The 127887-nt window shown below is 41.3% G+C and overlaps 6 protein-coding genes across 6 annotated transcripts; 4 read left to right on the top strand and 2 right to left on the bottom strand.

Annotated features, from left to right (window-relative positions):
* Positions 1-33463: 33463 nt before the first annotated feature.
* Positions 33464-43812, bottom strand: LOC139442710 (uncharacterized). The gene is made up of 12 exons (XM_071223592.1): positions 43628-43812; positions 42014-42162; positions 39289-39387; positions 38996-39152; positions 38776-38821; positions 38084-38239; positions 37592-37647; positions 36929-37066; positions 36536-36707; positions 35361-35471; positions 34559-34777; positions 33464-33849 (listed from the first exon to the last, which is right to left on the bottom strand). The coding sequence occupies exons 1-12, from the start codon at positions 43798-43800 to the stop codon at positions 33628-33630; spliced, it is 1698 nt and encodes a 565-aa protein (XP_071079693.1). The 5' UTR covers positions 43801-43812; the 3' UTR covers positions 33464-33627.
* A 4770-nt stretch (positions 43813-48582) lies between these two features.
* On the top strand, positions 48583-62851 carry LOC139443934 (uncharacterized). Its single transcript, XM_071224821.1, has 12 exons — positions 48583-48771; positions 50175-50323; positions 51254-51352; positions 52093-52249; positions 54060-54105; positions 54762-54917; positions 57355-57410; positions 58122-58259; positions 59808-59979; positions 60549-60659; positions 61540-61758; positions 62582-62851. The coding sequence occupies exons 1-12, from the start codon at positions 48605-48607 to the stop codon at positions 62795-62797; spliced, it is 1686 nt and encodes a 561-aa protein (XP_071080922.1). The 5' UTR covers positions 48583-48604; the 3' UTR covers positions 62798-62851.
* Positions 62852-66568: 3717 nt separating this feature from the next.
* LOC139443998 (uncharacterized) lies at positions 66569-78438 on the top strand. Its single transcript, XM_071224900.1, has 12 exons — positions 66569-66745; positions 66866-67014; positions 69439-69537; positions 71882-72038; positions 72757-72802; positions 72899-73054; positions 73609-73664; positions 73972-74109; positions 76650-76821; positions 77198-77308; positions 77562-77780; positions 78182-78438. The coding sequence occupies exons 1-12, from the start codon at positions 66582-66584 to the stop codon at positions 78401-78403; spliced, it is 1689 nt and encodes a 562-aa protein (XP_071081001.1). The 5' UTR covers positions 66569-66581; the 3' UTR covers positions 78404-78438.
* A 5305-nt stretch (positions 78439-83743) lies between these two features.
* On the top strand, positions 83744-93146 carry LOC139442819 (anti-sigma-I factor RsgI6-like). The gene is made up of 12 exons (XM_071223716.1): positions 83744-83921; positions 84103-84251; positions 85200-85298; positions 87118-87274; positions 87953-87998; positions 88095-88250; positions 88635-88690; positions 88979-89116; positions 91274-91445; positions 91819-91929; positions 92272-92490; positions 92892-93146. Exons 1-12 carry the CDS (start codon positions 83758-83760, stop codon positions 93111-93113), a joined length of 1689 nt encoding a protein of 562 aa, XP_071079817.1. The 5' UTR covers positions 83744-83757; the 3' UTR covers positions 93114-93146.
* Positions 93147-96895: 3749 nt separating this feature from the next.
* On the top strand, positions 96896-106807 carry LOC139442821 (uncharacterized). The gene is made up of 12 exons (XM_071223717.1): positions 96896-97103; positions 97464-97612; positions 97921-98019; positions 98575-98731; positions 99012-99057; positions 99151-99306; positions 99807-99862; positions 101023-101160; positions 101978-102149; positions 102784-102894; positions 105959-106177; positions 106562-106807. Exons 1-12 carry the CDS (start codon positions 96940-96942, stop codon positions 106781-106783), a joined length of 1689 nt encoding a protein of 562 aa, XP_071079818.1. The 5' UTR covers positions 96896-96939; the 3' UTR covers positions 106784-106807.
* An 8800-nt stretch (positions 106808-115607) lies between these two features.
* On the bottom strand, positions 115608-127260 carry LOC139443770 (papilin-like). The gene is made up of 7 exons (XM_071224688.1): positions 127163-127260; positions 124806-124857; positions 122142-123388; positions 118418-118517; positions 117736-117756; positions 116963-116983; positions 115608-115828 (listed from the first exon to the last, which is right to left on the bottom strand). The coding sequence occupies exons 1-7, from the start codon at positions 127166-127168 to the stop codon at positions 115659-115661; spliced, it is 1617 nt and encodes a 538-aa protein (XP_071080789.1). The 5' UTR covers positions 127169-127260; the 3' UTR covers positions 115608-115658.
* Positions 127261-127887: the final 627 nt, after the last annotated feature.

Raw genomic sequence — 127887 nt, 5'->3', positions numbered from 1 at the left:
TGCCTCATTCCCGCTGGGATCATTCCAATGGCTTCATGACGCTGTGCAGCTGTCAATCTTGGCATGATTTGCTTGTGATATGCTTGTGGCTGCGCCTGAGAAGTTTTGAATTTTTGAATGACCACAGATCATGCTTGTCAAAGTGACAGCTAATTTTGAGTTGCACAGGCTGTGTACAGCTGCACAGGATGCACGTGCAGTAACACATTGCACGTCCATAGGCCCCCATCAATGACGTCATATCGCATGGCACGTGCATGAGCGTTTGAATGTCTCCAATAATTGCTGTGTTCAAACTTATATTTCATATATGGACGGTGTGCCCTTATATCTATATTTTCTCCGTGCACAGTTTCTTAATGTGGCTAGTATACTTTAGAATTGAAAAATCTGTTGTTAAATTTCATAATTCTATTTAGCCATCACGCAACAGTTTGTAAAAAGTTGTCTGTGGCTGGGTAATTTTGTGTAAAAATATATTGGGTCAATGGAGACTGGGGTAAGAAATGAACTACACGACCCCTACCGTGTTTAAAATGTTGTAAATGATTGCCGAAAAATCAAAAAGAAATTATTTTCAAAGACAAGATGTCAAAGATACCAATCAGCAGTTATAATGCGAATTTGTTTATTTTGTATATTTAAAAGTTTTAAATCAATTTATATTCTAAAAAATAAAAACTCTTAAAAGTATTATATTCTTACTGCTGACTAAGCGCCAGTACAGTTCAGTTTTTTGGGAAATAGTATCCCTATATTAAGGTATTTTCGGTTGAAAATCAAACATGTGATAAAATTAACAGAGAGGTACCGGTATAGCTTCTTTTGCTCTTCAGTTTATTTCAATGCATTTGTATATACCGCTATGTGTAGTTGAAGTAGAATAAAACACAACTGACAGAAGATTTGGGGAGACATCTGGTTATTACTCTGAACATGTTTGCGATAAAGCGTGGAAGGATTGATATTTGTAACCTACACGTGACCAATCTCACACTTCTGTTGCTTAACAGCCACAGCAACTCACTTATGATGACGATGTTTATGATTTTACGACCGTTTCAAGATAATGTTGATTTTGCATTTTGGACTTGATAACGTTCAACACAACCATGCTATTGTACGAAATCCATGACACCCGGGGACGTGACCTTTATTAACCAAGTAGGGTTGGTTTTTATAAAAAAAAGTAAAATAATCTCTGAAAGGTAAATGTTTACTAAACATTACGAAAAAATAATCAATTTGTAGTTGTTCAATAGTTAATAGCAGTGATGATCCTAGTCAACCGTTTTTGGAACAGACACTCAATAATGACTACATACAATGATACGCTATGCCAGGCGTAGACTATTTATTTTATGTTGTTTTATTGAGTGAGTAAGTTATGTTTTACACCGTTTATATTAATCGTCCAGCCAAATCAATGTAACCACGAGGTAATGAGAGTGTGGTGATAAAAGCTTGTGCTCATCACGCTGAAGATTGGTAGATTCTGTGGAGGAGCCCTTCATTGCCTTGACATGCCTGGTATACTGAGCAACAAAAGTTCCTGTGATATTGAAAAAGATTTAATGCAATGTTTTTTACCAAATTTGAAACAACAGATGAAAGACTCTTGGAAGTTTTCAAATGGTTTAATTTTCCATACTGACTTCAGAAAATGCGTGATTTCATAAAAAACATGAACATGCCAAAATGTCAATTTATCTGTCAATATCTGCTTGAGCATGTTTCGAAGTTCCTGGAGTGTCTGGAACACGTGGTTGACGTCGAAGTCGCCGATCCATCTCATCCCACATGTGCTCGATTGGTGAGAGATCAGGGGTGCGAGCCAGCCAGGGGATGACATTCACGTTGTTTTGTTGAAGAGAGGCCTGAACAAGTCGAGCAATATGAGGCTGGGCGTTGTCACGTTCAAAGGTAATGCCTTGGCCATGACGACGCAAAAACAGGGCCGATGATCTCGTCGCGGTAGCGCTGTCCATTGAGATTTCCCTCTACCACTATCAAAAGGGCCCTCTGTCTTGCTGTAATCCCTACCCATACCATAACGCTGCCGCCCCCGAACCGATCTTCTTCCATGACACAACGATTGACGTAACGTTCACCTCGACGTCGGTACACTCGAATCCGTCCATCGCTGTGGCTGAGGTGAAAACGAGACTCGTCGGTTTGTGAAGATCTTCGTCGAAGGCCAGGGATGCTTCTTGCAGTCACTGTTGCTCCCTGGAATCGATTTCGTAGGTGTGTTGTTCGAATCCAGTTGTCTTGTGGATTATTGGTTACGCGTGGTCTGCCACTCCGAGGATGGTCTCTGACAGCATTCGTCTGTTGCCAGCGTTGCCATAAACACCAAATGGTTTTTCTGTGGACGTTAAATTGTCTTGCAACATCACGTTGACCCGATCCTGCTTCAAGCATACCAATGACTCGCAGACGCTCATTTTCGGGCATTTCGTAGTGTTGAATAATTGCGTAATTTTGTTGTTTTTCTGAGTGGTTGTTGTCAGCACGATGCTAAACAATGCTCATGGAATCCTGTTGACGCACATGTTTTTATACCCATTCTTGGGTAGTGAAATGCATGGGGCTTGCATAAAAGTCAACTTTTGCATGGTAGCATGCTTTTCTGTAGCAGTTGCGTTTTTGTGACTTTATTCCATACATGTACTACAATATTGAAAACCAAACTTTATTGTTTGAAAAATACACTAAAATATTGGTGTCACAGTTATTCAAGATGTGAAAATTCAAAATATAATCATTTTCTCACAGTATCTTGAAATCTTGAAGAGCACAACTTACTAAATCAATATATTATAGATTGTATGCACAGCGATATGTCTTGTTGCAGCTGCATATTGGAAGCTCGTTATGACAAGATAATCCGGAAATCCGCTCAGACGCCATTATTAAAACATAACTTTCTCCGTATGCAAATTTCGAATCCAAAACTGATTTTTAATACGTTCCCTTATGAATTTGTATTTTCGATAAAACCTGAATGCGTTCTATTCTGAAACTGGAGATGTGTAAGACTGTGATTTTAAAGACGAAGGCCACTTCGCGTGGTGGTTAAAAAATTATGAACATAAAATGCAACATACTTTTCAACAATTATTTTAGTACTGCAGCAAAATCTTGTTAACTCGAGGCGTCGAAGTCGAAAATATATCAATATCCGTAGTTCGACACAAGAGGAGCGTCGTCATAACAGGTTTTATTTCACACATGGATAGTGTTAAATCTTCCCTCCGTCTTGATGTAGCTGGAATTCTTACTCTTCCAATAATGAAATGTACAGTTATTAATTTCAAGTACATTTCAAGTGTATTGTGTACGTATATAGCAACCATCCATGTGTACATTCGCTTGTTTATATGGATATATCGGGGTTATCTCTAATATATGTTGCATACACAACACTATAACCGGATCCGTGAAGATCCGGAGTAGAATATGTCTTCAGCAACCCATGCTTGCCATTAAAAGCGACAATGCTTGTAGGAGGTGACTAACGGGATCGGGTGGTCAGGCTCGCTGACTTGGTTGATGTGTGTCATCGTATCCCAATTGCGTGGATCGATGCTTGTGGTATCAATCACTGGATTGTCTGGTCCAGACTCGATTATTTACAAACCGCCGTCATATAGCTGGAATATTGCTGAGCGCGGCGTTAAACAACAAACACACACTTTAACCGATATATACAGTAGTATTTAAGATAATATGGAACTATCAGTATAGATCAAAGAATGGGTGCCTTTAAGTGTATTGACATTAAGATAAACAAAACCGCGATGGCTATCACCAGGCAAATCCATAGGTTAAATACTTACACCATGACCTCAAGAATGACGCATCTCCTGTTACAAAGAACCTGTGTAACAATCGTAGTTAAAATAGATTGTTTTATGATCAATTTCGTATCAGCTATACAGTAATGTGTACTTTAATGTAGTTTGTCTCATGAAGATAACCTTCTCTCTATAGGTCAGGGCAACCTAGACTTGCGTCGACCAATGAACCCGTGACGTCATGACAAGAACAGGCAATATTCTCAGTAAATGGAGTTAAGCCAACTGGAGTGCGACTGATGAGTGTACGGTATACTGGGGGGAACATATCTCGTACTCGGGGTCTTGATTTTCAGCAGATAGTCAAACGTGTACAAACTGCGAGAACGCGATATTGCGACGTTAAAGCGATCTTGCGTTTTCGTAACTACGGTAACCGTATCTCTGCGCTGTTATGTAGCGACAAGTCAAAATCAAAATCGTTTTAGGGCAACACGACTATGGCATCCAGTATTCTCTCTTCTTTATAGAAGACTGTTGCTTTTACCAAGCAAATGGCGTACAAATGGGACATTTTGATACCACATTGTCGACTTCTCAAATTAGACAACAAACGCGAAAATCGCGAAGACACGAAAACGTAAATGTCCATTTGTCGCGTTTGCGTATTCGTATCACGCATTCTCGTATGTCTTAGTACGCTTGAATCCGTACCAACTTATTTTTGTTTGTTTATTTGTTGTTGTTTAATGATGCACTCAGCAATATTTCAGCTATATGACGGCGGTCTGTTAATAATCAAATCTGGACCAGACAATACAGTGACTGACATCATGAGCATCGATCCACGCAATTGATATACGATGACATGCTTCCGTTAGTCGTCTCTTACGACAAGCATAGTCGCCTTTTACGGCAAGCTTGGTTTGCTGAAGACCTATTCTACCCCAGATCTTCACGGGTCTCGTACCAACATAAGGTCAAAGCGAATGTGTAAATGTACAGGTACCCTTCGTTGTACACCCCGGCTTCTTTTAAGCATTTACCGCCAACAGGACTTATACCATTGTTCAAATAATTCAACATTTTGATGGTATTTAAAAAGTATTTACATCAAATAAGGAAACGTTCTACGAATCACTTCGACGTGTAGTTACTTCATGAGTGAAACAGTGGTTAAAGCGTTCTCTCGGCACGCCGAAGACCTGGGTTCGATTCCCGACATGGGTACAATGTGTGAAGCCCATTTCTGGTGTCCCCGCCGTGATATTGCTGGAATATTGCTAAAAGCGGCGTAAAACCATACTCACTCATGAGTGAAACATTATTTGACTGTTTCTGTAATAACCAATATGTGAATGTTCCAGTAACAGGTATCGGTGAATGTTTCCCTAATAAAATATTTGTGAATGTGTCACATGTGAGCTACTTTAAGCCATCTGGTCAGCTAAACAGCCTTAATGTGGAAACCACCATCACCAAGTTCCCCCATCTATAACTCCCTATTTCTCATTTAAATACCTACATTGCCCCCACAGCGAAACCCATCACACCAGCTAACCTCGTAATGAAATGGCGTGAGGGCCCACGTCACACAGATCACAAATCGCACTCTCGTCCCGTGCCAATTTCCGAAATATTTGCATCAAATCCCAAAGGTCCACAGAAATCATCTCTCGGCAAGAAGATAGGGTTCGCAATGGCCTTCAGTGGCTTGGTTTTAATGGGTCACTGGCATACAGACCCGTCATGTCACGTAGATACGAGGGTCACGTGGTTATGACGTCAGAGCATGCAGCACACGGGTCCCTTAAGACACGGCTAATCTGTTAATCGATGGGGAGCGCTGTATTTAGACTCTTTGGGAATTTTAATGTAGGTGTATAGCCATAGGCAAATGCGAGAAAGAAGGCATGGCGAAGGCATAATCTCCAGTAATCGAGCGACTTTACTACTGCTAAATCCACCACGACGTATTCAGTCTCAAACAGGTTTATTTGACAGATGGATATGAGAATGTTTGTGCAGTATCAGAGAAAAGTAAAGTTTGGATAACTGTAGCATTAAGAGAGTCTGTAGTATGTTCAAACTGACATGATGACTGGATGACTCGAGGTGCTATTTTTGTCCCTTTCGTTGCATATGTACCAATATTTGTTAATGCAGGAAATGGAAATTAAAATGGAAATCCAAGAAATCTCCGACATGGAACCAATCAATTTCAGAGACTCATTATTGTTTTCATTGAACCAACATTCACTTATGTATTACTTATGTATAGGATGAAAAACCATACTACGTGAGCGTTAGAGTTAAATGGTTTACAGCCTCATCTAGCATCCCCGTTTTTTCGTTCACTCTCCTTTCTCTTTCGCTCTGTCACTGTTTTCCTCATAGAATCACGTGCGCATCTCCGCATGTCGATGTCCCTCTCAAAACAATTTAAAAAACGTAAAAGAATTAGTTATTTTTTACCGTTCGTATATAAACTTCTGATAAAGCGTAAGCATTCGTAAAAGTCATTGAAGAACAGCACACTGTCTTTATCCCAATCAATGATTATCGACGTAAGCTGGTCTATTTTATCATCTTTCACTGATGAACATGATTTTTTTCTCATCGAGACTCACTGAAGGAAGATTATTCGACTTTCGATAATCTCGACATCACGTTGTGTGTCACATTAGTTCTCTGGAGACGGCACTCCAAAGGAAACAGATTGGTCTATATATACCTTGGAACAGAAAGCTGGAAACGCAACTTTATTTACCCCAATGTCTTGATTGCTTTGGCTGCGTCTAACGCAATGCTGATGATAGTGTTTGCCAGACAGCGCGTCTGTCCATAACAGTTCTGAACCGTCTCTTCTCCAAGGATTCACCCGGCCTGGTGGATCTATATTCCATTGCCGAATTAGGCAGAAGATGTGGTATTTTTAGCCCTCCTATTGATCTCTGGTTATTGACTGGGACACAGGGCTTCTATTTTGGGAGGATATCGACAGTGCCCACCACCAAGGGGGACGTCAAACATGCTGAAAATCACCGATATCGTTGAAACTAATTTTCATTCAAGCACGTTTGAATTAATTTCTTTAACGAGGCTGTCTCTGAATGTCAAAACTCCATCGCTCTCACGGGACACGCGGGGGTTCATCTCTGTGGAATTGGTAAGTTACCGGACATTTTGGGAAAAGATATTATTGTAATTGGAAAGAAACCATTGTCGAGGTTATTTCTGAACCGCTTTTATATCAAGCACCAAATGAAAGTTCAGATCACATCCAAACATAATATCCATTTTATCGGGATTTTTTCATTGATACGCGTCGATCGTAGAAATAACCCCAGGCCACATCGTGAATTACTTTTGGGGTTAATTTGCTTGGTGAACTGGAAACATCTCAATGTCAGGAATGACCACAAAATCATATTAACGTTTCCAAAAATAGTTTTTCTTTTTCATTAAAACTATTTTAGGATTCCAATATTTGATATGATTTTATGGCTATTTTTAAATGTTCATTCAGTACACACACAAAATATTTGTTTTGGTCACAGTATTTCTGCAAATGAAAGATATTGGTGAAATTGGTTTATTTGTTTATTTCAGTGTTTAGGGCCAGTAAGGAGAGATTTAACCTCCCTGTTTAGGGAGATAAAAGCCCGATTTAGCTATACATTTCTGATGAATTATTTTAAAATACGTTTGAATCGGCAAATCGTACATCCGTTATATTATTATTATTATTATTATTATTATTATTATTATTATTATTTAAGAAATCTTAAACGCTTGAAGGAACTTTCACTGTTCGGGAGAATGAGTGAGTGAGTTGAGTTTAACGCCGCTTTTAACAGTATAACAGTTATATCACGGCGTGTAAGATTAATGTGGGAGGAAAGCCCGATGTGATGCAGGTCTCAGTCGTTTACCACTGCGGTGAAACCCGCGAGCACGGGTATGGTGCTGACAAACCTAGAAACATAATCGGGGCGAACCGGGATTCTGAGGTTTCTGGCGTGCCCAAGGGACGCAACTCTGCGCAGCGAATCGCGGCGCTTTAGACGACTGGGCCACCCGTGCCCCCTTCGGGAGAATGAGAAACTCTCGAAGTGACATACGTCACAGACGTTAACCACTTAGTGAACACCCATGAGTAGGGGAACGGTGCTGAAATAGCAAAGATCGGTCCGAATCTTAGACCCTGAACATCGTTACTCCGCACAAGTAGCGGCGTTTTAGAAGACATAGCCAGCCGTGCAAAGTATCGCCTATGATAAACACATGCTAATTAATTACTGCCTTCTAAAGTTCTTTGTGAGACATCGACAGTGTTCAGGGAAAAAGTTATCCCTCAGAACATTTCATCATCACAACATATTTTGGAAGAGGACGAATTCACTCTTTCACTGCGCTAACATTGTATGGAATAGTGTTTTCACCATGTGTTACAGGTCATCTCGTGTGTATGTAGTTATAAACTTGTTGCCTCATCACAACAGCCAATGCAGATAGCTCAGTTGTTAGTGTGTTAGTGTGCAAGATAAACTAAGGCAGGTAGGTCATGAAGCCGTCGAACATTGTATAACCAGAGAGCTGTCGATGTGAATATCTCTGAATAGAAGAGCTTTCGTCTCAGATCCTTTGTATCGTGAGTGAGTGAGTGAGTGAGTATGGTTTTACGCCGCTTTTAGCAATATTCCAGCAATATCACGGCGGGGGACACCAGAAATGGGCTTCACACATTGTACCCATGTCGGGAATCGAACCGGGGTCTTCGGCGTGACGAGCCAACTCTTTAACCACTAGGCTACCCGACCGCCCCCTTTGTATCGAACCAGATGAGTTAATGATTCTTAATATTCATTAAAAAAACGTTCATTTAAGACAAATACGAAAACGTCATCTCAGAGGATCACGTTTTGGTCCTAAACAGTGGTCTAAACACACCGCTAGCCGTGTCATGATCTGCTGGTCGTGGGTTCGAATCCCGACTTGATGATGGTTCTTGGTCTGTCAGCTTAATAGCCATGTTCCTCAGTTACAACGTGGTAAACGTCTGGGACTTGCATCACTGTGGGCTGACCTCCTCCATGTAGCTGACACTGCGGGATGTAACACTAAAACACTGTTTGAAAGTAAGGTTAAACCTAGCTAACGCACTCACTCATGATCTAAAGAGGTAAATTTATTTAATATAAATCAACATAGTGTTATCCATGGCCGATTTAAGGGCCTGCGTGCGTGCATGGGTGTGATAGTGGTGGTGGTGGTTGTGTGTAGGGGGGGATTGGGGGGGGGGGGGGGGGGGGGGGGGGGAGGGGGTTGTAGTGCGAAAAGTGGAAACGTCAAACGGGTGACGTCAGAACTTCAAGAAGCCCTCTTCACACATCATCTGAAAAGCCCTCCATTGTCGTAATTGTGTCAGAACCCACATGCACAAAAACGAGTCTGGAGCTAAAACTGTTCTAATTCCATCACCTTCACGTTGATTAACGATACTTGACAAAGTTTTGCTCTGTGAAGTGGCGCCAAGAAGGAGTTCACATCAAACTGACTGGTAAGGATCCCCCAACATGGTGATATCTTTACATTCCTTGACGATATTTTATTCAGTGAACAATCGTGACAACTGATGCCTTGTTTAAGGCATAGGCTTTCATACAGAATTCCTCGTACCTAAATTTAATTCAGACACTGGCATTTTCCTACTACTTCCGTTTGAACTGACACGTTCAGTTTGTATTCATATTTTAGTATGTATTTGAACACAAAACATTGAATGTGATTTTGAATTTCCTTGCAGAGAATACAACCGACCATAATGACACACTCAACTGTTTGAAACACACTCTTTACCATCTAATAATCGTTAGATGTACAATTAACAACCCAACGTCTCAGGGCTATAGGATTCTATTGATACAAATCAGCGCCAATTCACTGACTATGTCACAGTCTGTGATTAGTCAACCCAAAACGTTGACGATCCACATCCCACGTCCAGGATAATCTCATCTTTACCAAGGCTCAGCTGCATCGCGGACAAATGGCAATCAAGCCGCCAAACCTTCTATGCATAGCTACTGGTGTTTGGGTTTCCGAGTAGATCGTCTTCATGCAGCTCATGGGGCGGTCGGGTAGTCTAGAGGTTAAAGCGTTCGCTCGTCACGCCGAAGACCCGGGTTCTATTCCCGACATGGGCACAATGTGTGAAGCCAATTTCTGGTGTATTGCTGGAATATTGCTAAAAGCAGCGTAAAACCATATTCACTCACTCACTCATGCAGTTCATCTCCGTTTTGGGCCATGTCGCCACGTTTGACCTATCGGCACATTGCAGCCCGACGTCAATGGTGCAGGCGACGTAGGTATTGCAGAAACAGACGAAACAATATTCAATCTGGACTTGATAGACGCGGTGGTGTTTCGAGACGTTGCAATACACGTAACGCCAACGTGCCATCAGTATGTCGTGGTTACGTGCCATCAGTATGTCGCGGTTACATGCCATCAGCATGTCGTGGTTACGTGCCATCAGTAGTCGTGGTTACGTGCCATCAGTATGTCGTGGTTACGTGCAATCAGCATGTCGTGGTTACGTGCCATCAGTATGTCGTGGTTACATAACGGTGTGGGGAGCACGGGTGGCCCAGTCGTCTAAGGCGCCGCAATCCGCTGTGCAGAGTTGCGTCCCATGGGCACGCCAGAAAGCCAGGGCACGCCAGTAATACTTTTCAAAGCGGCGTTAAATGTTTAAATGTTAAAACTGCGGCATGGTATTTCAGTGAGCTAGCACTATAAATCGACATTAGTCCGGACTAGTACGTCGCTATTTAAGTGCAATAATCTTGGACGCGACGTTAAACCCCATTTCACCTCACCTCACATTCTGGTCGACGTGTTGCCTTCCAAGATGACAATACACTTGCCCACTTGAAGCACCAGGACACCACAACACCATCATGACCAGCACTGAGCACCGATATCTTCCCAACTGAGCACATGTCAGGAGTTGCCGGATACCTTCTCCCTCGCCATGAACAGTCCCTAATCACACCAGACCGCACCCGTAGTCTAGCGGGTAAATACCATCTTTTAACGTCTTTATGTATGTCGCGGCCGGGGGATCCAACTCGACCACTAAGGCGGTATTGCAGCATCATTATATTTAGTTGGGATCGATTAGTTTCATTGCATTTATGGATGGGCACTACAAACAGGTATGCCTGAAGCAAAGGTGAGGAGAGGTGAAATTGGTTTTAACGTCGCGTCCAAGATTATTGCACATATATAGCGACGTGCATGCACGTGTGTGTGTGTGGCTGCTTGTACTAGTCCGGACTGATATCGATTTATAGTGCTAGCTCACTGAGATACCATGCCGCAGTTTAACATGAATACCCCACTAAGACACAGTATACTGACTCCGGACCGACCAGTCCTTGTTTTAGCCCCTTAATGCCGAGCGCCAGACAGGGTAACAACAAGTACCATCTTTTAACGTCTTTTGGTATGACGCGGCCGGGATCGAACACCGGACCTTCCACTCTCCGTGCGTACGCTCTACCACTTGACCACGGAGGCGGTCCCCTGAAGCAAAGAATGTTGTGAATATTCTGTGTGAGTCTTGGCCAGATATCCCAGTGGCAGACAGCTGCGATCCCCGCTGTCGGTGTACGATGACACGCAATAGGCCAGGCCACATCAGAAGCAACCGATCCACAATTAAGCAGTACTGTGTTAGTGAGTTAGTTGGGTTTAACGCCGCTTTGAACAGTATTCCAGTTAAACCAAAACATGTCAGCATAATGTGGAAGAAAAGCCACGAACACGAGGATGGTGCTAACAAACCGAGAAACATAATCGCTACGAACCGGGATTCGAACCTACGATCATAGGTTTCTGGCGCGCCCAAGAGATGCAAATCTGCACAGAGAAATGCAGCGCCTTAGATAACTGAGCCACCCGTGTCCCCGCAGCAATGTGTGGGATATGTGGCAAACGTTCCAATATTGATTCCCTGGCTTCAGGTACTGCTTGTCTGTCATTGCACATCAGTGAGTTAGTGAGTGAGTTTGGTTTAACGCCGCTTTGGCCAGTATTTCAGTTAGATCGTCTCCGCTTGGTCAAGTCCGACATGATGGACGTTTAAGCGTTTACCACTTTGGTGAAACCACAAGCGGGGTATGGCGTTGACAATTTTTGTAACGTAATGAGGGCTAAGTTTGATTCGAACCCATGATCACCAAATTCTGGTACGTCAAAGGGACGCAATTCTGGGCAGCGAATAACGTCCGCTTTGCAATTCGTTCTCTCTAGCTCATTAGTGACGTGAATATAATAGAATATACGAAGGGGCTCTCTTTTCCCATTACAAGAGTGAGTGAGTGAGTTGGGTTTTACGCCGCTTTTAACAGTATTCCAGTTATATCACGGCGTGTCAGCTTAATGTGGGAGGAAAGCCCGAAGTGATGTAGGTCTCTGACGTTTACCACTGCGGTGAAACCCACGAGTGCGGGTATGGTGCTGACAAACCTAGAAACATAATCGGGGCGAACCGGGATTCGAACCCACAATCATAGATTTCTGGCGTGCCCAAGGGACGCAACTCTGCGCAGCGGATCGCAGCGCCCTAGACGACTGGGCCACCTCCATTACAAGAACTACCACACACCATCGGTAATCTTGTCAGTGTATAAGAAAACATATTGTGTTATCCTACTTGTAGACAATCTACAAAAAAATCACTAAACACAAGATGCAGTGAAGCGTGTTATAAAATCTCTATCAAACAATGACGTCATGTGAGTTATATGATGCACCAGGTATGTTTCGATTCGGTTCTAGTGGCACTGGTCGTTGTCACAACGTCTTCTTCACGCAGTTGCAAGTGCCATCGGTTTGTCATTCTTAGCTGCCTGTCAATATACATGCTGGAGCCTGTAGAGACAGTCAATGCATCTGACTCGCCTCTCGTTACAAGACAAAGCAACTGCATGGCGTGTCTATGTCGCCACCACTCCTCCATGTCAATTAACACCAGGTGGCGCTGATTAGTGACGAGGTCAAGGACGATATCGGCCTTTGTCACAAACAATATCTGGTGATGTACTTCAACATCCATGATCGATTGTTGTGAATTAAGAGCGCGTATTTGATGTAACTTGTCATGTTTGCAGTACGAACAGTTCATGTTTGAACGTTGCGTGGTCGTTAAAGATGCACCTTAAGTTGCACCTCAAGTGTGTGTGTGTGTGTGTGTGTGTGTGTGTGTGTGTGTGTGTGTGTGTGTGTGTGCGGACTTTGTGTTCATTTTGTTAAGTTTAATCTTAAAATATAGATGTGAGGTGAAATGAGGTTTAAGATGACGACTTCGAGATAATTGCACTAAAAAGCGACATGCACGTCTCTATGTGTGTGTGTGTGGGGGGGGGGGGGGGGGGGGCAGGGTAACAACAAGTATCATTTTGTAAAATTAGGGTGACTGGTTATCACTGACGACGGTTTTTAGAACACACGAGAAAACAAATTCTTTACCCCACTATTACCTTACAGATAAATGCCAAGAATCACCAATAATATTCGTGACAGAGCCACCGGAACAGGTATATGTGGCGCAGGCGTTGCGTTACAGTTTGGGGCGTCCGTGAGGTAGGTACAACGTCTGAGGGAGCGTTACAATGCAACTGGAGCAACCACTGATCGTCCTCGAAGTCGACGTCCACGTGTAACACGCAGCTCAAGACCGCGACATTGTGACGTCATATTTACGCAATCATTTTCTCCCAGCAACTGTTACTGCACAGATCACTCAAGGAACGTCTAACTACAGAAACAGTGCTCAAACGGTTAGCAGTCGGCTGCGACAGCATGGTCTGAGAGCCAGGAGGCCATTCGTTGGCCAGTTCTTACCCAACGGCATCAACATCAACGTCGAGAGTGGGCTCGTGCATATCTGCGTTAGACGTGAATGGAGTGCTCCTTAGTGATGAATCTTGTTTTTTTTATTATCCAGAGGTCGACAGCGGCTGTGCAGACAGAAGAATGGACGCTATGCTGATGCTAGTGTTGCCGAGAGAGATCGTTTTGGAGGAGCTGGATCTGTAATGGTTTGGGCTGGAATTGCACACGGTCATCGCACAGCGAACGCCACCATGACGATTCAGCATGTCATTGTGGATGTGATGCCTTGACCAGCCAAAAGTCCGGACATGAATCCAGTTGAACATTTGTGGGACTCTGTGGACGGGCGTGTAAGACGATGTCAGAATCAGCCTCAGAACATTCGCGAACTTGAAACTGCCTTGCTTGCAGCAAGAAATCTAGACACCAGTGACGTCAATGAGACGCCGATGAAGAGCTCTGATTGGTGCAGGCGGTGGCCAAACACGGTTTTGATCATGTGACTTTCAGTTGTGATACCACTTCCACAGTAGTGAGGTGGGGTGAAATGGGGTTTAACGTTGCGTCCAAGATTATTGCACTTATATAGCGACGCGCATGTACATGTGTGTGTGGCTGCTTGCACTTGGTCAGACTAATGCCGATTTTATAGTGCTAGCACACTGAGATATCATGCCGCAGTTTAACATGAATACCCCACTCAGACATAGTATACTGGCTCCGAGCCGACCAGTCCTTGTTTTAGACCCCCAATGCCGAGCGCCAGACAGGGTAACAACAAGTGCCATCTTTTAACGTCTTTGGCATGATGCGGTAGGGGATCGATCCCCGGACCCCGGACGCTCTTCCACAAGACCGCAGATGCGGTCCACTCCCACAGTAACGTCAGCCACATCGATGTTTCAGTGACTGATTTCAACCGATATCAACTCACAAGGCAGTGCATGTTATGGAATATTACATCATAGTTTACATCATCATGACAATGAAATATAATTCTGATTAAAATAAAGTCCGACGTTTCTTTTCTTGTTCAGTATATGTCTCATAATCAACGCTACATAACGCTAATACAACGTCAGGGTTATTGATTTCGATAGAAATACGCATGTCCATCCAAGTTAATACTTGGTACTATTACCACCAGGGAGACGGATGTTATCATAATAAAACAAGTGGCTGGTGATTGTTTCTAGTTTAGTGCAAGGCAACTTTCTAGACAAATAGATAGTGTGGCATATGTTGTCTACCCACGCCTTGTCACATCATTTCATTTAATATTCGAACAGTTCAAATTACCATTAATGTTGGAGAAGTCTAAGGCGCTGCAATTCGCTGTTGCGTCCCTTTGACGTGACAGGAATATATGATCGTTGGCTTCAGCACTCGGCTCTCACTGTTTACGTGTCTAGGTTCGTCAGCAGGATACCCGTGCTGTTTGGTTTCAGAGAAGTGGTAAATGTCTGAGACACTCATCACTTCAGATTTTCATCCCACATCAAGATGAGGCGCAGTGATATAACTGGAATAATGTTCAAACCGGCGTGAAATGGAACTGACTCAGTTACCTGTGCAATGACGAAAATCGAGTTTGTGCCTTAGTTGGGTTCAATGTCGCTTTAAAGTGACCGTTGGTTACATCACGGCGGGTCAGCTGAAGCCTAGTTCACATGCACTACGTTGTCCCAGCCCCCCCCCCCCCCCCCCCCCCCCTCACATGCACTACGTTGTCCCAGGGGGACCCCCCCCCCCCCCCCCACCTCCGCCTACTTTACACCGTATTTTGAAGTTTTTGAAGTTCATTCGGGGTTATAGGTATTTATTTTAAACATTATAACTTTAAGTATAATAACTAAAAAGTTCTGGTGTCAGTTCCCAGTTATAACGAACACGCATGTAACGAACTGACCGATACAACAAACTTGTTTTTCAGTCCCGACCACTTGTATAAATGTCGTATATATGCTTATAACGAACTACGGTTATTACGAACTAAAATTAGTGGTCCCTTCGAGTTCGTTATAACCGTAGTTTACTGTATATTAAATACAACACTTTCCTTATATAAATAAAAGCGAAAAACACATTTCAATAATGTTAAGAATTTTCTGCTAAAACATTGAACGATTCTGACTATATCATAAGCATGTGTTTATGAATCACTATCAAACAATGATGATACCAGGTGTTTGCGAAAAGGTGAGCGTATCCTGCCCCAACAACACCTGTGAGAAGACCTGTCAAAATTCACATGCAATCGCAAGTCAATTGTTCACCTGAAAAAGTCGAAATAAGGAATTGCATCGGACATCATTTGAAAAGGTCAAAATGCCAGAGATGGGTGATTCCGGAAATGGAAACGGTCATTACGTGTGATGGCACGGTGCGATAGCCTAGTGCTTACAGCGTTAACCCGTCACGCAGAATATCCAGAATCGATGCCAACATTGGTATAACATATCTGAAGCCTATTTGTGGTGTTTGTCGACCGGGTATGCATATTGCTGAAAACCAAACTCACTCAGTCTTAACGTGCATGCCGTCCAATTGTGACGGGCTGTAATGATGACAAGTCACCGTGCCAGAACACCCGATCCAAATCAGTCGCCTCTTACGACAAGCAATAGAGTCACGGGTGCCTATGCTACCCTGGTTCCCAAATACCAAGTACATGAGGGACGGTCTGGTAGCCTGGTAGTTAAGGCGATCGCTCGTCATGCCGAAGACCCGGGTCCAATTCCCGACATGGGTGCAATATGTGAAGCCCATTTCTGGTGTCCCCCGCCGTGATATTGCTGGAATATTGATAAAAGCGGCGTTAAACCATACTCACTCACTCATCCAAGTACTTGAGTATAGGGATAACATTCCTGCTCCTCTGTGGAAGGCAAATCTTAACTCATGGTTGAATGTGTCATTTAACCCAGACAGCATGGGTCGGTGTTCCCGTTATCCATCTCTCCCGGCACAAGAACCGCGCACACTTTAAGAAGGTCGAGATGAAACTTTGCATGGCTTGCTTTCGCTGACTTGCATGAAAACCCACCCAAGTGTGTATATTTATTGTCATGACTTCACAATTTTAATAATGTTTCTGAAAACATAACAGAACTAATATTAAAACCGGATCGGATTACACCACACATTATAGATCGCCCTGAAAACAAATAACTCATTCACAATGTATTTTTGGAATGACGATGTTGAAATTATTTTCGGGGGTATTTTGTCATGGCCTTACAAACAGTAAGTGTTTCATTTATTAAACACTGGTCTTTTTCAACCCAGCATTATTGTAGTCCGAAATATGATTACTGTTGACCGGCGTGTCATGACGCATCTCGCAGTCCATTTGCTCAGAAGGGTCTTTCTGAAGTTATAAGGTGTGATGTACTCATCACAGTGGCGCCTACTGAAGGGACTGAATCGATCATTTTCTATACTGGAAACAAACGGACAGCTACCAGGAGGGCCACAACATCACTGAAACTCACACTGGCAGTTTCATCTTCAGGGATTCAAATTAGGGACAAATCGAAAACGAAATTTGGAATCGCACATGATCTGTCTATATTCCTCTATTTTTAGCCGCGGCCTATATTTCGTGCTCTTTGAGATCAAAATTACACTTCGATCGAGTTGGCAGCGGTCTCGTGTGGATTACTTTTCGTAAAAAGGAGGTGATTTGACAGGATCGAAGAATTTCAGTATATCTAGCGTCACACGAGAGGTGTAAAATGTTATATCAAAATATCCAAATGGATGTCATTCTTAAACGATACACATTGAAAATACAATGAGGTACCCTAGTTGTCAATGTGTTCCCCCGATGTTCTTCACTTACTCACTCACTCACTCACTCACTCACACACTCACTCACTCACTCACTTACTCATTCACTCACACACTCACTCACTCACTCACTCACTTACTCACTCACTTACTCACTTCAAAAGAACAACATCTGAGCTATGTTATGTGGATGGGGAAAAGCTTCAGGTTCATATGAACTGCAGAGGCAGAGACACCAAAGTGTCATAGGGTCATGGGGGAGTGTATATAGATATATAAAGTCGATGTAGCTGTAATTACCAGACGAACTCCTGATCGACACTCCTCTTGTCTCGAACTGTGGATAACTCCACATACTTTCCCTAGTCTCCAGGAGTTAACGACGTTTGACATTATGTTTCGAGATAATCGAGTCATTATCTGATCAAAACAATATCAAAAGAGACCCAATATCAAATGTCAAGTTTGACAAGAGAAATGTCATATTAAGTCAATTCCTCTCAATGTCTATAAAACAAATTCTGGAATCAGGACTTTGATAATGAAACCCTGATTGATGAGTCAGTGAGTATGGTATTACGCCGCTTTTAGCAATATTCCAGCAATATCAAGGCAGGGGACAGCAGAAATGGGCTTCACACATTGTACCCATTTCGGGATTCGAACCCGGGTCTTCGGCGTGACGAGCGAACGTTTAAACCACTAGGCTACCAGACCTCCCCCCCACCCCCCCACCCCCCACCCCCAACACCCACCCCCCACCCACTCTGATTGATGAGCTTAGTTGTAAGCAAAATATGACTTCGTTTCCTGGTTGAAATCAGCAGGCCACTAAGTAGTCTTTCCCCTGGTGGCATGTTCCGCTTGTCCTCACTGGCGAGCTTCCCCAAGTGTTCTGATTACGTCACTTAATTCTGTTAACATCGATCATTCAACAGCTGCATCTCCAGTCTGAAGTCATTGTGGGTCTGTTCACTCAATATCACGAATCACCAACACAAAAAATCACCAAGAAAAACAGTCAGATGCACACAATACACACACACTAACACAAACATGTACTTACAGACACGACCTCTTAGTGACACGCCAAGACTAACCCTGGCATACACACGCACGCACACACACACACACACACTAACACTAACACTATCACCCACACTAACATACACACTAACACAAAAATATATACCTACAGACACGACCAAGACTTGAAAGCCCGATAGACATACACACTAACACAAAAATGTATTCACACACACACACACACACACACACACACTAACACTAACACTAACACTATCACCCACACTAACATACACACTAACACAAAAATATATACCTACAGACACGACCAAGACTTGAAGCCCGATAGACATACACACTAACACAAAAATGTATTCACACACACACACTAACACTAACACTAACACTATCACCCACACTAACATACACATTAACACAAAAATATATACCTACAGACACGACCAAGACTTGAAGCCCGATAGACATACACACTAACACAAAAATGTATTCACACACACACACACACACACACACACACACTAACACTATCACCCACACTAACATACACACTAACACAAAAATATATACCTACAGACACGACCAAGACTTGAAGCCCGATAGACACACACACACACACACACACACACACACACACACACACGATCTCTAAGTGACACGCCAAGACTAAAAGCCAGACTAACACACGGACACACATTAACACACACTAACACAAAATAGCTTTACACACGACATCTAAGTGACAACCCAAGATGAACGCGTACAATGGGACACACTGAGAGACACACCTGCGTTAATATTAAACGACACACAGTCACACACAAACACTTGCACAAACACAATCACATGCAGCCCTTTACCATCATTAAATAGTTTATGTGTGTTTGAAAGTGTGAAATTCGGTCGGTCTCCATTAAGAAACAAGTTTGGCTGGGTACACGGTGCTCCACCATCAGCCCGACTGACCAGGTTTGAAATTTGAGACATTTCCAATTATCAGCCTCGCCGTCGGGCGCAAAGAGGCGACAAGCGACACAGTTACAGAATAGCATCATCCGGAGGCTTAATAAAACAGAATATAAATTTCAAAACGGAATTATGTATTTCTCGCAAATGATGTGCTTACGTTCGCGATGTGGCCCAGAGGACGTGCCACGGGTTAGCGCCCTTTCTTGCGAGCTGTTAGGCCTACATTTGCCAGTCAGTTCGTGTGGGTAATCAAATAAAACCTCCAGAAATAACCCTTTTCTGTCAGTGGATCTGTTAAGTGTACAATATACTACAGTCGAGTGCCAGCAGTGGTTCACTCAGTGCATAACCTTAATTTGGGAAGCTGTCATCAATTTCAAAAAGATGTTAACAAGTGATATCGGGAAGTCATGTTGGGCGGTATGGTGGCAAACATTCCCCGTGCCTCTCCTCCCAAACTGAGTTATCTGATTGTGTTCTCACAGAGCCGACGGAGTTACCTAACTAGGCAAAGTTAATGTCAATGACCTGGAAGCAAAATCAGTTACTTGATGAGTCAATTTGCTGTGCTGTTGTTGAATTAGGTTAACATTGTGAAGTTACCGTTGACCGTATAAATTATTAGTTTCATTTCCATGTTATTAATTGGTTCTCACTATACGCAACGATTTATGATTAATATCAAATGACACCCCGATATTCCGTGAAATTAAAGATTTCTGGAGTAACGAATCATGTGATGGCGTTTCTGTGCTCCCAATGTCACAGAATCTCCTACACAAACAGCCCCACACAACCAAACAAACAAAAACACCGTTAATCAGGACAGTACCGTTACAAGTGAAACTGTCCCGAGGTTTAAACAAGGATCTAAAAGACCGATGTGATGTGATTGAAACCAATGTGAAAATCCATATCATTATTTCATTGAATGTCCATTTTTTATATCAAAAAGGAATTTATGTACTCACTATTGTTAATTGTGAAGATAATTGTGATATGAATATTGATTTGGTGCAAGTTCGCAATGCAGCTTTACCTAATCTTGGGAAGGAAAACGTTTCTAATAATGTACATATATATATAAAGAAAACAAAAAGGTTTGCGTGTGCATTTTTATGTTAGTCCTGCACCATGACCGTGGAATATATTTATTTTATGGAAAAAAATAAATCTAGAAAAGCATCTCGCGAGCTCAAGCTAGCTCTATTCCACAGAAATCAGCATAGGGAAATATTTTCTCTTTTTTTAGAGTCATTGTGTAATATAAGATTTCAGAGACTAAATGTTAGTCTATGTTAATGTACATACGTTTCCTTTTTCCTCTTCGTTCCTATCTGCCATTTAATATATTAATTGTAAGTAGGCAGTCATGTAAAACTATACGAGAGGGCGTTCTCAGTTGTGGTAAATTGTGCCCAATCCTTTTCATGAGAATAACCAATGTTTTTAACTAAAAACGTATATAAAATACAATATCACTGAAATGCTGACATAAAAAAAACTTTTTCACACACATACACACTTAAAGAAATAATCTATTAAATCTATGGGAAACATTTAGTTGAGTATTTAATGTAACCTTAACGTATACTGTCTACGAAGAGCAATCATAAGACATGACTTACAGGGCTAACGACCGCCATGTACTCGACGTCCGCTGTTGAAGCGGTCTCCCAGGAATCACTGGAACTGACGTCACCGACCAGCCTCATTGTCTTACATCCCAGCCATCCCTGTAGAGCAGAGCAACCGAGCCGTGATTGTGAACATTTGCCATGCTCTTCGTTTGAATTCTCACGAAATACGTCTGTCTGTCTACATTATATATATATATATACAGTAAATTACGGTTATAACGAACTCGAAGGGACCACTGATTCTAGTTCGCAATAACCGTAGTTCGTTATAAGCAAATAAACAGCATTAATACAACAAATGGTCGAGACTAAAAATAAGTTCGTTATATCGGTCAGTTCGATATAAGCGTGTTCGTTATATCTGTAGTTTACTGTATATATATATGTGTGTGTGTGTGTGTGTGTGTGTGTGTGTGTGTGTGTGTGTGTGTGTGTGTGTGTGTGTGTGTGTGTGTGTGTGTGTGCGTGTGTGCGTGTATTTACCTGTCAGCCGATGCTGATGATCTATAACCTGAATTTTAGATGTCGCTGTTTACTTATACCATATGTACCGGTGTTTTACGGTGAAAAGTTGACTTGCCTTTGCATGTGGGCGGACGGATGCGACCGGTGGCGCAGTATACGCTCACCTTTTCGAGAACACCAGGTATCATCACTTTTTGATAGTGATTTCATAAACACATGCTTATGGTATGGTCGGAATCGTACGAAGGATTCAGCTTTCAGTAGAGATTTCTTATAATTATTGAAATGTTTTTGTCGCTTATATTAAACTCAATATGTTACTGGCTGTTTTATTGTTTTTTGATGACAGGATTTCATTTTGATATAAAGCTTGCAAATGCACTAGTCACAATATGGCTAAGAAAATGCCGATGTGACTTTACAGATCGCATATTTACAGATTAGTGAAAGTTTGTCCCTGAGCGGAAAAACAGGGATTCACTGAATCCAGTTCTAAAGTTAGTTTTATATGTATTTATCCGATCTGTCTTCTCGACTGTTCTGTTAATTGTTTTGTCTACCAGTCTACGCAGGCCTTTGCGGCGGAAAACACTATTATTAACTTACGTGGGTCTACCATGATATGTTTCGTACCCATCCTGCAGACACAGAAGATACCTACTCATTTATTAGGCGATTCCGCCCTAACTCACAAGGGATGAGATTTCCTGATTATCTCTGGCCCCGTATCAACCAGCTGACATCTGCACTGTAACATACTATCTGATATCTGGCCGCCGTAGCCCTTGTGGGGGTGGCGGGTATAGTCCACGGAACTGATGGTAGCTCCAACTAGTTCTGCTCTATTAACACACAGCCTTCCTAAATAAACGTTTGCAGGAGAACATTGTAGGCACTATAGGCGAGTGTCTCTGTGCAGTGTTTCATCATTTCACATCAATCAGGAAATCTTAATTTCCCTCGAGTAACATAAACAGCCTGGCAAAAGAAAGTATATACTGGAAAATTAAATTTGACCAAAACATTACACAGGTTATCAAAACGTTACCAGGCCAAAATACAGTTGCCGAAAGAGCGCAAACTTAAGCCCCAAAACACAGCTGTGATACCCGAATCAAATACATCGACATCAACTGAACATTCCTTGTTTGTTTCATTTTTTTGCCACCATCAATCATATCAAAGTCCAGTTTCCACGGACTTTTACAGTCAGTTAACTCCCTTGCCTCGGGAAGATGAGGGAAACCACATTTAATATCAGCAATAAAATTACCTTATTATCTTAAATATAGATCTACAAAATATAACGTAAAATTGAGCCCAGGACAATGCTAAATTTCTGATTTCTTAATGGTCCTATGGCTGAGGCAACCTAGACTTGCATCATACCCATGCTCGTCGGCTTCACCATAAAGGTGAACGCCCTTCCTCTGTGGCTTTCCTCCTGATTAAACCCCCTTTCGGGATTCGATCCACGGGTGCGTCATATCAAAAGACGTTAAAAGATGGTACTTGTTGTTACCTTGTCTTGCGCTTGGCATTAATGGGCTAAACAAGGACTGGTCGGCTCGGAGTCAGTATACTGTGTCTGAGTGGGGTATTCATGTTAAACTGCGGCATGGCATCTCAGTGTTCTAGCAATATTAATCGGCATCATTCCGGACTAGTACAAGCAGCCACACCCATACAGGTGCATGCACGTCGCTATATAAGTGCATTAAGTTTGCTCGCGACGTTAAACCCCATTTCACCTCACCTCTTCCTGATTAAGTTGACTCGCGGAGATATTACTGAAAAGCTCTGTCAATTCAGTCACCGACGGCGTGGATTATACATTGCTCATACTACTGACCACTGGTTGTGCCTAGCCCAGCTGGACTATTGCTGACTGCGGCGTAAAACCCTATTCATTCACTTACGGGCGGGGAACTGAGGTGACAAATTCGAGAAACTTCACTCACAGATCTCTAATGAAGGATACGGATGGTTCAAGGCGATGCACAGGGTTGTGGCCCTTAGAAGTGCCAGAAAGTCTTTCTACCGTGGGTTCGAATCCCAAATTCGCCCTGATCATGTTTAAGGTTGGTCAGCACCCTGTCCTTTGATTTCACCTCCGTGCAGTAATTAAACGTCCAGGACCTTTCCCACACATCAAGCTGACACGCCTGTTTTATAACAGACATAATGTTCAAAGCGGCGTTAAATCAACCTCACTCACTGTAAAGGTTCAAATATGTCACCATGTGTCTCACAGATCAGACAATGATGTCCGGTAGCACCCCCGCCGAGACCTTTTAGTCTGTGAGTAGGAGGGTTGTGTGAGATTCAGAATTAATTTCCAAGTATGCGCCCACACGCACTGAATAAAATGTAATTAAACAGAACTGCTACACGCAATGAGTTCTAAAACAGCATCATTCTATAATCAAGTCCGGTTGAGAATGAGGTGCTTACCCACATGTCGAGCACAAGCGACAGCGCCTTTCAGAACGCTTCATCCGTGTAATCATTAATTTGTAAGTGAACTCCGTGAGCATAGTAAGGGTTTATCGAAAGATTCACGATTCATCATCTCTTTGCCGATGTTTGATTGGATGTAAGGGCGAAGTGGAGATTTGTGAGACAAGCCTGTCAATTCACGAATCTAGAAAGCATTGTTTAGCAAGGCTAGTCCTCCTACACAGTGTTTCTCGAAGACAACTAACGGCAACGTTGAACGCCAAGATTGCTGAGTCTATTCGATCAGTTGCCCCAGAATAACAGCAGCTATTTTCTCAGCCACTGTGTAGATAGTTTAAGAGGTTGGATGGATGCCAAAGATATCTTGCCAAATTTCCTGTAATATATTTTGTATATTAGTCAACACAATTTATGGTTATGAAAAAATCATTTGAATATGGCTCATTCGCTGGAAGCCATAAACAGCGATGCGTTGATTTGTGGCGTCTACAGGGACTGATTTGGTTACTCTGTTCATCGCGTTCCTTTCTACCGTAATGCTGGGGCACGAGTAGTTCAGTCGTCAAAGGCGCCATAGTACGCTGTGCGGAGTTGCGTCCTTGTGAGTTCGGATCCCAGATTCATCTTGATTATGTTTCTGGGTTTGTCAACACCATATCCGTGCTTGTGGGTTTTACCAACGTAGTAGACGTCTAAGATCTGCAACACTTCGGGCTTTCCCCCACACCAAGCTGACAGGTCGTGATGTAAGTGGAATACTGTTTTAAGCGGCGTTGAACCGAACTCGTTGAGTCCGCTTGTCGTAATGTAATCAGAAAGTTACTGAAAATGCTGTTAAGCGGTTCCCAGATTTAAATGCGCATTGCTAGAAGGGATTATGAACTGTCTGTCAAAAGAAGTATACACCCATGTTTGGAAATGGCAAAAAAATGAAACACAAAAAAATGGTTATTCGACGATGACGTCTTTCATGCGGGTACCATAGTTTTAGACCTTAAGTTTGCAGCGTTTCGGCGATTGTTTTCTCCCAGTAATGTTCTGATAAGATTTGTAATTTTCGGGTCAAATCCATTTTAAAAGTGAATACTTTCTTTTGCCCGGCAGTTTAGAAATAATACAGTTACAAGATTAGCTTCGGAGGGTAGAGTGGTCTTGTGTCGCATCTCACAGTGCCGAGTCGCGGCCCCTAGGCCCCTGGAGGGACGGTAAGCTGCATAATCATTTCAGAGTGAGTGAGTGAGTGCTTTGAACGGTAGTGCTGTTAAATTACGCCGTTGCTACAAAATGAGGGAGTAAAGCCCGAAGTGATGCAGATCTCAGACGTTTACCACTTTGGTGAAACCCACGAGCAAACAAACCTAGAAACATAATCGGGGCGCACCGGGATTCGAACCCACAATCATAGCTTTCTGGCGTGCCCAAGGGACGCAACTCTGCACAGAGAATTGCGGCGTCTTTGACGACTGTGCCATAAATAAATGTTTATTAGAAGAAGTATTATTTTAATGGTTATTAATAACTGTTTATTCGTGACAAGGCATCACAGACCTGCCCTTAATGGGAAGTCACGTGATCAAGAAATCGTATCTTTTACATGGTATCCCATCCAGAACAAATATAGAATAAAATGTATACAAGATTCAACGATCTTTTGACGAGAGCCGTGAAGATCCGTAGAATAGGTCTTCAGCAACCCATGCTTGCCATAATGGTGACTATGCTTATCGTAAGAGGCGACTTAAGGGATCGCTGACTTGGTTGGAACATGTCATCGTATCCCAATTGCGTGGATCGATGCTCATGATTTCAATCACTGGACTGTCTGATCCAGACACAATTTTTTACAGACCGCCGTCATAAAGCTGGAATATTGCTTGGTCCGGCGTTAAACAACAAACAAACAAACAGACAAACATCAGAATCGGTTAATAAGGACTCAAATTCTTTAAAGTTACTTTCATCAAACAGAAGGTAGAGATTGCGATACAACAAACGAACGTAGCTATCATAAATACGAATGGGACCTGAAACGAACATAATCTCAACAAGCACATATGTCATAATAGGGGGTTAGAAACCAACGTAATTCTCAAAATGCTTGAGCTTAATTGAAAGAGAGACGGTAAATGAACACAGCTCACACACATGAACACACGTTGTCCCAAATCACTGAAAAGAGTGAATGTCGTCTGTTTTCAGGTAGCAGAATGATTAACTACATTCAACTCTGTGAACACCAAATTACACATGAAGGAGGTGAGGTGAAATGGGGTTTAACGTCGCGTCCAAGATTATTGCACTTATATAGCGACGTGCATGTACGTGTGTGTGTTTGTGTGGCTGCTTGTACTAGTCCGGACTGATGCCGATTTATAGTGCTAGCTCACTGAGATACCATGCCGCAGTTTAACATGAATATCCCACTCAGATACAGTATACTGACTCCGAGCCGACCAGTCCTTGTTTTAGCCCCTTAATGCCGAGCGCCAGACAAGGTAACAACAAGTATCATCTTCTAACGTCTTTTGGTATGACGCGGCCGGGGATCGAACCCCGAACCTTCCGGTCTCCGGGCGGACGCTCTACCACTAGACCGCGGAGGCGGTCCACACAGCTCTTAACAAACACACAAGGTATCGAGGGATCGTGTTGAACCACAAACTAAAGGAGTTATTAGACGTACTTTATAGTGTTGGGTCCAAACGAAAGCGGCACTCAATAAACACGCATTTTACAGAGAGTTCCTAGTACGTGCAGGGAACGTAGTTCTCGACAAGCCCCAAGAGAAGGGCCCCGAAGGGAAATGGTTCCAAAAAGTGACGTATTTACTAGTAACGGGTACCAAACGCATCTCTCAACAAACTTGAATTTTCTCATGAGGTCAACCGAATGCAGTTCTCACCAATTGTCTTTTCTTAAATGTTTGACCCCCAAACGAACGAAGCTCTCATCAAACATACATTCAACAGCGAGGGACCCCAAACGAACGAAATCGAAGTTTTCATCGAACCAACCAAGGGACCAAAGACGAACGAATCGAAGTTTTCATCAAACACACATTCAAGCGACCCCAAATGAACCAAGACCTCAAAAACGCATTCTACAGCACAGGGCCTCAAACGAACGTAGCTCACCACACTCCCACATACAAATATCTATCATTCGACCACTTTGTCCATATTATAACAGAACACCATCACACAGCGAACAGCCCCAGTCATATATTGGCGACGTTCAACCTTGGCATTTCGCCGCCGATGAAAGGAAAGGTTTAAAATGGAAACTATTAAAGCTCAGAACTGCAAGATCATCACAGTAAAGTCTTCTTTGCTTGTCACTATGGAGTTATTGATCTTTTACAAATCCTTCTGTAAATCGTGAGACTAGATGGGTCGGTGCGGGAACTACAAGGCGTGTTTCTTTATCCTTGTCTATTTGTTACATATAGTGACCGTTCCATATTCTCTTTAAGACGAAGTTTAAAAAGAACATGTCCATATTGGGATGTTGAAATAGAACTAAAAGCCCTAAAAATGAATAATGCCTCTTTTCTTAGATTTCCACTGAGCTGTTGTGGACTTGAGTGCATTTGTCTGTATTCTTTAAAGAGGAAATGTATTTTATGACAACGTGACGATAAGAACGTAAGAGGCTTTGTCCTGAAGCTTAAGTCAGAAATAGAAGGGTTTTTCTTGTACATCGTAACAGCCAAGCCTTTATAATCACGAACAAAGAACAGCTGGCCTCAGCTGTTTAATCGTGGAGTATATATATATATATATATATATATATATATATATATAAAGTCCAAAAATGGTAGCATATTTTAAGATACCTCGAAGGTGGATGCTTTTTATTTTAAACATTTAACCGATGTTCTAGAATAAACTATGAATGAATAAGATCCTCAACATTTCCCCACTGACATAGTTCTAGATATGGATGTCAATGAATGGAACGTATATAAATACCTTCCGATTACAAGATCGGAATAGGAATATGTCTCTCTCTTTCTTCCTCCTACACAAGTATATTCACCATGAATATCAAACTTATTGGTACAATAGAATTCCGAGAACACAATTTTTAGATTGGCAAAGAAGTGACCAGTTCGTATTTTAAGGCATTCACTGAAACCCCGCCCGGAAACAATACCGTGGTTGGTAGGATCGCCCGTCCATATATAATTATGGGTAGGTTCGTCTATATATAATTATGGGTAGGTTCGTCTATATATAATTATGGGTAGGTTCGTCTATATATAATGATAGAAGCATTACTACGCACAATCAATTCGACAATGTGTTAATGAAAAAGATTTTACCATAAACCGTATATCGTCCGGATAAAGGGGGTTTCAGTATACACAGTATTTCACATGATCCAATCTCACCCCAGTCAAATACCACGGTATTAACAAATAACACTCACCTTTCCCAGTGTTTTACGGCAATAAATTGCTTTTGCCTTTGAATGTGTGCGGACCGACGCGACCGGTGGCGCAGGATACGCTCACCTTTTCGCGAACATCTGGTATCATCACTGTTGAAAGTGATTCATAAAAGCAGGATAATGATACAGTCGGAATCGTACCATCGAAGCTGCATTTGACAGATATTCTAACGATTGTGGAAACGAATAACGAATCTTATGCAGACGTTTCTAAACAGTAATCTTCCTGAATAACAAAACATATTTAGACGTCCTTAAATAGTAACCTTCCTGAATAACGAATTCTATAAAGACATTCCTAAACAGTAATCCATCCGAAAAACGAATCCTGTATAGACGTTCCTAAACAGTAATCTTCCCAAAAAAAATAAACCTATATAGACATTCCTAAACAGTAATCCACCCGAAAAACGAATTCTATAAAGACATTCCTAAACAGTAATCCATCCGAAAAATGAATCCTATATAGACGTTCCTAAACAATAATCTTCCCGAAAAACGAATCCTATACAGATGTTCCTAAACAGTAATCTTCCCGAAAAAGAATCCTATATAGACATTCCTAAACAGTAATCCACCCGAAAAACGAATCCTATAAAGACATTCCTAAACAGTAATCCATCCGAAAAATGAATCCTATATAGACGTTAGTAAACAATAATCTTCCCGAAAAACGAATCCTATACAGACGTTCCTAAACAGTAATCTTCCAGAAAAAAGAATCCTATATAGACATTCCTAAACAGTAATCTTCCCGAAAAACGAATCCTATATAGACATTCCTAAACAGTAATCTTCCCGAAAAACGAATCCTATTTAGACATTCCTATACAGTAATCTTCCCGAAAAACGAATCCTGTATAGACATTCCTAAACAGTAATCTTCCCGGAAAACGAATCCTATGTAGACATTCCTAAACAATAATCCATCCGAAAAACGAATCCTATACAGACGTTCCTAAACAGTAATCTTCCCGAAAAACGAATCCTATATAGACGTTCCTAAACAGTAACCCACCCGAATAAACAGATCCTACATAGACATTCCTAAACAGTTAGCCACCCAAAAACGAACCCTATATAGACATTCCTAAACAGTAATCCACCCGAAAAACGAATCCTGTTTAGACGTTCCTAAACAGTAATCCACCCGAAAAACGAATCCTATTTAGACGTTCCTAAACAGTAATCTTCCCGAAAAACGAATCCTCTATAGACTTTCCTAATCAGGAATCTTTCCGAAAAACGAATCCTGTATAGACGTTCCTAATCAGGAATCTTTCCGAAAAACGAATCCTATTTAGACGTTCCTAAACAGTAATATTCCCGAAAAACGAATCCTATTTAGACATTCCTATACAGTAATCTTCCCGAAAAACGAATCCTGTATAGACATTCCTAAACAGTAATCTTCCCGGAAAACGAATCCTATACAGACGTTCCTAAACAGTAATCTTCCAGAAAAAAGAATCCTATATAGACATTCCTAAACAGTAATCTTCCCGAAAAACGAATCCTATATAGACATTCCTAAACAGTAATCTTCCCGAAAAACGAATCCTATTTAGACATTCCTATACAGTAATCTTCCCGAAAAACGAATCCTGTATAGACATTCCTAAACAGTAATCTTCCCGGAAAACGAATCCTATGTAGACATTCCTAAACAATAATCCATCCGAAAAACGAATCCTATACAGACGTTCCTAAACAGTAATCTTCCCGAAAAACGAATCCTATATAGACGTTCCTAAACAGTAACCCACCCGAATAAACAGATCCTACATAGACATTCCTAAACAGTTAGCCACCCAAAAACGAACCCTATATAGACATTCCTAAACAGTAATCCACCCGAAAAACGAATCCTGTTTAGACGTTCCTAAACAGTAATCCACCCGAAAAACGAATCCTATTTAGACGTTCCTAAACAGTAATCTTCCCGAAAAACGAATCCTCTATAGACTTTCCTAATCAGGAATCTTTCCGAAAAACGAATCCTGTATAGACGTTCCTAATCAGGAATCTTTCCGAAAAACGAATCCTATTTAGACGTTCCTAAACAGTAATATTCCCGAAAAACGAATCCTATATAGACGTTCTTAACAGAGATCCACCCGAAAAACAAATCCTATATAGACGTTCCTAAACAGTAATCTTCCCGAAAAACCAATCCTATATAGACGTTCCTGAACAGTAATCTTCCCGAAAAACGAATCCTATATAGACGTTCCTGAACAGTAATCTTCCCGAAAAAAGAATCCTATATAGACGTTCCTAAACAGTAATCCACCCGAAAAACGAATCCTATATAGACGTTCCTAAACAGTAATCTACCCAAAAAACGAATCCTACATAGACATTCCTAAACAGTAATCTTCCAGAAAAACGAATCCTATATAGACGTTCCTAATCAGTAATCTTCCAGAAAAACGAATCCTATATAGACGTTCCTAAACAGTAATCTTCCAGAAAAACGAATCCTATTTAGACGTTCCTAAACAGTAATCTTCCCGAAAAACGAATCCTATATAGACGTTCCTAAAGAGTATTCGTCAGACACACAGCCGATCAGTGGTGTCCAGGCGAAGGTGGTGTCACTGTTAATAATAGTCTTCACTTATTGGTTGACTGACACAATAAAATGAGAGGGTATAAACTTTAAATTGATGCCCCTCTAACGTCTCTTTGAACAGTATTGTCGGGCAAAAGAACGTATACACCCATGTTTGACGGTGGCTAAAAATGAAACAAACAAGAAATGGTTATTCCATGGTGGTGTATTTGATACAGGCACCATAGGCGATATTACATGTATCACATCAATGCGTATCTCACAATAGGTGACGTGCAAATGACGTTTCAAAGAACGTGGGTGTCACAATTACACAGTATCGAGTAATGAGCAGAGTGAAGCAGATATTGTCATGATCTGTTTCAGTTGGTTCACATTACAAGACACTCTCAATAGCGAATGTGACGGCCACGAAAACCAATGCACGCCCAGACGCCGAGGTGTCGTCAGACGCCCGATGACGTCACCGGAGATCCGTTGCCACTCGTTCCTTTGTGCGGTCTTCTGTTGTTGATGAGGACGCCTCCTCATCTGACGATCCAGATGATCCTCCAATCGTTTATTGGAGTTTAAGTCTAGTGAGAGGGCTGGCCATGGAAGAACGGCGACGCTGTGTCCAGCCAAGAAATCCTGGACGACCCTTTGCCTCTTTCTCTGTTACACCGTTACACGTGGCATATCTACTGTGCTTTTTCAATACCTGGGATATTTTGGCAAGGATGTATTGAATACCGTTTCTATGGGTACCGGGTACCGGGTACCGCATTTTTACTGGTGCACGTACATCTTCCAAACCAATGGGCTTTGTTTTGGACCTTACGTTTACAGAGTTTCCGCGACTGTTTTCAGCCTAGTAATGATTTGATAAGGTTTGTGACTTTTTTGGTCAAATCAAATTTTCAAGGGTCTAATTTCTTTTGTCCATCAGTTTAGTTTTTATCATTGCGTGTCAGCTGACTGTGGGAGGGACGCCACAATTGGGCGGGACGTAGACTTTTACAACTATTGTGAAACCATGATTCAATCTAGAATTCGAATCAGCGGATCCTGGGACAACTGAGGACCGCAACTCTTCATCGGTAAAAGAACCTTCTTCGCTCTTTACACACACCTTAGTAACCATAGTTTTGATTCCGTGGAATTATTTATTGCGGCCTTCAATATCGGGGATTACCAATCATTGTTTCAAGGAATTTGCGAGTGTCTTAATTTAGTTTGACCAAATCGAAGAGGGACGAGTTGATAAAAATGGAAAAAATCCGAGGCTTGTCAAAAGTCACGAGGGTGAGATGTTATTTATCATCCAACATCATTCTTCCAACCTTTTCAGTATGTAGCAGTGTCTAAAGCGTAAAAAGTACTGCCGACAGCTTCAGTAGCCAAGCCATTAGTGATGTCATTTGATTGTTTCGTCATGGTAACCAATGACGTCACAATAGTCTGCAAAGTATTGTGATGCAATTTCATTACAGCGATATCTACATTGTAGTTATCGCTGCAATGAAATTGCATCGTCCAAAACTGGCTCCCACAGGAGATATAGCTTGGGTGAAATCAAGCTATATCTACACTGTATATATCGCTGCAATGAAATTGCATCACAATGCTTTGCGTGTCTTTTGATATCAACAGGCGTTGATATATTTGATATAAAAATACACTCGAGTGAGATTCTCTATATCTCACCCAAGCGATATCTCCTGTAGGAGCCAGTTTGGGATGATAAAATCTCTTCGTTGCCTTTAACCATACACTGGGTCTGTCACTGGTGTTGGCGACTGAAGGGAGGTAACTCCTCCCAGCCCCATATGTGTGATGAAGCACATGTCCAAGCTCTTGTCCCATGTCATCAATGGCACTGACTTAAAATCTTCACGAGAGACAAGTTTCGCAGCAAAATCTCCTTGTTGTTAAAAGGGTTGTTAAAATATAATTCGATGGGACCAATAGGTAGGAAGTATGCCTGCGTGTTTGATCGATTGGTAACAAGGCGGATGTAGTTCTGATGTATTATATGTGAGTAAGCGTGTTTACGCCTCTTTCTACTATATTCCAGCATCACCACGATGTGAGACACCATCGACAAACCTCATCATATACATCCATTAGGGGAATCGACTTTGAGACTGCATCACTAACCCATCTAGTATGGTCTTTGCTTTGATCTATTTACCTACTGTCAAACAACGTGTGTGTCGAAGTCGAAGGGGGCCTAAGAACATATTTCGAGTTAGCCGAGGTCCGACACAACCGAAAATGATTTATAAAGAAGGAATACGCAGGGATCACGCTTTTACTTCGAGACAAAGAAAGTTCGACACAACGGTGTTGACTGTATTAATGCTCAAGAATAAACAAAGTGTCATCAAAGTTTTATATCTTCTAAATGGGAACAAAAAAACAGGTTTCAGAGTTAATAATTATAGAGAACCTCCTTGATCCGGAGTCTGTACACGCACATTTTTTAACATTCCAAGCTGTAATCAGGCGGGTTCCCGGACTAACGGCTTGTCACTGTCCACTATTGATGCACATGCACGCTGACTGCTTTTGGGGATGACTCTAGTGTGAAGTACTGTCTAAGGGAGGTAACTTCTTTTCCGTTAACTTTGACCACAGCTTCGTAGTCTCCATGGAAACCGCGGGTGGTGAAGGAGGTTCCGGACTGGTCAAGTCTGTGTGTTTCCTTGGTCATCCACTCGTCCTCAGTCAAGTGGAGAAACCTCTGCCCAGCTGCATTCAACTGAAATGTAAGCCACATCACTATACGACGGACAGGATGCTCGGCATCGCGATAGTACATTCAGGATATTAACATATAAATATGACAGTCGAACAAATACGAATGAAGCTTATAATTAGTTCATGTCTAATGAAGACATTATTAAGAGTAAATCTAGTGAGTAGAGTGATTATGAGAGATCACAGTGTGTCAGAGAGCTGAAGGGTTCTAAGAGAGTTTATGGTGCAAGAGAGCAGAATGGTTATGGGAGAGTACAGAGTGCAAGTAAGCAGTAGGATTTTGAGAGAGTACAGATTACAAGAGAGCTGAAGGTTTAACAGAGTAGAGATTACAAGAGATTATAAGTATTATCAGAGAGTAGAGAGAAAAGTGAGTGAGTGAGTGAGTTGGGTTCAGCGCCGCTTTTAACAGTATTCCAGTTATATCGCGGCGTGTGATGCAGGTCTCAGACTTTTACCACTTCGTTGAAACCCACGAGCACGGGTATGGTGCTAACAAACCTAGAAACATAATCGGGGCGAACCGGGATTCGAACGCACAATCATAGGTTTCTGGCGTGCCAAAGAGACGCAACTCTGCACAGCGAATCGCAGCGCCTTAGACGACTGGTAAGGGGTAGAAACTTAAAGAGAGCTAAATGACTACAGAGTGCAAGAGAGAAGAAGAATTATGACAGAGGAGAGGGTACATGAGATGCATCAGTTCCTACTGTGAAGGAGTCTCCAGACACCAAGGCTGCCGGTTCCCCTCTCCAGTGTTTCTTGCTCCAGAATCCCCACAGCATGATGCCCTCAACAGCTGGGTGGCCATAGAACGCCCTCAGAGCGGTCTCGTACCAGTCTGCCCGGGTATGCTCGTCGCTTGCCATGACGTCGAACTCTGTCACCCAGATTGGCAGGCCAGCTTCAGATATGATGTCAAGATGTTTCTGGAAGAGTTGAGTAGCTACTGGGGCTCTACTATCAGTCTGTGATCAGTACTGAAGAAATGACGATGGGAGGATTGAATTATTCTTGTCGGTCGTGTAAAGAAAAGTTTCAATTGACCAAAGGGTTGTCTAAAAATAAATGTTATTAACTATCATGACGTTGACGTTTACACTTTCGTTAAAAAGACAAAGGCCGAAACTCTGTAAAAGTTCACAAGATAGATTAACAGCGTGGATAGATAATTTATGGTGCTTAGGGTAGAGTAGGGATGTGTGTTAAAGGGGGAGGGGGGGCAAAAGAGTTACCAACAGTCATACAAAATAAAAAAACGATAGGGCATCCGGATCTAGAGATGAAAACACAAAGGAAAAGTCAGACAGAAAACATGGTGACATAAACAAAGACATACACAAAGCTGGACATACACAAAGATGGACACACTTAATCGGTATACAATGAAAATACAGAGGCATACAAACGCATGCACAGCCGAAGTGACAGGACACTGGCGAGACCTGGTGGGCAGTCTAACATACGGACTGGAGACAGACATTCACACATACACCTTTACAGAGTACCCACCTTTATCAGTGTAGGGTCGGGTGCGGTGTTGGCTGTGAAGTGACACTGTACACCGACACCGTACAGTCCCACATTGGCATTCTTAAACCTAACAGCCTGGTCTCGGTAAGCCTGCAAACCACAGTACAGTCCGACTGTATATCTTGCCGGCGTATATACATGTATACTAAATAATAAGTTAACTGAATTGTTGGGCAAACGAAAGTATACACTTGAAAAATTGACCAAATAATTACGATCACTATTTATCAAAACGTTACTAGGCTGAAATACTGTAAACTTAAGGATTGTAGAGTCTCAATTCTTCATGAGGAACAGAAACATGTCTTGAAGAAACATTAAGTTTTTTCCCCCAGATTTCACACATACATCGTCGAGCCAGTGTTCACACACTTTAAACATGGCCCCCGAGTGGCATGCGTCTCTATAGTAAATTGATTGATTGAATATGGCTTTACGCCGCTTTTATTAATATTCGTGCAATATCACGGTGGGGAACATCAAAAATGGGCTTCACACATTGTACCCATGTTGGAAATCGAACCTGGGCCTTAGGCGTGACGAGCGAACGTTTTAACCACTGGGCTACCCCACCGCCCCTCTATATATAGTAGGTTGTTGCTTTAAGTGTTCAAGAGGTCGCCTTCTGCCTCAGCAATTTTGGCTGGATTAAAGTGTTTTTAGATGCGTTTTATTAGTTCCGTTTTGATTAAGAATACGCCTAAGGCCTCGAAGTTTTCTAGCTTATTTTGTGGGTTTAGTATTGCTCCTAGAGTGAGAGCCTTGTTTAGACTGTATATGTATGGCGGAGAGGGCGTTTCTATATAGAGTAGAGACAGCGATACTCTCAAACCCCTGAGTCTGCACGAGATAGTCTCGAACCAATAGCTCTTACACGATACCTTATAAGGACCAACACACAACTATGATACATAACCGTCGAATATCATTTCTTGTTTTTAGTCTGTATCAAATATGGGTTTATACTTTCTTTTGCCCAGCAGTTTACATCAAAGTGTGTGACACCAAGAATGGGCTTCACACTTTGAACCCGTGTGGGGAGTCGAGCCCGGGTCTAAAGCGTGGCGTGTGTACGCTTCAATCACAAGGCTACCCAAAAGCTTCACCCGAGCGAAGATCCCGTGTGATAAGAGAGGACAGTTCTGAGTTAATACCGTTGTTAAGGATCCCAGAGCCACCACGTCGTAGTCATTGAGGAAGAGTTTGACATTAGGACCTGCTTGATGGGCGATACGGAATATGTCCAGGTTGTAGTCTCGGTCGTGAAGAGTGTCCTGGAACCAGAAGCCGTGGAGGTTCTCATTGTCAACATCCCAGTGTTCAACTCTGAAATTAGAAAACGAAATAAGCTCAAAGTATATTGATCTGAACCAACAAGTGTAAACTTGGACACAAAGGGACGCAACTCTGGCCCTACCAGTAGATCATAGGAAAGTATATACCAGAGACAATAAAATAGATCTATTTTATGGCCTCTGTATAATATTATACTTTCTGTATTTGTATGTTTAAATAAACGAATTTCTTTGAACAACTGTCCAGCTTACAGATTCTTCGTCCTGCCCACGATGTCCTGAATGCGTTGCTGGACGGTGTTCTTGAGCGTGTTGCCAGTCAGGGCTCGGACCCACTGGGGCACATACTTGGGCTCAGACCATACAACGTTGTGGGCGCGAATCTTCTTGCTGAAAGATTGATTGATGCGTTACATACTTTGTGTCTGATAATGAACTTGATGTGTATACTGGGTTATTGGACATAAAGTGAGTGAGTTTGATTTTACGCCGCTTTTAGCAATATACCAGCAATATCACGGCGGGGGACACCAGAAATGGGCTTCACACATTGTACCCATGTCGGGAATCGAACCCGGATATTCGGCGTTATGATCCAACGCTTTAACCACTAGGCTACCCCACCGCCCCTATTGGACATAAATACGTGCTCAGACACTTTACACTGTTTTCTTGTAGACATACTTGGGATGGGAATGGTTCCACACTTTTAATACACATGTTTCATTACAAAACTCCTTTCTCTTCCTTTCCTTTTCATCTTTGAAATTAAAACTTAAACGCTTTCCCATGTGTGGCTAAGACATCCCAAAGCCACTTCATACATGCTGAATACTCGTGTTGCTGTGTGACAAGATTATAGTGGACTACAGCAGAAATAAAACCAATGATGTGCTGTGTAGATATGGTTCATACCCGTTCTGAAGTAACTTGTATATCATGTCGAAAGCACGTTTGTAGTTGATTTGTCCCTGAAAATAAGTTTAGTCAATCGTCTATAGATCAGGTCAGTTATACCATACGTGATATCAAATATTCTAGTTCAACTCTATCGCATTAGGAGGAGTAGGTGATGGAGGGGAAATATAATATAATAATATGTATACCTGTAGTAGCATGTAGAAACATACCTGTATACTACTACTGCTACAACCACTACCACTTCCATCACCACTACTACTATTAATACTATACTACTAATATTCGAACTACTTCTGCCATTATTATTATAATTATAATTATGATTATTATTTTAATTTTTGTAAATTCCAATCCTGATTATATTACACTTTGCTGATACTACTTCTACTACTACTACTAATACTACTAATACTACTACTACTACTACTACTACTACCACCAACAACAACAACAACACCACCACCACTAGTGTATTCTGCCCCCTACCTTGGCAGGTTCCATGATATCCCACTTGAGTGACGCTTCACTCACTGCCCAGTTGAAGTGTTTGTTGATAAAGTCCTGGTAACGGCTGTCCCCGTGAACGTAATCGTCAGCTGAGACCGCGGTGCCGAACGGGAACGACTTCTTTGTCTGAATAATCTGGGAATATACTAATATCGTTACCATTCTACTGACCAATATACTTCCGGTCTAGTCGCAATGGTTTTCAATGTACTGCCTGCTGACGTATCTCCGATCCACCCTGTCCTTCTCAATATTAAGGGTAGGTACGACTCTTTTGTTACGTTGCGATGTGAATATTAGTTATGTTTAGAATTCCTGTCGTCAAGAGACACATTTTTCTATTTGTCGGGTCACCCTATTTAATTGGAGAATATACACTTGATAGCTCTTTGTGTGGTTTTAAGAATACATTTTTGTGTATAACTTATATCCGTTGCGGTTTCTTACGTCAGTTTGGCTACGTCAATTTTACATTAAACAGGTTAATCGCCCTGAAACCAAATCCTTAAAATAGCATTTTGAAGTGAACTTCTCGTTAGGTTTGAATATATTATTTTAACATTGTTTTGAGCCTAATATATGTAAAAAACCCTCTCTTAGTTTTATCTCTTATAATGCACCTAGGCATGGCATAGCGTTGCGAGAATAAGGACAGATGTCTGTCAACTTACATCTATTTCAACTTGGTTGGAACTGATTCCATTTTCCAAGGTAAATCTGAAACATAAGTAAAAAATAAATTATTTTATTACAGGACATGCATATATTTATCGTTGTTGTTTTATCATTATTGATAAATGTGCAAATAATAAGCCTAAAATGACTTACAAACTGTGTTAGCACCAACAAAGCTATTCAAAGCAAAGCGGAAGCACTCTTAAAATCACGTACTCAAACTTGATATCACTTTTTCGGAGCCTTTCTATCACACTGTCTGACTCCGCCCTCCAGTACTGATTGGCTACAATAGGCGTGATTGACATGTCATCAACGATGAAACTGACACCTGCCGACGCTCCTTGGAAGTAGATCCGAGTGTTCTTTATGGCTGAAACAGACAACAAAGTTGACGGGATAACTGATCTGATTGGCCGAAATACGCTGTTTTCTTGAAAAGGAGGCCCAGAAATCTTTAAGTAGCTAGACTCCAGAGTTCATAAACCTATATGAACATCATACTGTACCTTTAGAAGGCGCACTGAAGTCGCCGATAATTTGTACCCAGCCATCACTGGCCCTGACAAGAGGTTGAGATGCAACAGGGATGTAGCTGATGGTGCCATCTGAAACATAAATTAGTATCTGTACAGAAGTTCCCACAGCCTATAAATACCAAGCCTGCAAATTGATTTATAGCTAAATACAGTCACGTTTTAGCTGTCAACAAACGGTTCATTTACAGACTGAAAACAAACCCAATGTCAAACTGTTGTTCCCACGTGTCTAACAGTAATATATAAATTATACATGTGGGAAGGTGAATCTTGCATCCTTCTCGAACTGAAGGACTACTCGGAATCGCCTTAGAAACCAAGGGCGTGTTTCTAGTAAGGGGCTCCTCTGAAACCTAGGTGGTGCTTCTAGTTAGAAGCTCCTCTGATCCCTAGGTCGTGCTTCTAGTAAGGAGCTCCTCTGAAACCTAGGTCGTACTTCTAGTTAGAAGCTCCTCTGAAACCTAGCTCGTGTTTCTCGTTAGAGGCTCCTCTGAAACCTAAGTCATGCTTCTAGTACGGAGCTCCTCTGAAACCTAGCTCGTGTTTCTAGTAAGGAGCTCCTCGGAAACCTAGGTCATGCATTATTAAGGAGCTCCCCGGAAGCCTAGGTCGTACACCTTGTCAGGAACTCATTGGAAACCTAGCTCGTGCTTCTAGTAAGGAGCTCCTCTGAAGCCTAGATCGTGCTTCTATTAAGGAGCTCCCCGGAAACCTAGGTCGTGCTGCTAGTAAGGAGCTCCTCTGAAACCAAGGTCGTACTTCTAGTTAGAAGCTCCTCTGAAACCTATGTCGTGCTTCTAGTAAGGAGCTCCTCGAAAACCTAGGTGGTGCTTCTAGCAATGAGCCCCTATGAAACCTAGGTGGTGCTTCTAGTAATGAGCCCCTATGAAACCTAGGCCGTGCTTCTAGTAAGGAGCTCCTCGGAAACCTAGGCCGTGCTTCTAGTAATGAGCTACTCTGAAACCAGGTGGTGCTTCTAGTAAGGAGCTCCTCGGAAACCTAGGTGGTGCTTCTAGCAATGAGCCCCTATGAAACCTAGGTGGTGCTTCTAGTAAGGAGCTCCTCGGAAACCTAGGTGGTGCTTCTAGTAATGAGCCCCTATGAAACCTAGGTGGTGCTTCTAGTGATGAGCCCCTATGAAACCTAGGTGGTGCTTCTAGCAATGAGCCCCTATGAAACCTAGGTGGTGCTTCTAGTAAGGAGCCCCTATGAAACCTAGGTCGTGCTTCTAGTAATGAGCTCCTCGGAAACCTAGGTAGTGCTTCTAGTAAGGATCTTCTCTGGAACCTAGGTCATATTTAAGCGTTCATAGAGAAACCTGAAGGGCCTGTCACACACTACCGATGTACCTCACCGGAACGAAACCGGAGCAAAAAATTAACAACGGCGAGAAAATCTGCAGAGCTCCGGCGAGAAATTGACCGTAGCAATACCGATGCAGTACCGTCGTTCCCGTTGTGATACCGATGTCAGAACCGATGTGCTACCGAAAACCTGTTTTCTGTCACCTTAGTGTTACCGATGCGCCGCCGATGTTATACCGATGTACTACCGTTGACCGGAGCTATAGCGGAGTGATACGGTTCCGCTGCCGATGTGACGGTGGAGCTCCGGTATCACATCGGCGGCGAATCGCTGCTACTTCGGTGGTATTCGGTAGTACTACGGTATCACATCGGTACCAGTACGGGGTGATCCATAAGGCGGTGCTCTGCCGACATTAACGAAGTCATACCGGAGTATAGTCCTGCACCATGACTGTGGAATATATTTATTTTATGAAAGAAAATAATCTAGAAACGCATACAAAAGTAAGTCTAGCTAGCTCCATTCCACATGAAATCAGCATAGGGGGAAAATATATTTTTAGAGTCAAGAAGGATATTGTGTAATATAAGATTTCATAGACTAAATGTTAGTCTAACCGGAGTACTGCCGTTGTAGTCCCGTTGCTCGCTCCGGCAGCGCAACGGTGGACATTTTTTAGCATGTTCAAAAATTTCTACCGTCGCCCACCAATGTTCTGAAGATGTCCTGACGATGTACTACCGTTCTTAGTGATATGATATTCCGCTTCCGTACTAGTACCGATCCCCGAAAATCGCCAAATTTGTGCTTCGGTATAGCTCCGGCGACCCAAATCGGCTTGGTGTGACAGGCCCTTTAGGGAGGTCAAGGCCGTGCTTCGACTGACCTTGGACCACCATATACATCCTTCATGTGTTCTAGTGGTAGAGCGTCCGCCCGGAGAGCGGAAGGTCCGGGGTTCGATCCCCGGTCGCGTCATACCAAAAGACGTTGAAAGATAGTACTTGTTGTTACCCTGTCTGGCGCTCGGCATTAAGGGGCTAAAACAAGGACTGGTCGGCTCGGACTCAGTATACTGTGTCTGAGTGGGGTATTCATGTTAAACTGCGGCATGGTATCTCAGTGAGCTAGCACTATAAATCGGCATCAGTCCGGACTAGTACAAGCAGCCACACAAACACACACACATGCATGACAAGTTTCACCTCACCTCCTTCATGTGTAATTTAGTGTTCACAGAGTTGAATGTAGTTAATCATTCTGCTACCTGAAAACAGACGACATTCACTCTTTTCGGTGATTTGGGACAACGGCGATTGTCCATACACCTAATTACCACACATACGATACAGGCTAGAAGAGTACACCAGTCTACGATGCCACACACCCGTGAAGGTTACAGCCAGCTCCAGGTCCACCTTCTGCCCGATCTTGCCCTGCTCGTCGTTGAGGAGTTTGACGTACCCCTCCACCCAGTACCGACCACCAGGGTGGACGCCGGTCAGTATCTGCGAGGGACCCATGTAGTACATCGTCCTGAAAGGGCCAAGCTACGATAAGGACAAAGTATGCCCCACTACATCTGCTCATTTAAAAAAAGTAGAAACCCTGAAAAACTGTTGGGAAAGTTATCACATGCAACCATATAAACGAGGCTTATCGTAAAACAATCTCATTAACATCAGATCTTCGTTCCCGATACCGCTAAACAAAGATCGGAGGACATCCCATTAGGGGTCACGTCAGAATGACATTTCATCCGACCAATCAGAGCGTCGCTTATATATCATAAAAGTGACAGTCGGAATGTGATTTCTAATCATGCAACCTTGACAAGTTTAACACGGGGTATTCCGAACGATAGTTACGGGCTTAACGACTGAATCCATACAATCTAGACCACCATGACTTCTTGTCAGTCATTCAATTGGTCGGTCACAGTTCGCGAAAGGTTGGTCTGACGTGACCCGTAATTGGATGTCCTCAGATCTTTGTTTAGCGGTAGCGTGAACTAAGATCTGATTTTAATTAGATTGATCATAACATTACCTGTTCTTATACATATTATATTCTATTTTTCATTAATAACACCATCAAAAAATGAAACATTCAAATGACCTATAAAAGACTGAGATAAAAGATGTTTCAGACAGCCTGTTTCTGAAATGTTGACCATTGCCAAGCCCTTACCCAAGTTCAGGAAATGTGTACATATGTACTACACAACACCATCTGGGTCATAATTGCTTGCTCATCATTACGTTTTCTTGAAGTTGCAACAATCAATTCTTTACCCTTTACACTCACGTTAGCCATACTTCAGAACTTGATGAAAGCTTGCAAGTGATAGAAATCAAAAGACTAGGTTCGCTTTATTACGAACTTGTAGGTGTCCTAACGTCGGATAGTTCGAAGACTCTTTATGTCATGCCTCGTCAGACAAACAGTCAAAGCAAAACTATCATAGCAAAGTGTTACATAGCTTCAACAAGATGAAAGCACAATTGGACAAGGAAGTCACGTGGGGAATCGAATAAACTTTGTTTGAAATACAAATTGCAGAATGTGTTATGCTAAACAAACAAGAACATAACCACATGTGTTGACAATTATCGCGATACTAAAGGGTTTCTAGTTCGAACAAATTTAATCAAATAAGTCAAAAGTCACTTTTATGCCTGCTAAATCAAACTTGATCAATTTAGTTCCAAAGAATGTCCTATTTACACATCTAATATGTTAGATATATGTGCATCTACAGCATCTTGTATCCTGTTCATGTGTATTTAAGGCGACTAGTGAGTGAGTGAGTTTGGTTTTACGCCGCTTTTAGCAATATTCCAGCAATATCACGGCGGGGGACACCAGAAATGGGCTTCTCCCATTGTATCCATGTGGGGAATCAAACACGGGACTTCGGCGTGACGAACTGACGCTTTTATCACCGCCCTTAAAGAGAACAGAGGCCACCAGACATAATGTGTCTTTCTTGTACACTAACCTTCCTGTAGCTTTAATGCCATGATGTCCACTATGATGGTCAGTGGTCAGTTCACAGTTGAAGCCCCAGCAATCCCAGTGGGTCAAGGACTCCATGTCACCATTTAAGACAAGATTTTGTCCACGAACAAGCGAAGAAAATAACAGGGTAATCAATACAACCATTTTCGCCATTGTTGTGTTTTTCCGTGGACAATTGCGGTTATCTTTAGTCTTATCAGTAGCAGTTGTCACGAAAGAACCTGTGATCTAAGGTGCGTTTAAGTTGTGTTCTCAGAAGTGCCTGAATCTGTCGTGATTCAATTTGCAGGTTGATATTAATGTACGGTTGGATGTTTGGGTGTTTGTCGGGAGTATGATACCCATATACGTGTTTTTTTATTTGAACAGCACACAATGATTGTTTAGCTTACAGACACGCGCGCACACACACACAAACACACACACACACACACACACACACACACACACACACACACACACACACACACACACACACTCACACTCACACACACTCACACACACACTCACACACACACACACTCACACACACACACACACACTCACACACACACTCACACACACACAGATAATATATATATGGTATATATAAGTAATACTTATATATCTATATGTATATATATATATCTATATATATATATATATATAAGTAATTGCAAGTCGAGCGTATCATACAATATATACTAACGAAAAAAGTAAATAATACACGTTTCAATAATAAATATCTCCCCGACTTAAAAGATCGTTATTTACATTTTGCACGTGCATGTTCATGCACGGTGCACAATTTGTATATTTACGTGTTGATGCATGTTACTCACGCACGTGGTTTTAGAATGTGAACAGCACACAATCATTTTTGTGCTCATAAAAATCAATGCCACAGCTTGCTGAAAATCAACCTCTACGCGCCGTGGGTATGCTGCAAACACGAAGGGCGCAAAACGAAGGTGCCAGTTCACGCCTATCTTTGTGTAGACAGCATGTTATGTTCAGAAGACAAGACTGGGACAGCATACTGTTCACAGATGAGTCCAGGTTTCATCTGGACATCTCTGATGGTCGTGCAAGGGTCTACAGGTGTCCAGGAGAAGGTTAAGACCTGAATCACTTCGGGCTTTCCTCTCACATTAAGCTGACACGATGTGATATAACACGACGTGGAATATTGTTCCAAGTGGCGTTAAACTCAACTCACTCACTCATTCACTCACTCATAACATAATGTTTGCCTCCAATCATATTATTGTTATTATTACTTGCCCGTGAAGAGATCACCTGTTCAATAAACATACAGCTGTATTACACATTGTGTAATACCAAAGCGCGTGCTTATGGACGGCGGGAACAAGTTCCACTAACAAACATTGAAAGCTCTCAACATCGCTTGGCTTATTCAACGACATTGTGTGAGGAGATGATAGATCACCGAGAGGAGCTTATGCACACTCAGTAACCTCAACAACCCCGTTGCTAGGCTGACGTCAAATGGCATTGTTTCGCCGGTGGATCTACCACAAAATTCCACAAATCACGTCATAGTGTATTGTGACGTGACTTTAAACTTTGTGGTGCAAAGTGGTCCCGTTCCACAAGGCGATCGGATTGTAGCGCAACGACAGTCGTGAGTTTCTGTTAAAGTATGGGAGTTACGATAACCTTAGTGCTACGATAACTTTGTGGAACGGACGCCTGAATTCTAAAGGTGGACCGCTGTGTGTTATTAAATTAATATGTGCCAATATTTGAAGTATTATTCTGTTAAACACAAATGGGTTACGTTATGGATCGTGAAGGTGTCTGCCTATTCAAAAAATTACAAATGGCAAGTAATAAATTAAATACTAAACTTGCTCGCTTTCGCTCGTCAAACACCAGAACTATTCACTCGTTTCATAAAATTGGTTTTACGCGGGAGCTCGTTTAGTATTCTATACAACTCCACTCGTTTCGTCTCAGTTTAGCAGGATTCGTGGACCATGTATAACGCTTTAAATTGGTGTGTTCTTTTGTCCTCAAATCAAAGTGTACACCTAACTTTTCAAGGTAGATCACATGGTAAAACTAATGATGGAAGGCATGTATACCATGTTTGAAGTAGACAGAAATAAGACTTATACGTGGATAAATATTTTATGAACGCTTCACTTATCATGATCGTGTACAGACTGAGGGTCGTTGTAAGTTGCTTCAATTTCTTGTTATAACAAATAACAAAGGAGTCCCTAGATTCTGTCTGTAATATACTTTTCAATTTGACAAACATCACTCATAATTTTAAAAGATACATCAAAGGACAACTACGTGACGTGTTCACATTCATAAACTTGATGGTATAATGAGTTTACGTATATTTTGCCAATCCGATCGCTGACTTTTTTTATAGGGCTATTTACAGTGGACGCTGTTGAATTCGTCCTCGAGTTGTCCTCGCCACACCCCTTTCCTTTTATATAGTATGCTGATACTGGGTGTGACCATATATCTTGTAGCTGCTATTTTGTGCGTTACAAACCCCTGGGAGTATTTTAACATATTGCATTTCTTTGAAACATTGAGAAACATTTTCTTAGAATCCAAGTACTGAGGCCACTCCCATCGTTCAAGTATTTACCTAATGAAAAAGTCTTTATCTCTCCGATAAGGTGTGCAAGACTGGGGTGATTGCTCTGGTCTATATTTTGCCCCTGGTTTATGGGCAAAGCTTACGTCATAATGGGAACATGGGGACTCTTGACCCCTGGGTGTGCAATGGCTTCCACTGTGAAGTGACCAGTGACCACCTCAGTGGACAACATGGCATTAAATCAACGGGAAGATAGATTTTATCTTTCAATTAACACTGACGTAGAGGAAAATATAGGAAAGGAGTGAGCGAGTATGGTTTTACGCCGCTTTTAGCAATACTCCAGCCATATCACGGCGGGGGACACCAAAGAAACCGGGTCTTCGGCGTGACGAGCGAGAGCTTTAACCACTAGGCTACCCGAACACCCCTAAAGGAAAGGAAGTATGCATTCATAAGATATAAAAATAATAGTTTTGATCAAATACAGCATAGAAGTGGCCATTGTAATTATTATCAAAAGAATATCCCATATTCAAAAGGTGAGGTGAAAACAGGGTTTTACGTCGCGTGCATGCATGTGTGTGTGTGTAGCTTTTCGTGCTGGACCGAACGTAAGCCGATTTTATAATGCTACTAGCCTACTGAGATACCACGCCACAGTTTAACATGCATATTTCACTCAAACAAATTACTTCCAAACGACTTGTTCTTGTACCGGAAGGGTAACTATTTTCTAACGTATTTTGGTTTGACGCGGCCAGGGGATCGAACCAGAGACTTTCCGCTCTCCCATTTAGACGCTATATCCACCGTACCACGGAGGTGGAAACACATACACAAGAAATACGCTATGGCAGAACGTAACGAAACAAACCAGAGCACCAAACTATGTGTAAACCTGTAGAATCAATGGTGAAACCCCGTTAGTATCACTTGTACGGAAACAATTGTACATTTTAGATGATTAGTGTTTGAACGACTAAATTACTTTCACATATGTAGAACCCTCTATTGGAATGGACCGTCCGAGTTCCTGCATGGAGCCAAGCCCAATGGCCGATACAATGTGGACGGTTACATTAAGCTTTGGGGGTTGGGGGTTTAGTCAGGAACAATTTGACAGACGGTGGAGTTGGAAGTGGTTGATCTCAACAGTATGACATGACCTGCTGTAATGCGTCTCTTTATTGACAAAAGATTACGGTTGGACGTATATAAAGTGCATGTACTAAATTTATTTCAACTCTCACTGGGTCGGTGGGGTAGCCTTGTGGTTAAAGATTTCGCTCGTCACGCCGGAGGCCCGGGATCGATTCCCCACATGAGTACAATGTGTGGTATTGCCGGGATATTGCTAAAAACGGCATAAAACTAGCCTCACTCACTCACTCAACTAATCCATGGCTACCCCACCTCATTGATTCGGTGATGATGACGACATGTTTGTTTCAGGTACACGCGCTGTGATGTACACCATCAAATCACTTGCTATATGGTGTTACATAAACGTTAGGCACCAAACACTTACTTCTTGATGGAAAATGTGTGAGTAAGTTCTTTAATCGTAACTATAACTAATAACTTGAACCTACACTTTATGTGTGCGTGCCTCCGTCCGTCCTGCCTACGTGCCTGCCTGCCTGCCCGCCCGCCCGCCGCCTGTATGCCTGCCCGCCCGCCCGCCCGCCGCCTGCCTGCCTGCCCGCCCGCCGCCTGCCCGCCCGCCTGCCTGCCTGCCTGCCGCCTGCCTGCCTGCCTAAGACCTGCCCCACTTCAGGCTTTGTCCCACACCATACTGCCACGCTGTGATATAAATGAAACACTGTTAAAATGGGCGTTAGACCCAATTCACTCACTCACACTTCATTGACAATTGTGGGTTATTTAATTTATTTTTTCAAAACCAAGGACTTCACATCATCATAGTCGGTATACATGTGCCTCTGATAAGGGACCGCCTCCGTGGTCTAGTGGTAGAGCGTCCGCCCGGAGAGCGGAAGGTCCGGGGTTCGATCCCCTGCCGCGTCATACCAAAAGACGTTTAAAGATGGTACTTGTTGTTACCCTGTCTGGCGCTCGGCATTAAAGGGCTAAAACAAGGACTGGTATACTGTGTCTGAGTGGGGTATTCATGTTGAACTGCGGCTTGTTATCTCAGTGTGCTAGCACTATAAATCGGCATCAGTCCGGACTAGTACAAGCAGCCACACACAAACACATGTCAATGCACGTCGCTATATAAATGCAATAATCTTGGACGCGACGTTAAACTCAATTTCACCTCACCTCACCTCTGATAAGAGTTTACTGCAATGCTCAGACCGGCAGTATTTAATCTTAGACTATCCTGGAAGGTTTAGCAATCGGAACCTGGCAGTCACTGGCAACATGTGGTTAGCGACAGTCCTGTTCTGTGTGGTTCCTGGAGTCCTCGGACAAAGTCTGGTACAGAATGGCGACATGGAGTCCTTGACCCACTGGGATTGCGGGGGTTTCCATTGTGAACTGACCACTGACCATCATAGTGGACATCATGGCATCAAAGTATCTGGACGGTAGTGTGCTACTTTTACGCAAGACTTAAAACGAGTAATAGTGAGTGAGTATGGTTTTACGCCGCTTTTAGCATTATTCCAGCAATATAACGGCGGAGGACACCAGAAATGGGCTAAACGCATTTTTACCTTGTCAGGAATCGAACCTGGGTTTTCGGCGTGACGAGCGAACGCTTTAACCACTAGGCTACCCGACCGCTCCTACGAGTAAAAAAAAGGAAAACTGGAGTAGGTACTAGTCAACTAGTCCACAGTATTTCAAACATAATTAAACGGGGACACATATTTATTCAGTAGTGTCACTGTTCTCAAGACCTTCTCATAAGTGATTACATACCCAGGCTCATGGGTTTTACCAAGCGGAAAACGTCCGAGACCTGCATCACTTCGGGTTTTCCTCCCACATCAAACTGCACGCCGTGATATAACTGGAATATTGTTCAAAGTGGCGTTAAGCCCAACTCATTCATTCAGTGATTGTTATCCCGAGAAACGTTTGTGTCTTTTTACATTTAGTTAGTGGGTAGTGCATTGGTGGATACAGAGTGTTGTTGTTTTTTATATCACAGATTGTTTGAAATATTGCTGATTGATCTCAGTATAATTGATTCTTATTTACGTTTGAAATCACATATGGATTAATCAGATCCATGACAAACATGATGATGGAGGTCATGCCTGATTTGACCTCAGGAATAATGTATTGTTATATTTAAATATTTAGCCGGGTTTTCTAAAGTCTTTAAAGACCTTCACTGTTAAATTGAAATTGTAACATTGAAATCGTCTTTTCGAAGATAGTTGTCCTGGGCTATGTTATCTGGGGACATTTTGGTTGGGGTAACTTTCCAAGGAGGGTACAGTTTTCGAGGAGCCAGTTGCCCTGATACCTCGGACGAGGGCGGTTCCAACGTTTTAGTTTCTCTTTCCAGGAGACCGCCTCCGTGGTCTAGTGGTAGAGCGTCCGCCCGGAGAGCGGTAGGTCCGGGGTTCGATCCCCGGCCACGTCATACCAAAAGACGTTAAAATATGGTACTTGTTGTTACCCTGTCTGGTGCTCCGCATTAAGGGGCTAAAACAAGGACTGGTTGGCTCGGAGTCAGTATACTGTGTCTGAGTGGGGTATTCATGTTAAACTGCGGCATGGTATCTCAGTGTGCTAGCACTATAAATCGGCATCAGTCCGTACTAGTACAAGCAGCCACACACACACACACACACACACACAAACACACACACAAACACACACACACACACACACACACACACACACACACACACACACACACACACACACACACACACACACACACACACGTGCATACATGTCGATATATAAGTGCAATAATCTTGGACGCGACGTTAAACCCAATTTCACCTCACCTCACCTCACCTCTTTCCAGGAGTCAGACCTGGCAAGGTCCCTCCCAGACCCTGCATGGAATCAAAGCTAATGGTCTGTATAAAGTCGAGGGGTATATCAAGTTGTTGAACGACCAGTCGGGTCACATTGGACAGAATGTCGAGCTGGAAATTGCAGTGAGCTTAAACAGTAAGTCTCACCTTTCCTTCTTTCTTTTGGTCACCAGTATCCCATGCTGGTCGTTAGATCCTGCTGATGAGGATCTGGGTGCTACGATGTGTAAATTGTGACTGATTGTTTGTCATCCTACCTCGATAATTACATATCGTGATAACAATAAAGACACTGTGGTAACATTGACTGATTGTTAGTTTTGTCATTAACTGGTACACGTTGGAAACATCATTTCTTGACGTACATACGTACACCCTTCAAAAAAAAGAAACGCACAGGTAGATTTTTAGTAAATTTATTGCAGCTAATAACGTCGATATATTTAATTCAATATCATACATACAAATAGGACATTTAGGAGATCGATAGTCACATGTTATCGTTGTACAAAGTTATTGAAAACTGTTCATTGTCATGTCACATAAGGCCACAAGGTTGCCCCGGGCAGTATTCACGGCTCTGCATCTCCTCGGCACTGACTGAATAAGTGTACGACTTCTGTCCTGCAGAATTCCGCGCCATTCTGCTTATAATGCGTTGGCCAGTTGTAGGAGTGCCTGCGGCGTGTTCTGACGTTGGCGTACACGTCGATCGAGTTCTTCCCAGAGGTGTTAGATTTTGTTGAGATCTGGAGATCTCGACGGCCAGGACAAGACGTTGATGTTGGCATTATGAGGGTAGTCGTTTTGACGCACCGTTTGTCAAATATAAGACCACCAACATTTTCCAATAACATATATAAATTTATGTACCGGATTTTTTTGTGTTGTCAGGTTCAATTTACTACATACTATCTGTGCTTTTCCTTTTTTTGAAGAGTGTCTTTTTATGTTTCGATTGTTCGCGTTTCTTTTGGCGGTGAGTGTATATTCATCAAAACACACCTGCAGATGCTGTCAATGTCGGTCCATACTTGAATGCAAAACGTTGCATGTGTTATTGCAGATGGCAAGACTTCCTACCTTAGTGCTGCAACCCACCCATTGGCCAGATCTAGTGACGGATGGATCCATATCACTGGAGATTTTAATGCCCCTTCGCAAGGTTGGATGGTGTTTAACCAAACAACTCATATTGTTTAACTTAGACTTACAACAGCTGTAGCGCTGACACTATCGTAACGTCCATATGCTAATATCGACAATTATAGCTGAACTCCTTTACTTTAGGCTTATACTTACAGTAGATGTCGTACTGAGACTAGCCTAACTCCAATACTCTAACAAAGTCTGAGGCATAGGGGGAACGGGTGGCCCAGTCGTCGCGATTCGCTGTGCAGAGTTGCGTCCCTTGGGCACGCCAGAAACCTATGATTGTGGGTTCAGATCCCGGTTCGCCAAGATTATGTTCCTAGGTTTGTCAGCACCATACCCGTGCTCGTGGGTTTCACCGAAGTGGTAAACGTCTGAGACCTGCATCACTTCGGGCTTTCCTCCCACATTAAGCTGACACGCCGTGATATAACTGGAATACTGTTAAAAGCGGCGTTAAACCCCACTCACTCACTGAGGCATAGCGCTGATGCTATAGTTACTCCTAAACTTTAACATAGACTTACACTAGTTGCTGCGCTAATGTAGCATTGCACATGTAGCTTTGTAATCATTTCGAGTACCATGACCTTATTAAACACAAATCTTTTGAATACAACAACAAAGTGCAATGGAAAAGCTAAATACAACCATACTCACTTGCTTTACATCTTGAGAAATACAAATGACAATTTCCCTGGCATGTTCTGGTATCGAAAGGGGTTCAGGCTTAATGGTGGTTGTATGTTGTAGGCATCAAGGACGTCAGGATCTACTACCAGGGACCGGCCACCAGCACCAACTTCGTGACGGACTCTGTCAGTGTGACGCCTGTAGGAAGTAATCCTAACTGGCGAGCAGAGTCAGACGCTGTCATCAACAGAGTCAGAAAGAGCGACATCAACTTCGCGTAAGGCTAAACATACAGCACATGTCCCCTCTAAACTACACGCCCTCTTTAAACCCATTATTTGACACGCTTCGTATACCAGATTTAACTTGTAGCCAGTAGGATGGTTGAGTGGTGTCATTAACATAAACAAATTTCATTTTGAAGGCACGTCATTATGTTTTATGAGTCTATAGCTTTAATAGATAATTACATCACCAGCACAGTCATGAAGGTGGAGTTACGAGTTCAGTATCAGTATAGTATTAAGTGTCATCATACACAATAAAGTCAATTTTAAGAGGGTACGGGTGGCCCAGTCGTCTGATGCGCCGCGATTAGCTGTGCAGAGTTGCGTCCCTTGGGCACACCAGAAACATATGATTGTGGGTTTGAATCCCGGTTCGCAATAATTATGTTTCTAGGTTTGTCAGCACCATACCCGTGCTCGTTGGTTTCACCGAAGTGGTAAACGTCTAAGACCTGCATCACTTCGGGCTTTCCTCCCACATTAAGCTGACACGCCGTGATATAACTGGAATACTGTAAAAAGCGGCGTTAAACCCAACTCACTCACTCACATTGAAGAGAGGGAATCACACAGATCAGCCAATAATGGGTATGTCCTCCAACTGACGTAGAAATATGCTATAACTGGACACGGAACGGAGAACGGCAGGCTGCGGTAATATGGCGTCATTCCTCAATCAGGCCTTGTCTTGTAAATGGGGTCGTTCTCTGACCCACCGATCAAGAAACTCCCTCAAGCTGTTTTAGGGACATGTCGGAAGGTCTTGACGGCCAGGGCAGGACGTTGACGTTGTTGGCGTGTAAAGAGTTGGTTGTAATCCTTATTGTGTGCGGTCTGGGTCTGTCTTGTTTCTGCTGCACACATGCCAGGACAACGGGACGTAGTACCGGATCTGGTTTTGGGGCACTCAGATTAGCCTCGAAAACGACCAGGGCCCACCTTAGCACTACGACTATTGTAAGCCTTTGTTAAAGTATGGGGCTTACGATCATCTTAGCGCTAAGATAGCTTGGTGCAAGTGGGCCAAGATCTGGTTTGACGTCACGGCGGATTCTCCACCATACTTCTCGACCTCCTGAACATAAAATCGTGCCTTCCGTTCCCTTCGTCGGCTGTGTACTCTGATTCTCCCATCAGTCCGGTTAGGGTGAGACTCTTTGTCAATTCTTTTGCCACTGACGTACAGCTCGAGCTCAATCTCAATCTCTGACGTGTTGGCAACTTATGCTGCTCCACAGAACTTCATGTACGTCTGAATACCACGCAGTCTCAATATTCTAGACATTGGCGTTCTGCTGACTGGGTGGTGGCAGCTGGTTACGGCACCGTCAAAATATACGTTCCTGAGGTGTAAAACACGAAGGTTGGGGTCCCCGTCGGGGTTGATTAGGGTCACTGGTACCGCCAGTGTGAGGGAAAGGAGTCTCGTTCCGATGACCCCCTCTCTCTATTAAGGTGATAATCAGCATGATTGTTGTGATTTGTTATTAAATTCCGTTGCTAAATATCGATGTTAGAGGTTTTATCTATCATTACACAATGGTTGAAACATATCAAGCCTTACTTTTGCATTATGCAGCATTTTATTGAAAGTTTGGACATTCTAAAATTTGGTATCCTTTAGAGACCTGGCACGCTGTGATAGTACTGGCTTTAAAACCAAACTCAACTCATTCACTCACTAACTGGTATAAGTACTATGACGTACCGCTATTGGTTTTATACGACACACAACGGTATAATGGTATGATTACATATGAAGCCGTTTTGTTGAATTAATCTTGTCAATGCTTCTTGCAGTGTCTCCCTCGCCAGTGGCATTAACCTTGGCCAGGTTGAAATTGACGTGAGTATTATTCTTTAAGCGACATTCTCCTCAAATCTTTGCCTTAGCACGACTCTTCAACTCCCTATCTTATTCTCATTATATTCATTCTTTTAATGCCTTCTATAAATGACATACTCCACAACGCCTTCTTCAAGTGACGTACCCTCCAACGACATCCTCATCAAGTTCCGTACTTCCTCACTTCCTCTTTAATAGCCGTGCTTCTCGACTCCTTCTTTAAGTGGCGTTCTCATCATCAGTTACTAGGAGGCACGGGTGGTCCAATGCAGAGTCCCTTTGGCACGCCTGAAACCTATGATTGTGGGTTTGAATCCCGGTTCCACCCGATTATGTTTCTACGTTTGTCAGCACCATCGTGGGTTTCACCGAAGTGGTAAACCTCTGAGACCTGCATCACTTCGGGCTTTCCTCCCACATTAAGCTGACACGCCGTGATATAACTGGAATACTGTTAAAAGCTGCGTTAGACCCAATTCACTCACTCACTCGTCAGTTACTTCGCAACTCCTTATCTCATAATGACGTACTCCTCAACACTTTCTTTTGTGACGTGCTCCTCAAATCCTTCTTTCAGTGACAAACTCAACTCATCACAAACTTTTCATCATCCTCCCCCATACCGAAATACACCTTTGATTAATATGTCCCAACAGGTTATTCAGACAAAGAAATCCTTTGCGTTCGGAACAGCCGTAGCTTGTGATGAATACTTGCATGGTAATACAAAATACCAGAACTTCATCAACCAACATTTCAACTGGGCTGTTACTGAAAATGCGCTGAAGTGGGACATTATGGAACCACAGAAGGTGAGCCATCCCGCAGCTCTCAATATAGTGATAATGATAATGATGCATTTTGAAGCAAATAATGATGCATGTTGCAGCACATTATAAAAAAAATGTTGATGCACATTATAGCATCGATTAATGTTTTAGCACATTATAGCATAAATTCTTGTTGTAGCAGATTATGACACTGATTCACGTTGTAGCAGATTATGACACTGATTCACGTTGTAGCAGATTATAACACTGATTCGTGTTGTAGCAGATTCTGACACTGATTCACGTTGTAGCAGATTGTAACGCTGATTCACGTTGTCGCAGATTATAACACTGATTCACGTTGTCGCAGATTATGACACTGATTCATGTTGTAGCAGATCATAACACTGATTCACGTTGTAGCAGATTATAACACTGATTCACGTTGTAGCAGATAATAACACTGATTCACAGTGTAGCAGATCATAACACTGATTCACGTTGTGGCAGATTATAACACTGATTCACGTTGTAGCATATTATAACACTGATTCACGTTGTAGCAGATTATAACACTGATCGTGTTGTAGCAGATTATAACACTGATTCACGTTGTAGCAGATTATAACACTGATCGTGTTGTAGCAGATTATAACACTGATTCACGTTGTAGCGGATTATTACACTGATTCACGTTGTAGCAGATTATAACACTGATTCACGTTGTCGCAGATTATAACACTGATTCACGTTGTAGCAGGTTATAACACTGATTGTGTTGTAGCAGATTATAACACTGATTCACGTTGTAGCAGGTTATAACACTGATCGTGTTGTAGCAGATTATAACACTGATTCACGTTGTAGCAGATTATAACACTGATTCATGTTGTACCAGATTATAACACTGATTCACGTTGAAGCATATTATAACACTGATTCACGGTGTAGCAGATTATAACACTAATCGTGTTGTAGCAGATTCTGACACTGATTCACGTTGTAGCAGATTATAACACTGATTCGTGTTGTCGCAGATTATAACACTGATTCACGTTGTAGCGGATTATTACACTGATTCACGTTGTAGCAGATTATAACACTGATTCACGTTGTCGCAGATTATAACACTGATTCACGTTGTAGCAGGTTATAACACTGATCGTGTTGTAGCAGATTATAACACTGATTCACGTTGTAGCAGATTATAACACTGATTCATGTTGTACCAGATTATAACACTGATTCACGTTGTCGCAGATTAGGTACTGATTCATGTTGTACCAGATCATAACACTGATTCACGTTGTAGCAGATTATAACACTGATTCACGTTGTAGCAGATTATAACACTGATTCACGGTGTAGCAGATCATAACACTGATTCACGTTGTAGCAGATTATAACACTGATTCACGTTGTAACATATTATAACACTGATTCACGTTGTAGCAGATTATAACACTGTTCGTGTTGTAGTATATTATAACACTGATTCACGTTGTAGCAGATTATAACACTGATCGTGTTGTAGCAGATTATAACACTGATTCGTGTTGTAGCAGATTATAACACTGATTCGTGTTGTCGCAGATTATAACACTGATTCACGTTGTAGCGGATTATTACACTGATTCACGTTGTAGCAGATTATAACACTGATTCACGTTGTCGCAGATTATAACACTGATTCACGTTGTAGCAGGTTATAACACTGATTGTGTTGTCGCAGATTATAACACTGATTCACGTTGTAGCAGATTATAACACTGATTCATGTTGTACCAGATTATAACACTGAATCACGTTGTAGCAGGTTATAACACTGATCGTGTTGTAGCAGATTATAACACTGATTCACGTTGTAGCAGATTATAACACTATTTCACGTTGTCGCAGATTATGACACTGATTCGTGTTGTAGCAGATTATGACACTGATTCATGTTGTAGGAGATTATAACACTGATTCATGTTGTAGCAGATTATAACACTGTATCATGTCGTAGCAGATTATAACACTGATTCATGTTGTAGCAGATTATAACACTGATTCGTATTGTAGCAAATAATTATAACGATGCATAGCAAGTGAAATCAATTCTTTGCTGTGGATTTTTTCTGAAGGCGGACTTACATAAAACCTGACCCAGTTAAAACCCTAATCATATATCATTATGTAAATGCATGCGTGTGAAATTGCATGTATGTTATTCTCTAGTGTCTATCAAACTAAGAAAAGTAACAGGGGACCGACCAACGATATCTTCGAGGTCGTGTCTGTGATCCTGTGAGATTCATCACCTGTTTCTGATTTAAAGATTAGGTTAGCATGGTTGGGTTGAAAACAGCTGCCTTGAATGTCTTCGATTCAGTGCAATTAACCTGCTTGTTCGAACTATATATAGTTGACAAGCCTTTTAATTTACTCGAAATAACAATACACAAGATGTAATAACATATAAATTAATGTTTCATAGGGCCATATCAACTACCAACTACCGCTGGACGCAATAAACAAACTCAGGTCACATGGGTAAGTGAGGAGTATACAAAATAAACGATTTATTTCATTTCGTTAACTTGTTGTTTTAAAACTATTTTAAAAGGGTTATTAAAACATAATTATATACACGTAGTGGTGTCAGAATACCGTAGACGTCTAAAGCATATTCAGATTTATTGTTTAAGCCATATTGAGATTTATTGTTTAAATATTTATATATTTATATTCGCTGATGTATGTCCTGCTAGTCAACCGGGAACAGATCCTTTGATCGCATTTGGCACGCGTCCCTTGGACACGCCAGAAACCTATGATTGTGGGTTCGAATCCCGGTTCGCCAAGATTATGTTTCTAGGTTTGTCAGCACAATACCCGTGTCGTGGGTTTCACCGAAGTGGTAAACGTCCGAGACCTGCATCACTTCGGGCTTTCCTCCCACATTAAGCTGACACGCCGTGATATAACTGGAATAATGTTAAAAGCGGCGTTAAACCCAACTCACTCACTCACTCCTTTGATCGCATTTGGCTGTGCAGTGCAGTGTCCCATAGGTCCAGGATCCGCTGATTTTGGGTTTAAATCCATGATACGACCCAGTTATGATCCTTGGTCCGTTACCAGGTTTGACCTGAACAGCTTAGATCTCAGACACTCACCCTCCAACATTAAACTGATGCCACTGTCACTGTCACTGAAACACTGCTTATAAGGGTGTGGAATTGTGGTCACTATATTCTATAGAATAAAGGTCCGGGCCCACAACATCATCTGGTCAGTGGACAGTACGGTGCCACAGTGGGTGCGCCCGCTGTCCGGCAACACGCTGAAGGACACGGTCAAACATAGGATCCAGGATATTGTTGGAAGAACAAAGAACTTGTAAGTTAATCATTCGGTTGTTAAAGTTAAGCATAGTTTAAAAAAATATATATATAAGATGTATCTCGTCAATTAAACTTTCAGGGCGATCAATAATGCTTAGTTTTCTTTAAGGTAAAATATCCCGTTTTGAAATATAAACAAGTATGTAGTTAAGGTTGTCCAGATTATAAATGTAATGGTTTTCCTCTCGTCCCTAAATTTAGCCACCATTTTTAAATTCATGTTGTTGTTTTAATTACTGACCAATGAGAAAAATGGCATGGCGACCTGGTCATTTCATTTGACGATAATCTTTTATTAGTTATTGTTGTATTATTTTATTTGCAGATATATATTTTTTCTAACAAAATACCGCCATGATATTGCTGGAATATTGCTAAAAGCGGCGTAAACCCATACTCACTCACTCACTCTTACGGAATAAGTTATTCTAAATATAGAAAAAATACATAGTTTTAAGTGATCTATTAAAAGTATGGCTGGATGCGAAAAGCAATAATAGATAGTTTCAGTAGACTATGAATCAATCTTTTTTCGAGTCCATGAAATGCATCTACGCTTTGGACAGCAAGCATGCCATGAGATAAAGCCCCCAAGTTGTCAAGAAGATCCATGTTCAAGATCACAAGGGCATTAGGTATGAGACAATTAGCGTCCCACCAATCTGTCTCGAGAACTTTAAACAATACTTTGTTTGTATGGTTGGACAGGTTATTATCATAATGTATAGCAATACTTCAGTTTATGATTTCCCTAATTATATAGATGCAATGTCTTAGTTTCGCCCAATAAGTGCAATGACTTGCAGAGGCATTAATGGTCACCAGACACTTTCAGTATTATCCCATGTATCTGTGTGATTGACTGTGGGTTTCATGCTGACATGCAGCACTGCAATATCCATCCATCACAACAAGAGGTCATATATTATTCGAAAGTGGACTTTGTATGACCACGTTAATATGGCGTAGTAATGCACTCTTTGTTTACAAATATTAAGCAACATAAATAGTTCACGATCTACACCACTTGAAATATTCCAGTAATCAACTGTTGAGTGAAAATATATACAGTTTAAATGTTAAAAAGAATCACAAAATATGGGATGAAATAGCCCCTACTGAGATCGATGCAATCAATCACAAATTACAACTAAAAGGAAGCAAAAGAACACCTGATTTTTCATATGACCTTAGATAATCTGTCATGGCTGGTGAGTTTTGCATCACGGCCTTCCTATTCGGGGTTTTCTTAACTTGTTTTGAGTAGAATATACCCTCCTAATAATAATAATAATAAGAAGAAGAAGAAGAAGAAATATCTTACTGTGTATGTATTTTGTTGAAACCAGTATTGGATGATAAAATATATGAAATGATACATATTTCTTTGAGGCCTGTGGTTGGTGAAACATCAAAAATAAATATTTGACAGAAAGCAATCTGGAGTCAAGACAGTAGGCACGAAACGCATTACCCTAATAGAAACTATAAAGTATTTAAAATATTATGGCGACGCCATTATTTCCATTCCGTAAAATTTCAGAGTTGAACACTGGGACGTAAACAACGAGAACCTCCACGGCTTCTGGTTCCAGAACAAACTCAACGACCGTGACTACAACTTAGATATGTTCCGCATCGCCCACCAAGCTGGTCCCAATGTCAAACTGTTCCTCAATGACTACGCTGTCGTTGCATCAGGAGGCCTCACAGGGGTACCTTACATTTACCGACAATGGTTGAATACAGTAAAGCCCCAATGTCACTGCTGATCCTTGGCGGTTTGTCAATAGTCAATGGTAGGCAGAGCAGAGGCTGACAAAATGGGAACCAATCAACGTGTCTGGGAGCGATGAAACACATCAACCAGGGCCATATATTCCGCGAAGATATAGTTATACTACGACACTCATCGTTCCCGTATTTTAACACTATACTGTAGTCGTAGCGCTAAGACTGTTTTGTTAGACCGGGCCTTGGTAACTCATTGTGGCAGCTAGATCTTGTTCGATCTTCATGTTTTCTGACAACAGCTAGGTGGGTTTGGAATCTGTTCTGTCCAGGACATTCAGTGAGGTTTAACCACGTCACCATTAATCATGTTACTGTCACACAGGGTAAGGTTATGCCACCGTTTCAGAGTCCTGCTTATGTTATAGTCGGAATCGTTCAGTGGACTCTCAGTGGAGATTTCATATGAGTCTGGAAATGTATTTGTCGCTTTTTATTAACATCTTCCAAGATCTCTTAGGTCCAAATACGAACTTTCCCTATGTACTTGTAGGCGTACCGTGAGCAGGCTATAAGGTTCAAGAACGCGCACGTTGGTCTGTATGGAGTGGGCGTGCAGTGTCATTTCCAGCCCAACCAGTACCCAGATCCTACGTTGATCAAGGTAATAAGCTTTGTATTTACGTCTTAAAGCCACAAGGATTATTGCGCCTGTAGCCTGGCTGACCTTCTGAGCTTCGTGTCTTGCTCAAAATATGAAGTGGTCGTAGTAGAACCTTCCTTCCTGTGTTAGAAATTATGTATGGCTGTCCCTTAATTATTGGGTAAGTGAGTGAGTGTTTTAATGTGGCTGTAAACAACATTTCAGTTGCATCGTAGCTCGATAGCTTATTGAGTGAGTGAGTGAGTTGGGTTTAACGCCGCTGTTAATAGTATTCCAGTTATATCACGGCGTGTCAGCTTAATGTGGGAGGAAAGCCCGAAGTGATGCAGGTCTCAGACGTTTACCACTTCGGTGAAACCCACGAGCACGGGTATGGTGCTGACAGACATAGAAACATAATCTTGGCGAACAGGGATTCGAACTCACAATCACAGACTTCTGGCGTGCCCAAGGGACGCAACACTGCACAGCAAATCGTGGCGCCTTAGACGACTGGGCTTATAGCTTATTGAGGATGGATGACCAAAGTGACGCAGGTCTTAGACAATTACCACCTTAATGAACCAAGGAACACGGGAGGTGACAGTCCAAGGATCACAGTCTGGACGCAACTGGGATTCGAACCCATGACCATCCGATCCTGACAACTCAAGGATATGGCACTGGATATCGAAGCAATGTCTACTCGGTGATCTGAGTCCAAAGTATATAGAACATCACACAGAACATAGTACATTGAATGATGGTGGCAGTGATATACACTTCTCATTTATGAGTATAAATATGCAATGTATATATATTAGTTTGTGTGATAAAGAGAAACGGCAACGACTTCACCATACCGTGATGTTTCCACAATGATATGTGTTGGTACCACCAGCAACATCTAGATACCATTGCGCAAGCTGGCGTCCCTATCTGGGTGACAGAACTTGACGTGATCAACGATGACGCCAACAAGCGAGCTGATTGGTACGAGACCGCTCTGAGGGCGTTCTATGGCCACCCAGCTGTTGAGGGCATCATGCTGTGGGGATTCTGGAGCAAGAGACACTGGAGAGGGGAACCGGCAGCCCTGGTGTCTGGAGACTCCTTCACAGTAAGAACTGATGCATCTTTCTGATCCCCTGTACTCTCTCCTCTGTCATAATTCTTCTTCTCTCTTGCACTCTGCAGTCTCTCGTCATCATTCTGCTTTCTTTCAGTCTCTACTCTCTGATAATTTTTCAGTTCTCTTGCCTTGTGTACTCCCTTATATTTCAATTATTCTACTCTCTTGCATTCTGTACCTAACAGAAACAATCTGTTCATTTGCACACTCTACTCCCTCATTATCCCTCTGCCCGCTCGCACTATCTACTCTCTCATGATACACTTTATGTCATATTTTAAAGGTGGTTCAATGATTGTCAGAAACTGGTCACGGTAACTGAAAGATCTTCAAGATCTCTAAGGTGTATGTTTGTTTGTTTGTTTGTTTGTTTGTTTGTTTGTTTGTTTGTTTGTTTGTTTGTTGTACCAGAGTCCTGGTACGAGGGTTGATTTTCTAAACCTCACATTGAAGGAACTCCGTAACAGTGAAATCTTATGTTGTGTTTGTTTGTTTGCACTCGGCAATATTTCAGCTATATGACGGCGGTCTATAAATAATCGAGTCTGGACCAGACAATCCAGTGATTGATATCATAAACATCGCAATTGTATGTATGTATGTATGTATGTATGTATGTATTTATGTATGTATGTATGTATGTATGTATGTATGTATGTATGTATGTACTCTTTCTCTTTCTCTCTCTAACTCTCTCACTTTCTCACTCTCTCTCTCTCTCTCTCTCTCTCTCTCTCTCTCTCTCTCTCTCTCTCTCTCTCAGCGTATGTATCATGTATGAGTGACACTTGTCTTGATTTGTCTTGATCAGGTAAATGCTGCGGGGAACAGGGTCCTGGATTTGCTGGAGAAGCAATGGATGACCCATGTGTATCACAAGCTGACGGGGCATAACTTCAAGGTACGCGGCTTCCATGGCAACTACGAAGTCCGAGTCAAGATTAACGGCAAAGAAAATACTTCACTCCGTCAGCATTTCACGCTTGGAAGCGCATCACACGCCGTTCACATCCATGTAACTCACTGATATCTGTCGCAAAGGAAAGGGTTTACTTCTCCAATAAAAGCTTCTTAATCTAAAGCGTTATTAGTTGATGATTAGTAACCTTTTCACTCCAAAATAAATCAATTATTTTTTTTAATCTGATTAGTGTATCCTGTTCGTGGTTCGATAGAAGGAAAACAATAGTGTCTGTTTGAAGAGTATTCCAGTTATATAATGGAATGTCTGTATGATGTGAGAGTCAAGGTCTTAGTAACGCAGGTTTCAGACCGTTACCACCTCGTTGAAAGTACGCGTACAGATATGGTACTGACACACCAAAGGTCATAATCAAACGATTCTGTTACGATTACAGGGCGCAGCCCTGCACAGCGAAATTCGGCATCTTCAGCCAAAGATATTTCAGGAATGGATAGTTAGCTTATGTAAGTAGGCAACAGGTAGTCAAATTCCGAAATGCCATCAATATGTCTACAATAAAGGTTTTGAAAGCTTTACTGAGGCCTTGGATGTTCTAACTTGCCGTATGACCCTCTTTGAAATCTTCGAAGAAAGAGAATGTTCGATTGTACCTCAGAAGTTGTGAAATGTAGACACCAAAGGCTGAAGCTGATAGAGTGAGTGAGTGAGTGAGTTGGGTCTAACGCCGCTTTTAATAGTATTCCAGTTATATCACGGCGTGTCAGCTTAATGTGGGAGGAAAGCCCGAAGTGATGCAGGTCTCAGACGTTTACCACTTCGGTGAAACCCACGAGCATGGGTATGGTCCTGACAAACCAAGAAACATAATCGGGGCGAACCGGGATTCGAACTCACAATCATAGGATTTTTTTGGCGTGCCCAAGGGACGCAACTCTGCACAGCAAATCGCGGCGCTTTAGACGACTGGGCCACCCGTGCCCCCTGGAGCTGCTAGAATATCGCTGGACATGAAAGGATTTCTGACTATTGAAAAGTTAAAGTCAACTCTCTTGTCTTGTGGAAAGTGTTTTGTCACTCTAAATCTTTGTGCATAGATCTTAATAATGATCAAATGAGGCGGCCTCTCTAGTCTCCTTTATTTATAACCGCCTCCGTGGTCTAGTGGTAGAGCGTCCGCCCGGAGAGCGGAAGGTCTGGGGTTCGATCACCGTCCGCGTCATACCAAAAGACGTTAAAAGATGGTTCTTGTTGTTACCCTGTCTGGCGCTCGGCATTAAGGGGCTAAAACAAGGACTGGTCGGCTCGGAGTCAGTATACTGTGTCTGAGTGGGGTATTCATGTTAAACTGCGGCATGGTATCTCAGTGACCTAGCACTATAAATCGGCATCAGTCCGGACTAGTACAAGCAGCCACACACACACACACACACATACACGTGCATGCACGTCGCTATATAATTGCAATAATCTTGGACGCGACGTTAAACCGAATTTCACCTCACCTCACCTTTATTTCTAGTTCAGATAGGTAAATCAGTGAAAGGGAATGGTCTATTTTATGGTTACTGAACGATATCGAATGATATATGTGAGCGTATCCTGCGCCAGCAGTGGGCACAACACATTGTTTACATATCGTCGTCTGGAGATGCTGTTGTAGAGTAATATGCTACTGACTGTGGATAATACTGGATTTTCATTGGTCATTCAAATCACGATTATATTGTTTTTATTCATTTACTGACTTGGCGTCAAAAGACATGTCTGCCTTTATTGCATCACACCACTCTATTGAAAGCATAGTGAAGGAATACGAAGAAACAATCTCGGATATCATAAATATCGTCCAATCAAAACTGCACTTGTTCAGCAATGTTTGAGAATGACCTAAAACCATCGGTTCTACATTGATACCATCCTGACAAATTCACACATTTATAAATTATAAACATGCACGTGTGGCTCAAATACGACAATGAACTAAGCGGCAAAGAAAGTATAGGTTAGCAATTTGTAATTTTCCTAAAAACAGCGATAACTAGTGGAAAGTGAGAGAGAGAGAGAGAGAGAGAGAGAGAGAGAGAGAGAGAGAGAGAGAGAGAGAGAGAGAGAGGGGGGGAGGGGGGGGAGAGAGAGAGGTATGGCCGAAATGGGGGAAGTACATGTCCAAATTGTCAGAAGGTTTGGTTGTACACCATTGACAGTAGCCAGGCTGATTCAACGGTACAGGCAGAGAGAGGACACAGGACAGGCCTAGAACTAGACGACCCCGAGTGACAACACCAAAGGAAAACGGTCAGATACGGCTCATTCACATGCGAAACAGATTCGTGACGGCGACGGCGACGGCGACGGCGACGGCAGCAACAGCGTTGGGACATCCCATTAGCCAACGTCCAGTACTACGACGACTTCGTGCTGCTGGAATCCGAGCGTATCGTCCTTTCCGAGGAATGGTACTGACTGCTCAACATCGACGCCTGAGACTGCGATGGGCGAGGCAGGTTCGACGCTGGCAAGTGAGAAATTGGCGTCGAGTGCTGTTTACTGATGAAAGTCGGATTAACTTGTTTCGAAATGACGGCAGAGAACGAGTTTATCGACGCAGAGGGGAACGTTTGGCTCTGCGTGTATTCGAGAGGTCCATCCATTCAGCAGGGGAGGTGTCATGGTGTGGGGCGGTATTTGTGGAGATCAGAAGACTGATTTGGTGATCATACAGGGAAACCTGAACGCTGTGCAGCACAGAGACCAAGTGTTGCAGCCAGTTGTGCTTCCGTTCTTACAAAACCAACAGCAGGGGACATTGTTTCAACACGACAATGCCAGACCCAATTCTAAACCAGCAGAACGTTAACGTTTTGCCCTGGCCTTCCCACTCACCCGATATGAATCCTATTGAACATTTGTGGGACCATCTTGACAGACAGATTAGAACACACCATTAGCCTCCCGTCAACAGACAAGAATCGCAGCAGGACCTGAGAGACGAGTGGCAACGGATTCCAGTCCACGTCATCAGAAGACTGACGTCATCGATGAGGCGGCGTATCACAGCATGCATTGAGGCAGCTGGAGATCATACACGCTATTGAAGGCAACTGTGTCGACAATGAACTTTTAGTGTGTCTGACAATTTTTTGGTGACATTTCAGACAACTTTTGAAAATGAAATTTCTTACCCCACCATTGAGCTTACATTACCTGTGATTGCACAATTTCATTCAAACTGTGGTTGATCAATCATTTGTTACCCCTCCCTAGCTTATATTATAATTCACAACAAAACCTCTTCTTGTTATTTTTTTAATCGATCATGGAACTCAACCTATTCTTCCTTTTGCCTCCCAGTTTATATATTGATGGGCCCACTATGTGTGAAAACAGCAGATGAATACAATCACAATACAATTTGTTGAATAACATCTCTCTGTATTACATACGTCCGACAAACCAATGGTTGACAACATGAGCATCGAGACATTCAGTCTGAACACCATGATACACAATTAGCCTGGTCACATATAATATATCCGTTTGCTCTTGGGTGCGTGAGACCCCTTCGGCCAGAGAACAGAGATACAGTTAAGACTGTCAATTAGATTAAAGCAATTGACAGTTCAACGCCATTAACGTATGAAATACTTATATGTATTTATTATAGAAAAAACGTATTCAGTAGGGTAATTTTCAATATTTTCACTCTTTCACATGGTGTACGTTCATAAAGATGTTACTTTCGAACGTTAAGGATATATTTTTCCACAGATATTTAAAATGACCTTAACACAGAAAGACGCATTGATTAATGTGAGAGATAAGGTTTAGAATGTATTGTCAAAGATAACCAGCTGTTACTTAGTGTCTTGGCTGCTTGTTACCAGGTATGTCGATGCTGGTGCTGCTGTGTCTGCTGTCCCTCACGTGGGGGCAAAATATCGTCCAGAATGGAAACATGGAAACAATGGATCATTGGAACTGTTGGAACATACATTGTGAGCTGACCACTGATCATCATAGTGGACAACATGGAATCAAAGCCTCTGGCAGGTAGGTAAATGTTGCATCAATCAACTATTGCATCAATCAACACTTTTTAAACTAAGTTTGTACCGCCGGAATTAATTAAGTTTAACAGTATCACAATTAATTTTTTAATCCGTGTTTCAGAAACCACTATTACGAAGGGCCTTCGCAGACCCTCAGTGGACTTAAGGCTAATGGACGCTATAAGGTCGACGGGTGGATAAAACTGCTGAACGACCAGTCAGGACAACTTGGACAAAATGTGGAGTTGGAGGTGTTCGTTGACCTTAACAGTAGGTTCTGTAGCTCACTTCTAAGTCTCGAACTGTATTGGTATGAATAGCAACTGTTAATTTACTTCCTTCCACCATTTGCGTTTCACAAGACAAAAAACGACTTAGTTTTCAGTGTTGTGTTGGTAATTAATGCTGTTTTGAATCAATTTTGAATCAATTGGTAATATTCACTCTTTAATAAACGTGGGGGATATTACAGAAATACAAAGAGGTATCGAGTGATGGTAAGAAAAATGAAGGACTAGGTGTGACATGACAATCCACAGAACAAGAAAGACGACCGGGATGTAAGTAAGGATAAGATTTATGGATGAACAACTTCTTTATTGCAATTAGGTGCGACATTTCGGTGTAGGTTCTAACACCGTTATCAAGCAAGTGATGGGTGAAGTAAAAGAAATGAGCTTAGACGCCTTAGTCTATAATGATCAAACATTCGTATATAGCATTTACGGTTTATATGGTACGGTCAGAATATATTAGTAAGTTCTGAAACTCAATTATATTCTGACGTCCAAAAGAAACTTTACCAACTGAAAATAAAAATTTCAGACAAAGCATAAAAAAAATTTCGATGAAGTCTATCTAAAACACATAAAATAAAAATAACAATAGTGTATGCAGAAAATGTTAATCGTCTGTTACATGTTTGCGAGATAACACGCGAAAAAGTGAAAGACACGTGCACCACGGACAACTGCTAATGCACGTGCGGGTAAGGGTATAAAACGATTGCAACGGCAAGTCAGACATCCGCAGTAATAAAAAAACACAAAAGAAATGCCACGACTCACAGTCGAACAACGTGAACGAGCCTTGGGTATGGTACAAATGGGAGCCACCCACGCCCATATTGCACGAACCTTCGGTTGCTCCCGTGTTGCCGTTACCAACTTGATGCAACGTTACAGACAGGGCGGACCGCTGACAGGCCATGCAAGAACAGGCAGACCCAGGGTGACCACGCCCCATGATGACCGGTACTTGCGTACCTTGCACCTCCGAAATCGCTTCGTGACAATGACGTCATCGGCGACAAATGCCTTAGGTCACAGGGTTAGTCGACAGACAGTTGCCAGGAGACTCAGGGCTCATGGAATCAGGGCTTTTAGACCATACAGAGGACAGCTATTGACAGCGCAACCTCGTCGTCTGTGATTGAGATGGGCCCGGACTGTACGACGTTGGCAACGACGTGACTGGCAGAGGGTTCTCTTCACTGACGAAGGTCGAATCTGTATGTTTAGTGCTGATGGAAGACAACGTGTTTACCGCCGTAGGGGTGAACGAACGGCGGCGTGTTGCGTGCAGGAGGTCGTACCATATGGTGGAGGGAATGTCATGGTGTGGGTCATCGTTGACGGAAACTTGACAGCTCAGATAACTGGATAACATTCTTCGTCCAATTGTCCTACCATTTTTCCAACAGCAACCACGTGGTGTCATTTATCAGCATGACAACGCTAGAGCCCATACAGCCAGAAGTGTCACTAACTTCCTCGCAGCCAACAACGTCAACGCCCTGCCGTGGCCTGCACGCTCACCCGACATGTTCCCCATAGAACACCTCTGGGACTTGATGGATCGTCGTGTTCGACAACGACCACACTCTCCAGCCAACCGGCAAGAACTGATCTTGGCCCTCCAAGAAGAAGGGCGTCAAATCCCACGTGACCTCATCAGACGACTGACTTTTTCTGTGCGTCGAAGAGTTTTTGCGTGTATTGAGGCATTTGGTGGTCACACACGCTACTAATGACTTGTTATTGAACGTGAGCGATTGTTTTTGTACTCTGCCTATTGCCCATGATTCTGAAAGCTCGAGTTTTGTACCACACCCAACTTTGGGGGGCTCTGACGTCATTCTCGGTCGCGGTATGATTGTCATTTTCAGTGTTGATTATGTTGATATATTGATCTTCTCAATACACTTTACTTCATGCATGTATGTTTTGTTGTTTTTGAGCAAGAGTGATTTCAAACTCTGGTAAAGTTTCTTTTGGACGTCAGTTTATTAATGTTTCCTCGTTAATGCAGAACGTATTAACATGATTGTATGACTGTGTTCATGTTGGTGGCAAATACAGCTAATTACACTCTCTGCTTTTGTTTGCGTTTCACACATAAACTGCGTTAATTGGTCTTATTATTCTGTATTCTGTATTTTGTTGGTGATAAATTTGGTTTTTACATCCATGTGGTAACAGCAGGTGAATGTATGTCTGATAGTTTTACTAACTTATTCATTTACATAGGATGCTAAATATTTATATATGTATGTATTCCATTTTTATACACCAGTCATGTAATCTGAATGTCCATACGTCCTCATGTATACTTTACTAAGTGCAATATGGGTGTTTGAAGGAAGATAATCATGTTTCAGTTCCGTTAAGGTTTCGCTGCATCCCTGTGTTGTAGGTGGGAAGAAGGCATACATTGCTGCAGCCAGTCATCCTCTCGCCAGATCCTCCGATGGCTGGATTCACCTGACGGGGGACTTCAACGCTCCTGCTGACGGTAATGTGGTCTTTGATTGGACTAAGGCAGTCCAGAGCAATCCAATGACATCCAACGCAGTCTGAATTGTAAATATTCTTGGACGCCCCTTGTACCAAGACCACCCAAAGCAGTGAAAAGCAATCCCAAGACGTCAAACGTGATCCAGATAAATCCAAATGTAAAGGTATTTTAATATGATGAGGAAGGCTGTGATTCCATTTTTGGAAATCCTGGCACGTTGAGGGCTTGCAGTGAACGTTCTGTGTATGGAGCGAGAGCTATGTATTCCAATCTGGCACCAGTGACTCCAAACGACCAGTTGTTTATTTACAGACAACACGGATATCACGAAGTCCGATATGATGAAATCGATTCTAATTACCTTTGGGTGGTATTTAATCAAAACTGAAAATCAGCTCTTGAAAAATGTTAGGGACATTCATTATTTAATTGTATTGTGTAATTTAGGAATAGAACGTAAGTAACATTTCTTTGTGTCCAGTGTTTAATGACGTTTTCGTGAATAGGAAAAGGATTCTGTCGCTTTTATTCATAATATGTGATTTTTCCTGGAAAATGTTATTCATTTCCAAATATGTTTAAATTCAAACGATAATGATGACTAAGGACCATCATTCAATAATAACGTTGTCAAAGTGGTCATCTCCCATTTGTCAGTGGAACCCTTCCAGATTGTTGTTGGTCCTGGGGCTTGAGTATCATGATGGTTCCACATTGGTATCCTGAATAGTCGACCCAGGTGACAACCATGGCGAGCGTGTGATCTCCATTGCTGAATAAGAGGAAGTCCATGTCATCACTGGTCTTCGTCCACTCACCATCAATATACACGTCAGCTCTGGTCTGTGGAAGAACAGGAACGGTCTTGAGGCGATGTCTATAGAGGGCACCGTCCATTCTGGGGAATGATGGTAGATACGGAATCTGATCTTCGTCTTTGGTGGCCTACTCCTCATTGTAGAGTGACTGCATATGGGTTGTTACTCTGTCCCGTTGTCACAGGTTGCTGACAAACTTGAGCTTCTCATGCTGTTCTGGAGGATGACTGTGGTCTGAAGTTGTGTTGACGTAATCACGAACACTGCTGCACTCGGCAGTACAGGATTTCCGCACACCTCGCCAGTGTGTACAGGTCTGCCTCACCGCTTTATTGTTGTACAAGTACCCTTCTTACAGTACCCGTTGTGTTCCCCGGGTGGATGTGGTATTCAACTTTGCGTGATGCAGGTCCAGCCAGGGTTTTGTATCCACTCTTCTAATGATAATACAGCTACTAATTCAGTCAAAACAGCTCGGGTGAAATTAGCTATGAGACTAAACAGATCTACTCCGTGAACATATCAGTAACAACAAACTGTGAAACATTAAAATATGAATAACATACAGTTCAAAAGGATTACATTTTACTTTTAATTAGCGTACTCACTTGTGAAAACAATATGGTTATGTCAACGAAGACTATTAAACTCACTTCTTGTAAAACCAAGCAGTAAGCACCATTTCACAAACTTCAGTGAAAATAAACACGTTTACAGTTTAACCAAGCCCCTTATAACTTCCAAGAGATTGCCAGTGTCTGGGTCATATCATTATGATTAAAGGGTGTGTGGCAGTAAAAAGATATTCCACTGTCTGACAACTGAGTGTCTGACAAATAGGAGGACCCCGGATAAGTATATTCATAATACTTATGACATTCGCATGAATGTGTATGGGCATATGGCTTTCATGCCAAATACTGAGTTGATTGATTGGCAATACCACTGCTCAGGTAAATAACGGATGTATGAATGTCCTTAACAGTTCATTTTATCAGGCGTTGACTGTTATAAATTCAAAAACTCTAGGCTGCTGAGTGTTTATTTCAACAATCTTGGATGATCATGACCTCCGACCTTGACAGAGAAAAGGGAATCCAATGGTAAATGAGCGATGAATATGAACATAGCAGGTGCAGTTTTTTAACTTTGACAGATAAAACATATCCCGTAGTACTAAAAGTTCCATGAACAGATAATGATGTCAATGTATGGTCCTGAACGCCTGAAATGTAATGCCTTTTCATGGTATTGTCATTTCTATGTCCTTTTTCACTCTTCGGTATAAAATCGTCCGGTGGCCATTACCAAGGTCCCTCACCTGGTATAAACTTTACCCGTGTCTGTGATCTGTGATCAATATAAGAATAGCCGATGCAGTTGTTGTAACTTTCCCAGATAAACCAGAAAGATGAAAGTTACTTTCCAGGCAGCTGTTCAGGATACATGATCATGACACGATGCATGGACTCGGCGCCTTGTTCTTTCATGGTATTGTCATTGTCACTTTTTTTTACTCTTAGGTATAAAATCGTCCAGTGTGTATTACCAAGGCCCATCACCTGGTGTCAACTTTGTGGTTGACTCCGTAGCTGTGACACCCCTGGCGTCCAATACCCACTGGCGTGCAGAATCGGATGCCACCATAGAGAAACTGAGGAAAAGTGACATCAACTTTCAGTAGGTTATGTCAGATGTTTAGCTTCATATGTGTAGGTGACATAGATGACCCCCTTGTGTCTATCTCTGTTCGTGGAACTATAGAAACAGGAACAGTCGTTTTTATTTTCTTATGTCCAGGTCACATAGAGGACCTCTTGTGTCTTTGGTCTAGACGACAAAGATTACCCCTTGTGTCTATGTCTGTTCTTGGAACTGTGGAATAACAAGTGTTGTTTGGGTCTTTGAAAGGCATTTAGAAGTGTTTCACATAAGGAAGAGAATATATGGATGTCAACTTCTTCATTATGAGGAACATAATTGTGTTCCTCATTATAAAGTGTTGTTTAGTTTCTCAAGAAACTGTGAGATGTTGATGATGCGATGTAAAAACTTAACTCGCGTGTGACTTGAAGTTTGCTAAGATTAAACCTGTTATGATATGTCTAGTTATATCTTTTCAACTGGTAAATGAGAGTCACGAAATTGAAAGTTAAAAAAACGTAAGCAGTCTGTTAAAAAAACGTAAGCAGTCTTTAATGAGGTCGGTGCTAATCAGTCTATCAAAAACTAACTGCATACTAAGTATTCAAAAAAAATATGAGAAAATAAAAATAAAGTGAATTTGGCAAGCAATCCTTGCACTTAAAACAAGTATTAATGACAATAAGTGTATGCTTCAGTTTGACTCATCTGTAAATTGTACGAAAACGTTTTAAATTTTCATAATACATTTCAGTGTCAGCACTGCTGGGGGAATTTCCGACAATCAAGTTGAAATTGACGTGAGTGCTGATTATTAATTTAAACTAATTTATCAACAATCTTGATTTGTATAAGAAACCGTTACATCCATCCCCATGCCAACTTGCTCGTTCTAGGTCATTCAAACAAAGAAATCGTTTGCATTCGGAACTGCCGTGAACTGTGGCGAGTATCTCAATGGCGACCAGAGATACATAAACTTCATCAACAAACACTTCAACTGGGCAGTCACAGAGAATGCTCTTAAATGGGACTTAATGGAACGTCAGAAGGTAATGATTTGTCCTGTGTGTATGTCTCTCTCTCTCTCTCTCTCTCTCTCTCTCTCTCTCTCTCTCTCTCTCTCTCTCTCTCTCTCTCTCTCTCTCTCTCTCTCTCTCTCTCTCTCTCTCTCTCTCTCTCTTGGGATAGCCAAGTTGTTAAGGCATTGCGCCGAAGACGTGGATTACAATCTCCACATTGGTGCAATGGGTGAATCCCATTATAATGAACCTCGATAAGGCTAAAGGTTGTGCAATACCGAAATCAGGCATTCATACGACTGGTAAGCTCCTTCTTTGGACTTTCTTTCAACATTAAGATAACACAACAGGACACGGCCAATCGTTTCAAGAATACCAGTCCTATTTGGCTGGCCTGGACCCGTTCCACAAAGCGACCTTAGTGCGATTGTAAGGCTATGATAAAGTGTGGGAGTTGCATCCTCTTTGCGCTAAGATCGCTTTGTGAACCGGGCCCTGGACTCTATTTTCTGGACTAGTGCCTTGTTGAAAATGCAATATTACAAAGATCATGTAATATTCAAAGAACCCTTGTTCTGTAACAGGGCAACATCAACTATGACGTTCCAATCAACGCCATCAAGAAGTTGAGATCCAATGGGTGAGATATATTATATATTAAAGTCTACCCTTTGTTGTCGATTTACATATTGACATTGCTTTGTATCTTAACATAAATCATTCGATTTACTGTGAGTATAAGATCAAGCCATACGTAGTTAACCAATTATTCAATTCAATTCAATAATTTTTTATTGGTGAGTGTGTACTTACTGATACTGCTTATTACTTCCTGATAATAACAATAACTGTTCGTGTTAGATGCACGAATTCAGAATATGACCTATGTACAGTGATGCTCCCAAATGAAAATGGTAATCGTTTACATTTTTCTTTTTCTCCTGCAGAATCAAGGTGCGAGCTCACAATATTGTCTGGTCCGTTGATCAGAATGTCCCTCAATGGGTTCGCCCACTGCGCGGTCAGACACTGAAGGACACAGTGAAACACAGGATACAAGACATTGTTGGACGAACCAAGGACCTGTAAGTTATAAAATAAATACAGGCTATTTCATGTGTCGAGTGAAATATCACGTTTCTCTCATCGAGTGACGTCCCCCGCCCTGTTATTGCTGGAATATTGCTAGAAGCGGCGTAAAACCATACTCACTCACTCACTCATCGAGTGACGGGAGGGAAAGGAGGTATCTCCTTTTCCCATGTCAGGAGATGAGAGAAACATGATATATCACGATACACATGAAATATCCTATTTATTATATACTTATACTTATATACCTTGAAACGTAAATTCTCCCCACCTAACACACGGGGACGGTTCACCACCCCTTGTATTTGCAACTAAGAAAGTAGTTTCGTGTTTGCAAAATCTTAAATAATGTAAACAAAAGTATCAAACAATATTTAGGGTCAAGAAACTTCTTTGTCATATATTTCGATATGTATATATACAAAATAACTTGTTTGATAGGCATTACTTAGAAATTGACCTGTGACAAGTTAGAAACAATTTTATGGATAACAACTTCTTGAATACTGTAAAAAGAAGTTGTTATCCATAAAATTGTGTATACAAAATCAACTTTAACAAAAAAATATTCTTGAAAACTAGGAGACCGCTGTTGAAAGCGAAAGAATACACACATGTCAAGTAACAAAAATGGCGCTTTGCGAAACGAACAGTCTCGATTGACGAGTTAAATGAGAAATTAACAGTTAATGACGAAACATTTTCGAGAGAATAACAAAGGGCAAAGAAATGACCGTCTTTCATTATTTTGCCTTGTCAATGTGGAACTAACGTAAAAAGGACGTCAACAGTTTGTGTACGGGCTTGACACTTACGATAAAGGGAGACAATATAAGGGGGTGTAACTCTTGGATGACAATAGTTTCGTCAAAGTTTCAAGTCAGTCTTTCACACTGAAGTATATAATAATAAACACGCTTCCATTTTACGATTCCTACTATAGCATAAAGACGTGTTTATGGATCACTGAATCGCCTCCGTGGTCCAGTAGTAGAGCGTCCGCACGGAGAGCGGAAGGTCCGGAGTTCGAGTCCCGGCCGCGTCAACCATAAGACGTTAAAATATGGTACTTGTTGTTACCCTGTCTGGCGCTCGACATTAAGGGGCTAAAACAAGGACTGGTCGGCTCGGAGTATGTATGCTGTGTCTGAGTGGGGTATTCATGTTAAACTGCGGCATGGTATCTCAGTGAGCTAGCACTATAAATCGGCATCAGTACAAATAACAAGTACAAACAGCCACACAAACACACACACGTACATGCAATACTCTTGGACGCGACGTTAAACACTATTTCACCTCACCTTATAGACTAACATATAGTCTCTGAAATGAACATATCATACAGAAAATAAAAATCTAATAAAAAGGGAGCCCAGTGATTCTCTTCATTTTCAGACTGCAGTAATCTAGACTTGCCAAACATTATAGACTTGCATGGGCTGTAGTTGATATAAATGATATCAGGGTCTGTAAGACAGACTACTCACCTTATAGACTAACATATAGTCTCTGAAATGAACATATCATACAGAAAATAAAAATCTAATAAAAAGGGAGCCCAGTGATTCTCTTCACTTGCCAAACATTATAGACTTGCATGGGCTGTAGTTGATATAAATGTATCAGGGTCTGTAAGACAGACTACTCACCTTATGGATCACTGTCAAATTGTTATGACCAAAAGACGTTAAAAGATCTGAGTGGCGTATTCATGTTAAACTGTGGTCTAGAACTATAAATCGGCATCAGTCCAGACTAGTACAAACAGCCACACATCCAGACATGTAAGTGCAATAATCTTTGACGCGACGTTAAACCCCATTTCACCTCACCTCAAATTGTTATGATATTAAAAGTCGACAAGAAGGAAAAGTTGAAGTCATCCTTCTTGCCAGTCTTCATGCATAAATCTAAATATGAATCAGTTGAGGCGGTCTCACTGGTATCTTTCATTACTAGCTCTGGTGGGTAAATCGGTGTAAGGGAATTGGCTATTTGACAACTATTTAACGATATAGAAATAACTGAAGTTGAACTTCTTGGCCAAATTCCCTTGTTATAATTTTGCCAATTCTAGCAGAGTCTATCTGAGTCTACTTTTTGCCTTCTCCATATTTCACATTGATGTTATCTATGAGGAAATCCAGTATTTGACAGATTGTTTACTCAGCAAACTTCAGATGACATTTTCTTTCATTTTTGAAAAATATTTCCTGAGCCCTTGAATATTAAGGTTTAACTATATTTGTGGTTTTTTCCTTAGGTTTGTCGTGTCCGATAATGGGATACAAATTTGAAAAAAAAAATAAATAAATCCTTTGAGCTTTTGAGAATCCACATGGTATATTCACTTGTCTGAAATACTATCTGTGTGTATATAGAATTTCCTCCTTGATTGTATTAAGGATTATGTTTAATCTTTGAGACAGGAATTTGTTGGTACATTTGGTAGACATTGTATGGATTCTTAATTAAGAAGTCATTTCTTAAATATGTTCATGTTAGCTCTATAAATGATGTATCCTTACAGCGTGGAACACTGGGACGTTGACAACGAGAACCTCCACGGCTTCTGGTTCCAGAACACCCTCAACGATAGAGACTACAACCTGGACATATTCCGTATCGCTCATCAAGCTGGGCCCAATGTTAAAATGTTCCTCAATGACTACAGTGTTGTGGCATCGGGTGGAATGACTGGGGTAAGACGTGATCCAGTCTGTTCTCTATGTTTTCTTATCCTTGGATAATTTATTTAAATTTCTCGTCACAGTTGTGCTCTTAAGTTTATGCTTAATACAGAGTAGTGGGGAGAATAATATGTTTCTTGTCGTTGTGTATTTCACTGTTAAAGACAATGTTAAACCACTTCATTTTAGTGGATTCAAATACAACTTGTATAATGTAATCTTCGTTTTCTTTCTTTTACCGTTTTGAAATATTTGAATTGAATTTGTTTGCCCATGAAAGGCATAATAATGACCAAAGAAGAAAAAAGAGTCGTGCGCAATATTTCTATTTCTTGCGGGAATTGTTGATGGTATTATTGGCCTTGAATATGTTTCATTTTTCACCCAGGCATACCGTGACCAGGCCATCAGGTTCAAGAACGCACACGTTGGTCTGTATGGAGTCGGTGTCCAGTGTCATTTTGGAGACAATGTTGAACCAGACCCAACGTTGATCAAGGTAACTGAAACACAAAGGAATTATAATCATTGCTACAAAAAGATATTTGTACCATCTATTAACGTTTAGTCCTTCAGATATAAATGAATTCCAAAAGTTACATTTTGTTCAAAATTCAAAGAAAATATAAAAAATACTCTCAGTAAGTGAGTAAATTGTTTAATCATTATAATACACAGGGTATGTTTTGGATGCTGATAACAATGTGGATGCTGATAATATTAATGATATTTGTATTTGTTGTTACCACCAGCAACATCTAGATACCATTGCCCAAGCTGGAGTCCCTATCTGGATCACTGAACTAGATTTGATTAATGCTGATGAGAACAAACGAGCCGACTGGTACGAGACCGCTCTGAGGGCGTTCTATGGCCACCCAGCTGTTGAGGGGATCATGTTTTGGGGATTCTGGAGTGAGAGACACTGGAAGGGGGAACAAGCCACACTGGTATCTGGAAATGCGTTCAGGGTAGGCATAACAAGCAACTACATAAAAACATATTTTATTTCACGTACTTTTATCTTAATACGATTATATTATTATATATCATATTTATGCACACGTGGCTCTTAAATACTTAAGGAGAGAGCACAAGTAGGAATAATTTGAGTTTAATATATTAAACGTTTGGGATCTTCGAAATACTTGATGGCAGAAAAAACTTTCGTTTATGCTTTTTTTAAGGACTGGACTACTGATCAAACGAAATTACAAGCGTTTTGTACTTATGTATGTGTAAGATCACCCCTATGATTTCATAAATAGGTGGCGTTGTATCCTACATTTACACTGACTCTAATAGACGTTATTTTACATAATAGATAATTACGCATTTAAACACATAAATACAGCTCTTTTACATGTTGTAGATAAACGCCGCTGGTCAACGTTTCCTTGACCTCACAGAGAAACAATGGATGACCAACGAAAACCACAAGCTGTCACAATCCGGCAAGAACTTTAAAGTCCGTGGTTTCCATGGCGACTACATGGTTAAAGTCAAGGTCAACGGGAAGGAAGTTCCCTCCCTCGCGCAGTCATTTACCTTGGGTAACTCGGCTCATACTGTAACCCTCCACGTTCATAATTAGTACAATCACAGTGAATAAAGTGCGTCGGACATATTGTGTGTTGTATATTGTTATGATGAGGTCGTCACTGCGTGCAGGATAGCTTGATTCATTTCACTTCTATGTTATCATCAGCTGGATGCATTATCAGCCTTTAGTCAAAGGAGTATTGAATGTATGTCATTGTTATTCTGAAGGAAACTTGATTCTCATAATTTGAGATAATTTCAGTTCTCATGTTAGGTAATATGTAAAATGTACAATGTAAAATTATTATGGCAGCTGTTGTTTATAAGATATTTTACATTGTTACAGTATATTTCATTTAATTGAATGACGTCTTATAACCCAGTTCACGAATAGTTTATCTTTTTAAGGACAAAGGACTTCGGGACCCCATGAAGATCCGGGGTAGAATAGGTCTTCAAGAACCCATGCTTGCCGTAAAAGGTGACTATGCTTGTCGAAAGATGCGACTTACGGGATCGGGTGATCAAGCTCGCTTACTTGGTTGACGCATGTCATCGTATCCTAATCGATGACCGATGCTCATGATGTCAATCACGTGATTGTCTGGTCCAGACTCGATTATTTACAGACCACCGTCATATAGATGGAATATTGCTGAGTGCGGCGTTAAACAACTATAAACAAAACAAACACAATATCCAACAATATTTTCATTTCAGGGACCACCTGCAGAAAGTATTTGAGACAAGTGAAACCAATACAATAAGCGGTTCGTGAAGATCCGGGGTAGAATGGGTCTTCAGCAACCAATGCTTGCCGTGAAAAGGCGACTATCGTAAGAGGCGACTAACGGGATCGGGTGGTCAGGCTCGCTGACTTGTTTGATGCATGTCATCGATCCCAACTGCGTGGACCGATGCTCATGTTGTCAATCACTGGATTGTCTGGTCCAGACTTGATTATTTACAGACCGCCGTCATATAGCCATTATTATTGAAACCCACAAGCACAGGTATGTTTACCACCTCGGCGAAACCCACAAGCACAGGTATGCAACAGGTAGTCAAATTCCGAAATGCCATCAATATGTCTACAATAAAGGTTTTGAAAGCTTTACTGATGCCTTGGATGTTCTAACTTGCCGTATAACCCTCTTTGAAATCTTCGAAGAAAGAGAATGTTCGATTGTACCTCAGAAGTTGTGAAATGTAGACACCAAAGGCTGAAGCTGATAGAGTGAGTGAGTGAGTGATTTGGGTTTAACGCCGCTTTTAACAGTATTCCAGTTATATCATGGCGTGTCAGCTTAATGTGGAAGGAAAGCCCGAAGTGATGCAGGTCTCGGACGTTTACCACTTCGGTGAAACCCACGAGCACGGGTATGGTGCTGACAAACCTAGAAACATAATCGGGGCGAACCGGGATTCGAACTCACAATCATAGGTTTTTTCTGGCGTGTCCAAGGGACGCAACTCTGCACAACGAATCGCGGCGCCTTAGACGACTGGGCCACCCGTGCCCCCTGGAGCTGCTAGAATATCGCTCGACATGAAAGGATTTCTGACTATTGAAAAGTTAAAGTCAACTCTCTTGTCTTGTGGAAAGTGTTTTGTCATTCTAAATCTTTGTGCATAGATCTTAATAATGATCAAACGAGGCGGCCTCTCTAGTCTCCTTTATTTCTAACCGCCTCCGTGGTCAAGTGGTAGAGCGCCCGCCCGGAGAGCGGAAGGTCTGGGGTTCGATCACCGGCCGCGTCATACCAAAAGACGTTAAAAGATTGTACTTGTTGTTGCCCTGTCTGGCGCTTGGCATTAAGGGGTTAAAACAAGGACTGGTCGGCTCGGAGTCAGTATACTGTGTCTGAGTGGGGTATTCAGGTTAAACTGAGGCATGGTATCTCAGTGAGCTAGCACTATAAATCGGCATCAGTCCGGACTAATACAAGCAGCCACACACACACACACACACACACACACACACACACACACACACACACACACGTGCATGCACGTCGCTATATAAGTGCAATAATCTTGGACGCGACGTTAAGCCGAATTTCACCTCACCTCACCTTTATTTCTAGTTCAGGTGGGTAAATCAGTGAAAGGGAATGGTCTATTTTATGGTTACTGAACGATATCGGATGATATATGTGAGCGTATCCTGCCCCAGCAGTGGGCACAACACATTGTTTACATATCGTCGTCTGGAGATGCTTTTTTAGAGTAATATGCTACTGACTGTGGATAATACTTGGTCATTCAAATCACGATTATATTGTTTTTATTCATCAACTGACTTGGCGTCAAAAGACATGCCTGCCTTTATTGCATCACACCACTCTATTGAAAGCACACTGAAGGAATACGAAGAAACAATCTCGGATATCATAAATATCGTCCAATCAAAACTGCACTTGTTCAGCAATGTTTGAGAATGACCCTAAACCATCGGTTCTACATTGATGCCATCCTGACAAATTCACACATTTATAAATTATAAACATGCACGTGTGGCTCAAATACGAAAATAAGAAAAAGAGTATAGGTTAGCAATTTGTAATTTTCCCAAAAACAGCGATAACTAGTGGAAAGTGGGTTTGGGGAATATGACTGCCCAGGAACAGGTACCAAAAACCACCTCACCCGAACGCGACACCTTTGACGGCGCTCGTGCGGTGACAAAAACATGGAGAAAAAGGTTTCCCGCCTATGGCATAAACTGCACGTGCATGTTAGCTGTATAAATGCGTTCGTCTGCAGGGTATAACCACACGTGATGAAAGAACACAAAAGAAATGCCACGACTGACACAGGAGCAGAGAGAGAGCCATCGGTATGGCCGAAATGGGGGCAACACAGGTCCTAATTGCCAGAAGGTTTGGTTGTACACCATTGACAGTAGCCAGGCTGATTCAACGGTACAGGCAGACAGGGAGGACACAGGACAGGCCTAGAACCGGACGACCCCGAGTGACAACACCCCTGGAAGACGGTCAGATACGGCTCATTCACCTGCGAAACAGATTCGTAACGGCGACGGCGACGGCAGCAACAGCGTCGGGACATCCCATTGTAGTACTACATCCCATTATCCAACGTACAGTACTACGACGACATCGTGCTGCTGGAATCCGAGGGTATCGTCCTTTCCGAGCAATGGTACTGACTGCTCAACACTGCTCGACTCCTAAGACTGCGATGGGCGAGGCAGGTTCGACGCTGGCAAGTGAGAAATTGGCGCTGAGTGCTGTTGACTGATGAAAGTCGGTTTAACTTGTTTCGAAATGACGACAGGAACGAGTTTATCGACGCAGAGGGGAACGTTTGGTTCCGGCGTGTATTCGAGAGGTCCATCCATTCGGCGGGGGAGGTGTCATGGTGTGGGGCGGTATTTGTGGAGATCAGAAGACTGATTTGGTGATTATACAGGGAAACCTGAACGCTGTGCAACACAGAGACCAAGTGTTGCAGACAGTTGTGCTTCCGTTCTTACAAAACAAACAGCAGGGGACATTGTTTCAACACGACAATGCCAGGCCCCATACTGCAAGACTGACTCGGAACTTTCTAAACCAGCAGAACGTTGACGTTTTGCCCTGGCCTTCCCACTCACCCGATATGAATCCTATTGAACATCTGTGGCAACGGATTCCAGTCCTACGTCATCAGAAGACTGAAGTCATCGATGAGGTGGCGTATCACAGCATGCATTGAGGCAGCTGGAGATCATACACGCTATTGAAGGCAACTGTGTCGACAATGAACTTTTAGTGTCTGACAATTTTTTGGTGACATTTCAGACAACTTTTGAAAATGAAATTTCTTACCACACCATTGTTTACCTTGAGCTTACATTACCTGTGATTGTACAATTTCATTCAAACTGTGGTTGATCAATCATTTGTTACCCCTCCCAAGCTTATATTATAATTCACAACAAAACCTCTTCTTGTTATTTTTTTAATCGATCATGGAACTCAACCTATTCTTCCTTTTGCCGCCCAGTTTATATATTGATGGGCCCACTATGTGTGAAAACAGCAGATGAATACAATCACAATACAATTTGTTGAATAACATCTCTCTGTATTACATACGTCATAATATTTATGACTATAGCTAAGACATTATTAACAGCCGTTTGTATCGGAAATTAATATGATATATACACACAGCTGTACATATGAATAGTGTGCAGCTGTACACATGTTATCCCATCAGTTCAATATGCAACCTTCAGAACACGGTCACACAGCAGGTCACAGTCGCTGTTGATTTCCCGGGAGGCTCGGGAGGCTCGGGAGGCTCGGGAGGCCCGGAAGGCCCGGAGCAAAAGGTTTCATTGTCCTGGGGACACTTGCCAAGGACAGGGCTAGTTCCCAGTTACTAGTTCCAGGAATCGTAAGACAATGGTTCCTTGATTACATTGTCCTATCTAGACAATGAGTCCTGGTACGAGGGTTGATTGATAAGTTCTAAACCTCACACAGAAGGAAATGCGTAACAGTGAAATTTTATGTTGTGTTTGTTTGTTGTTGTTTAACGCCTCTATTAGCAATATTCCAGCTGTATAACGGCGGTCGGTAAATAATCGAGTCTGGACAAGACAATCCAGTCATTGATAACATGAGCATCGATACACGCAATAGGGATACGATGACATGCATCAACCAAGTCAGCAAGCATGACCACCCGATCCCGACAAGTATACGGCAAGCAAGCCACACCTATTCTACCCCGGATCTTCACGGGTATCTTATGTTGTGGACATGGCACGGTGTCACGATGTATATTCTCAAAAAACTTGTTTTGTTGGACAATTGTTTCGCTGTGACGAGCCATCTTCATGGATGGCTTTTGGTTTTGTCAATACGCTTCGTTTTCAATATGTTATAATGGATGTTATCCGACGTTACCCCGCATTATTAGGCCTGTAAATAATCGCATCTGGTCCGACAAACTAATGGTTGACAACATGAGCATCGATCCATTCAGTCTGAACACGATCATGCACAATTAGCCTGGTCACATATGATATATCCGTTTGCTCTTGGGTGCGTGAGACCCCTTCGGCTAGAGAACAGAGATACAGGTAAGACTGTCAATTAGATTAAAGCCATTGGCAGTTCAACGCCATTGACGTATTAAATATTTATATGCATTTATTAAAGAAAAAGCATATAGAAAAAGCAGTAGGATAATTTTCAATATTTTCACTCTTTCCCATGGTGTACGTTCATAAAGATGTTACCTTCGAACGTTAAGGATATATTTTTCCACAGATATTTAAAATGACCTTAACACCGAAAGAAGCATTGGTGAATGTGAGAGATAAGGTCTAGAATGTATTGTCAAAGATAACCAGCTGTTACTCAGTGTCGTGGCTAATTCCTACCAGGTATGTCGACGCTGGTGCTGCTGTGTCTGCTGCCCCTCACGTGGGGGCAAAATATCGTCCAGAATGGAAACATGGAAACAATGGATCATTGGAACTGTTGGAACATACATTGTGAGCTGACCACTGATCATCATAGTGGACAACATGGGATCAAAGCCTCTGGCAGGTAGATAAATAAATGTTGCATCAATCAACTATTAATCATAACTATTTCTTTTGATAATATGTTAGAATATTTTGGGGGGAGGGTAGTATAATAAACAGCAACACCATTTTAAACTAAGTTTGGACCGCCGGAATTAATTAAGTTTAACAGTATCACAATTATTTTTTTTTCCGTGTTTCAGAAACCACTATTACGAAGGACCCTCACAGACCCTCAGTGGACTTAAGGCTAATGGACGCTATAAGGTCGACGGGTGGATAAAACTGCTGAACGACCAATCAGGCCATCTTGGACAAAATGTGGAATTAGAGGTGTCCGTTGACCTCAACAGTAGGTTCTGTAGCTCACTTCTTAGTCTAGAACTATATTGGTAAGAATAGCAAAATGTTAATTTACTTCCTTCCACCATTTGCGTTTCACAAGACAAAAAGTTAGTTTTTTAGTATTGTGTTGGTAATTAATGCGGTTTTGAATCATTATGTGCTAATTGCAGCCATATTTAAACTACTGTTTGATCGTGTTATTCAATAAGTCATATTTATTATTTAATAAACGTGGGGGATATTACAGAAATACAAAGAGGTATCGAGTGATGGTAAGAAAAATGAAAGACTATGTGTGACATGACAATCAACAGAACAAGTAAGGATAAGATTTATGAATGAACAACTTCTTTATTACAATTAGGTGCGACATTTCGGTGTAGGTTCTAACACCGTTATCAAGCAAGTGACGGGTGAAGTAAAAAGATGAGCGTTTGCAACGCTTTAATCTATAGAGATCAAACATTCGTTTAAAGCATTTACGGTTTATATGGTACGGTCAGAATATATTCGTAAGTTCTGAAGCTCAATTATATCAATGTTTCCTCGTTAATCCAGAACGTATTGACATGATTGTATTTATGTGTTCATGTTGGTGGCAAATGCAGCTAATTACACACTCTCTGCTTTTGTTTGCGTTTCACACAATAAAATGCGTCAATTGGTTTTATTATTCTGTATTCTGTATTTTGTTGGTGATAAATTTGGTTTTCACATTCATGTGCTAACAGCAGGTGAATGTATGTCTGATAGTTTTACTTACATATTCATTTACATAGGATGCGAAACATTTATATAATTCATATATGTATGTATTTATTTTTTTATACACCAGTCCTGCAATCTGAATGTCAGTACGTCTATATTTATACCTCACTAAGTGCAATATGGGTGTTTGAAGGAATATAATCATGTTTCAGTTCCGTTAAGGTTTCGCTGCATCATTGTGTTGTAGGTGGGAAGAAGGCATACATTGCTGCAGCCAGTCATCCTCTCGCCAGATCCTCCGATGGCTGGATTCACCTGACGGGGGACTTCAACGCTCCTGCTGACGGTAATGTGGTCTTTGATTCGACGAAGGCAGTCCAGAGCAATCCAATGACATCCAACGCAATCTGAATTGTAAATATTCTTGGACGCCCCTGGTCACGGCATATGCTGTATTTGCTTGTAACAAGACAACCCAAAGCAACCCCAAGACGTCAGACGTGATCCAGATAAATCCAAATGAATAAGTATTTTAATATGATCAGGAAGGTTGTGATTTCATTTTTGGAAATCCTGGCATAAGCAGCCACTTGATGCGTTGAGGGCTTGCAGTGAACGTTCTGTGTATGGAGCGAGAGCTATGTATTCCAATCTGGCACCAGTGGCTCCAAACGACCAGTTGTTTATTCACAGACAACACTGATATCACGAAGACCGATATGATCGATTAATCAAAACTGAAAATCAGCTCTTGAAAATTGTGAGGGACATTCATTATATACTTGTATTGTGTAATTTAGGAATAGAACGTAAGTAACATTTCTTTGTGTCCACATTGGTATCCGGAATAGTCGACCCAGGTTGACGTAATCACCAACAGTGCTGCACTTGGCAGTCCAAGTCTTCCGCACACGTCGCCAGTTTGTACAGGTCTGCCTCGCAGCATTCTTGTTGTACAAGTACCCTTCTTACAGTACCCGTTGTCTTCCTCGGGTGGATGTGACGTACTCAACTTTGCGTGATGCAGGTCCAGCCAGGGTTTGGTATCCACTCTTCTAATGATGTGTCTTACATAATATAGCCACTAATTTCAGTCAAAACAGCTCGGGTGAATTTAGCTATGAGACTAAACAGATCTACTCCGTGAACATATCAGTGACAACAAATTGTGAAACAGTAAAATATGAAGACATACACTTCAAAAGGATTACAGTTTACTTTCAATTGACCTACTCACTTGCGAAAACAAAGTGGTTATGTCAACGAGGCCTATTAAACTCACTTGTAAAACCAAGCAGTAAGCACCATTTCACAAACTTCAGTGAAAATAAACACATTTGCAGTTTAACCAAGCCCATTATAACTTCCAAAAGATTGCCAGTGTCTGGGTCATATCATTATGATTAAAGGGTGTGTGGCAGTTAAAACATATTCCACTGTCTGACAACTGAGTGTCTGACAAATAGGAGGACCCCGGATAAGTATATTCATAATACTTATGACATTCGCAGGAATGTGTATGGGCATATGGCTTTCATGCTAAATACAGAGTTGATTGATTGGTAATACCACTGTTCAGGTAAATAACGGATGCATGAATGTCCTGCGTTGGCTGTTATAAATTCAAAAACTCTATGATGCTGAGTGTTTATTTCAACAATCTTGGATGATCATGACCTCCGACAGAGATAAGGGAATCATGGTAAATGAGCGATGAATATGAACATAGCGGGTACAGTTTTTTCAACTTTGACAGATTAAACATATTCCATAGTATTAAAGGTCCCTTTTAAGAGAAATTTCACTTTCCATGTAATATTTTAGGTTCCATGATCAGATAATGATGTCAATGTATGGTCCTGAACGCGTGAAATGTAATGCCTTTTCATGGTATTGTCATTTCTATGTTCTTTTTCACTCTTCGGTATAAAATCGTCCAGTGGCTATTACCAAGGTCCCTCACCTGATATAAACTTTACCCGTGTCTGTGATCTGAGATCAATATGAACACAGCCGATGCAGTTGTTGTAACGTCCCCAGATAAACCAGAACGATGAAAGTCACTTTCCAGGCAGCAGTTCAGGATACAGGATCATGACACGATGCATGGACTCGGCGCCTTGTTCTTTCATGGTATTGTCATTGTCATTTTTTTTTACTCTTAGGAATAAAATCGTCCAGTGTGTATTACCAAGGCCCATCACCTGGTGTCAACTTTGTGGTTGACTCCGTAGCTGTCACACCCCTGGCGTCCAATACCCACTGGCGTGCAGAATCGGATGCCACCATAGAGAAACTGAGGAAAAGTGACATCAACTTTCAGTAGGTTATGTCACATGTTTAGCTTCATATGTGTAGGTGACATAGATGACCCCATTGTGTCTATGTCTGTTCGTGGAACTATAGAAACAGGAACAGTCGTTTTTAATTTCTTATGTCCAGGTCACATAGAGGACCTCTTGTGTCTTTGGTCTAGACGACAAAGATTACCCCTTGTGTCTACGTCTGTTCTTGGAGCTGTGGAATAACAAGTGTTGTTTAGGTCCTTGAAAGGCATTTAGAAGTGATTCACATAAGGAAGAGAATATATGGATGTCAACTTCTTCATTATGAGGAACATAATTGTGTTCCTCATTATAAAGTGTTGTTTAGTTTGTCAAGAAACTGTGAGATGTTGATGATGCGATGTTAAAACTTAACTCGCGTGTGACTTGAAGTTTGCTAAGATTAAACCTGTTATGATATGTCTAGTTATATCTTTTCAACTGGTAAATGAGAGTAACAAAATTGAAAGTTAAAGCAGTTAATGAGGTCGGTGCTAATCAGTCTATCAAAAACTAACTGCATACTAAGTATTCAATAAAATATGAGAAAATATAACTTAAGTGAATTTTGCAAGCAATCCTTGCACTGAAAACAAGTATTAATGACAATAAGTTTATGCTTCAGTTTTACTCCTCTGTAAATTGTACGAAAACGTTTTTTCATAATACATTTCAGTGTCAGCACTGCTGGGGGAATTTCCGACAATCAAGTTGAAATTGATGTGAGTGCTGATTATTAATTTAAACTAATTTATCAACAATCTTGATTTGTATAAGAAAGCGTTACATCCAACCCCATGCCAACTTGCTCGTTCTAGGTCATTCAAACAAAGAAATCGTTTGCATTCGGAACTGCCGTAAACTGTGGCGAGTATCTCAATGGCGACCAGAGATACATAAACTTCATCAACAAACACTTCAACTGGGCAGTCACAGAGAATGCTCTTAAATGGGACTTAATGGAACGTCAGAAGGTAATGATATGTCCTGTGTCTCTCTCTCTCTCTCTCTCTCTCTCTCTCTCTCTCTCTCTCTCTCTCTCTCTCTCTCTCTCTCTCTCTCTCTCTCTCTCTCTCTCTCTCTCCTTTTTTGGACTTTCTTTCAACATTAAGATAACACAACAGGACACGGCCAATCGTTTCAAGAATACCAGTCCTATTTGGCTGGCCTGGACCCGTTCCACAAAGCGACCTTAGTGCGATTGTAAGGCTATGATAAAGTGTGGGAATTGCATCCCCTTTGCGCTAAGATCGCTTTGTGAACCGGGCCCTGGACTCTATTTTCTGGACTAGTGCCTTGTTGAAAATGCAATATTACAAAGAACATGTAATATTCAAAGAACCCTTGTTCTGTAACAGGGCAACATCAACTATGACGTTCCAATCAACGCCATCAAGAAGTTGAGATCCAATGGGTGAGATATATTATATATTAAAGTCTACCCATTGCTTTGTATCTTAACATAAATCATTCGATTTACTGTGAGTATAACATCAAGCCACACGTAATTAACCAATTATTCAATTCAATTCAATAAGTTTTGATTGGTGAGTGTGTACTTACCGATACTGCTTATTACTTCCTGATAATAACAATAACAGTTCGTGTTAGATGCACGAATTCAGAAAATGACCTTGCAAAGGTACAGTGATGCTCCCAAATGAAAATGGTAATCATTTACATTGTTCTTTTTCTCCTGCAGAATCAAGGTGCGAGCTCACAATATTGTCTGGTCCGTTGATCAGTATGTCCCTCAATGGGTTCGCCCACTGCGCGGTCAGACACTGAAGGACACAGTGAAACACAGGATACAAGACATTGTTGGACGAACCAAGGACCTGTAAGTTATAACATATCAAATAAATACAGGCTATTTCATGTGTCGAGTGAAATATCATGTTTCTCTCATCGAGTGACGTCCCCCGCCGTGATATTGCTGGAATATTGCTAGAAGCGGCGTAAAACCATACTCACTCACTCACTCATCGAGTGACGGGAGGGAAAGGAGGTATCTCCTTTTCCCCTGTCAGGAGATGAGAGAAACATGATATATCACGATACACATGAAATATCCTATTTATTATATACTTATATACCTTGAAACGTAAATTCTCCCCACCTAACACACGGGGACGGTTCACCACCCCTTGTATTTGCAACTAAGAAAGTAGTTTCGTGTTTGCAAAATCTTAAATAATGTAAACAAAAGTATCAAACAATATTTAGGGTCAAGAAACTTCTTTGTCATATATTTCGATATGTATACATACAAAATAACTTGTTTGATAGGCATTACTTAGAAATTGACCTGTGACAAGTTAGACACAATTTTATGGATAACAACTTCTTGAATATTGTAAAAAGAAGTTGTTATCCATAAAATTGTGTATACAAAATCATCTTTAACAAAAAAATATTCTTGAAAACTAGGAGACCGCTGTTGAAAGCGAAAGAATACACACAGGTCAAGTAATAAAAATGGCGCTTTGCGAAACGAACAGTCTCGATTGACGAGTTAAATGAGAAATTAACATTTAATGACGAAACATTTTCGAGAGAATTACAAAGGGCAAAGAAATGACCGTCTTTCATTATTTTGCCTTGTCAATGTGGAACTAACGTAAAAAGGACTTGACACTTACGATAAAGGGAGACAATATAAGGGGGGGGGGGGGGTAACTCTTGTATGACAATAGTTTCGTCAAAGTGTCAAGTCAGTCTTTCACACTGAAGTATATAATAATAAACACGCTTCCATTTTACGATTCCTACTATAGCATAAAGACGTGTTTATGGATCACTGAACCGCCTCCGTGGTCCAGTAGTAGAGCGTCCGGAGTTCGAGTCCCGGCCGCGTCATACCAATAGACGTTAAAAGATGGTACTTGTTGTTACCCTGTCTGGCGCTCGACATTAAGGGGCTAAAACAAGGACTGGTCGGCTCGGAGTATGTATGCTGTGTCTGAGTGGGGTATTCATGTTAAACTGCGGCATGGTATCTCAGTGAGCTAGCACTATAAATCGGCATCAGTACAAATAACAAGTACAAACAGCCACACAAACACACACATGTACATGCAATACTCTTGGACGCGACGTTAAACACTATTTCACCTCACCTTATGGATCACTGTCAAATTGTTATGACCAAAAGACGTTAAAAGATCTGAGTGGCGTATTCATGTTAAACTGTGGTCTAGAACTATAAATCGGCATCAGTTCAGACTAGTACAAGCAGCCACACACACAGGCATGTAAGTGCAATAATCTTTGACGCGACGTTAAACCCCATTTCACCTCACCTCAAATTGTTATGATATTAGAAGTCGACAAGAAGGAAAAGTTGAAGTTATCCTTCTTGCCAGTCTTCATGCATAAATCTAAATATGAATCAGTTGAGGCGGTCTCACTGGTATTTTTCATTACTAGCTCAGGTGGGTAAATCGATGTAAGGGAATTGGCTATTTGAACATTATTTAACGATATAGAAATACCTGAAGTTGAACTTCTTGGCCAAATTCCCTTGTTATAATTTTGCCAATTCTAGCAGAGTCTATCTGAGTCTACTTTTTGCCTTCTCCATATTTCACATTGATGTTATCTATGAGGAAATCCAGTATTTGACATATTGTTTACTCAGCAAACTTCAGATGACATTTTCTTTTATTTTTTAAAAATATTTCCTGAGCCCTTGAATATTAAGGTTTAACTATATTTGTGTTTTTTTCCTTAGGTTTGTCGTGTCCGATAATGGGACACAAATTTGAAAAAAACAAATAAATCCTTTGAGCTTCTGAGAATCCACATGGTATATTCACTTGTCTGAAATACTATCTGTGTGTATATAGAATTTCCTCCTTGATTGTATTAAGGATTATGTTTAATCTTTGAGACAGGAATTTGTTGGTACATTTGGTAGACACTGTATGGATTCTTAATTAAGAAGTCATTTCTTAAATATGTTCATGTTAGCTCTATAAATGATGTATCCTTACAGCGTGGAACACTGGGACGTTGACAACGAGAACCTCCACGGCTTCTGGTTCCAGAACACCCTCAACGATAGAGACTACAACCTGGACATATTCCGTATCGCTCACCAAGCTGGGCCCAATGTTAAAATGTTTCTCAATGACTACAGTGTTGTGGCATCGGGTGGAATGACTGGGGTAAGACGTGATCCAGTCTGTTCACTATGTTTTCTTATCCTTGGATAATTTATTTAAATTTCTCGTCACAGTTGTGCTCTTAAGTTTATGCTAAATACAGAGTAGTGGGGAGGAAAATATGTTTCTTGTCGTTGTGTATTTCACTGTTAAAGACACTGTTAAACCACTTCATTTTAGTGGATTCAAATACAATATATAATGTAATCTTCGTTTTCTTTCTTTTACCGTTTTGAAATATTTGAATTGAATTTGATTGCCCATGAAAGGCATAATAATGACCAAAGAAGAAAAAAGAGTCGTGCGCAATATTTCTATATCTTGCGGGAATTGTTGATGGTATTATTGGCCTTGAATATGTTTCATTTCCACCCAGGCATACCGTGACCAGGCCATCAGGTTCAAGAACGCACACGTTGGTCTGTATGGAGTCGGTGTCCAGTGTCATTTTGGAGACAATGTTGAACCAGACCCAACGTTGATCAAGGTAACTGAAATCCAAAGGAATTATAATCATTGCTACAAAAAGATATTTGTCCCATCTATTAACGTTTAGTCCTTCAGATATAAATGAATTCCACAAGTTACATTTTGTTCCAAATTCAAAGAAAAATATAAAAAATACTCTCAGTAAGTGAGTAAATTTATTAATCATTATAATACACAGGGTATGTTTTGGATGATGATAACAATGTGGATGCTGATCATATTAATGATATTTGTAAATACGATTTGGATACAATGTGTATACCATTATCTTACGAAGATGATGATGATGATGACGGTTATTCTTCACGGTTTCCACAATGCTTTATGTTGTTACCACCAGCAACATCTAGATACCATTGCCCAAGCTGGAGTCCCTATCTGGATCACTGAACTAGATTTGATTAATGCTGATGAGAACAAACGAGCAGACTGGTACGAGACCGCCCTGAGGGCGTTCTATGGCCACCCAGCTGTTGAGGGGATCATGTTTTGGGGATTCTGGAGTGAGAGACACTGGAAGGGGGAACAAGCCACACTGGTATCTGGAAATGCGTTCAGGGTAGGCATAACAAGCAACTACATAAAAACATATTTTATTTCACGTACTTTTATCTTAATACGATTATATTATTATATATCATATTTATGCACACGTGGCTCTTAAATACTTAAGGAGAGAGCACAGGTAGGAATAATTTGAGTTTAATATATTCAACGTTTGGGATCTTCGAAATACTTGATGGCAGAAAAAACTTTCGTTTATGCTTTTTTTAAGGACTGGACTACTGATCAAACGAAATTACAAGCGTTTTGTACTTATGTATGTGTAAGATCACCCCTGTGATTTCATAAATAGGTGGCGTTGTATCCTACATTTACACTGACTCTAATAGGCGTCACTTTACATAATAGATAATTACGCATTTAAACACATAAATACAGCTCTTTTACATGTTGTAGATAAACGCCGCTGGTCAACGTTTCCTTGACCTCACAGAGAAACAATGGATGACCAACGAAAACCACAAGCTGTCACAATCCGGCAAGAACTTTAAAGTCCGTGGTTTCCATGGCGATTACACGATTAAAGTCAAGGTCAACGGGAAGGAAGTTCCCTCCCTCGCGCAGTCATTTACCTTGGGTACATCGGCTCATACTGTAACCCTCCACGTTCATAATTAGTACAATCAGAGTGAATAAAGTGCGTCGGACATATTGTGTGTTGTATATTGTTATGATGAGGTCGTCACTGCGTGCAGGATAGCTTGATTCATTTCACTTCTATGTTATCATCAGTTGGATGCATTATCAGCCTTTAGTCAAAGGAGTATTGAATGTATGTCATTGTTATTCTGAAGGAAACCTGATTCTCATAATTTGAGATAATTTCAATTCTCATGTTAGGTAATATGTAAAATGTACAATTTTAAAATTATTATGGCAGCTGTTGTTAATTAGATATTTTACATTGTTACAGTATATTTCATTTAATTGAATGACGTCTTATAACCCAGTTCACGAATAGTTTATCTTTTTAAGGACAAAGGACTTCGGGACCCCATGAAGATCCGGGGTAGAGTAGGTCTTCAAGAACCCATGCTTGCCGTAAAAGGTGACTATGCTTGTCGTAAGATGCGACTAACGGGATCGGGTGATCAAGCTCGCTTACTTGGTTGACGCATGTCATCGTATCCTAATCGATGACCGATGCTCATGATGTCAATCACGTGATTGTCTGGTCCAGACTCGATTTTTTACAGACCACCGTCATATAGGTGGAATATTGATTAGTGCGGCGTTAAACAACTATAAACAAAACAAACACAATATCCCACAATATTTCCATTTCAGGGACCACCTGCAGAAAGTATTTGAGACAAGTGAAACCAATACAATGTGCGGTTCGTGAAAAGGCGACTATCGTAAGAGGCGACTAACGGGATCGGTTGGTCAGGCTCGCTGACTTGGTTGATGCATGTCATCGATACCAATTGCGTGGACCGATGCTCATGTGGTCAATCACTGGATTGTCTGGTCCAGACTTGATTATTTACAGACCGCTGTCATATAGCTGGAATATTGCTGAGTGAGGCGTTAAACAACAAACAAACAATACAATGTGCAATCTAGAAAAATTCAATTCCGTCCAAACATTTTATTTTTCCACTATCCCTTAAACGTAAAGGAAAGGTTTTGTCACAAAACGCGGCAACCATAAATATGCAAATAGGCTTCACGTATATCGATCATTAGATATCGTTTAATTATGGTCAAATAGCTTCTTTTCTTCCACTTATTTACCCACCGGAATTAGAAATAAAAGCGACCAGCGAAACCGCTTCAACTGTTTCCAATTAGATATATGCATGAAGATCCCGAGTGACAATGAAGTATCTACAAGACAAGAGGGGTGACTTCAACTTTCCAATTGTCCACCTTCCCTTTCTGTCGAGCAACATTCCAGCAGTTTCAGCCTTTGGTGTCTTCAATGGTATAAACGAACATGATCTTTCTACGGAGAATTCTTATAAAATGTTTATGATGAAATAGGAATCGTACAATGGAATCTGCATTTAGCAGAGATTTCTCATGATTATGTAAAAGGTTTTATCGCTTTGTTCAATTCCACAATGAATACTGAGCGGACTTACTCACAATATGTCATTTTACAACAGACAAAGTGGCACACAGTCCGTATAACACTTACATTTTGAAACCGTATGTTTGTGTGTACCGACTTCACACAATGGATTTAGCAGACTGAGATCTCTTTCTTATAGAAAGAGTTTTGTCGATTATATTTACTGACGTAGTCACTCTGCTCACTAACTTGCGCTGACCATGACAGAAGTTTTTAAACCATTTGTGCTTTATCTGTATGGTAATTTTAGTCAAGTCACTTTGTCAATTGTCACGATCTAACATAGATAGCCTCTATCTTCACACTGCAAGACAAGAATTGTCAAAAGAAATGCTTCCAGTTTTAAAATACTTAAACATCGGCGGTACTAATCATTGTCTGTGCAATATATATAAGGTTATAATGCGTTTTGTATGAAATGAATGAAACATGAAGAGATATTCTTGCATCACAGATACTAGGAAAGGAATTTATATAATGTAAGCCTTAATATCTGGATATTTGTAAGTGTTGCGAATGTGCAAATATGCTATAGAGTTACACGTTTTGAGCCATCACATGACCTGTTGGTTATTTTTTTCAGGAATATATAATAAGAAAAGATTAGAGATTAGAGATTCAATCCAGCTGTGCCTTTTTCAAATAACATCTTTGGACAGTAGATCACTTGAGTATACAAATGGAAGCGTATAAGTGTCACATTTTAAACAAATATATCATCTACGTAGATACTGATAACATCTACGTAGATGATACTTTCATCTACGTAGATACTAATAACATCTACGTAGATGATACTTTCATCTACGTAGATACTGATAACATCTACGTAGTTGATACTTTCATCTACGAAGATACTAATAACATCTACGAAGAAGATACTTTCATCTACGTAGATACTAATAACATCTACGTAGATACTAATAACATCTACGTAGATACTGATAACATCTACGTAGATGAAACTTTCATCTACGTATATACTAATAACATCTACGTATATGCTAATAATATAGTTTGTCATATAGCGTTATATCGATGCGATAAACCAAACCAAAAGACTTTGAATCACGATCCGATAAATATGTAAATGAGGTTGCCTAGCAGGAACTTCTTTCAAGTTCGATACACGAATATGCCCTTTTTCTCAATTTACTATGGATTAACGTTCCCAATATGATGAAATAGGCGTTCCCCAATGTGTCGCCATGTTTGTTTAGAAAAAAAACAGGACCGCAAGTCGTTTGACTCTACATGATAAATTGGGCGGTTCACTCAAACATTGTATTCATGCGCAATTTCTAAAGCTTCTTTATTTTCAATACCCATCAATTTAAGAATGACATTATATGATCAAGATAAATAAAAATCATATTGTATTTTAGAATTTGGCACTAATACGCTTCCATACATACCCATTCTCTTCATGTAAATGAATAAGATAAATAGATGTGATTAATTCTGAAGAAAACAAACGAGCCGACTGAAACGAGGCATCGCTGAGAGCGTTCTATGGCCACCCGGATGTTGAAGGAATCGTGTGGTGGGGAATCTGGGGTCAGAGACACTGGAGAGGGAACCCCCAGTCTGGGCGTCGGGAGACTCCATAGTCAGAACTTATTAATCCTTCTTAATCCTGTATTCTCTCCTCTATCATAATTTATCTTCTCTCTTTCAGTCTGTAGTCTCTCGTCTTTTACACTCTACTCTCCAATAACTTTCTATCTCTCTATTCTTTCATAATCTTTCTGCTCTCATGAACTCTCTATCGTGTAATCATGTAATGTGTCCCCATCATTCCCAGACAAACCAATTGTTGACCACAAGAGCATCGATCCATGCCGTCTGGGCTAGAAAAGCGATGCAGGTAGGCTAAACTATTGTCAGCTCAAGGTGAGGTGAGGTAAAATGGAGTTTAACGTCGAGTCCAAGATTATTGCACTTATATAGCGACGTAGATGCGTATGTGTGTGTGTGTGAAGGGTGGGGGTTGAGGGGGGGCTGCATGTACTAGTCCGGACTGATGGCGATTTATAGTGAGATACCAAGCCGTAGCTATACCCCATTAGGACACAGTATACTGACTTCGACCCGTCCACTTCTTGTTTTAGCCCCTTTATGGCAAGCGCCAGGCAGTTTTACAAGTACCATCTTTTAACGTCTTTTGGAATGACGCGGCCGGGGGTCGGACCCCTGACCTCCCGCTCTCCGGGCGGACGCTCAACCAGTAGACCACGATCGCATTAGATATCAATTATAACCTTCACACTATAAGGTATGCAGTGGTCTTTCCAGAAGATAAGGTTTGGAATGTATTGTCAAAGACAACCAGCTGTTACTCAGTGTCTTGGCTGCTTGTTACCAGGTATGTCGATGCTGGTGCTGCTGTGTCTGCTGTCCCTCACGTGGGGGCAAAATATCGTCCAGAATGGAAACATGGAAACAATGGATCATTGGAACTGTTGGAACATACATTGTGAGCTGACCACTGATCACCATAGTGGACAACATGGGATCAAAGCCTCTGGCAGGTAGGTAAATAAATGTTGCAACAATCAAAATGACCACCTCTTCCCTCAGTAAAGACAATGCATAACAATGTTCCATGAACATGATAATAGTTCAAGAAATCTTATTCAATATTTAATATTCAATCATTTCTAAACAACTACAGAACATTATTTTGTAACAACATTTACAGTACTCATAATGATCCGAGCAATTTCATTTTGATAATGTATTAGAATAAAGTTGTTTTTTGTTGTTTTGTTGGTTTTTTTGTTTTTTTTGGGTTTTTTTGGGGGGGGGGGGATAGTACAAGACATAACAACACTATTTTTAAATGAAGTTCAACACACCACAAATCTTTTTTTTAAATCCGTGTATTTCAGAAACCATGATTACGAAGGGCCATCGCAGACCCTCAGTGGACTTAAGGCTAATGGACGCTATAAGGTCGACGGGTGGGTAAAACTGCTGAACGACCAGGCAGGACAACTTGGACAAAATGTGGAGTTGGAGGTGTCCGTTGACCTTAACAGTAGGTTCTGTAGCTCACTTCTAAGTCAAGACGTTTGTATTAGCGTTTTCATCTTGGTATGAAGAGCATAATATATTGTCTTTCGTCGTTATCGATTCACAAGACAAAAGGCTTTAATTTGACTTATTATTCATTATTTTGTAGGTGATAAATGTGGTTTGGAATCAATTAATGCTATCTGCAGCCATATTGAAAATCACTTTGAATCGTGTTACTTTGAATATGGTTATCGTGTCAACCATTAGGTTTTGGAGAAATATAATCATGTTACAATTCCGTTAACGTTTTGTTGCATCGCTGTGTTGTAGGTGGGAAGAAGGCATACATTCCTACAGCCACCCATCCTCTCGCCAGATCCTCCGATGGCTGGATTCACCTGACGGGGGACTTCAACGCTCCTAATGAGGGTAATGTGGTATTTTATTGAACCAACGCAATCTTTTGAAATTCAACGAAAACTGAATTGTAAATATTTGTGTGCGCTCCTCGTAATAGTACATACTGTGTGTGATTGTACCAAAACAACCCAATGACGTCCAACACGATCCAAAGCATTCAAGTTTTCAAAAATATTTCTTGTGTTAGAAAGGAGATCATTCCACTTCCTTGAAGCAGGAGAGCTGCTTAGTTTAATAACGAGTTCCAGGTGAAATGAACTGATTTTGAATGTTCTTTGTGTTCATTCTCTTGGAGTTGCTTGTCATAAATTCTAAAATACAATGTTTATCTCAGATTTCTACAATGGCCTCCTTTGTCACAAATACGGAAACTCAATGGTCAAAGATTGATCAATAAAAACACAACAGATGGAGTTGTTTTAAAGTCCCCAGATAAACCAGAACGATGAAAATCTCTTTCCAGGTAACAGTTGAGGATAGGTGATCATGATACGATGCATGGTTCTTGGCGCCTTGTTCTTTCATGATATTCTCATTGTCGCTTCTTTGTCATTTTACTCTTAGGTATAAAATCGTCCAGTGTGTATTACCAAGGCCCATCACCCGGTATAAACTTTGTGGTTGACTCCGTGGCTGTGACACCCTTCGCGTCCAATACCCACTGGCGTGCAGAATCGGATGCTAACATAGAGAAACTGAGGAAAAGTGACATCAACTTTCAGTAGGTTATGTTACATATTTAGCTTCATATGTGTAGGTGACATCGAAATCTAATGGTTGTTCTCTTACGAAAAAAAAATAAACGTAAATGGGGGTCATGCTTATGAATTCACCGAAACATAGCAACTTACTTGGCAGCCAATATAATTTTAGAAATCATAATTTCTTGTGTATATCTGAATATAAGTATGGATTGAATCATTGAATCAATAAGCCATATACTTAAGTTTTCAGTTTCATTTGTAAATGGTATGTTTGACGCTTTTCATGATACATTTCAGCGTCACCACTGCTGGGGGGATTTCCGACAACCAAGTTGAAATTGACGTGAGTGTTTATCAGTTTCTTGTTTTTTAAATAGTTTATGAACAAATATGACAAACTGTGACACCCACTCTCATGCCAATATGTTTCTTCCAGGTCATTCAAACAAAGAAATCGTTTGCATTTGGGACCGTCGTGGACTGTAAGGAGTATGTCCATGGCGACCAGAGATACATCAACTTCGTTAACAAGCATTTCAACTGGGCAGTCACAGGGAATGCTCTCAAATGGGACTTAATGGAACCTCAGAAGGTACTACCTGGGATCTGACGAGTCTAGTGGTTCTCTTTATGGCCATGGGTTCGAATCCCAGTTCGGCCCGATTATGTTTCTAGGTTTGTCAGCACCATACCTGTGCTCATGGGTTTAACCAAAAGATGGAAATGTCCAAATGATATAAATGGAATACCGTCAAAGCGGCGTTAAACCGAACTCAGTCACTCGCTCACTCACTCACTCAAGAAAAAGCATTTGTAAGCAAAACTTTAAATGAATAAAAAAAATCAAGCAACTGAGGAATGTGGACTTCATAATCTGGATATGATGGTGTATTGCTTCAGTTGACATGAAGGCAAAATTCACGATTAAAAATCGAAATCACCCCTCTTGTCGGTTTGGTACAGATGCTGTCATATCGAATGTCAATGCACATGTAGTATGGCAGGTTAACACGTTCATGATTTGTCATTTCTCACGTCACTGATTTTCTTGTGAAATATGTAATGTTACAAATGTACATTGTTCTACTACAGGGCAACATCAACTATAACTGGGGCATGGACGCTGTTAAGAAGCTGAGATCCAATGGGTAAGACAGTTAGCAAGCGAATCCATTGTCGTCGGTTTTCATACTGACATTGATTTTATCTTTAATATCAAGCAACAAGTAATCCAAGACAAGAATCTATATTATATTTTGGGGATTGTGGCATAATTTCTCCCGCATATAATTTACAAAATGTGTCACTATCAACACCCAAATGTCAAAGGAAGGACAACCTTCCAAAGTTACACGTGGAAATCCTGCAATGGACTCTTCTGGTACGGATTCCTTGTGATTATACAAATGTTTCTGTCGCTTTTATATACACTCACCCCCAAAGGAAACGCGAATACGATAAATGTTGATTAATATGGGAAGACTTACTCATATTCAAAAGATATGAGATTGAGATGCTGACGTTCATGAACGCATCTCATCTGACGTCATAGATCCAAGACTTGAGATGAACCATTTGTCTCGTGAAGGATTAGCTCGTAAAGTTTTGAAATCAAGAGCAGCATATTGTGATAAGAATAAAGGCACTCTGTGGTAACAGTTGACGGATTGATAGTTTTGTCATTAATTGGCACACATTGGAAACATCTCTCCTCAGCATACATACTTCTCTATTTCTTTCTGTTCGCGTTTCTTTTGGCGGTGAGTATATTACTTATCAATTACATTGTATTTCCAAGATTCATAAAAATTACCATGCTTCCGAGATCACAAGTGTAAGATTAGTTCATAATCTGAAACCTTGATTTTAATACAAAATCCGTCACTCACATCAAGAAAATATTCCAAGGGAGAAGACAAATGAAGATAACATATTTATCTATTGTACCATGACATTTATCATAAGGCGCAGTAAAGTATGCAATCATCTAACCGTTATTTGTGACGACCACTGCGAAAGAAATATTTACTATTTGAAAGCCTTTCTGTTTTAACTTGACCGATAGGTTATTTCAAATATTAATTTTACGTAATCACCATTCCTTAATTGTTAGAAGCAAGTGTGGGAACATATTTTATGTTTAATTCCTAAAAAGACTGCATATACATTTCAGTTATGGCATTTAACCATGATTAAATATCATCATATTATGTCAACAATGGCACTGACAGAAAATGCTATTGCTAAGGTACAGTGATGCTCCCAAATGAAAACGGCAATCATCTACATTGTCATGTTTCTCCTGCAGAATCAAGATTCGAGCTCACAACATTGTCTGGTCAGTGGAACAGTTTGTCCCTCAATGGGTTCGCCCACTGCGCGGTCAGACACTGAAGGACACAGTGAAACACAGGATACAAGACATTGTTGGACGAACCAAGAACTAGTAAGTTATAAACACACTGATTGGTCTGCAGTGACACTTCTGGAACTCGAATTCGGAGTGACCATCAAAATATGTCGAGTTATCCGGAATTCGACGCGCGATCTGATGAGAGATCCTTTTCAGGATGTCAAGACAATTTCCAACTCTATTCCATGTAAATGATTTTTTAGTCCGATTGAAGTGATTGTATCTTATTTTACACAACGGTAAACTATCATCTGTCTGCTTCGTTGATGTATGGGATGTCATGTCAACAACAAACATCTTTTTGTACCTTTTCCCATAAATGCTCATCAATGTAGGTCCCAGTACCAAATGACCCATGAAGATTCCGGGGTAGAATAGGTCTTCAACAACCCATGCTTGTCGTAAAAGGTGACTATGCTTGTCGTAAAAGGCGACTAACGGGATCGGGTGGTCAGGCTCGCTGACTTGGTTGATGCATGTCATCGATCCCAATTGCATGGATCGATGATCATTATATCAATCACTGGATTGTCTGGTCCAGACTCGATTATTTACAGACCGCCGTCATATAGATGGAATATTGCTGAGTGCGGCGTTAAACAACAACAAACCAACCCAAACCAAACCCAGTACCAAATTCTTATCGGAAGAACATAAGATAGGGATCGGGTGGTCCGCTTCTGTGATCTGGCTGATTATGTGTCATCGTGCCCCGATGTTGTTAAATGACATGCTCTCAGTCACTGGTTTGTCTGGCCAAGACCCGTTTTTTTACAGACTGGCGTGATGTAGCGGGAATATCGTTGACTACTATTCGGATGTTAGCTCTATACATTGTGTAACCTTACAGCGTGGAACACTGGGACGTTGACAACGAGAACCTCCACGGCTTCTGGTTCCAGAACACCCTCAACGATAGAGACTACAACCTAGACATATTCCGTATCGCTCATCAAGCTGGGCCCAATGTTAAACTGTTCCTCAATGACTACAGTGTTGTGTCATCGGGCGGGTTGACTGGTGTATGTATTCTTTAATGAAACCTTTGGTTTTTCTTATTGTTAAAGGCACAATCAAACCTTTATATATAAAAATCAAATAAAATTAGTATGATTTAATCTTCGATTTCTTTCTTTTACAAATTTAGGGAATTCATTCCAAATCAATTTGTTGCGATTTCAATGCATAACTATCATTTAAATGAAAAAAGGTGAAGGGCAGTATTTCTATTTCTTGCGTGAATTGTTGATGGTATTATAGGCCATGATCCGTTGTCTAGTTGTAGACCGCCCCCCCCGGGGAGCGGAAGGTCTGGGGTTCGAACCCCGGCCACGTCATACCAAAAGACGTTAAAAGATGGTACTTGTTGTTACCCTGTCTGGCGCTCGGCATTAAGGGGCTAAAACAAGGACTGGTCGGCTCGGAGTCAGTATACTGTGTCTGAGTGGGGTATTCATGTTAAACTGCGGTATGGTATCTCAGTGAGCTAGCACTATAAATCGGTATCAGTCCGGACTAGTACAAGCAGCCACACAAACACACATACGTACATGCACGTCGCTATATAAGTGCAATAATCTTGGACGCGACGTTAAACCCCATTTCACCTCACCTCACCTATTATAGGCCATAAAAAGGTTTCAATTTTCTATTCAGGCATACCGTGAGCAGGCCATCAGGTTCAAGAACGCAAACGTCGGGCTCTCGGGAATCGGTGTCCAATGTCATTTTCCAGAGAATGTTGAACCTGACCCAACACTGATCAAGGTATCCCGAACACAAAGGAACTATATTATTAATTATTCTTTTTGCGCTATCGCGTCACTGGTTTGTCATGCCCGCTGTTACTGTCTGGTCAAGACTCGGTTGTTTACAGGCTGTCGTATGGCAGGGGTACTGCTGTGTGTCGTAGGGCAACAAACACTTACGGTGCTGAACAGATTGAGTGAGTGGCGGTGCTACCGGCAGGGAGGACGCCTGGTGTCATTACTGGTTTTCAATTATCACCGACCCGTGAAGATTCCGGGGTAGAATAGGTCTTAAGCAACCCAGCTTGCCGTAAAAGGTGACTATGCTTGTCGTTAAAGGCGAAAAAGGTAGTCAGGCTCGCTGACTTGGTTGATGTATGTCATCAATCCCAATTGCGTGGATCGATGCTCATGACATTAACCACTGGATTGTCTGGTCCAGACTCGATTATTTACAGACCGCCGTCATATGGCTGGAGAATTGCTGAGTGCGGCGTTAAACAACAAACCAACCAACCAACCAAATCAATTATCCATTGATATAATTTTCACCACCAGTTAGCCTTCATGCCCAATGGAATCTGTTTCGACTGATAATCGAGATTGATTATTCTCTGTTCTGTATTCAAAAGATATTTGTCCCACCTATTAAATTTTACTCCTCACTTAAGTCAACACTGCAAAAAGACCTAGGCGAATCAGATAATGAATTCTTCAATTTGTACTTTTTTACCTATTCCAATACAAAGATGTGTCAACGTTAGTAAGTAAGATATTTGTTTTTCTAATAAATAAGACAGCTACGCGAAACAAAGAAGAACGAAGCGTTGCTTATTTCACGATAAAACATTGTTCTATCATGGCGTCATTTCTGGATATTCGAAAAAGCGCTCTCAGATGACGTCGTAAATAGGATAACGTTATCTTTGAGAGGGGAGTGTCTAGTGAGTTGCTCCCAATAGATGTGGCTTGACAGCAGGGCTGCAACGATACAGGAAGGTCACGATACGATACGCATCTCGATATTCTGGTCACGATGCGATACGTATCTCGATACGCAATGATAAAAAAAAAACAAGATAAAGAATGTCAAGATTGAACTTTTCATGATTTTGGAACAGTCAAAATTATTTTATAATAACAAGACTACTGAAGTTGTTCAGCTTCAAAGTGGAACTTTCTCTAACTTTCCTTCAAAACAATTCAAAGTTCAAACACCAGAAAATAATTAATGCACTCCACCATTGATACAACTTCAAAGAATTTTGATGCAAGAAATTGTATCTGAAATTATGGTTTTATCAGGAATAATATATTGCAATATCGTGTTACCTTAGTTGCAGCTTTTACTTTATATGTATACTTAAAATTATAAGAACCACAAGTGTAGCAATTTGGTACTGGTGATTGCTGTTGCAGGATATTTTTACGTATGGAACAATTTGACCACCGTAGGGACTTCCCGTGCTACATGTATTCCGATTGCGAAAACGTTAGGTTGACATATATTAGCCTAGTTGCCACAGATATGACTTTTAACGAGTCAAAGTATGGCATTTTTAATATTATATGTATCCATTCTCTAGCAACTAAAGTTCGTTTCAATGCGTCAAAAGCGGTAATCTGACCGTGGTTGCTGTATCTCTTCACACACGATTTCACATAACTTAATGAAAACAATATTAAATGAAATTTTGAATAAAATTAATAAAATATATTACAAACACAAGTCCAGATATACAATGAACACGTTTTAATAACAAGATAGTATAATAATGGTATTGAATTGCGTACTTCAGTTCGGATTTGCTGACTGGTATTTTCGGTGTTATGTGCTTGCGGTGATCAGCTGATAATATCTTATGAGATGGGGAAAAACATCTATCGGTGTATAACCTCAGCTTATTAAAAAAGTAAGTACGTTTAGGGGAGCCATGCGTTACCGCGCGCTATAACCAAGTTAGCAGTTTATTGAAAGGCACAATAGCGAGGAAACGCTGTACTTGTCGTATATCGTATCGTGGGTCAAGTATCGCGATGCATCGGAATATCGGTGTATCGTTTGCCCCTTGCTTGACAGCGTAGATGAACGCATTGGCCGTACGATTGCACGCAAACGTTGGGAAAATATGACAATCGGTATTGGGAGACAAAGGTGCAGATAAACGACCTGAAAATTGTGAGAATACCAAACAAAACCCCCCTGTACATAACATGGAGTCATCATTATTTAAATTTTGGTAAATGTTTTTACAGCTTGTACAATTTATTGACATTCTTTAAAAGGCTGTACAACATGTTAATATCTCATATAAGCGATAAATGACTCTTGTTTATCAAGGTACTGTAAGTCCCCATGGTCCCCAGTATGGTGGTCTGCCTTCAGTTGCTGACGATCTATAGCCCGTTTTTATATTGTGTCGTCTGTTGTAATCTGATTATTTCATTGTTCTGAAACTAGTTTTACATTTAGAATCTGTGATATTTTGCTAGTTGTTAAACTGTCCTTCGGCGACAGGTCTTAAGATATTATATCAATGCATAACTTGCTCAAGTCACGATATGGCTGAAACATTGCCGATGTGACTTTAAATATTAACTCACTCACTCACTCTTGTTTATCGTACAATAAAACACTGCAGGGAGAATACACTTGAGGGTTGGGACCCTCATGGTTTATTTTCCAGCTGTGTTGTAGTGTACGATAAACAACTCCCACTCGTCGTTTATTTATTAAATAATGCGCATTAGTCTAATAAAACATATGATGGTGATGAAGCATAATGATGATGATGAGTGAGTGAGTACGGTTTTACGCCGCTTTTAGCAATATTCCAGCAATATCACGGCGGGGGACACCAGAAATGGGCTTCACACATTGTATCCATGTCGGGAATCGAACCCGGGTCTTCGGGGTGACGAGCGAACGCTTTAACCACTAGGCTACCCGACCACCCCTTGATGATGATGAGGAGGAGGAGGAGGAGGATGGTGATGGTAATAAAATGATGTTTGTAATTATGTCATATGGTATTAAGTACTCATCATATAAATCCCTAAAATATATATTATTCTACCATCAGCAACATCTAGATACCATCGGGCAAGCTGGCGTCCCTATCTGGGTCACTGAATTAGATGTGACTAATTCAGATGAAAACAAACGAGCAGACTGGTACGAGACAGCTCTAAGGGCGTTCTATGGCCACCCGGCTGTTGGGGGAGTCATGTTTTGGGGATTCTGGAGCGAGAGACACTGGAGAGGAGATGCGGCCGCAATGGTATCGGGGAACGCGTTCAGGGTAGGCATACCAAAAAACTAATTTCATTCAGGTATATTTCGATCTTAATACGAATATATTATTGTACAATATATCAATTTATCAAAACGACGATCTTCAATACTTAAGAATAGGACGTAAATATGAATAATTAAATAAACATTTGGGTCTTCCCATAAATTAATGGCATAAAATAAAATAAGGAAGGACTGCAGTAACAAAAAGCAGTAACATGTAAGAATACTAATGTGTGTGTGTGCGTGCGTGCGTGCGTGCGTGCGTGTGTGCGTGCGTGCATGCGTGCGTGCGTGCGTGTGTGTGTGTGTGTGGACGATATTTGCATTGCAAATATAGATGATTATGCATTTGCATCGGAAGTAAATACAGCTGTGTTACATGCTGTAGTTAAACGCCGCTGGTCAACGTTTCCTTGACCTCACAGAGAAACAATGGATGACCAACGAAAACCACAAGCTGTCACAATCCGGCAAGAACTTTAAAGTCCGTGGTTTCCATGGCGACTACACGATTAAAGTCAAGGTCAACGGGAAGGAAGTTCCCTCCCTCGCGCAGTCATTTACCTTGGGTACATCGGCTCATACAGTAACCCTCCACGTTCATAATTAGTACAATCACAGTGAATAAAGTGCGTCGGACATATTGTGTGTTGTGTGTTGTTATGACAAGTTTGTCGTTGGTTGGTTGGTTGTTTTACGCCGCACTCAGCAATATTCCAGCTATATGACGGCGGTCTGTAAATAATCGAGTCTTGACCAGACAATCCAGTGATTTACATCATGAGCATCGATCCACGCAATTGGGATACGATGACATGCATCAACCAAGACAGCAATCCTGACCACCCGATCCCGTTAGTCACCTCTTACGACAAGCATAGTCGCCTTTTACGGCAAGCATGGGTTGCTGAAGACCTACTCTACCCCGGATCTTTACGAGTCGACAAGTTTGTCACCACAAACAGGATAACTTGAGTCATTTAACATCTGTGTTATCATTTGCAGGATACATGATCAGCCACTGTTATTCAAAACAGTTGTGAGATTTAAAATGACACACATGTTGAACAAAAAGAAATGACCGTTCTTGTGAATGTCATTACTATTTTGGAGGAAACAGGATTTTGATCGGTCAATAAGAGGTGTCAAATCTCGTATAATAAACGTCATACTATTAAAACAAAATAAAGAATAAAAAAGATATTATTTCTACCCAAAGTTAAAATACTGTAAAGACAAAAACAAAAGAACTCCATAGTCCTCGTATTTAATACATTGACTACAATTTCGTTCCCCATCATTCCGTACAGGAGGCCTCACGCCAATCAAACATCAAACATGTGATGTAGGTTGATTTAAACCCGAACGACCCAATCCGACTTGGTCCAACTGCATGAAACAGAAAAACGTGAAAAGCAAATATTTGTTTTCCCTCTCGATCATATTTTATACGTGGAAACCTAAAAATAGTATTGATGACGGAGTGAGTGAGTGAGTGAGGTGAGGTGAAATGGGGTTTAACATCGCGTCCAAGGTTATTGCACTTATATAGGAACGTGCATGCACGTGTGTGTGTGTGTGTGTGTGGCTGCTTGTACTAGTCAGGACTGATGCCGATTTTATAGTGCTAGCCCACTCTGACACAGTATACTGACTCCGAGCATCAGACAGGGTAACAACAAGTACCATCTTTTAACGTCTTTTGGCATGACGCGGTAGGGGTTCGACCTTTGCGTTATCCGGGCGGACGCTCTACCGCTAGACCACGGTTTGTGATGGTTTGTGTTTAACTCAGTATTTCAGTGTCAGGAAACATTGTAAAAATTATATTGGAGAGGTGCTGACAAACCAAGGGTCGTAATCAGGGGGAATTCGGGAACCGAACCCGCCATCAGCGGATCGTTGCACGGGTAAGGATCAGAACTCTGAAGGCGAATTGCGGCGTGTTGGACCACATGGAGACCCGTACCACCGATCTAGATTCTGATCTTTTAAGATAAGAAAGCATTCCACTAACAGGTGTTAAGAACCCAAAGTCGGACCTCAAATTCCTCATGATCTGTTAAATACGAGACATTTGAAGTTATTTTGAGTTATATAAAAACTCAAATAATTATTTCAGTTGTTGTTTATATACTATTATATACTATTATATACCAGGATTCTGTTACCCAAAATGACCCCATTGGTGAGAAGTTCCCAAGAAAGAGTCAGCTAATCTCTGTGAAAATTTGGTGTCCAATCACAGGTTAAAACTTGATAAAAAGAAACACAAAGAAGGATGTAGAAGATACGAGGGGCATTCAAATTGTTTTGCAACTTGGGCATTTGTGTTTACACAAACAATGTCAACTTGTGGCAGGTGTGACACTAGTCATAACATTCCAGACACAACAATAAGTTAGATGTGATGGCTTCATTCACCTAAGGGTGGTCACAAACATGGATTCTCTCAAACAACGCGCTGTAATAAAGTTCCACACATGCTCCGGTTCACAAGTCGAGAATTGCACAGTAGACTACTACCCTAACATAGCAGAAATTGGTCGATCCGTTTCTTCCCGCTGGTAAGGCATCTCCAGTGTCTTGTCGTAAATTCAACGCGACGTCTTCCTTGAAGAACGTAATAATTCCATGACGACATATTTCAATCTACCATATCGTGCTAGGTTCCTTAAAAAACATGTACTACACATCAATAAATTGACATCAATATTATCTCCGATAGGCACTATATCAAGTGACGATATTCTTTGAGAATGAAAATAAGAATGTTGTAAACAAGTCATAAAATTAATTATCTTTTCTATCTATACTGAACCGCAAAAGAAACGTCACCCCAAGTAACATTGCATAAAAAGTTGTCATTTAAATATCTGGGTAAATTTGTCAAAGTTTCTAAAATTTGATATTACCTTGTCCGGAAAAAGGAAATTTGATGACAAAAAAACAAAGCAGATGACAATAAAACCGATCGCCTAAGCGATCAAGATCGCTTTGTTACTGCTGCGGAAACTGCTCGACAGACCATGGGGCCACACCAGCGACACATTAGTGCGGAGACCGTGTGTCGACGATTGACGAGAAGACACCTCCACTGTCACAGGCCACACTGAGGACTCATTCTGACACCACGTCATCGCCGGGACCGTCTTCAGTGGGCAACACAGCACCAGCATTGGCGCCAAGAGCAATGGAGAAGAGTCCTCTTCTCAGACGAGAGCCGTTACAGTATCTTAACAGCAGATGGCAGAGAGTCTGGCGACGCCGTGGGGAACGTTATTCGGATGCTTGTGTTGTTGAGAGAGACTCGTGGGGTGGTCCGAGCATCATGGTGTGGGGTGGAATTGGTCCCCAATTGGTCGAGGGTCGGCCCTGTGGTCTTCCAGAACATCGGTCCAGGGAGAGGCAATGGTGTCACAGCAGCTCGGTACTTTGATCAATTCTTGAGACCACACGCCATACCTCATTTGGAACGTCGCCGCAACCACGAGTTTTAGCATGATAACGCCCGTGCCTACACTGCGAGAGCAACAACAGACTTCCTCCAGCAGAATGGCATCAGAACTATGCAGTGGCCTGCCCTTAATCCCGATTTAAATCCCCTTGGGCATCTTTGGGACGAGATTCAAAGACGGCTGAATGAAGTCCGACCAAGGTCGACAACTTCAGTTGAACTGCGTTAGGCTTTCCCCAGAGTGTGGGGTTAAGAGCCTATGGCCTTCATCAACCAACTCATCCATTCCATGTTTCGACGTTGCACGGCAGTCATCAATGCACATGGCGGACACACGAGATGCTGACTTATGATGCCATTTTCTCAGAGACTAGTGTTGTGTTTCACTTTAAGAACATTTAATTTCAACCTTGATGATCAGTTTGACCAAGTTCCATCTTTTTAATATGTCTCAAAGTATGTTTACAGTGTTACAAATAAGGTTCTCATATATCTATCCATGGTAACTTTTCTTTTGTGGTTCAGTATATACTACCACTTCAGCTTCTGCTATATCACTATGACACCATTAGCGTGTCACGAATACATGGAAAATTGGTTACAACATTCGCAAATATATATACACTGACTTCAGTTTTCTTTTAATCCTATCATTTTCAATCACTGGGCACCCGTGAAGATCCGTGTTAGAATAAGTCTTCGGCAACCCATGTTTGTCATAAGAGGCGACTATGCTTGTCGTAAGAGGCGACTAACGAGATCGGGTGGTCAGGCTCGCTGACTTGGTTGATGCATGTGATCGTATCCCATTTGTGTGGATCGATGCTCATTAATATTGAATATTGAATGATGTCAATTACTGGATTGTCTCGAATATTGCTGAACAACAGTCACTGGGTGATGAAAATCAACATCAAAATGTTTGGAATTCGCTATCATAATAAAAAAAACGGACCGAAATTAAGGTCAATGACTGAAATAAATAGGCGTTTTGTATATTGCCCAAGTGAACATTTCAGTCATTTTACACTTTGATCGTAACATACATCACCCAGAGGTGGCCATAATTCGTTTGATCAAAGACTGAAATGGCGTGGATAGAATCCCTGAAAGAATTAACAACAGCTATGACCCCGAACGCTAACCTGGATGTAGGACAATGTCAAGACAAACTGATAAACTTGGCACATGGAAAGTACGCAACGATATATGTGCGTGTCAACGCTTTGGAAACCACGTGTAAGAGATCACATATGCATCGTTCACATAAGGTAACACACCTGGGTTCAATGGCGAAACCTATAATGAGCGCACGATAATGTATTCAATGCATGTCTATGGTAATTGGAAACCAAATGCATAACTAAATAGAGAAAACGTAAGTTATACTAAGATAATTGAACGAAACACATGCATTTCTCGTGAGTGCTGTGGGTTAAACGCCGCTTTCAGTATTGCAGTAAAATCCAGATCGACATGTTTTACCTCCGTGAAACCAAGGGGCGAGAAAGAGTAAGGTGCGGACATGTTAATGGTCATAATCAATCAGTGCTCACTCGGCTCGACTGATGGAATAATCTTTGTAACATGTCTAAGGAGCAGTTAACCAGACTAAATCGTATTCAAAACACGGCATCAAGGGTTGTGTCATGAACCGAAAGGTCAAAAACTAATAAGCGTATATAACATGTGCTTCTCGATCTGCACTGGCTTCCGGTGGAAGCTGGAGTTAAGAACAAGATCTTCACTTGAACATACCACTGCTACAACCAGTCAGCACTTTCTTACTGACCCATGAAGATCCGGGGTAGAGTATGTCTTCAGCAAACCCATGCTTGTCGTAAGAGGCGACTAATGGGATCGGGTGGTCAGGCTTAGCAATATTCCAGCTATATGACGGCGGTCTGTAAATGATTGTCCAGTGATTGACATCACGAGCATCGATCCACACAACTGGGATCAAAACTGATTTAAAACTTTTAAAAATTAAAAAACATATTCGCGAATAGCGCAACCGCTGATTAGTATCTATGACATCTTATCTTTGAAAATCAATATTTTTTATTTTTTCTGCACAAATTTATGACATAACCACATGATAGGTTCATGCGAGTTCACAGTTGGAAGAATGATGTTGGACGATAAATAAAATCTCACCCTCGTGTCTTTTGATATCAGCAAGCCTCGGAGTTTTTCCACATTTATCAACTCGTGTTGATATATTTGATATCAAAAGACACTCACGTGAGATTCTGTATATAATTACCAAGCTGACTTACTTCCCTTTTACCACAAACTTTACCCGTTGGAACAAACTCGATTGAATTGTCTCCCTTTGACCATGACAATAATTTTGTGACGTCGCAGAATATAGACCCATATCAGATCCATATGTCATTCTAATCAAATACATAAAAAGCATATTTAAGAAACTATCTAGATTTAAACATGTGTAGACTCTATAAAGTTTTTCTCTTCTTCGTAAATTTACAATATAGTATCTGGTTCCATTTTGCTCGAGACTGCATATCAGAACACACTAATGTGTTTTAACATTAGAGTGATTTTAGAAGTGATTTCGAACCTCAATTGTGTATATATCAACTTGTTCTCGTCGCTATATGGCGGAAATAATATGCCGATACGACGTTAAATGTTAACTCACTCACTCGGTAATTTTATGGTGATTGTTCCTTTTCTATCCACAAGTGCTTTACTCTTAGATATGCGTGTCGTAAAAGGCGACTAACGGGATCGAGTGGTCAGGCTCGCTGACTTGGTTGATACATGTCATCTATCCCAATTGCGTGGATCGATGCTCATGCTGTATATCACTGGATTGTCTAGTCCAGACTCGATTATTTACATACCGCCGTCATTAACTGGAATATTGCTGAGTGCGGCGTTAAACAACAAACAAACAAACTTAGATCCTTCTCCACAATGTGTCTAAATTTCGGTTTTCGTGTCCAGCCTGCCTCCAGCAGTTGACCAGACGTATGTTAAAGTTGTCATTTTGGGGGTACAAAGCCTTGACTAGGTATTCTCGAATAAGGAACCTTTTTGAAACTTTTTTATTTCTTTTTCCGCCCGCCCTCCCCTGAGAAACACAAAAGTATGTAAGGACGCTCTCGTGTGATACGAGATAGGCGTGAGCTTGCCCAGTTATATACGAGTAATCTAAATACCTTCTAGAAAATTCATTACCATGCTGAGTAAGTCCATAGCTGTTATAGAAGATTCCAGCTGACCCTTGACTCCAAAAGCATCAAACTATAGTAACTTCCTCACCACTTATTATGTTAAATGGTAATACATTCCTGACAACTAATAACTATTATTTGTTATGAACTTCAACTGAATCTAAACAGATTCGTTTCCAAATTCAATTTAGCGCGGTTAACTCTACAGGTAACAAAGCTCTACATTGAAACACAGTATGTTGATCTCATCAATTACACTGCCATATTAAATAATATGGCACGATGAATAAACAATATATTGTCAAACTTTTATTTGTTGGTTGAAAACATAGGTTCATAATGCTGTATAAAATTAAATAAATCTCTCTCCCCTCGTCGTTAACTGAAATTATACGTGTCAAACCTAAAAGAATAGAAACCCACCCAGCCCAGAGGTTAACCGTTAGGTCCTATATCATCCTGTACCCATGGTGATTCCGGGTTAGACTCGGTCCAAAGCAACCAATGATGGACGTAAGAGGCGACCAATTGTATCGGGTGGTCAGGCTCGGTGACTTGGTTGAGAGCATGTCCTCGTAGTCCGACGGATATCGATCGTCCCTCACAATATCGTTCACTGGATTGTCTAGTCAGACTCCTTACCCTTTTCAAGAACACCTGGGGGGGGGGGGGGGGGGGGGGGGGGGGGCACGGGGGGCCAAGTCGTCTAAGGCGCCGCGATTCGCTGTGCAGAGTTGCGTCCCTTGGGCACGCTAGAAACCTATGACTGTGGGTTCGAATCCCGGTTCGCCCCGATTTTGTTTCTAGGTTTGTCAGCACCATACCCGTGCTCGTGGGTTTCACCGAAGTGGTAAACGTCTGAGACCTGCATCACTTCGGGCTTTCCTCCCACATTAAGCTGACACGCCGTGATATAACTGGAATAATGTTAAAAGCGGCGTTAAACCCAACTCACTCACTCACTCACTCAAGAACACCTGATGTCATCACTGATTTTCAGTGATCCATTCACGGCCTTGGCGTTTTCAGTTTACAAGCGCCGTCTTAGAGCTGGAATATTGACGTGTGACAAACAAACAAACAAACATACTTTTGTTGCATTGATGTGAAATGAGCGTTGTCACTCCTTGAATCTCCTTATTGGACATTGACAGGTCAAAGGTTGCACACATGCCCTCGATACAGTGAGTGAGTGAGTTCGGTTTTACGCCGCTTTTAGCAATATTCCAGCAATATCACGGCGGGCGACACCAGAAATGGGCTTAACACATTTTGCTCATGTCGGGAATCGAACCCGGGTCTTCGGCGTGAAGAGTGAACTCTTAAACCACTAGGCTCTTTAAGCATGATGATGAAATGTACAAACTTTAAAAATATTTACCCGTATTCTAGTAATGATGACTCCGTCAAAAGAATCCGACCTCGGCAATGTTGGACAAGTCCATATTATGCTCAGGTAGGTATTTCCCGCATATTCTCACAATCCTTACGTCGATTAACTGTACCTTTTCTCCCAATGACACTCGTCATGTCTCTCCCGCTTTTGGATGCGATCGTTCGGTCATCGCGTTTATCTGCATTGCCTAGCTACAACTGTGGGGAACATCTCACCAGACACGCCCCTGTCAAACAACGTCGTTCAATATACGACGTCATCAAGTTGCGAGCGCATGTCCGAATCTCCACTAATGACGTCATGATAGAACAATATTTTATCGTGAAATACTCCACACTTCATTCTTCATTGTTCTTTGTGATTTTATCGAGTAGCTCCTATATATCAGCATTAGCATACATGGAATACATGACATGCTGTAAACACATGTTATTACCTATAGGACCGCCTCCGTGGTCTAGTGGTAGAGCGTCCGCCCGGAGAGCGGAAGGTCCGGGTTTTGATCCCCGACCGCGTCATACCAAAAGACGATAAAAGATGGTACTTGTTGTTACCCTGTCTGGCGCTCGGCATTAAGGGGTTAAAACAAGGACTGGTCAGTACACCGTGTCTGAGTGGGGTATTCATGTTAAACTGCGGCATGGTATCTCAGTTGGCTAACACTATATATTGGCATCAGTCCTGACTAGTGCAAGCAGCGCCACACACACACATGAAATTGCACGTCGCTATATAAGTGCAATAATCTTGGACGCGACGTTTCACCTATAGGGTTAGAAATAACCGAGTTCATAACAAAAACTAGGGCAAATATCACATCAGGTGCACCAGTGTACTGTTTACGTCATCCGGACGGCATTGTTGGCGTCATTCGAATCTTATTGTGACGTGAGGTCGGAATGACGTCATACTAGAAACGACGTCCTCGATGATGGCTGTTGACACCATTCGACAATTGTGGTTTTCCAAACAGCTGTCGTGATAAGTGTTTTTTTTCTTAAAGGGGAGCTCAAGGGATTAATAAATAATGGGCAATAAAAGAAATTATTACACTGGCATGTGTGCCATACTAATTTCACTAAACTCGAGTTAGAACTCGGGAAGTACAATAATTCTGACACTCGTTTACTAAAAGTAGTATGACACACATGCTCGTAAAATAATCTCTATTTATTACACTCGCATGCTGCTTTTACGAAACTTGTGTAAGAATTCGTGTATTAACCTCGATCTCGCTAGGGAAATTCTGACAATCGTTTCGTATAATCAGTATGACACACATGCTCGTACAATAATCACTATGTACGTAGTCCCATTTAGGGCACCTTTGGACGATAAATTCTGTCTAACCTCATATAATTATAACAGCAGACCCATATCGGATATCAATATTTTAATTCAGTAAGGGTCATTTTGTCTTTGACTTCTGTCACTGTATCGGAAGACAGGTTTTCTTGCAGTCTTCGATGTCGACAAAGTTGTTGTCGTTGCCGCCACACCCGCCGTAGATAAACGTCTCACACTCTTGTGAGGTATGGTTGAAGTAGAACCGGCGAAACGCGGCCTTGCAAACCCCGGCATCAGGGCTCAGGTTACACACTGAGGAAAATATATGTCAAAGTTAATGGTAACTCATTTCAGTGAGTGAGTGAGTTGGGTTTAACGCCGCTTTTAACAGTATTCCAGTTATATCTCGGCGTGTCAGCTTAATTTGGGAGGAAAGCCCAAAGTGATGCAGGTCTCAGACGTTTACCACTTCGGTGAAACCCACAAGCACGGGTATGGTGCTGACAAACCTAGAAACATAATCGGGGCGAACCGGGATTCGAACCCACAATCATACGTTTCTGGCGTGACCAAAGGGACGCAACTCTGCACAGCGAATCGCGGCGCCTCAGACGACTGGGCCACCCGTGTCCCCGGTAACTCATTTCAAACATGCTTTCAAAATATATAGATGCAAGACCAACCAATTACTGTCGAACACCTGTTATTCAATATCCTGGGAGTACCTTTGGCCAGCGTGAAATAGCTATCTATATCATATACTTATACCAAAGGAAAACAATGTAAACAGTAGCACCCTGCCAAATCACACCTGACAATAATGGAAGGGCGACCACACTATTTATATACCTATCACTTTGACACGTGTTTCAAACGCGAGTGTAGCCTATCACGGATATGGACCATTGTTTTTGGCGTTGGAGTTTTTCATAATAACCTCTTAGGAGGTTTTACTTTTTCTGAGTTGGTAAGACCTCATACCGGGTATGAGGTTTCACAATTTCCTGGTAAGGCCCAATGAGTCCCATGTTCTCAAATCGGAGACATGATATACACTTTTTTTCATAAAGGTTTACGGGCATCGAACCCACAACTTCCTGATCAATAGTCCGACACTCTAACCATTAGACCACAGGACTGGTTGAAGAGATGTGGTTCATCAGAAGGTACCATGTTGAGCGAATATGTCCGAGCCAGATATGTTTTACGTCCGTTTCTTTAGACTGTCGTAACGCACATGTATAAATCACATTAAACACATGTTAAAACATGTTCATACATAAGTCGGATAAAACACTCCTCCTCGGTCCTGGTTGACATAGTAAATCCTTCGGGCAGCAGTGGCTGAGTTTTAACAGACCGGTCTCAACATCCCTCGGGTTTTACGATGTCAACCAAAGTTTACGTATAAACCTACCCTTACTAAAGTCGGTAGTATGAACTTACCTTCATCAGGAAGCTTGGTACCTAGGAAAACAAAAAAAGAAATATAAGGTAATGTCGCCATCTGAAATAGCATACATCCAAGCAAAATATGGAAGGGAAACATACAAAAACCATTAAAGCAACCTCATTTAGATGAGATCTTAGTTCTCGCTAAACAAAGATCTGAGTGAGTGAGTTTGGTTTAACGCCGCTTTTAACAGTATTCCAGTTATATCACGGCGTGTCACCTTAATGTGGGAGGAAAGTCTGAAGTGATGCAGGTCTCGGACATTTACCACTTCGGTGAAACCCACGAGCAGGGGTATGGTGCTGACAAACCTAGAAACATAATCGGGGCGAACTGGGATTCAAACCCACAATCATAGGGACGCAACTCTGCACAGCGAATCGCGGCGCCTTAGACGACTGGGCCACACATGCCCCCCACAAAGACCTGGGGACATTACGGGTCACGTCAGAAAGACCTTTTTATCCGACCAATCAGAACGTCGCGGGGTATTCCGAACAACTGTTACAGGCTATATGTCATCGCCTGTCTCCCGCTTCAATGGGATAAACATTTAAAAACGAAAGAGACTTTCCATAACCCGTGGGAAATAGAATCTCGGCCATCTATCAGACATTCCAGAATTTTCTTTTGTTCCGTTTGCAAATTTTGCATCGAGAACTTTGTGAAAATATTTTTCGAAGTTAGTCTGGAATGGAAGTCGCAATTCCGGTTGTAAACAGTAAACAGTTCAAAGAATAGACTAAAGTCGGTGGTATGAACTTACCTTCATCGGGGAGCTTGGTACCTAGCAAAACAAGGAATAAACATAAGGTAATGCAGCCATCTACAGTAGGACACAACCTAGCAAACTAGAAGAAACGTACAACCTACTACTACGGAAGGGAAACATAATGTAATGCAGCCATCTGAAACAGTACACAATCTAACAATACTTGGGAGACTTAATTTAATTCATCCATCTGAAACAGTACACAATCTAACAATACTTGGGAGACTTAATGTAATTCATCCATCTGAAATAGTACACAATCTAACAATACTTGGGAGACTTAATGTAATTCATCCATCTGAAATAGTACACAATCTAACAATACTAGGGAGACTTAATGTAATTCATCCATCTGAAACAGTACACAATGTAGCAATACTAGGGAGACTTAATGTAATTCAGCCATCTGAAACAGTACACAATCTAACAATACTTGGGAGACTTAATGTAATTCATCCATCTGAAATAGAGCACAACCTTCCAATACTAGGGAAAATGTAATGAGTCAGAAATCAATGAGAGTACTGTATCAATCATAAACAACCCCAGAAATCAATGAGAGTACTGTATCAATCATAAACAACCCCAGAAATCAATGAGAGTACTGTATCAATCATAAACAATCCCAGAAATCCGCACCAACAGGCAAGAAGACACCGTACGCTGTATAACTTACCATTGTCTGGAGACTGCTGACAGCTTAGTTCAGCAAGGAAGATGACAAAAGCTAAACAGACGACAACCTTCAACATGGCAGATGCGGACGCTTCAAGAACCTAGAGCAAATGACTTCGTGTATGATCGAAACACGAACTATATATCTTCTTAATCAAACAAGTCATTACACATCTGGCCTTTGTATCTTTTTCCCATGGCAATTACTCTATTGAGGTGCAAGGCGAAGTTTCGCTATCGCAGTACCAAGTCACGTCTCTGGTGCCCATTGATGCCAATTTGCCACACTGCTCAATAAACATCTATGTGCATGTGTGTTGAATGTGCACGGCTCTGCACTATGATGAGAACTATAGGCGTATCGGCACCTTCATCCCGACCCCCGACCCCCGCCCACCTGTAGTGTCCCCTGTTCATGGGTACAGCTGGCCCCGTGGCTCCAGTACGTGCGTCTCCCACCATATGCTGCTAAACGTGAACAACACAGACATTGTATTCTGTAAACTGCAACTTTCGTCATGTCGACATGGCTATTGCGTTCTTGTTTTGAGACCACACGTTTGTCAAACTTATTTGTTATATGTTCAAAACTCTCATCACACGAATACTGTTTGACGATGTGCGTCACATACAACTTGATGTGTTACTGATGCCATCAACGACGGCGTAACATCGCTACCGGGAAAGGAAACGTTACATAAACTGAGCCTACAATAACAAGGTAAGATGAACCGAGCTCGTTATTCTGCATTTCTCCATAAATCACGTATCGTATATTTACATTCATATTTGTCAGTCTAACAGACGCCACATTCTGATTACACAAGTTTCAGCCGTTGAATGACTATGAGTGTCACGTCAGGCAGAGTATGCCTCGCCCATCTGTAGGGTATCATTGTGTTTGTTGTTTAACGCCGCACTCAGCAATATTCCAGCTATATGACGGCGGTCTATAAATAATCGGGTCTGGAACAGACAATCCAGTGATTGATAACATGAGCATCGACCTACGCAAATGGAATACGATGACCACCCCATCCGGTTAGTCACCACTGACAAGCATTATCGCCTGTTATGACAAACGCGGGTTACTGAAGACCTAGTCTACCCCGGATCTTCGGTATCATTGGAGAGCATGTGGGGTTTGAAAAGTTTATGTACATATCTTTACTGCATGAGATGTTTGCAGCACATAAAGGTATACACGCTGCGTGTCATCTTGGTCACTAGTTAATTGTTGTTTCACACAGTATATAGCCACTGGTTTATTGTTGTTTCACACAGTATATAACCACTAGTATTGTTGTTTCACACAGTATATAGCCACTAGTTTATTGTTGTTTCACACAGTATATAGCCACTGGTTTATTGTTGTTTCACACAGTATATATAGCCACTGGTTTATTGTTGTTTCACACAGTATTTAGCCACTGGTTTATTGTTGTTTCACACAGTATATAGCCACTAGTTTATTGTTGTTTCACACAGTATTTAGCCACTGGTTTATTGTTGTTTCACACAATATATATAGCCACTAGTATTGTTGTTTCACACAGTATATAGCCACTGGTTTATTGTTGTTTCACACAGTATATAGCCACTGGTTTATTGTTGTTTCACACAGTATATAGCCACTAGTATTGTTTCACACAGTATATAGCCACTGGTTTATTGTTGTTTCACACAGTATATAGCCACTTGTTTATTGTTGTTTCACACAGTATATAGCCACTAGTTTATTGTTGTTTCACACAGTATTTAGCCACTTGTTTATTGTTGTTTCACACAGTATATAGCCACTAGTTTAATGTTGTTTCACATAGTATATAACCACTGGTTTATTGTTGTTTCACACAGTATTTAGCCACTTGTTTATTGTTGTTTCACACAGTATATAGCCACTGGTTTATTGTTGTTTCACACAGTATATAACCACTTGTTTACTGTTGTTTCACACAGTATATAGCCACTAGTATTGTTGTTTCACACAGTATATAGCCACTGGTTTATTGTTGTTTCACACAGTATATAACCACTAGTTTATTGTTGTTTCACACAGGTATATAGCCACTTGTTTATTGTTGTTTCACACAGTATTTAGCCACTTGTTTACTGTTGTTTCACACAGTATATAGCCACTGGTTTATTGTTGTTTCACACAGTATTTAGCCACTTGTTTATTGTTGTTTCACACAGTATTTAGCCACTTGTTTATTGTTGTTTCACACAGTATATAGCCACTGGTTTATTGTTGTTTCACACAGTATATAGCCACTGGTTTATTGTTGTTTCACACAGTATTTAGCCACTTGTTTATTGTTGTTTCACACAGTATATAGCCACTAGTTTATTGTTGTTTCACACAGTATATAACCACTGGTTTATTGTTGTTTCACACAGTATATAACCACTTGTTTACTGTTGTTTCACACAGTATATAGCCACTGGTTTATTGTTGTTTCACACAGTATATAACCACTGGTTTATTGTTGTTTCACACAGTATATAGCCTCATGTTTATTGTTGTTTCACACAGTATATAGCCACTAGTATTGTTTCACACAGTATATAGCCACTGGTTTATTGTTGTTTCACACAGTATTTAGCCACTAGTTTATTGTTGTTTCACACAGTATATAGCCACTAGTTTATTGTTGTTTCACACAGTATTTAGCCACTGGTTTATTGTTGTTTCACACAGTATATAGCCACTAGTTTATTGTTGTTTCACACAGTATTTAGCCACTGGTTTATTGTTGTTTCACACAGTATATAGCCACTAGTTTATTGTTGTTTCACACAGTATTTAGCCACTTGTTTATTGTTGTTTCACATAGTATATAGCCACTGGTTTATTGTTGTTTCAGACAGTATATAGCCACTAGTTTATTGTTGTTTCATGGTCACACCAGCTTGAAAAAGCATTGCAATTTACTGTTGACATATACTGATATATAATTAAAATGATAAATTAATCACCTCAATCGCCATTCATAGAACTGGTCTAGTGGTAAAGCGTCCGCCCGGAGAGCGTTAGGTCGAGGGTTCGATCCCCTGCCGCGTCATACCAAAAGACGTTAAAATATGGTCCTTGTTGTTATCCGGTCTGGCGCTCGGGATAAAAGGGGCTAAACAAGGACTGGTCGGCTCGAAGTCAGTATACTGTGTCTGAGTGGGGTATTCATGTTAAACTGCGGCATGGTATCTCAGTGGGTGAGAACTACAAATCGGCATCAGTCCGGACTAGTACAAGCATCCACACACACATGTATGCACTTCGCTATATACGTACAATAATATTGGACGCGACGTTAAACCATAGAAGTTTCTTTCTCAAAACAAAAGCTTACAGAAGCAAGTCCTGGGTAAGTTAATTCCCTGCTTCTTTTACATTTCACCATACATTTGGTCACTGTATATCTTGGTCAGTGATATTCCGAAACACGAGTAGACTTAAAGAATACGCTCAGTAAATATGTAATTTAATTATATTTTTAATCACCGGGAAAATTACACGTGCTTATATAAAAGTATTTAAAAATGTATGTTTTGATATAAGTTGCCATTATAAACATTCAACATCAGTGTCTACTGAATAATCAGAAATGTAAATCATGTGTCTATATTCAGTCGAATGCCTGTTGATATATATCGGTCAAGTCAGATGCATGCAGGCATATGGGTCAACATGTCTCACACTCACGATAATTTACACAGTAATTCTATGTCGTTGTTGAAAGCGTCGAAGAGGAGTCTGAAGACGTCTTTGACACCTGGGTAATGCCCAAGCCTTCGGGCGTCTCCTTAGGTGTGTCAGCTGAGACAGACGTTGGTTTCCCACTGCTAGAAACGGTTCCGGATGTCGGTTGAAGGGATTCATCTGTTGGCGTGTCGTTACTTGAAAATATTTCCTCACTTACGTTCCCTGTTTGGTTGTGACTGCCTGTTGAGTTCTGTGTAATTGTGTCTTCAACCAATTGGGTAGAATTATCGACAGAGTCCTGTATAACTATGTCATCTGGTGATTTGCCTTCATCATATTCCTCAGTAAGAACCTGTGCTGCTTTCTGGCTGTCGAGAGACGGCAGTTTAGTTGTGTCTTCACTTGTAAGGTCTTCAAATGACGATTCTAGATTTGACATGGCTACACCAGATGTCGTCTGCTTCGGTGTCTGCTGCGTCACTGTGACAACAGGCACAGGCACATTATTTGTTGATGAGGTCGTGGGATTATTTGTTGTCGTTTTCTCAGAGGTGACTGATGTTGACTTTAACGTCGCCGCCGCATGCATATTAACAGGCATAAAACAGGCTTTTCGGCATAGATCCTCTCGTTGGTAGTTGTTCCCGTTTCCGCCACAGCCACCGTATATAAACTCCTCACATCGTTCTCTCACAGGATTGTAGAAGAAATGGATGAAGAGTCCTCTACAGAGGCCGCGGTCTGGTAGGGAGGCACAATCTGCGGAGGGCTTGTCTACATAATCAGGGGAGGTCACTCTCAGCGCTGCTAAAGAGGGGCCGGGTTCCGTGGGCGTTAAATCAGTAGAATTGGTTACACTGTCGGGAGATTCATCTTCCTGGGTCACATTCATGTCGGACTCGCTTCTTAGTGCTGTAGTGTTGTGAGATGTGTCCTCAGAGGTGTAATTGTCTGAATCTTCGATCGATACCTCAGCCGTCAGGTTTTGTGTTCCTGTGCTTGAATTAGAGTCAAGATCTGATTCAAATGTGACGTTACTGGAGGTGTCTGTGAAAGTGGTTGTAGTGGAAACTGAAGACGACTCGGACGTGGACGTGTCGTCTGCTTCATCCTCACACATTTCCTGACAGTGTTCAAGAAACACGAAGTTGTTTCTGTTTCCCCCGCAACCACCAAATATGAAGTCGGCACAGCGCTGTGTAGCCTCGTCGAAATAATACCGTCTGAAGTAGCCTCGGCAGTACCCCTGTTCTGGTGGCAGATCACACACTGAAATATATATATGAGAATAAATGCACCCAGGCGAACACCTAGTGTTATCAATATAACTTTTGCAACGAAACGTGTGGGTGGGTTCTTGAATATATCCCATTTTCTTAGTACTCGGATCTCTAACTTTCTCCCTCACAAATGCCAGAATGTACCTCAAAATTGATATTATCAAATTGGTATTAATAAAGTAAACTGCCTGGCTAAAAAATAAATACACTTGTAAATTGGATTGACAAAACAATTACGTTATCAAAACATTAGTGGGCTGAAAACAGACCACGAAACACTACAAACTTTAGGTCCAAAACACTACTATGATGCCTCAAAGACGTACATACATCTACGCACGTCTTGGGATACATGTATCAAATACATCAACATCGAACAACCATTTCTTGTTTGTTTAAATTCTTTTCCACCTTATACTTTTGTACGGAAGCGTAGTGGCGCCACGGTGAAGTTTATTTTGTCTAAGTATCTCCTACGTAGGACTTAGTATCTTCTACGTAGGACTTAGTCTCTCCTACGTAGGACTTACTATCTCCTACGTAGGACTTACTATCTCCCACGTAGGAGAGCGGGAGGTCGAAACATTTTAGGGCCATCTGCATTTTTTTCTTAAAATTTTAAGATACAAAGTTGAAATTTCAAGAAACTAAGTTGAAATTTAATTAAACATAAGTTGACATTTCAAGATAATGATTTGCAATCTGAAGATAGTGAACTTCAAGATATTAACCTGACATTCAAACTTATTGTCTTGATATTCTTTGATACTATAACTGAATGCATTTATACAGTGTACATGTTTTGTTGGTTTCTTACACTGGTGATGGAAAGTTGTGAACAAGTAGTCGTGGTGACAAGATGTCAACTTATTACCTTGAATTTCAAGATAATTATCTTAAAACTTGAAAAAGGTATCTTGAAATTTTTTTTAAAAAGTATTTTTCTCACAATAACCCCAGTCCAAACCCAGGAATATTTAATGGTAGGGCCCATACTGATTGCTGTATGTATAGAAAATCTCACCCCCGAGACTTGAAGTTTAGAACTGTTTTTTAATCGTGTGGATATGTTTGATAGATTCAGTTTGTAAACATTAACAACCAGTGTCTTGGGTGCAAAACGTACAGCTGATCAGCTTCAGTGGCAGTGAGATTAGTGATGTCATTTGATCGTGACGTCATGGTAACCTACTTAAATAGAACGCATCCCCAGCACCCCATTACGACTAAACTGGATCGGGTTGTCAGTTTGACGGGTCTGGTTGCATGTCATCGCGCTCCGGGGGCGTAGGTCTCTGCATCTATCATTGGTTGACCGATCAAGTCTCGTTTATTTACATAATGGGCATCTTGCTGACTATGGAGTCGCCAAATCGTTTCTCATGATGTCCACATGTCATACTTACAGTCGTCCCTGGCTTGGGCGGACATGGCGAGGAAGATGACAAGTCCAATCAGCTGGAATAAGAAGAATATGATAACAGATGGAGTTACTACTATTTAACCCCGATTGGAATCGGCAGATAATCGAGACTGGTTGTTCTCTGGCGTTGGCCTTTGTTTAATTTACGGGGCGTGCGTTCTTGACTTATGGGTAAGAGTGGGCTGTGGAGTAGCCTAGTGGTTAAAGCGTTCGCTCGTCACGCCGAGCACCCGGGTTCGATTCCCAACATGGGTACAATGTGTAAAGCCCATTTCTTGTGTCTCCGCCGTGATATCGCTGGAATATTGCCAAAAGCGGCGTAAATCCATACTCACCAACTCACTCTATGTATGTCTACTTTATCAGGTGAAATATCCACATCACGGCCTATGACCCAAACGAAAACTCATCTGCCCAGCCGATACACATACGTTGTTACCTATTTCGTATTGTAATAATGCCAGATTAGTAAGCATCTTCAGCGATCTGGTGTGAATAGAAGTTTGTATTCTGTGCATTTTATCTGGATGAAAGCAATCATATTAGAATTACACATGGTGAGTGAGTGTAGGTCTTCGTCTTTGGTGTTTTTCACCTTTGAGTGAGTGAGTTGGGTTTAACGCCCTTTGAACAGTATTCCTGTTATATCACGGCACGTCAGCTTAATGTGAGGGAAAGCCTGATGTGATGCAGGCCTTAGACGTCTTAGGCTGTGTGTGTGTGCGTGTGTGTGTGTGTGTGTGTGGGGGGGGGGGGGGGGTGTCTTAGTATGTATGTTGTGTGTGCGTGCATGCGTGTGTGTGTATGTGTGAGTGTGAGGTGTGGTTGTTTATGTATGTGTGTGTCTGAGGCTCTGTGTGTGTGTGTGTGTGTGTGTGTGTGTGTGTGTGTGTGTGTGTGTGTGTGTGTGTGTGTGTGTGTGTGTGTGTGTGTGTGTGTGTGTGTGTGTGTGTGTGTGAGGCTTCTTTTTTGTGTGTGTGTGTGGGGGGGGGGGGGGGGTCTTAGTTTGTGTGTATTGTGTGCGTGCATGCGTGTGTGTGTGTGAGGTGTGGTTGTGTATGTATGTGTGTGTCTGAGGCTCTGTGTGTGTGTCTTAGGCTCTCTCTCTCTCTCTCACAGAGAGAGAGAGAGAGAGAGAGAGAGTGTGTGTGTGTGTGTGTGTGTGTGTGTGTGTGTGTGTGTGTGTGTGTGTGTGTGTGTGTGTGTGTGTGTGTGTGTGTGTGTGTGTGTATGTCTGAGGCTGTGTGTGTGTCTGAGGCTGTGTGTGTGTCTTAGGCTCTCTGTGTGTGAGAAGTCATCCATAATTTAATTAAACTGATAATTATACAATATATAGCAGCCCTTATATATTGATGGCCCTTATTACACAAAGGCCATGTCTCGATTTCACACATTGCGTTAATTACAACATATGGACTAAGGCTCAGAATTCCGATCAGATTATGGACTTCACACACCCTATTAGTCTTTTATTTGGTTAAGAAAACTTACAACTTTATTGATAACTTCTGGTCTATAGCATTAGAGACGTGTCCATGAAGATTCTCTCACCAGCTTAATAAGGTTGTAAGACTCTCGTACCGTCGCTAATGTAATAAACCAGATGTTATCTCTGGAGTTGTACGTTTTCTCTTTTACTCACCAGCTTCTAGGAAGCCAATCAAACATACGTTTATGTGATGTTTCGCGTCAAGGTCATCATGCGACTAGAATCACCGTAGATTTATGACTCATGAATCATGAAAATTTTTGTGACGAAGTCATTCTTGCAATCCCCAATTGGTTCAGTATTATACCTACTGAAACACAACGGAAACTCATAATCAGCTTTAACTCGAAGTCAGAAAAAATGTGTTGTGTGTTCAAGTCCATCTCCAAACATTATGGAGATTCGAACCCGTGCGATAATATTGTTCTGTTTTAGCATCTCATGCTTAAATACACAGAACAATTTAACTTCATTTCGGTGGCTATTTTACCAAATATTACAAAAATCGAATATGCGTTTTGAAACTGTTTCAATATACATGACTCCGTCGTATATGGTTAAAGTATTTAAATTAGATTTTTCAAACAATACAAACCTAGGTTTTATATTACGAGATGTGGTCTATCTCCATTATAATTAAAGATGATAAGTCCTATCATAATCATATCAAACATTTACATTTTATTTCAATATATTCTAAATCAGAGCATCTATCTCATTACGCCGTTTTATTTGCAAAACTCGTATTTGAAAGGAATATATAATCTATTTTTTAATGTATATAATGTATATAATGATGACATCAAAGAAACATATAAATATGTATTTCATGATCCATGATGTGCACGTACCTTCATCTTAAGATCTGCTTGTCTTCGCCAGCAGGCTCCCAGTGCGATGCGGTACAGTCACTCACTGCTTTGTATTCAGCCTTTTAAAAAGCTGTTTTTCCTCCCAAATCCTGTTTTATCGTGTTTTCATTCTACTGAACACGTCAGGCCAGACAATATGACGTGTTTCCAACATTTGGGATTTACACTGGAGTCGAGCAGGTGCGACTTAACTGTGGAAACAATCGACTAGACACGTCCGCCATTGTCAGCTGTTGACACAAGTCCGACTTAACAAACACAGGTAAGGTAAATATCTTGTTGCTCCAGGTATATCATGTACAGCGGATGTTTTTACTGAGGTAGTTTTTGAGGAAAACGGCACATTAACACCGACTTAACAATTGTTTCATGCTAATAAATCCTATTTGGTTATTATGCCTTATATTCTTTTGTTCTTTGATGTTATCACACAGCTGAATCTCTGAACTTGTTCCGAATCCTCATTCATGAGATGAAACGGTTATACTATAAACAGTTATGTTTATGTCGAAGTAATTACACAGTATTACACAGTTCTACTCACCCTTTATGTCGAAGTGATTAAACAATATTACACAGTTCTACTCACCCTTTATGTCGAAGAAATTACACAGTATTACACAGTTCTACTCACCCTTTATGTCGAAGTAATTACACAATATTACACAGTTCTACTCCTTTATGTCGAAGAAATTACACAATAT

This window comes from Haliotis cracherodii, unplaced genomic scaffold (genome assembly GCF_022045235.1).
Source record: "Haliotis cracherodii isolate W230 unplaced genomic scaffold, xgHalCrac1.p SCAF_5, whole genome shotgun sequence".
In the NCBI taxonomy this organism is placed as follows: Eukaryota; Metazoa; Mollusca; class Gastropoda; order Lepetellida; family Haliotidae; genus Haliotis; species Haliotis cracherodii.
This window is presented reverse-complemented; position numbering and strand designations above follow the sequence as displayed.

Bases quoted from the DNA above. Each gene is read 5' to 3' on its own strand.
- LOC139442819 (XM_071223716.1), top strand. From the start codon at position 83,758: ATGTCGACGCTGGTGCTGCTGTGTCTGCTGCCCCTCACGTGGGGGCAA. The intron at 84,252-85,199 runs GTAGGTTCTGTA...ATTGTGTTGTAG, and splicing joins GGTGTCCGTTGACCTCAACA to GTGGGAAGAAGGCATACATT. The intron at 89,117-91,273 runs GTAAGTTATAAC...GTATCCTTACAG, and splicing joins GTTGGACGAACCAAGGACCT to CGTGGAACACTGGGACGTTG.
- LOC139443998 (XM_071224900.1), top strand. From the start codon at position 66,582: ATGTCGATGCTGGTGCTGCTGTGTCTGCTGTCCCTCACGTGGGGGCAA. The intron at 72,039-72,756 runs GTAGGTTATGTC...AATACATTTCAG, and splicing joins AAAAGTGACATCAACTTTCA to TGTCAGCACTGCTGGGGGAA. The intron at 72,803-72,898 runs GTGAGTGCTGAT...TGCTCGTTCTAG, and splicing joins ACAATCAAGTTGAAATTGAC to GTCATTCAAACAAAGAAATC.
- LOC139442710 (XM_071223592.1), bottom strand. From the start codon at position 43,800: ATGGCGAAAATGGTTGTATTGATTACCCTGTTATTTTCTTCGCTTGTT. The intron at 39,388-42,013 runs GTGTGTGGCATC...TTTATGTTTCAG, and splicing joins GCTGGCTGTAACCTTCACGG to ATGGCACCATCAGCTACATC. The intron at 33,850-34,558 runs GTAGGAACTGAT...CTTACATTTCAG, and splicing joins TGTCTGGAGACTCCTTCACA to TTGAATGCAGCTGGGCAGAG.
- LOC139442821 (XM_071223717.1), top strand. From the start codon at position 96,940: ATGTCGATGCTGGTGCTGCTGTGTCTGCTGTCCCTCACGTGGGGGCAA. The intron at 99,863-101,022 runs GTAAGACAGTTA...TTTCTCCTGCAG, and splicing joins AAGAAGCTGAGATCCAATGG to AATCAAGATTCGAGCTCACA. The intron at 102,150-102,783 runs GTATGTATTCTT...TTTTCTATTCAG, and splicing joins CATCGGGCGGGTTGACTGGT to GCATACCGTGAGCAGGCCAT.
- LOC139443934 (XM_071224821.1), top strand. From the start codon at position 48,605: ATGTGGTTAGCGACAGTCCTGTTCTGTGTGGTTCCTGGAGTCCTCGGA. The intron at 57,411-58,121 runs GTAAGTGAGGAG...TATATTCTATAG, and splicing joins AACAAACTCAGGTCACATGG to AATAAAGGTCCGGGCCCACA. The intron at 61,759-62,581 runs GTAAGAACTGAT...TGTCTTGATCAG, and splicing joins TGTCTGGAGACTCCTTCACA to GTAAATGCTGCGGGGAACAG.
- LOC139443770 (XM_071224688.1), bottom strand. The intron at 118,518-122,141 runs TAGAATTACTGT...CATTTGCTCTAG, and splicing joins CGACGCTTTCAACAACGACA to GTTCTTGAAGCGTCCGCATC. The intron at 116,984-117,735 runs GTAAGTTCATAC...TTGTTTTCCTAG, and splicing joins TACCAAGCTCCCCGATGAAG to GTACCAAGCTTCCTGATGAA.